The following is a 142,295-nucleotide window of genomic DNA, read 5'->3' as shown; positions in this document are numbered from 1 at the left end:
TAAATTCCCAAGTCACTTTTTCCTAAGACGAAAAGAGCCTTTTCTAAGACAGTCTACATTGTCTCTTGAGGACAAAATTGAACAGTAACTGTCTTGGACTCCCTCAATTTTTCTTCTTTTATTGTGAAATATAGTACAGACTCTGAAAAATGCATAAAGTGCATATGATAGCTTAATGAGTAATTAAAAGTGAACCCTGGCAACTCCCACCCCAGTCAGGAAACAGAGTGTGATGGTTGGTGAAAGAGGCAAGACACAGAAAATACATCCGGTGTGATTCCATTCACATGAAGTTAGAAAACTGACAAACTCGGTGTTTGGGCAAAGTAACCAAACGGTTTGCTCACTCCCACACTGTAGAGACCTGGCAAGCCTTCTTCCTCTTTCACCTCCCTGAGCACGGAATCCATTAAGGACCAAGGGGCACAGAGATACTGCATGTTACAACTGGAAGCCATCTCCTGTGACTTCCATTCACTCATTCATTCATTCATTCCTTTTTTTTTTTTAAGATTTTATTTATTTATTTGACAGAGAGAGAGACGGCCAGCGAGAGAGGGAACACAAGCAGGGGGAGTGGGAGAGGAAGAAGCAGGCTCTTAGCGGAGGAACCTGATGTGGGGCTCGATCCCATAACGCCGGGATCACGCCCTGAGCCGAAGGCAGATGCTTAACAACTGCGCCACCCAGGCGCCCCTCATTCATTCATTCCTTACATGCTCCGGGGTCTTACTACATAGGGGTCTCTGGGCTGAATAGGGGGGTGTATAGCATAGAGGTATCTTGTACAAATACCCAAGGGATCAAGAAAAGCTGGAATGAGCTGAGTCTGAAATGGGGGGAAGCAATAAGGGTCTTAGAAGTGCCTGGCTGTCAGCCAGGGCATACCCTTGTGCTGCCCTGAAAAAGAGCCAGCTGGAGCAGGACCCGTCATGAGGGAGGGACCAGGAGAAACTACCTTGGCCTCAGAAAGAATGAGTAGGCCACTGCAGATGACCGCAACCAAGCCTTCACGCCAAACTGTTTTCAAAGGTCAAGTAGGTGGCGGTTTTTGCACCAATGGATGAATGCCAAAGGGGTCAGAAATTAGGCTCCAGAATGTCAGAGAAGAAGGATCCAATGCCCTTGTTCTGTGAATGAAGAGAATGAGGTGCAGAGTAAAGACACTTTTCCACACGTCATCCAGACAGCTTGAGGGGAACCAGGACTAAAATCCAGGTTTCTGCCTCCCTGACCAGTTTTCTTCAGCCCAGATGAGAGCAGCAGTATTTTTCAGGACGAATTTTTAGAATCATGGGTTTTCATGGTCATGAAATCATGAAGAAGAGAACATAAGAGCTGGAAAAGTGGGTCCAAACTAAGCTGGTCATCAAATCACCTGAGGAACTTATTTTTAAAAATGCAGATTCTGGGGACGCCTGGGTGGCTCAGTTGGTTAAGCGTCTGCCTTCAGCTCAGGTCATGATCCCAGGACTGTAGGATCAAGTCCCGCATCGGGGTCCTTGCTCAGCGGGGAGCCTGCTTCTCCCTCTGCCTGCAGCTCCCCCTGCTTGTGCTCTCTCTCTTTCTGACAAATAAACAAATAAAATCTTAAAAACAAACAAACAAACAGATTCTGGGACCCCAGTCCCCAGAGATTGGGATTTAGTAAGACTGGAATTTAGGAAGACCTTGGCCATCTGTATGTTTTTGTTTTGTTTTTTCTTTTTCTTTTTTAAAGATTTTATTTATTTATTTGACAGAGATAGAGACAGCCAGCGAGAGAGGAAACACAAGCAGGGGGAGTGGGAGAGGAAGAAGCAGGCTCATAGCGGAGGAGCCTGATGTGGGGCTCCATCCCATAATGCCAGGATCACGCCCTGAGCCGAAGGCAGACGCTTAACGACTGTGCCACCCAGGCACCCCCAACTGTATGTTTTTAAAGCCCTCTGTCAATTCTGATGAGGAGCAGGTGGGACGTTCACAAGCCTAGAGAACTCTCTCCAGATGACAGAGGAAGGAACCGAGGCCCAGATTAGGGAAGGCAGAGTACCTGTGCTAGGTGACACCGCGTTTCATTATACACCCTTCAATCACCCAGGAGAGAACGGAGTCACACTGCATATCTAGGAGCCTTGATATATTAATAATGTTTCCCCCCAATATTGTTTTTGTGGTTAACACATTGTATTTTTTGAAGCAGCTTAAGAGATTCCTCGCCACGCGGCAAGGCACTCGGCTTTGTGCAATGTTTACAATGACTTTGTTGTTCATTAAACAAATTTACCCAGACTAACCCAACATGAAAAAAATCATCTTGTTTACAGTGAGATCCTGACAAAAATACGTGTAGCAAAGACAGACAAACACACATAAACCTGGATTGCCGAGTGGGACACGATTTGCTGCCGCATCCAATTTTTCTCATTAGAACTTGTTTTATTTGAACATGACTCAGTACCCCGTGTAAATGCAAGGCTGTTAATCTTATTACTATATGGAAAACAAATTAATTAGTATGCATGCTATTGGAGATGAGTTGTAAGGTCGGTGTTGGAAAGATTAGGAAAATACACTCATTACTCCAAATGATATCTGATATACACGTCTGACTTCCACTTCAAGATCGGTTCCATTATATGGGCAACAAATATAGCTAATAAAAATCAAGCTTTTGTGCTCAGCATCTAAATGTTGGGGTTGGTCAGAACATGCATATTGGCCTTCTTTGTTTAAAAACAAAGGTCAGTGTGATGAATGACTGCCTGTCGCTCTCCTCCTGCCCAGACTCACCTGCAGCACGCATGCACCGTCTCATGTCCTAGCTCCCGCTCCAAACCAAACGTGGCTAAGTGACATTCTCTTTCCTCTACATGGCCACCACACTGCAGACACTCCTCCCTGAGCACTTTCTCCCTTTCCGCAGTGATCATAATGAGCACACCTAGTTTTCCCAGGGGACTATGCCCCTTGAGGGAGGAGACTCTATTTCAATGGGAGATTCAAATGCATCTTGATCAGAATACCATTCTGGGGGGGGGGGATACAAAGAATGAGGAAGCTCTTTATGTCCCAATGGGGAACAATCACCCAGATATATTAAGTGTGCACAAATGGAATATATATGTGGAAGTATGCTGGCAACACTGATTACCAGATTACCAGAGAGGGAACCCCGGGTAGTTGAGGGACAGAGGTAGGAAGAGACTTCCTCAGATTCCTTTTGTACCTTTTGAATTTGAGCCATGTGTACATATCACTGACTTAAATAAATAAATAAAGCTAATACTAATTTAAAAATAAAATCTAGTGAAAAGGAAATATTTGCTCAAAAGAAACCCCCAAAACACCAGAACAAATAAATAAGAACAAATATCATTCGGGGTATTAAAGGCTTCGGGAAGTTCTTTAATAAATAGCCCCCGTTTAGGGGTGCCTGGGTGGCTCAGGGGGTTGAGCGTCCGACTCTTGATTTCGGCTCAGATCACGATCTCAGGGTCGTGGAATCAAAGCCTGCATCGGGCTCCATGCTCAGTACAGAGTCTGCTTGTCCCTCTCCCTCTTCTCTTCCTCTCCCCCGCCACCTGCTCTCTCTCTCCAATAAATGAATAAAATCTCAAAAAAAAAAAGACTTTAATTTTAACTCTGTGTTACCAAACTTGTATCACCAGAGAGCTCAAAAAGAAACATAAGGTATCCAGCGTTTCCCAAATGATTTTGACCTTGAAATCCTTTTTAACATATTCACTTTTTAATATCTCACAAAACACAAGTGACCCACCTGTGCTCTAGGCAACATTTTATTTTTATTTTTTAGGATTTTATTTGCAACTATTTTCTACACCCAGCTTGAGGCTCAAACGCAAAACCCTGAGATCAAGAGTCACATGCTGGGGGCGCCTGGGTAGCACAGCGGTTAAGCGTCTACCTTCGGCTCAGAGCGTGATCCCGGCGTTCTGGGATCGAGCCCCACATCAGGCTCCTCCGCTATGAGCCTGCTTCTTCCTCTCCCACTCCCCCTGCTTGTGTTCCCTCTCTCACTGGCTGTCTCTATCTCTGTCGAATAAATAAATAAAATCTTTAAAAAAAAAAAAAAAAGAGTCACATGCTGTACCGACCAGCCAGTCTGGCGCCCTCCTAGGCAACATTTTAAATTATAGGGATTAAAGAGAGTGGATACTGCCTCCGCTGTCAACTCCGTGAATTCACCTGGACAAGTCCATTCTCTTCTCTGGGCCTCAGTTTCCCCACTCTAAAATGAATTAGCTGTATGAGATCATTCCTAACATTCCTTCTATCTCGCAAGTTCAAAGATTTCCTGGCAACAATACAGCAAAGATCTCCTCCAAAGCAAGCCCACGCTTTGAGTAGCAATTAGAGGCAAGGAGCTTTATGAAGCCAAAAGAACTTACAAATGCACCTGATATGAATGTATTTTCCCAGCTTCTCCCAAAACCATGGGGATAACAAAAGCAAAAACAAATGAAACAAAACAAAACAAAAAGACCCTCCCCTCGAGAATATTCCAGGAGGTTATAAGAAGCCAATGCAATCATCTTTGGTTCATCACGGCTACCGATACTGCCAAAGACTCAGCACTTCATCTCCTTGGGCAAAACCGTGAGTCAAGACTCTGTTTCCTCAGCTACAAAGTGGGTATAATCATGCTGCTTTCCTCAAATTTTTGGTAAAGACATTTAATTTATGACACCAACAAAGCTAAGAGAATACAGAGCCAATGGCAGGTTTGTCAAACCATTTATTTGATGAGTAAGAATGTTGCTAAATCAAGTTATCTTTCATTTTTCAGAAGATTTCCCTTGGTTGGGGCAAGACTGTGGTATGAAAGTATCACAGTCACCCAGTACTGGAGGCAAAATAAATTAATGAAAGGCTTTCGCAAAGTGATTTGTCCATATACATCAAGAACTGGGCAAGTTCTTGAACCAAGAAATCTAGATCTTGGGATTTTAGGAAATAATTTTTTTTTAAAAAAGGAGATAATGAGAGGTATGAAAATGTGAACTTTGAGATTATCTGTGACAGTGAAAAATTGAGTCTTTCTAAATATATAATACTAGGGAATGATATACCTACCGAGAAGGGTATTAAGCAGCCATTAAAATAATTATTAAAACATTTCTTTTAAATAATTATGAAGACCATGTGGCATTATAATCATAAACTGTTAAGTGAGAAATGTGTGAATACAAGCTGTAATTGCACTAACCAATTACCTATGTAAATTTTTCCAGCATGTAAATAAGAGCAGAAAAGGAATGCTGAACAGTTCATTTGTTAGGATGGTAGGATTACAGATCATTTTCTCCCCTTTTTAATTTCCTTTATTGTTATAACAGCGTAAACTGAAAAAAAAATCTGGAAAAAAATACAATGAAAGCAACAGATAGGTACATTTGTCATATCCTTTGTAAATCCTTTCATTGAAGAAAGGGATTAAATGTGGTTTACCATAGAAAATGATAAAAAAAAAAAAAAAGAACCACATATTGCATTTCTTCTAGACCCTTCTACCCTTCTGAGAATAAATTAAAATTTAAACACCAGAGTTGATTTTTTAAAATCCGGGATTATCTCATCATTCTATTTAAAACATATAAAGAAGGAAAATGCACTCTTTTTTCTTTTGGATGAAAAATTTCCTTAGCCAAGTTCCATATGTCTGTTCTTCTCTGCCGGTGGAGCTTGGTTCCTTACTCCTACATTATGCATTTCCCAACCTGTAGGACGTCCATTCGGATGTGTAGACACTGATGGAGAGCGTCCAGTCGCATTGAAGGAACCCCAACTGCTCCTGCTTTGAGAAATGAGCATGCTCATGTCTGCCCAGGCAGCAACCTGGGTCCCTTCTCAGGACCCCCTGAGATAGTGCGCGTAGAGCGCTGCAGAATTGCTTCGTGAACCCTCCAGAACTGCGTGTAGTTGGATCTTTTTTCTTTGGGAGTCAGTGCAGCATAAAGGGAGACACACAGGGGTAGAGTCTGTGTGGGGGTGAGGGTAGGGGCTGGAGGAAGAGCAGGTTTTAGGGAAGTGGTATAATGTTAACAGTTAAGAAATTTGACCGTAAAGTCAGAACGGGCTTTCCAATTCCAGCTCGGCCTTCTCCTAACTGGCTGATCCTGGGCAAGTTTCTGTGGCTTGACTCATGGTGATAATGTTGTAAATGGTGATGCAGAGTAAGTAGTGAGCACTCAAGAAATGTCCAGTACTCTCATCAATACTGCCCTTCCCAGTAACTCCCTGTGGCGCCTTTGGCAAGCCTATTTCCTTCTCTGGGCCTTAGTGTCTCCATCTGTCAAATGGGGCAAGGGGTTGGATTCAATGGCTTCTCAGGGCTGTCTTAGCATAGCCAGGCCAAGTCTGTGGTTTCACAGTGGTGTTTGTACCAATGTCCTTTTAAAGATAAATATACATGGGCACCTGGGTGGCTTAGTCGGTTAAGCGGCCCACTCTTGATTTCGGCTCAGGTCATGATTTCAGGGTGGTGAGAGTGAGCCTCCGAGCCCCTGTGCTTGTTGTGGAGCCTGCTTAAGATTCTCTCCCTCCCTCCACACCTCCCTCCCTCTCTCTTAAAAAAAAAGAAAAAAGATAAATTTACATAGGAATCTGTACCTGGTAGGGATGCAGCCATGGGAGTGGGTTTTCAGAAATTTTCTGCAGCCTGGGCTCTGAGTCGCATAATCCTGCTTCTGCTTTACTCCTTTTTTAAAAAAAATTTAAAAAATGTTTTAAAAGTCCTCTCTGGATTCAACATGGGGCTTGAACTCACAACCCCAGGATTAAGGTTTGCATGCTCCACCGACTGAGCCAACCAGACACCCTCTGCTTTACTCCTGAATGTGCTTCCCTCAGCTGGCATTACAAAACCACTCTTTTTGGCTGGGATTATTCCTACAATGACACACAGGGGATGTTGAAACTCCCCACCCACCGTTTGAGCAGATAGTTTCACAGGAATCTTCACTGTGTTACTTTGTTCTTTCATGAAGGCGATGACCCCCAGAGGGCAGAACTAGGACCAATGGACAAAAGTTGCCTGAAAGCTGATGTGTGCTCAATGAGGGAAAGGAATTCCTGGCAGCCATTCCACAATGAAAAGAGCTAGTGAGCTCACTGTCCCTGGATGTATTCAATCTCAGGCCGAGTGTTTACTGGGATGTTGTAGAGAGACCAGCCTAAATACGGTTCATACAATTTAATGAGGTCCTCTACCCCAAGTGCCCATGCTGTTAATGAACTATTTACAGATTTAACTAGCAATACATTAATTGATAAACTACTGGTTGTACCATCTTAGAGATTTGGCCTATTCTAGTTTCTCTCTGAAGAGAATGTCCACTGGAAGACTCCTGGGATTAGGGGTTTGTGGAGAATCTGACAGAACCCATAACTTATGACTCATCTTTCTGTGCCCTCTTTCCCACAGAGTGAAATTCTTTCTATAATGTACAGGTGGTGTGTGTGTGTGTGTGTGTGTGTGTGTACAGCAGAGTTCACCTCATTAATGCACTATTGACTGCAATTATGTCTTTTCTTTTTCCCTCTAGGATCTGAGGCTTTCTTCCCCGTTCAGCTCTGCCCAGCTGCGTGTTTCCCCAGCAATTCTAGATCCGACATTGTCTTTTCAGAAATTTAGCAGCAATATCATGACAGCTGTTAACCTATGGCTCTCGGATGTGCTTGAGTTGAATTTTGTTGTTCTTTGCTTTCTCTCTTGCAGTGCTGGCAAAGGATACTTTGAAAAGACCCATACAATTTTGTAACGTGAGTTCTGTCGGCCTCCTCCTATATAAACCTTCACTCACAGCTCCTGTCAAATGCTGGGCCATCAGCTCCTCTACCGAAGGAGAAATAAATTTAGTCAACCAAACAAGATTTTTTTTTTCTTCTCTCTTTCTTTCGCTTGTCCTTCCTTCCTTCCTTCCTTCCTTCCTTCCTTCCTTCCATCCTTCCTTCCTACCTTCCTTCCTTCCCCTCTCTTTTTTTTTTTTTTTTGAGAGAGAGAGAGAAAGGGGAGTGGGCAGAGGGAGAAGGGGAGAGAGAATCCCAAGAGGACTCCCTGCTGAGTGCCAAGCCAGATGCGAAGCTTGATCTCAGGACCCTGAGATCATGACCTGAGCTGAAATCAAGAGTCGGTCACTTAACCAGCTGAGCCACCCAGGTGACCCAAACAAAATTTTCTTTAAACAAGATTGGGGGATGTAAGCCCATCCTAACAGTACTTCATGAGGGAAGAGCCTAGCTGTTCTATCATTTGATCCTCACAACAGCCCAGAGACGTAGGCTGAGTGGATGCCGATTAGTCTCTCCAACGTACCGGTTAGCAAACTAAGAGGCGGAGAGGTGACGTCATACTGCTAGGATGTGGTAAAGTGGGAGTTAGAGTTGTGGACTGCAGAGGCCCAGTTGCAGAGAGGATTTCCCCTTTACCACATTTATTCATTCATCAGACTCTCGAATGAGCATCTTTTATGCACAAGTCCTGTGTTGTTCTGGGTTTTAGAGACAAATGAGATACTGTCCCTGCTCTCATGAGAGAAAGGCAAGAGGACGAATTGCTATGATAGTGTGACAAAGGCCATCGCAGAGGTGTTGGACCTAGAGGGACTCCAATAAGGTCACTCACAGAGTGACTCTAGGCATAACACAGACACAAAACCTCACAAAAGCAGGCAATAGTGATGTCTGCTCAGCTAGAGAGACTCAGAAAGAAAGCAGGTCTTGCAAATTTCAGAGGGAAGTTGATAATGTTCCCTTGGTACCCACCTGGGAGTGGTGAGCGGGTGGGCCAAAGCTTAAGGTTGCTCTAATGCAGGGGAGTCTGGGTGGCTCAGTTGGTTAAACATCCGACTCTGATCTCAGCTCAGGTCTTGATCCCCGGGTTGAGTCCAAGTCCTGTGTTGGGCTCTGTGCCAGTCATGGAGTCTACAAAAAAAAGTTGCTCTAATGCAGGTTTTACTGTATTTCCTCGGGGACTCCATTTTCTCAGATGGGTTCTTTTTGTTGAATGGAACTGAATGAAAAATGAGAAGAGGAAACAGTTCTTTCGTTCTTTTTTGGACACACTGGGGATTGTTTGCAAATAGAGTTGCTGATACTTTGGGAATCTGGGTACTGGGGATCCTGACAAGCTCCAGATTCTCAATGTCCGGATAGCTGGAGACCTGGTGAAGGAGGCAGAGCTTCAGTCCCTGCCCTAGAAGAGCTTTTAGGCTGGTGCTTCCCAATGGATGGTCCAGGCACCTCCTGCACCTGACTTCCCCAAGGAAGTTATTAAACATTTGGGTTCCACGCTCTGTCCCATACCATTAAATCAAGCTCTCCAGAGTTGGGGCCCAGGGATCTGCACCCAATTCTCACACTGAAGTTAGAAGTTAATGTTATTAACAGAGCCCTGCCCATGGGAGCTCATAGCCTGGGAGGAGTGGTGAGAACTGGACACAGATGCTCTACTGCCAATGCACAGGGAAAACAGGAAAGGGAGAACTCAGGGGAGGGTGTCCCACAGCTCGAGGACTTACTAAGATGCCTGGGGAACATTCCAGGCTGAAATTTCTTTGTTGTTTTTTTTTTCCCCAAGCTGGAGTTTTTGTTTTTTAATGAACTTTGCAAATTTCTTAGGTCAAAGTGGATACAAATTAAGCTTTCTTGTGTATCTTTCCTATGGCCTTATGGCCTTTCTCTTACCTCTTCCTTTGACCCTTGGGGTCCACTCATTCCTCTAGTAAGGGGAGAATATCTGCAGCATAAGGGAGGCGTGGCAGAGGCTTGCCCATCTTATCCATCCCCCTTACTTTGCCCCACTCCCCAAACCACTCCAAACTCCTTCCCTCAGAAGCTTTTGCCGTGTCCTCCCCCCCCCCAGCCCTTAGTCAGCTCTTTTTGTAGCTTCTTACTGATAGGCTGGCATCCAGTAGCCTCATCTGCACAATGGGAATGGTGCTCTTCACATCCTTATTATGTAGTGAAGTCCTACTCATCCGTCAACACTCATCTAGGTCCCTTCCCCAGAGAGGTCTCCTCTGACCTCCTCCCCTCCACCATTCCAGAGTTACCCTGCTCAGTTCTCGCACAGCTCCCTCTGCTTACACCCATCCTCACACTCCTATGGTCCAAGTAGAGATCTACCAGTCCCTTCTGGACAGGGTCCAGGGCTCAAGCAGCACAATGCCCTGGCTCCTGACACAGGGCTGAGGGCTCCTTCCCAGGGTGGCTGTGAGGGTCCAATGAGTGAGTGCACTCACTGAGGGCTTCCCCGAAAATGTTCTTGCCCTCTTCCCTGACACCCGTGACAGCAGAGGGCATTGGGCTGGCCCATTAGGCCGAGGGTACAGGCACCCCTGCCCCAGTACCTCAGGCATCAGATGGCCCCACTGGGTCTGGAGAAAGAGCGGAAGGCAAGGTACTTGGAGCGTGTGCCCCTCGGGCCTGGGGGGAAGCACGCGGCTCCCCCTCCCCCAGGCCAGCTGGGCGACGGCTTTCGCCTGGGTGGTCAGAAGGGCTTTAGTGGCAGAGCTTTTCTCAGTGTTCCCTTAGCTGCCCTGCTGGCACGACCCGGGCATTTGGCCTGCACTGTGGGCCTCAGATGAAATGGAGGAACCAAGTGCTCGCTAAACGGGGGGCAGGCTTTGGTGAAAGGAACGCGGACAAAACCCAGCGCTGAGCTTAATTAAAAAGAGTGTTTAATCCCTCCCCCAACAAACGCAGATCTCCCACAAAGGAGAACAGGGATGCCAGTGGCCAGGAAGACCCACGGCCTTATAAACAAGTGCTTCGGGCTGTGCAGGGCAGCTCCGCTATGATCTGATACAATGACTATTGTCAAGGAGGGCTGTTTTTCCATGTTTTTGTATCCTTTTCTTTGCATCTTCTTTTGCTACCTAATTTCATGCATCAGAGGTCAAAAGACAAAAGGTCAGTCCTGGTGTAGAGGCAGCAAACTCCCCACCACCAGGAACGTGTGTCCAAAGGAGTGCTTTGAGGCACCGCCTGCGGACACCGGCAGGTTTTCATCCCTGCCTAATTCTCTTGGGTCACTTCCCAGGGTACACGAGTCTACGTGCAAATTGCATGAGAAATGAGAGACGAACTACTGTACCACACTAGAAAAGAAATCGCCCCCCTTTCAATTTACCAAACTATTTCCGTCTCATACCTTGTTTGTAAGAATTTGTGCCTCACGAGAAGCCCATCTGGAGCTCTTAGCCTGCCTATCCACAGAAACTTAAGTATACGTGTCAACTTATACTGTAAATAAAGAATCTGAATACATATTCCCTAATTGTTTCTCTAGAATTTATAAAGCTCTCTCAGGAAAATTACTCATGCTTGTCCTAAAAATTGCTTTCATTGAAATCTGAGCAGCATTTTTAGTATGAATAATTTGGTATGATTTAGTATGAATTTAGTATGGATATTTTGTTCTAGACCTCCAATTTTTTCAGTGCCCCATTTTTGATTCTTAAGTAGTAGTGTGCTGCTAGTTTCCTTGTGTCATAGGTAGACAGGTGATTATACGGAAAATAGAGCATCATGGTTTCCCATTAGAAATATTTTCATGATTTAGGGGGAAAACGACTTTCCTGTTCTATGTTCTTAACCGCCTCATACCATCTTGGTATGCTAAATGGCTTTCATTTGATTCAAAATAAATTCAGGGGACAGCTTTAATGCTTCCTTCTGTAGACAATTTTTTAGTCAGTTGGCATTCAATGTCTGAAGGTCTGGCCCCCACATCCAGGACAAAGTAAAGGAGAAGCTAAACATTTTGGGAAGTGTCTCTGGTCACTAGACACTAGGGCTGGCTGCAGGGCTCACCTCAAAGGCCCTCTGGACTCAAGCCTAGCCAGTTTCTCTTTTGCATCGCACACTGAGCTGGCTCCTGGAGGAAGTTACCAGCAAATAGCTGGTCAAGTTGCTAAAAATAGGTAATCAGCAACAAATGTGGAAGATTTTTAGAGCCCGGTTTTATATCGGGCTTGTTCTCAAATCCTGTAGTTTCCCCTCCTCCCCCATACCTTCCCCTCGAAAGAAAAAAAAATAAAAAGCCGTCCACAACCTTCCAGGAGACTGAGGTATTCACTTGGCGATTTGCAAGGTCACACTACAGGCTCCAGGGAAAGCGCTCCAACCCTGCTGTGATCCTCAGCCCTAGCTCTGAAGTTATTAACAGAAAAACGGGGAATGAAGTAAGTGAGAACATTGAAGGGCCTAGTTACGGGCGCGCCTCATTTCCGTTTAACACTCTGTTCTACGCCCCAAAACTAAAAGAATCGTTTAACCTGTGCACGCACTCAAAATCGCTTGTGAAGTAGGCTCTTTTATGTTCCAATAGTTTATGGAATCAAATTATATCACATTAAAATGTTATTAGTTTAAAACATATTAAAGGGGATGTAAGTCTGGGCCGGCGCATGAATATTTAAAGGTCACATTACACGGAGAAGAAGGGGTGGGAGAGCTAACAGTTCATCGTTTAAATATTGATGGAAATAAAACGTCCTACGTATTAACTTTCTTGAGCAAATTAGGATTTTACTATTTACAAATTATGGTATTGTTAAATTTAAAAGTAACTATAGGAAGAAATAAACTGATTTACACTCGTTCTCAACGTTAACCATTCGGTGCCAGTAAATCTTTTCAATGCCCCGTTTTGAATGCTTAGGTCATAGTGGATTGCTGGGAAGTGTAGGCAAATTTTAAATACAACTGACTGCCTGTTTTCCATAGTCACATATTGCAAATGTAACTCCAAGAGAATAAATTTTATCTCAAAATTCTCCAAGAATTGCCTTCAAACCTTGTCTCTGTGCGTATGTATACGGCATACACTTGACGTCTGCCATGTGTACCTGTGCACTGGAAACCAACAGTGGAACTGAATTTAATTACTGGATTGAGTTGAAATGAACCCATGCAAACGACCCAGGTCTGCCCTCTTTGAGGCTTCTCTCTATAACGCTTTTAATTAAAGCAAGAAAAGCAGTAAAGTAAGACAACAATAGCGATAACCCACCATGAGCACCAGGTTCCCCGAACACAGCCCCACCGTGTTTTCCAGCGCTACCCGACTATTTCTGGGTGGCGAGCCGCTAACACATGGTGCTACCAGCAGCCAGACCTCGAAGCACTTTATACGCAGAGGACCCCACTGGCAGCAGAAATGGGCGTTTTACCCAAACCAGTCCTCAGCCCCTTTCTGCCGCCGGCGCCGCTAGAAAACTTGCGGTGGCGACTGGCCTGCGTTACGCGCTTTTTGCGCTCTGCGCCCCGGGAGTTGCCAGTGGAGAGGCGCCTCCATCCACCCGAGCGCCGCCCCTAGGCAAGCCCCAAGCTTATACCGCGAGGGACCTACTCGCCGCGCCTCCGCGTCCACCCTCAATCCTGACACCATCCAGGCCCGGCAAACGAAGCAGGGCGGGGCTGGGCATTAGGGGCGCCGCCTGCGGAAGGTGCGGTGCCACGTGCGCGCTGCAAGGACCCCGAATCCTGCAAGTCCAGCTGCGCGGGCTCAGCTGCTCCCAGAACTAGGCCCCCAGCTTTAGGGCGGGGCCTCCTCCTCGCCTCCAGCCTGGACGTCGGCTCCCACCCACCCCCAGCGCAGGCCCCAGCCCAGAGCCCCAGGGTCAGTGTCGTTCCCCGCGGCTTCTTCCAGGGCTCGCGCGGAGCGAGGCCCAGCGGCGGACCCCGCTGGTCCAACCTTTGCTGGATTCCGGGCTGGGGATCTGGGGGGGTGGGGGTAGGAACCGAGCCCCAGTCCCGGCTCCACACGCCCTGCAGTCCTCGGGCGTTTCCTGGTCGAGTGGAAGAGCCCGAGCCAGGCTCCTCTCCTCCCGATGTCGGCCTCCCCCTCCCTAGACTGCGGCGTCTTAGCTGGAGGGAAGCTCACAGCGTGCCTAGGCCAACCCCTTCTGCGACTCTTTTCTTTTCCTGTCACTCTCTGTTCTCGGTTTCTGCTTTCTCCCTCTTACAGAATACCAGAGCGCGCGGGACCCGGAGAAGCCGCCACACCAGCCCCTTTCCTGGGCCTCCAATCAGCCCTTCCCCAGTCTTGTCTCTCCCTCGACATATTTCTGTCTCCATAGATTCTCCCCGCAGTTCCCTGCCGGTTTAACCAGCATGTCTCTCTGTCTCTCTAAATCTGCCTCTCCCTTTCTCCCTGGTGTAGCATTAAACAAATCCAGGTGTATCGAGATTGGAGAAATTCAGACAACGTGGACAGAAAGAATGCCTTATTCGGTCCTTGCAACATTTCCGGCCACTACAGTTTGGCTTCCCCTTGAGGTGGTGCCAGCGCCGGTACCGCCATGCAGGCCGCAGATACCGAGGAGCCGGCTCGCTATCTCTCGCTCTCTAGCTGTGTATGCGTACGTTCGAGTGTGGATTTATGTGTCTGTGGTTGCAAACCAGGACAGGCTCTCCAAACCGAAAGCTGAGCGGAGTTGGGTTTCTAGGATTCTAGAGCTGCGGGCAAGTGAGGTGGGGGACTTTTCGGGGGTCCCGACGCAGATCTGCGCCTAGACTCCACGCGTCCCTAGCCCTCTGCCAATTATCTCTAGGGCCGAAGCATCAATTCCGTGTGGTCCGAAGAGGTTCTCCACCTGTTCCGCGGCGGGGATCAGCCCCTCGGTCCAACACTGCTGGAGTCGGGGAGGTCCGAAGCAAGCTGGCCAGGCGCAAGGGGAAACCGACCCACAGCGGACAGAGTGCGCGAGGGAACGGCGGCTGGGTCTGGGTACCCCGCGGGGGGGGGGGTGTCTCTCTGAATTCTGAGCCTGGCACTGGCTCCGCGCGACCCGCAGGGTTATGAGTAGGGGCGGGCGCCCCCTCGGGAACGCACATTGGTTTCGCGTTGGTCTGGAGCGCGCAGAGTACGATGCGGCGGCGCTGGGGTCAGGTATTTCGGAGCACCGTGAACCCATCTTTTCTGATGCTTGGCCTAATCCTCTGTGCACTTCCTGGGTGCAGACAGGAACGGAGTAGTGGCCGGTGTCTCCTCCCTAATCCCAAAGCCCCACAAATCCAAAACACACATGCAAAACTCACCAAAGCATCTCATAAACACAAAAACTAAAGCCAACACAAGAAAACATAAACCAAAACCCGCATCCAAACCCTCGGCTCGTAAAAACAAAATAAAAATCGAAGAAAACAAAACACAAACACAAAATTCACCTAACACAAAACACACAGACGACACCCACTAATACAAAATCAAAACACATCAAAGCACCGCGCAGAAGCAACAGCCTTCCAAACGACACACAAAAAGACAACCTCCAAGGACAAAGTACAAAACACATAAAAATTGAAACCCACAAGACAGAAAACAAAAGCCACCAAAAGACCAAGACTCATAGAGCCAAACCCTCTAAAATGAAATCCACGAAAAAACTACACGCAAAACACCCGAAACAAAAGACTCTTTCATAGATAATGAAAAGAAAATTCACGGGAAACAAACAAAAACAAAACAAACCCTCTAAATAGAAAACAACCCCAACTACTCCCGCCCCCAGCCTGGGGTGAAATGTCAATTCCGGGAGGGCTTTTGATCTCTAGGCGCGGACAGGCCGTTCCTCCTCGGCTCTGCCACCCCGCGCGGGCTAAGCAAGAGGGCGGGAAGCAGGGGCTGGGGCTGGATAGCGGAAGCAAGAGTCCAGCGCTCGGAGAGGGCCAAAACTCAAATCGCCGGGGCAGGGACCCGGACTCCAAGGCTGCAAGAAAGAGGCGGCGCAGGGGGACTGCGCAGATTACTTGGTGGGGGTGGGGGCCGCCGGGGAATCCACAGCCATGTTTCCGATTGTGGCGAAATCGGCTCAGTGGATAAGAGATGTCCGGTTCCCGCCAGCCTCCCCCCACCCCCTTTTCTCGAGCTCTGGGCTCTTCCCCCTAGGTTGCGGCCCAGCCTCGTGACCACCCCCTCCAAAAAACAAACAACACTCTCGCTGAGGACGATTCACTTTCCGAAACTGCCATTGTCCCGAGCGCCAAGAGTCCTCCTGCAGAGCGCTCCCCCCGCCCTGGAGAACCTTGCCCCTGCGACCACCCCACAGCGGGGCCCCACAGACACCCAGCGGCCAAGACTTGCAGCTGGACTCGGGACTGGGGAGGGGGGTAAGGGAGTGAAGTTTTAAGCCTGAGCCGAAGAGAGCAGGCTGGACATGCCACACCACTGCCCGTTCTCTCTCAGGCTGATTTCCCCTCTGGAATCAAGTCCTGGGGCTCGGACACGCAGCAACGCCTCCGGGCTTGAGGGAAAAGGGATTCCATTTATGGGCCGGGGTAAGGTGTCCAGGACTCCCGCCAATCTCCAGGACCTCCTGAGATGGTTCTGCTCAGCCCGAGCGTCCAAAGCAGAGGCTCGGATTTTATCTCCAGCATTTCACATATGCTCCGGGCCAGAAACGGACATGATGTGGAAGGAAGCTCTGGGACCAGGAGGCTGAGTGGGGGACCTGGGCACTTTAGGGTTCTGGCCCTACCCTGAAGTGAGGGACCCGGCAATGGTATTAGAGCTGCAAATTTGGGTGGGGGTGGGTGGCTGAGAACTCTGGGGGCGGGCGCCGCCCTAGGGGTGAACCTGAGGAAGCTGGAACGCCCGCCTCTATGCCTGGCGACACTACTTGCCTTTGCATCCCCTTCAAAAACACCTGCTTGGCAGGGTGGTTAATTTTTTAAAAAACAAAAACCCGGCCTGCACCCGCCTACGCGGCGGGGCTTACACCTAGCCCGGTCACCCGCCTCGCGCACCCCGCACGGGGCCGCGACACCGAGACGCAGGGATTTGTAGAACGTGCGGCCACGAGGCCAGGGCTTCCCGGCTTGCCTTCGGTCCGCACCTTCCCGTGGGCGCGCGGGCTAGCGCCCGGCTCCGTTTAAAGCCTTCCTTCCCTCCCCCCAACCCCCTATAAAAGTCCAGGGCGGCGCGGCAGCGGCACTGCTGCTTTCCCGGCCTCCTGCACTGCTCGGCCCGGCCCGGCCCGGCCCGCCCCGTCTGGCCAGCTGAGCAGGCCCGGCCGCACAGCGCGGACACCCTTTCCCTGCTCCGGCCGGCAGTGCGGGGCGGCACGCTGGGGGCGCGGCGTGTCTGGGGACATCTTGTGATGTTGGCGAGAACAGGACATGATCTCACATGGCGAGAAGCTCTTTAGTTCCTTAATCATTTCACGGTGCCTTCGGACGCTTTTTTTCCACCTAAAACGTTTAGTTTCAGCTCAGTGATCAGCTACCCCAGCTCGGCGGGGGAGCGGAAGGCTTGAATTATTCCGACCTGTGAGCGGCCCCTGGCACCAAAAAAAAAAAAAAAAAAAAAGGGGGGGGGGGAGAGAGAGAGAGAGAGAAGAAAGAAAGAAAAGAAAAAGAAAAGGAAAAAACACGAGAAAAAAGAAAAAGAAAGAAAGAGAAGCACAAAAAAAGTGGAAACTTTTTCTCCCCTGTCCACTTCAAGTTCTGAAAAATCAAAATGGATTTAGAGAAAAATTACCCGACTCCTCGGACCGGCAGGACAGGTAGGACCGCGATTCGGGCTCCAGGCGTGCTAATTTCAGGACCCGGGCAGCTCTGGTCCTCAACGCACGTCGGCCCTGGGGGAGGGAGGGAGCCGCATTTTCTCAGGGATTGACTGCGTGTCTGTCTGCGGCGCGTTTGTATGTCTTTTCACCGATTTGTTCACACACTTCTGTATCAGCCCAAGTGTCTGTGAGTTTGTGTTTTCCTCTGTTTCTGAATCTTTATGTGGGTGACTATCTGGGGGTCTGAAAGTTCGTTTGGGTCTGTGTGTTTACATAGGGGCTCAGAGTGTGCATGAGTGACACTGAGTTTGTACGTCCCTGTGTATGTATTTTCAAAATGCGTGTGTCCAAGAATTGATGTGCCCGTGTGTATGCGTATCCTTATACTCATCAGTGTGTTAGTGCGTGTTTATGAGTTGGTGTTTCTGGGTACTGTACTCTGCGTATCCAAAATGTGTGTCTGTCAGTGGAGTATATGTACTTCGGGTAAGTGTCTGAGTGTACATCTACTCTTTTAAGGACCTGTGTTCCCCTGTCATATCCCAAGTGCTTTTGGAAGTGAGAATGAGGTGGTTACACTGTCCTCTCCATTTCTGGATGTCAACAGCTGTTCACTGTGTCCATGCCAACATACAAAAGTGCCTGTCTCTAGGCACAGGGATGGGTCTAGGGCCGTGGGGGTCTGTTGTGCTAAGCCTGTGACTAGTCAGGCTCAGGTCACATTCTGTCGGGAGAACCAGGAGCGGAGGTGTGATTTCAGGGTGTGCAGCCCCTCGGTGTGTGGTGTGCACTGCTTCACTCTGTGGACACTGCGGGGTCTACCATTTGTATAAAATCGTCTACTGTGGCAGGCACAACCTCGGCAGGGGAGGGCAGGAAACCCATAGGCTAGTTGTGACATTTCTAGGGACCTCCAACCTGCCTTCACTTTCACCTAGATGAGCCTCTGACAACGGTGTGTGTGTACTGTGCGCTCAGGTTTTACCTTGTGGGTGCTGCTCCAGTGGAGGAGAGCACAAGTGGGTGCACATGTGTGCCTAGCCTGGGCATCCAACGCTGGTGCCTGTGTGCACACGGCCTTCCTGGCACAGGGACCTGCGTGCCACCCACAGGCCCAGGCAGTGGGTAGCAGAGTGTGTTTCTAGCAAAGAGGAGGTGGCAGGCAGCAGGAGGCCTCAGTTTGTCCTGAGATTAAAGCTGGGTGTAGGAGACTCTTTTACTGATTAGACCAAGTGTACTAACCCCACCCAAACACACTTCTGGCCCTGCTGACAAGAATTATTCCATTTCCCTTATCCCTGTGGATCTTTGAGGCCTTACCTCCACCCGAGCCCTAAATACAGGTCAAAAAGCAGAGAGGGGGGGTGGATTTATACTCCAAACCCAGGACAACTCTCTGGGCATAGATAGATTTCCAGAAGTGTAACAAGTGAGTAGAGAAATCTAAGAGGTGGGGAATTAAAGAGGATTCCCCAGGGTGAGGTGTAAGAAAGGGAATCTGGAAACTCCCTCTGCTCCATCCCCACTCCCCTCCCCCCTCAGGTCCCTTGGGAGGTGGGACTCCCAGAGTAGCCCTAGGTGTTCTGTGTATGTTGGGAATGGGTCAGAGGCACGTGAGTGTCTGGGGAGTGTCTTCGTGGCTGGCGCGAGTGCCTCGCCCTTCCAGAGCTGTCTACCAAGAATGTAATTCAGGGCGGTCGATGGGCTCTTTGATTAGTTCAATCGCCTGAATAATCGTTTAATCAATAAAGCATTTCATTCCTCAGTAAGGCGGACCTGGGTGGGGCTGGGGGTCCTAGTCTGGCCCCAGTTTAAAAATCTGGAGAGCCACGCCCCCTCTTCTCCTTTGGACTGGGGTAAGGGCTGCCTGCCCTGGAAAGGGCGGAGCTCCCTTCCAGGTGACACTGCACTTCCCCCTGTCTGCACCTGCCTGGGCTCCAGTGGGGGAGGGAGGGGGGAGAGCTGAGAAACTGGCCAGGAAGGGGGGGAGGGGGCAACCATGTCCTCTTTTAGGGGTTTTGTGTGGGCTTCTCCATCTCTCCCAACTTGGAGGCCTTTTTTGGGCCACTTGACCTCCTTTTCCTTCCTTCAGAACTGTTTTCCATTCCCTCTCTTGACCTTAGTTTCCCCATCTGTACAATGGGGAAGGAGTATATATACCTTTTTAGCTCTAAGCCCAAGATCAAGTAAGGTGAGCCTTAAGCACAGAGTCACTTAAGGATCCTCCTGTCTAACCTCTTCATTGTGGTACCAAAAAGGAAAAACTGATGTCCAGAGAGGGGCAGGGATTTGTCTGATACCATACAGCAAGGTGTATGGAGGGAGTAGGACCAAAAGGTGACTTCTTTGCCCTTAGACCCCTCATTCTTCCTGGGAGAGGAGGTAAAGCCCCATCTCCCAAGACCCCCTTTGGAGAAAAAGGACTATTGGCCAAGCTGGCTTAAGGAGTCCCAGGCCAGGAAGGCCAGGAGAGGTTGAACACTGTCTGGGCATTGGCATCCAGCTCCCCAGCTCTGGAATGAGCGTGTTGGAAGAACAATCCTTCCTAACCATGGATCTTCATCTTTCAGCACCTTGGGAAAGTTCTTCCCATTAGACATATAGGGAAGCTGAGCCCTAGGAGAAGGGGCCCGTAGCCGGAAGTCTTTGGGAGAAAGAAAGATAGTGCCAGAGCCCCTGGCCTGCAGGTGCACTGCTAGCGATAACAAACTCTGACAAAGGCAGTTGACATGGTTCTTGAAAAATTTGGTTAAATTCTCCTATTTTTCCACCTACTTCAACGATGCCTACAGAAAGATCCTGATCCAGGTGCAGGAATCCCACAAGAATCCACTCCGCCCAGCTATCTGTGTAACCTGGGTCAGTTGCTCTCTTTCTCTTTGATACTTTAAAAATAAGGGTCAGAGAGGGGGCACCTGGCTGGCTGAATTGGAAGAGCATGGGACTCTTGTGAGCTGGAGACCCATGTTGGGTGTAGAGATTACAAAACAAAACCAAACCTTTAAAAAAAATGTATATATATATATATATAATGAGGGTAATGAAGAGAGGACCTACCAAGTTAGGACTGTGATGGGAGCAGCATCTCTGACTCTCCCAAATTGAGCAGCTAATCTGAGCCTTGTAGGCCTTGCTTTGCCTGAAGCAAGAGCAGGAATATAGGCTGGAGGAGTCGATTTCAGGCCCCTAGAGCCCTATAGCCTCCCCAACTTCCAGAAGCCTGCTGGAGGGGCCGGCGGACTTCAGGGAGAGAAAGGGGAGGCAGGGAGGGAGTATGTTCTGAGCGAGGGCCGGTTGCTGACTGAAGATCAAGGTGGACATTCCTCTGGAGGTATTTTGGCTTCTCAATTAATTCTTAATGGGCTTTCTTTCAACAGAAAAGCTTTCAAAGGCAATTCAACTTCTATAAATTGAGTTTCTCCCGGATGGTTTCCTTTCCCAGTATCTGCCTCCAGCGCTTAGCACAAGGCCCTACCCAAAGTTGTGCGTTCGGGGGAAGGTAACCCCGTGACGGTTGCACGCAGCGAGTCCGGACCGGATTCAGCGATAGGGCGTTGAGACCATCTCCCTACTAGTCTAGTATATCTCTCATTGCTTGTCTCCCTGCTAGTTTCACTCGGGCTCGTGGGCTCGTGAGCCCTCGGAGGCAGGACTGTGGCGCGGAAGCCCGGCTTCGTCATGAAATCGTTGTGTAATCTCGCGCTCGTCGCGTTACTTCTCGGCACCGCCGTTTGGTGGCCTGTAAGGCTGGGCTAGGTGGCCAAGATGACAGGTCTGGTGGTGCCTCTTGGCGTTAGAAGTTCCCGGAAGACAGCCGGCTTGAAGGCTGGAGGCGGTGAAGAACCCCTACCCAGAGGGAAATTCCCTCTGTCCTGGGCACCTGTCGCCTCATAAATTAGGCAGCTCAACACCGTCCTGAAGCCCGCACACTCTCTGTGTGAAATGGGAATCCATGCTATTTCTGCTCGGTTAATATCTAGGGTTCCATCCCACTCCTGCAGTTCTCTGAGGACTCTGCCCAAGCCGCACAGGTATCGGAAGGAAAACTGGTTTGTGCCGGCATATCATACCTAACTGGAACCTTTTACTTTGGCAGCAGACACCCCCTCACTCCACCCCCAAACTCCCTGCCTCCCAAGAGGGGCTCTGTAGAGGCACTTTTGAGAAAGAGGTTCCCAGCCCACACAGCCTTTCCTCTACCTTGGTCTTTCTATGTGACCTTGGACAAGGCACTCCTCGGCCTCAGGTTAGGCGTCTGTAAAATGGGGAAAGCATTGCCTCAGGGCCCCTTTAGCTCTAAGACTTTAGAATTTGGGTTTCTAGGCCTGAAGTCAAGGAGTGGGGCTGGAGGTGGAGGTGTCACTGGCTGCGTCCCTCAGGGAGTCCCCACATTCCCTCCTCTCCAGGAACGCTGAGCCTCCACATCCAATTCTCGTCACTTTTTATCTACCGTGCGCCATGGGGTGGAGAGAACCTGGGAACCCTAACTCATCCGGGTTCCTCTCCGCTTTTACGTTCTTCCTGCTCCGAGGCGGAGGTGCAGTTGAGGGGTTGGGGGAGGGACGATGGGGAGGGGGCCGAGGATCCGGACCTTCGGGGTTCCAGACAAAGGAGAGAGAACGCAGCCACTCCACCCCAGTGCACACTACAGCCTTCTGGGCCCCGAGAGGCCCGCCTGGGGCCGTTTAACGCAGCTGTGCCCTGGAGGGGGTGGGGACGGTGTCAGCACCGGAAACTTATCTACCGGTCAGGGGCAGCTGGGTTTGGGACAGTAACAGAAGATGAGACCGAGGTCTGACCCCAATGCAGGGGTGTGAGAAATGGGGCAGAGGTAGAGAGAAGGGAGACTGAGGCAGGGAATGAATAAGGAGCCCTCTCAGAGTCAACCTGTGCTCTGTCTTCATTATAAGCTCAGGTCTGGAGCAACCATCTCAGTCCCTCCCCCCTTTTTTGTGGACTTAAGTTTAATACTAGGGGATCATTACTTGTGAATTAGAAATGGTGGGTCTTGGGACCACTCCCATGAGCCCCTGGGGCAGTAGTCCTCAGTGTCTTTGCCAGTGCCTCATGGGTGTAGAATGGCTGTCACAGCTTCCTTTTCAAAGTCCATTCCTTTGATCGTGGTCCCAGGGCCCCATACCCCCGAGAAACAGACTCTCTGGTCAAAACTCTGCCCTTCTGGACCAGGAGAGTCTGCTAGAAATCTACCCATTTTGTCTTAAAAGCAACCAGAAATTCCCCGGAAGAGGGAAGATGGGGTTTTCTCTACAGCAGCCTGGTAGCATGCCTGGCTTGGTGCAGCCCTTGCAGATAGAACTCGCCTGCCTACCTGCCGGCTTCAGGGACCCTCATTAGCACTGGACTAACATGACTGCCTTCATTTAGTTCCCAAGAAGCCTTGCGCCAGATGCAGAATTACCCCTGAAAACAGAAGCCTTCAGTTGCGCATCACTAGCCCCCAAAGCATCTGGCAGCTCCTGGTCTGAGGCTGGAAAGAGAGACTGGGGGCTCAGTGCTTGGACAACCTGGTCCAAAGCCTCAATTAGTTTCCTTCCCTAGGAGCACCAACTTTAAAGGAGTGTGAGATTTCTTTCCCCTCAAAGTCTCTGCCTTTCTGTTAGCTCAGAATTGGGGTTTCCTGGGGTTAAAATTGGGGGAGGGTGTGGACGAGAAGGGGACAGCAACGGCTGAGTAGGCGCTTGATAAAATTATGAAATATTTCCTCTGGAAGGAGCCTCCATTAAAGACTAGGTAAGCCAACTCTATCCATTTTACATATGAGGAAACTGAGCTCAGAACGGGGTAAATGTGCACACACTGCGAGTCTATCCCGAATCTGGTGGTGCTTAGGTTGAAAACCGGATCTCTACTGCGCTCGTATTATTCCTCCAACATCCGTGTGCATGTTTTCAGGAGACTATTCCTCCCCCCTCACCCTTCCCCTCCCCATCCCCACTTTGGCTGCTCCCAGTCCCTCAGGGTGCCCCAGGGTCCCAACGCTGCGGCAGGGAGGTCAGGCTCCCGCGGGATCTGCGGCGGGACTCTCCAGGCCCTGTGTGGATCCCCTTACCCCTCCCCCCACCCGCGCTCCACTAGGCCTTCGCCCCGCGCGTTTGTCAATGAACGTGGCGCCGCGGCCTGGGCCCCGCCCCCCATTCTCTCCTATTGCCCAGGTATCCGCTAATCAGGCGGAGCCCGCCGGTTGCTCAACCAATGGGGCGGTGTCTCGGGCCAGGGCCGGCTGCCACAGCTCTGATTGGTTCGATAAAGCGTGATTGGCAGGTTAGCTCCCGCCCCGCCCCCGCCCGGAGGGAGGCTGAGCCCCGGGCGGCGCTGTCCACACGCAGCGGGTCCTGAAAGCGGCTCCGGGGCGGCGCGGTGGCGCACTGTGCGCGCCGAGCAGGCGGAGGGCTAGCGCCGGCGGCGGCGGCTGCAGCGCTGGCAGTCAAAGCCGACAGCGGCTCCATCTGAGCACCGGCAGTCCCAGCGGCATTGGTGGAGGGGACCTTTCACTATCTCCGTCCCTCGCTACACCCCGGGGGCAGGCGCGGCGGCCGTCCCGGAAGAGGCAACTGAAAAACAGTGGAACCAGACCCCTGAGAGAGGACAGGGGGGCTCGAAGAGTTGGTGGGCGTGAGGCAGATACTCAGGCGCGGAGGAGACTGTCGCTGTTGTCCCCATTTCTGGTGCCGGCGATGGGGGGGCATCGGGGGCCGGGGGAACTTTGAAGGCAGAGGGTCCGGGGGTGTGAGAGCTGCAAGCTCCTGGGGACTCTGGAGTCACGGCCCCAACGTCAGTGACGGAAGCGTCTCCGAACCCGCCGGGGCCTCAGCGCCGCCAGAGAGGAAGTTCTTTGCAACTTCGTCCGAGACGTCGGAGAGCCGAGTGGAGAGAGGCTGGGGCTGCAACTCCAAGCCCCAGAGACTCAGAGAAGCAGAGAAAGGATCCGGTGGAGACCGAGGGGTCGAGGAGAGACTCCAGAGGCAGCGAGGCCGCGGAACCAGCCTGGCAGCCCGCGGGCCTCGCTGCCCCTGAGTGAAGCCAAGGGCCGTGTGTCCCGCAGGCCTCCTCAAAGCTGCTCCTACCCGAGTCCGGGGGCTCCTTGCCGTCCCGGAGACGGGCCCGTACGCTATGCCCCCAAAGCTGCGGGTTCCTTGCCCGCAACTACTCCGGCCCGGGTCCGCAGCCGCTGCCTGAGACAGCCCAGGAGGGAAGCCACCAGGAGTTCGGCGCCCCACTCCCAGCCAGGCTGTACTAGCGCCGTTTCCCGCCTCTAAGCGCAGCTCTCGGCGATCTCCAGCGGAGCAGCTCTGAGAAAGGCCCCGAAGCTCCAGCAGCGTTTTCTGAGCCCAGATCGCACCGTACCCTGCCTGGTGGCGCGGCTCCCTAGCCGCGCTGGGCAGCCCCTTGGCGCCGGGAGGCGGCGGCGTGGGCCGGCCTGCAGTCTGGAGCGCCCCGATGGAAATACACTGTAAGCACGACCCGTTTGCATCCATGCATAGTAAGTAGGCGGCAAGCTCGCTTCTCTCACTCTCCCGCTGGGACGGGGTTGGGTGTGCCGGAGCGCGAGGCAGCTACCAGGGCCGGGAGGACTCAGGGCTTCAGTAGCAGCGCAGTCAAGTTGGCAAAGTGCAGTGCTCCCAGGTAGGGCATGTGGAAGGACGCGCCTGGTTCCTCCGGCCAGAGGACCTGGCACCGGGAATCCCGCCTCCAGCAACGGGTAGTATAGCCTTCGAGCTGCAGCCTCTGCGGGTGTTCCCGCAGCAACATCTCAACATGTTGGAAGCATCCTGGCTCGGACCTGAAGAGGGCTCCAGGACTAGCTAGTTGGAGGGCAGGAAGTTGTAGGGAGAGGTCAGTCTTAAGTCTAAGACAGTGTCCCACACCCCATCCCCGGTGGCGCCTTTTTCAGCTGTGGGGCTGATGAGGATTGATGCTTGGAGGGAAATTGGGGCCCCAACCAGTGCCTGTGTGCATATATGTGTGGAGGAAGAGGCTGAGAGGTAAGCAAGGACACCAAGTTCAGGGCTCTAAAGGCGTCCTGGAGTTGAGTAGTGGGATTTGAAAAATCAACGAAGTGGCAGTCGGTCAGCTGAGCTTAGAAGCTGCCAGTTCATATGGAGAGACCGTTAAAGACACTATCAAGTCCTTCTCTTCAGGACACTTGCCACATGATGTCTTCTCCCCTTTAAAAAAAATCAAGAAGTCAGTCAGTCATAACAGGCGTCCCCCTCCCTTTCTGAAAGCCGTGGCGTGTGTAGGAGACGGGAAGGGTCATTCTGGGCACCAGCGAGGCGGACCGGGCTCCCTGTCCCTCAGGGATCTGCCAGTTCACCCTTTAGCACAGCCTCCTGTGAGATGAGCGCTCCTCTCACGGTGAGTTAATGCCGGATTAGATTTGGAGATTTCAAGGAAATTCCAAGTGGAACGAATCGTGTTTCCCTTCTGCACGCTGCAGAGCTGGGCCGGAGCAAGGCGCCAGGCTTTGGCGGCATCCAGCGGGGTGTCCAGCTCGAGTCCCCACGGGCGGTAGGTCAGGGAGTTGCTTCCAGACTGGGAGCTTACCCCAAGCCAGGTTCCCCTCAGACAGCCCAGGATCCTGCTTACCCAGCCGTGAGTCCCCTATTTAACAAAGGCAGCATAGACCCGGCTGGAGAGAAGGGAAGCTTCCCAGGCGAATATGTCAGTTTCTGCCCCGGAGGGCCGAGTGGCCTGATAAGCAGGAAAATGCTGATCTAAGCCGCTGGGGCTGGTTGCGGGCAGGTCAGTTTCTCTTTGTGTCAATTTTCTGAATGCAAGGTAATCCACCGAAGCAGTGGGGAGATTTGCGCAGAGAAGCCGCTTGCACCGGTCCTACTCCAAACGATTCCTCGCCATTTGGGGCCTGTGCCAAAACGGTTTCCAGTCCGTGGTGACCCCAGCGCCCCCGGCAGCCGTCTCCTGTGCAGACTTGAGCCATGCTCAGGGAGGATCTGTTCTCGCAGAGTGATCAAGAAAACAAACGAGTTGGGGTCAATACTCTGAGAGGTGGGCAAGCCTTTAGCTCAGCCAAGGAGCAAGGAGCGAATGGGGGACAAAATGGGGAGGGCTGACCCCTACACGTCTCTCCTCGCCAGCCAGAATCCACAGACCCTCACTGTCTCCTGCGCAGAGCCAGGAACCCTAGGGGTCGCCGGACCCTTGGGGAGATAGCATCAGAACCAGTGGTCTCCGGGCAGTGCATAAGGGTGGAGAAGGTGGTTCCTTCCAGGTACGGTTAGAAAACCGAAAAATGCCTGTGTCTCTCTCTCTCCTTGTCCCGGCCTTCATCTGCCCCCTCTTCGAGAAGTGCTCCCTCCTCCTGTTTTCAGTCTTCCTGGCAGCATGGTGGGGGCTGGGCCCCAGCTAGCCTAGCTTTCAGAGCTGGCTTCTCTGGAAGCGCCCTTAGTTCTGACGCCTAAAGCTATTTGCTTGTACAATGTAGGCCCACCCTGGGCCCCAATTTGTTGGTGATTGAGGGGGGTGCACAAGTAGATCCTGAGAGGTTGCTGGTGTAGTAAGGGCTCAGACCAAGTCCCACTTCCTCATCTTCCTGCCTGGCCCTGGTCAGTTTCTTCCCTCTACTTCCCGGGGCCCCCACCCCCTTTGGAGCAGGACAGCTTCTGTGGGGAGGTGATATTGGGGGAGGGGAAGGCACTGCTGGGAAATTGGCTTCTGTGTTTTCCTGCCCTTACTCCTTAGTCTAGATTCATCATTTTCATCAGCACAATGGCCTCCCACCACCCCCGCCTAGATGTTTCCTTTCCTCAGATATGGTTTCCAGTTATAAAGGACTTTTATGGCCAGCCTCCTACCTGAGGGTCATCTAAACCCTCAGCTAAACCCATTGTACAGAGTATGATATTGAAGTCAGAGAGACAAAAAGACTGACAGGAAGTTCACATGGGCAAAGCTGGAGCTGTTCTTAGGTCTTCCAGGATTCACAGAAGGGAAGAGGGCGGGACTCAAGATTCCAGAGAGAGGGCAGTGGACTGTTTGAGTGAGTACACACATGTGCAAGGTGTTTTCTCTGGCTTAACTATATCTGTCTCCATGACCCGACTGTCCATCTGTGTCAGCGCCTGTCTGCTGGTTTGAGCCCATTAAGGAAATTTCATCCCTGCTCTTTCCCTGTGTGTGCCTTCATTTATCCTCTCCGGTGCCACTAGGAGGAATTTCAATAACCCTGTGGGGTTTTGGAGGTGGGTCGTACCGCTGAGTCAGCAGAGACTCTCTTCCTACAACCCTTTGGGGTTTGGATAGGGCTCCTTGTGAGTAGTATGTACTTATCGGGGCCTAAGGAGCTTCTGTACAGGCCAGCCCTCAGAGACCGGAACCACAAATCTTCAACCCTTTTCCCCCAACCCTCCTCCAAACCCTGCTTGCCCTGCCCTGTGGGGGCGGGCCTGTGTTTCCCCTTGTATCTGTGTGTCTGTTTCCTGGTCTGTGCCTTGATATGTTTGTATCTGTCTCTGTGTCAGGCCCTCTGAATATTCTACTTGGTCCTGGGAAGTGTGGCTGAGAACACGGACCCCTCAGGGGATGAACCCTCATCCAGCTGGAGTCCATAGGAAGTAGAGGCTGGGACTTGGGTTCTCTGACGAGATGCAGGGCTGGAGCTGGGGTCCCGGAAAGCAAAGTTTCCTCTCCACAGAAGTCCTCTGTCTTCCAGATGCCCCTTTACTGGGCTTCCTCCATTTTCTCTTTTGGTCTTCTTGCCTCCCACCGTACACCACACTCACCTTTCTTTTCTTTGCCTGTATTAGCCAATCCATTCCTTTCTCTCCTCCTCTGCCTTTCTAACCTGAGGCTTCCCTTCCACGCTCTCTGTCCTTGCTGTCTGTTTCATTTAGTTTCCATGCTTCGCATCCTTCCCCTCGCTTTTCCTCTTTCCCCATCCTGCCTCCCTCTCTCAGGCTTCAGGTTTTACTTCTTTCCAATCTCAGGTTAAGAGGGAGACATTGCCTTCTCAGACCAGGTAAATTACCTCCCTACCAGTCTTGAAATGCTCTATTGGATAGGACTGTGACTGAGGCAGAGAAGGCCCAGCCAAGTGAGTTTGGGAGCCTTTCCAGGAAGTTGAGGGAGATAGGGGGTCCCAGGTCATCCTGAGTCTGGTGTCAGCTGTGGTTATATGGATCAGACTCAAGAAGAACATAGGTAGCCTTGTCTTTGTGGTCAAAAGTAGAGGGTTTGGGGGCTGTCACCTAGAGTGTCCAACCCTTGGGGTTTTTCCATGATGCAAACGGTCCCAAAAGCTCACAAATGTCCTGCAGGACTGGTGTTGAAATTTAAGTCCTTTGAAGGTTGCCTCTGCATTTTGGGCAGAAAGTTTAAATTGCCAGGGGTATAGGGAACAAGCAATTGGAAATGGGTCACAAGGCCTGGACTAATAGGTTATCTCAAAACTGTGCTGGATGCTTTTAGCTTCCTTTTTGTCCTCTTAGACGAGCTCGTACCAATTTTGAATTTACTTTCTTCAGTTCAGCCTATTCTTTAACGATCTGTACACCCCTTTTTTTTATCAGGTGCTCCCAACCCCAGAACAAAGCCTTTCTAAGGCCCTTGACCAGGGGTGGCTGTCATCTTTCTGTTTTAGGTGAACTATGCAGTTTTGTTTCTAACTGCGAAATCCTGTTTGGGATGGTTTTCCTTTTTCTTATGTCTGGGGTGTTTTAGAACAATCAAAACCAATTAAAGCTCATTTTGAAAATCAGAGAGAAATTCAGCTAAGAATTAGAATTAAGTACTGTCATTAGCTATTAAATTGTGTTTTTCCTTGAAATCAACCTCAGAAATTTTGGGAAATATTCAATTAGGACCTTCATGGAAAACTTTGGTGAATTGCTTTGGCAGTTTTAAGGAAATAGATTATGTTATGGGTGTTTTCCCCCTTTTATTTCGGATGTTGTTTATGAACATAGATAATAATTAAGTGCTGGGGGGTTACTGGAGATGAGGTGGCTATTTTATGTTTTAGAATTGGAGTGTGTGTGTGTGTGTGTGAGAGAGAGAGAGAGAGAGAAAGAGAGATGTCTGAGATGCCCTAGCTTCCCTGGTACAGTCTAATCCCAGGCAAGTCCTATTTTGGATGGAGATTTCCCCATCGTTGGCCTCTGAGCGGCCAGTAGCATTGGTAAATAAATACTTGGACTTGGGTTTTGGCTTTTGACCGTCCTCAGCGGTGTCAGTTAGTGGCTGATTTACAGCTGCAAGGTCAATGCTGCTGCTGCACTGGATCACTGTGTTTACGGTCTGGCTCTTCATTTACTTAGATCCCTGTTTCCCTCCAGATGGACTTTGATGTAAGAGAAGGGAGCTTATTGGGTGGAGAAGATACTTTCCCAGACTACTTTTTCTTAAAATCCACCTCAGAGCACTTGTAAAACCTGAGACTCGGAAGCCTTCTCCAGCTTCTTTATTTTCCCCTGAAACCAACTTAAAGCTGCTTGTCAATTGCAAAAACACTCCAGAAATTCCAGGGAAACTCCTGTATAACAAATCCTGATGTGGTAGAGTGGAATGTGATCCTCTGACCCATTTCTTTTGTGTGCTCCGAGAGGGTACAGTGGTCAAGTCTGCATGTCAGCCTCACCTTTTTTGTTTATTTTTCCCCTTTATTGAGGGATGAGCCCCATCTTTTTAAAGAAAGAGTTGTTTTTTTTAATCAAGGCAGCAGTTGGATTTTGTTTCAGTACTCTGCAGACACTATTTAAACAATTTTTTTAAGTCCTCAGCCCCTGAATCAGATTGCTGATTTAAAAAAAAACAAACAAAACCCCATTTTTTTTTCCCCTTGAGATCTAGGTTTATTGGAGTAGTCGTTTTCACTTTTACAGATATTTGTTAAAAGGAAAAGAGTTTTGTTTTTAAAAACCTCTTTACATTTGATGTATTTTAAAACATATTTTCTCCTGAGGATCTTCCTTAGACCTCAGCATCATGCAGGTAGTAAGTTAGGTCTCTCGTGTAGATTGGGGTCTATTACACATTCCATTGTTAACAAAAAATTACAAGGCAGATGCTAGAAACTAAAGGAAACATAGCATGGGGATGCTTGTTATCAATAGCCCGATTGACTGGCTGAAGATGGACAAAGGCAAAGGTTAATTTTAAAAAGCAATCTGAGTTGCTTGTGAAGCCTACACGGTCAGACCCCGGGCTCAAGATATCCAGCCTGCGGCCATTTCTGATCAGAGGGCCTCTGGGTGCTTATAACAGCGGTTCTGGTACTGTGTGACTGGTTCTAACCACCCTTTCCCTCCCCTTTTGTTTCTGATCTGTTTCAGGACATGGAGGAGTGAATCAGCTTGGGGGGGTTTTTGTGAATGGACGGCCACTCCCGGATGTAGTCCGCCAAAGGATAGTGGAACTTGCCCACCAAGGTGTCAGGCCCTGCGACATCTCAAGGCAGCTTCGAGTCAGCCATGGTTGTGTCAGCAAAATTCTTGGCAGGTAAAGGCAGGAGCTGCAGGCTTCCCTTGATTTTTCAAATAACGACCTAAAACATGACCCAGCAGCTGTCCAATGTGCCTGCGTCATATTGAAAATCACGGTAGCACTTCGCTAACATGCATAGTACTTTAGAGTTTGCAAAGCCCTTTCAAGGCCATTCAATTCAAAGTAGCCCTGGGAAACCCCTGTTTCGAGTGACATGTGGAATGGGGTGACTCAATCAGGAGGAATGACATGTTTTCTGAAAGCCTGGTGAATTATTCCAGAGGACCCACGAATAAGAGGTTCTTGGGAATTTCCCTTACACATCTTGGGTGAGTCTGGGGCCTGAGCAGGGCTGGGTGGAAAATCCACAAGTTATAAAATCACATAATCAAGTTCAATGTTTTATTTGAATGTAAAGCACGTTCCATTTTTAAAAGCTGTCATTTTCAGTTTTGGGGTACCATCAACCTTCTTATGTTGGGTTGTAGTATTTTCCTCCTTATATGTTTTGTTTTCTTCATAGTGACAGGCATCCTAACCGTATATTAGAGAGGGAAAAAAAAAAACCAAACACACACTAACTCTCAAATCTGACATTTGAAAGTTGCCACTTGACCCGTCAATTTACTCCCAGCAAAATATTAACGATGCCAGTTCTCCCAGAGGGAGAAATAGCCCAGCCTTTGAGCACTCCTGCTTATTTTCTCCGGAGAGCCTCAGTATGATCCAGCAACGCATGTTTTAAGAGGAGGAAACAAATCTACAGAGGCCAAGTGACTGACCCAGGTCCGTCCAGCCAGTCAGTCCTCTCGGACTGGGAGGAGGCCTCAAGGACTCTTAGACCATCGGCATCCCATCATACCCCAAAGCCAAAGCCACAGGTTTTTTTCTGGGCATGTGAAGCCTTGGAAGCTGGAGTATTCTCAGGTCTAGCTGTTCAGTGCTCTCTCAGGATTTTTCTCCCCGGGTCAGAAAACAACCTTGGTCCTGTAGCTTGCATTATGATTTGAGAACAGTTGCCTGAATAGAAAATACATATTTTAAAGCATGTCAGTGATATATTGTGATTTTCTGTGTGCTCTCTCCCTCTCATCTGCTGGAATTTAAGAACTTCTCTTAGATGGAGGGAAAAGCATTTTCTAATCTTGGGGAGCCTTGCTGGAGGCCAAGGGAAGAAGTTTCGAAGGCAGGGGTCTGGCATCCCCCTTGGGGACCTTGATCCTTGTCTTTATTCCTTATCCCCTGCCCACCCAGCTCACCTTGCAGCCAGGGAGGCTCTGGGCTCCACTCCTGTTTAGCACTCAGCGGCAAATGGGCCCCAGCCAGAGTTCAAGGAGGAAGGCTGGACATCAGCATGGTGTTCTCGTTAGACGGTGGTTTTCGGCAGGAGGATGAGAGTGAGAAAAAAGAAGAAAAATAGAAGAAAGGGAAATGAAGAGAAAAGAGAATGATTGATTTTAAAACAGAGATTAGAATAGAATAGAGCAATGAAGATAAGACAGAAGGAGAGGGAGTGAGGAAAGAAATATTTTAGACTCTCTCAGTGTCAGACTTTGATCGCCAAGTGGATCTTAGCTATCTTCTTGGGAAGCCTCTTCATTGCACTGAGGGCGAGAGAGAGAAAGAAGGCCCTTCCTTTGTTTTTGCTGAGACATCGTTGCTGAGCCGACATCTTGCTTTGCTATTTGAAATCTTCTCAGGGCAAGACGCCGAGCCCTTCTCAGAGGGGACGTCCAGATGCCTGGTCCTCATGTTCTGGTGCCCGGGAGCCGTCCAGATCTCCCCTGGAGACTGAAGGGAACAAGGACCCTCCCAGGCCCAGCCGGCAGCCTCCCGAGGCCCAGAATAGATTTGTCACTAGGTAGAGTGGCACTCGGAAGTTACGCGCCGCTCCGGTGCCTGGCCGTTTAAGTTGTCAACAATAAATTGGAATTTCATAGCTCATTATTTTCATAACTAAGAACCACAGTGGACAAAATGTCACTCTAATTAGAACTGCCTTTTAAGAAACAAGTTCAGCCCTAAAACAGTGTGACTGGGAATTTCTGAACTGGGGCTGTTCCATCCACTGACTTTTTTTTTTTCGGTCATCGAAGAATTTGATGGGCGCACTCGGAGTGACAGATTATAGAGAGTGTGTTGTGTGTGGTGGCCGTGGTTTTCAGAGGCTGCATGACAAGGCAGGCAGAGTCCCTGGGGCAGGCAGAGACCTCTGTCATCTTGGGAAGGTGGCGGTTTGCCAGGAGTGTGGGCATTCAGTCCACAGAGCTCGAAGCTGAGGAGGGGCTCGAGAGGCACAGCCTGGTGGCATGTGAGGCCCATTTAAATCCACCCAGAAAGCCTGGCTCTTGTCTTCTTTCACTGGAGCCCGGCTGGGAGGTTCAGACCATTTGGAACTGGGTGGTATGTTACACAGTAATAAACACTCAGAGGATTTTAATCCGAAACACGTGCTCTTTATGTTTTGCAAAGCTTTTTCTTACCCATTCTGCATTTCTGCCTGCGTCCTGTGAGGCAAGCTGGGCAGACATCCTCCCCTTATTATACAAATGGGGTAACAGAGGCCCAGAGAGGCTAAGTGATTTGGCCAAGGTCACACAGCTTGTTAGTGTCAGAGGCATGGACTACCATGTCCACCTCTCTGCTCCCAACCTAGTGTGCCACGTGTTGGCGGCCGCCGTCTGTCTGTTGTGTGTAAGCCCAGAGGCTGCGCGGCTCTTTCGCTGCAATGAAAGCAGTTCTTCAGTCCGATTCCTCACTTTACGTAGTTGCCAATTGGGGTTTTGTCTGGGGTGTCAGGGTTGCCTTCTAAGGGCCTGGCTGATGGGTCAGGCAAAAGGCAGACAGAGAGGTCGCGTGTCAATACCGAGGCCTGCTGTGGTTGGCGCTGCTCAGGTGAGATGGGTGGAGAGCCCTGGGTGCTGCCACCCCCGGCCAGACCAGCGGGACAGGTGCTGGGGGAGGGGCAGCTCCCTCCTGCTGCTCTCTCCGCTGCTGCGGAACGTCGCAGTCTCATTCCACTAGAAGGTTTTGAGCGCTCAGCCCAGGGCTGTGTGTGTGTCTGTAACCTCTGCCTGTAACAGGCACTCCTTGACTAGTGAGAACTGCCTGGTAAACAGGAAAGCTTTCTACAGTTGCAAGGGATCATCACCATCATTATTGTTTTCATTTTCACAGTCAAAGCAGAAGTTCGCTCTAGTGGGAAGAAGACTGGGTTCAGAGTCAGATCTGAGAGCTGGGACTGCCTCTAACTTCCAGAAGCAAGTTGGGCAAATCACTTATTCTTCTAATCATCAGTTTGCCCTTCCGTAAAACCCCGCTGGCCTCTTAGGACTGATATGAGGATCCGGATAATTTGAGGAAGAGCTCTGTAAACTTTAGAGCACTGTGCCTAAATAGGGAGTTACTCTGTGGACAGTAAGAAATGACTTTGTACCGTAAAATCGGAAGAGCTGCAGAGATTGCCGTGTGCCTTGATTGGGGTGCCTTTCTAAACTTCTGGCAAAATAGCATCTTGGATAGCTCTTAAAGCCTGTTTGTGACTAATTACAATTTTTTGGTAATTTCATAAGAGGGAGGATAGGTTGAGTTTTGCCTTACAGTCCATGTTTGTACATGAGTCACTCTTCTCAATGAAACACAGAACTTCCATTTCTGCATCACTGTTCCCAAATTATTTCATCTGTTTCTAGAGTATCCACTAACTTGGCCCTAACTAGATTTACCCAGGCTGAGAATTTGAGCATCTCTTTAAACGTAACTAGTCATTGTTCTTGGGTAACATTTTTCATCCATCCCACAGGAGAATCACCTCTTTCCCTTACCTGTTATAAACTCTTGGTAGGTTGAGAAATTACCAGTCATGGGGGCACCTGACTGGCTCAGTTGGTGGAGTGTGTGACTCTTGATCTCGGGGTCGTGAGTCCTGGCCCCATGTGGGGTGCAGAGTTTACTTAAAAAAAAAAAAAATTACCAGTCATTTCTAAAATGTCTTCTTGGCTAAACAAATTCTCGACTGCCAGATAATCTCCTAACAAGAGAAGTCAAGAACCCCTCTGTAAATGTGTAGAGACGTCCAGTAGAGGCTCAGATTCAGAAAAGGAATCAAGTAATTTCTTTCCCCTGAAATGATCTTTCACGGCACTCTTCTCCCTGGTCTCGGTTTTACTGTAAAACCCTGACATCCTATTTGTGTTATAACGAGGAAGAGCTGATAGCATGGAAATGTCCTTAGAGACAGCGATTTACCTCAGGGGAGGTCCCTGGAAGAGCTGCAGTGACTTGTGGTTGGTTTTTGTTGATTGCTTGGGTTTTGACTTATACATAACACGTATTTCCAGTTAATTCTGGAATCCAAGACTTCTTTTAATTTTACACCAGGGTTATCATTTTCGTCTTATGGCAAAAAAAAAATTGCATTTTAGGGGACAGTTTCGCAGAATGCAGATGGAATCTGCTAGAGGATGTGAGTGCTGGTAAATTAAAGACACAAGCCAACTTTCTGGGGAGATTTTAGCTCAGGAGGGCGGGCCTCCGTCCTGGTTTGGCCAGTGGGTCTTGCGTGATCCTGGACAAGGCGTTTAATCTCTATGGACCTCTGTTTTATACCGACCAATGGGGACCTATTCATTTCCCCCCCCATTCATTCGTTCAAAATATTTATGTGCTTTAGAACTGTTGTGGAGATCAAATGGGAAAGCTGACTTGAAAGTTTTCTGTGAACTGTAAAATGGTAGATAAATGTGATAGAGTTAATTAATTAATACATAGCATCCGGACCAGCAATGTCCAACAGAAATAGAACGTGAGCGACGTTTGAAATTTAAAATTTTCTGGTAGCATATTAAAAAAGGGCAAAATAAACAGGTACAACTAATTTTATATATTTTATTTAGCCCAGTATATGAAAAATGTGATCACGTCAGCATATAACTAATATAAAAATTATTAATGAGATATTTTATGTTCTTTTTCTTCTACTAAGTTTTGATAATCTGGTGTGTATTTTATGCTTATAACACACCTCAATTCAAATGAGCCATATTTCAGATGTTCAAAAGCCCCATATGGCTAGTGGTGGTGAATTGGACGGCATGGATCTAGAGGGTTTCTGGACAGAGTAGCTATTTTATTGCAGATATCCATTTTGCTGGTTCCTCATGGCTAAGCTGCTTTCTCCTTGGGTCCTAGGTATTATGAGACGGGGAGCATCAAGCCTGGGGTAATTGGAGGATCCAAACCAAAGGTCGCCACGCCCAAAGTGGTGGAAAAAATTGCTGAGTATAAACGCCAAAATCCCACCATGTTTGCCTGGGAGATCAGGGACCGGCTGCTGGCGGAACGGGTGTGTGACAATGACACAGTGCCCAGCGTCAGTTCCATCAACAGGTGAGGGGCTGGTGTGTGTGTGGGGCTAGGGATCTGGGTGGAGTGGGCCATCCTGGAGGCTCTGTGAGTGCCTTTCCTAAGGATCTCATCTTTCCATTCATCAAAGTCCCTTAGGGTTATTGGACAGGAGGGGGACTAATGGGGCTCGATAGATCTCTCTATTGCCTTTCTCGTCTTTCCAAAGTGGGCAGGAGTTCTTGGCCCAGGGAGGGAAGACATGTCAGCACCCAGGCTGCTTGAGATACTTCTGAGCCCAGAGTGATTTTTATCGCTCCCTTTCCCACCCGCCTCTGTTGTGGAGCACTTAGCAGTGAATTGTCCTGATCGGGGCCTACAAATGTCACTTCCATGTAAGCCTGTGCTCAAAGTCTTAGCACTGGCCTCTATCAGAGCTTCCCAGGAGGAAAATCCCAGCCTTCGGTTTGGGCAGAAGTTGAGTCACTGAATGTGGAAAACAGAGCCTGGACTTGAAGTTGGAAGATTTAGCTCCTTGTCCCAGCTCTGCCACTACCTCCAAGAGTGACCCTGACAAAGCTCTTCCTGTCTCTGAGAGCCCCAAACTTGGAGGTTCTGATGTGGGTCTGTGATCTCCAAGAGTGACATCCAGGACACTAAGATGCTGTGCTGTTAGGGGGCTGCCCTCTACCCAGTTGCCCTCAATCTCGCCCATGGAGAGAAAGAACCAGAGAAATACCATGAGTACCAGGCATGGGATCTTCCTGGGAGCCGCACGGGCACCTTCTTGTCTGCAGTCTGATCCAGGATATCTCTAAGGGAGCTCTCGGGGCTTTAAAAATTCCTGAAAGAAAGTTTTCTATTGTAGATGGTACAGTCTCAACTGCCTCTAAACCCACAGAGGTCAAGGATGAAGTTGTGAGATAAGCCGAAATGATTGTTGTCTTAAACTCCACAAAGAAAAGAGAAGCCAGCAGACCGAAAGCTTGACCGGTTCCCATTTCTCCAAGGTCACAGGCGACCCTTGTCAGTGTAGAGCCTATGTGGGTGCAGGAGACCCCTCACCCCCGGCAGAAAGAGGCGGTGAGATGAGAATGTCTCAGAGATCCCTTCTGGGCCTGTTGGCTGTCCCTCTGTCGTGACTCAAATGCACAAAATCACCGTGTGAGGTCTGCATGGATGTTTCGAATGTGCTATTACATTACCATTAGCCTGTTTTTTCTTTTTTCTTTTTTAAGATTATTTATTTGACAGAGAGAGAGAGAGCGAGCGAGAGAGGGAACACAAGCAGGGGGAGTGGGAGAGGGGGAAGCAGGCTTCCCGCTGAGCAGGGAGCCCAGGACCCTGGGATCATGACCTGAGCCGGAGGCAGACGCTTAACGACTGAGCCACGCAGACGCCCAGCCTGTTTTCTTTCTCTCAACAAATCTTTACCTTGGCCCTGACATCATGCGAGGTGCCGAGAAGAGAGAGGGGAAATGGGCACATGGTCTCTTAGTCTGTGTCCTGGAGGGCCTCCTTGCCTACGGTGGGATTCTGCTGCGTGTTAGAAGTCTGCTCAGCCAGCATTAGCTGAGGAGGAAGCAACTGTTGTGGTGGGTTTGGAGGGGGGTACTCCTGTTCTTTTTCTGGATTATGGGGGACTCCAGTGTGCTTTGTGAGTCCCCTGCTTCCGGCTCATCGCAGGATTTCCATCACGCAAAGCAATGTGATTTTTTCCTGAGGTCTCGGAAAGCCCGAACGTGAAGTGAGGCCTGTAGCAATGAAGCCGCAGACCCCTGCTCTGCGGAGGAACATCTGCCAAACCCACGGGCAGGCTCTGGGGGCCCACGGAGCTCCCAGTGTAGGGTGTACATGTAATTGGTTTGAAAGATAACTTTAGGTTGCCCGTGGGGGTCCCAAACTCTGATGCCTCTTGTGTCCAGGCAGTAACAGGTGAAGCACGCTGGGTGTGAGGTGATAGGGAAAGGTGGGGTCTGTGGCAAACAGCGCCGCAGTATTGAAGGGGCAGGTGCTTCTCGGCGCCAGCTGAATGCTGCCAGGAATGCCGGCCCAGGGTCTGTCAGAATCTTTCCACTCTTAAAGGGAATCTGGAAACTAGGATTTGTGTGTGCATGTATGTATGCATGTTTGTGTATATAAAATTTCCGTATTTTTAAATGGTGGCAACTAATTTCAGTGGAAAAAAAATGCCTTACAGGACAAGCATAACTCATTTGCAGGGCTCCAGCCCTTCTGTAATACAAGGATGGGAATTATTTTACAACGAGTTTATTTTAATGGATTTTAGAAAAATCTAACTAGAACACCAAGCCAGTCAGTGTGAACTTTATGGACTATCCCTCCCTTTCGTAGTAAAGAACTAGTATTGCCTCATGAAAGAAGTCCATTTAAGTCAAAAAGTAAGTTACCTGAAAGGAACATACGAAATAAATAGAGCACATAGCTTGGCGGAGGGGGTGGAGGCTGTAAGGGGCGCTCCGATGAGTGTCTAGGGAAACCGTGGGCCAGCTGATGTTTTGTGCTTGGAGCTGCTCTGTGCAGCTCTGCCTGCTGGTTGCCCGGGGCTGGGGCCTTGGCTGGCCTCGGGGCCTCCTGGGTGTCCACAGTGGTGGCTGCGCCTCTGAGGTGTTTTCGCACCTGTGGTCTCCCGCAGCCCTCGAGGCTTAACGCTGTTCTGTGGCAGGTAAAGGAACTGAGGCCCAGAAAGGGAGTGCAGAGGAGTGATGATTTTGAGGTAGAGCTGGGAGTCGAACCCAGGTCCCCCGATGGTAAGAGGAGGGCCTCTTTGCCCTGCCCTGTGGGACTCTGCCAGTGCCAGGACTGAGGATCTGAAAGAAGAGAGGCCAGGCGGGGTAAAACAGTCAGTCCTGCTCCGTGTCTGTGTACTTCGCGGCCTGTGCGCTTTGCTGCCTGTCTGCAGCTCCCTCTGTGACCCGAAGCCCTCTCCTGCGCACCCCTCTGGGGGCTCTTCTCTGGGAGCACACTCTGGCTCCTTGCCCCATTCTTCACCCGGAGCTCTTGTGGTCTCTAGCCAACCAGCCCAGCAATGAAGATCGACGAGGTGCGAGGTGCGGGACACTGTTGCTGCCTGCCCGCCCCCCACCGCCCAAGAAAGCCCGAGCCATCCCAGCATGCAGTTTTATTTTCCATATGAAGGCAAAGCTGCAGTGTGTTCAAATGGATGCAGTTTCAAAAGAACCGTCTTGCCAATGTCCACAGGTTCCTCAACCAGCCCTGCCTCCCTTGGGGGCACCTTCTCATGATTCCCCTATTTCAAACAGCTAAAGAGGGAGTGGTGGCTGGATTGGTAGCTGTCTCCACTGTCCACTCCCACCAAGGTATGCCTTCCTGCTGTCTTCTGGGAGACCAGCCCGGGAACCCATGACTGACACGGAGTTAAGTGCTGAGCGTGTGGGAGATTTCCTGGGACACAAGTCATCACGTTTCTGTGGCTTCTAAAGGACAAGTAAGCACTGGGTTGCTGCCCAAGCTGCACCAAGGATTTCTAGAATCCAGCCTGAGTGTCCATGGGAGGTGACTGTCTGAGAGCTGACAGAGACAGGCGGAATGGAGCTTGGCTTCTGTTCAAGGCCCTTGGCTCTAAATCAGGGGCCAAGTAGTGGGCACTGTGGGTGGCATTCCCAGTTAGAAGAACAGTTTTCTTTAGCACCGATCGGTTGTTGTCACGTGAGAACGTGGGGTCAGCATTGCTAGGTGTTTGGATTTTTCAAGGGAAGCTACAAATCCATGTATTTATGTAAAAGCTTCCGCCTTGCAAATACTGGCAACTAATTCAAATAAAAACAAATAACCATGCAAGCCGAGCAAAGCTTGTTCAGGGATGGACGTGGCCTGGGGAAGGATAGTTTATAAACTCTACTCTTCGTCTGAACTTGGGCAGCAAGACTTCTGAGATTGTTTACCCATTCCCTCTTTCTTCTCCACGTCAGTTGCTGGCCTGGGTGTCCCCTGTGGGCCCTCTCCCAGCATGGCCCAGTTGGACCCTTGGTCGTGGATTCTTAGCACAGCTGATGGCCCGAGATTCTTACTGCTCTGTGGCAGGTCCATCAGTGCCGTGGACGTGGGAAGGTCTTCAGCCCTGTCTTCCTAATTTCCTTTTTAAATGTGCCATGATTTTCTCTTTCAGTGTAATTGTGTATGGGGCGGATGGGGCGATGTGTCTGAGAAGACCTAGCCTTTCAAAGAAGTGAGGGTGATGTTGAAATCGGGTCCTTACAAATGCCTCTAATACCTGAAGTCCCTGGGATGCTAGTCCTTCAGCTTCTAAATGGATTTGGAATGCAAATAGGCTTCACGTCTCCTATAGGAAATATTTAGCAGAGGGACCGCTTCCTTGGAATGTGGTCCAAAGAAAAGTGCTCAGGCATGGGACCTGGAAGTCTGGGTTGACCTGCGGTGTGACCCCGAGCAAGTCACTCAAGCACTCTGGGCTTTGGTTTTCCCTCCTTTGGAGGAACTGGTTGATTGCTGAACTCTCTTCCCTGTCGGACCATCTAGGATGTTCACATGGCTAGACCTTTTAGTGTTAAGTGCCAGTTAGCCAGACTGTCTCTGGTTTAGAAAGTTCCGGAGTGTGACTCTTATTGTGACAAGGCTTGAGGATTGCTTGTTAATTTTAAATTTTTAAAGAATTGGTCTGATTCAGTTAGCCTTGTTCTTCCCACTACCTTTTCTGCTCAGTGGAAGATAATGCTCTTTGTTCTTTTTTTTGGCAACCGCTGCAAGCAGATGGGCACAATCTCTACCCCGGGGACAACTTTGGAGGGCTCCCTAACTCTGGTCTCGCCTATAAACGACAACCCCACTACAGCCTTAAAATAAGGCGTGGGGATGGCTGCTTTCCCCTCCCCAACTCCTAGGGGGGAGCCCATGTGTTTTTAAGGCATTTGTGGAAAATATGAACTTTTAAGGTTGAAGCTGGTCTTTAATCGTTATGAAGATACTACTGAAAATAATAGCTAACATTTATAGACAATTTATTATGCAGGAGCTACTATTCTAGATAATTAGTTTAATTCTCATAATAACCCTATGAGGTAGGAATGACTCTTAGTCCCACTTTGCAGGTGAAGAAACTGAGGCAGAGAGGTTAAGTAATTTACTCAAGGCCATGCAGCTGGCAAGTTGGAAAACTGGGGTTCAAACTCTAGTAGTGTGATTCTGGAGCCTGTCTATGTATGTATGTGTGTATATAATTTTTTAAAAAAGATTTTATTTATCCATTTGACAGAGAGAGAAAGAGAGAGTGCACGAGTGGTGGGGAGGGGCAGAGGCACAGGGAGAAGCAGACTCCTTGCTGAGCAGAGCTGATCATGACCTGAGCCGAAGGCAGCCACTTGACCCCCGCCCCGGGCGCCCCTTGAAGCCTGTGTGTTTAATCAATATGCTGCAGCTGCCTCTCGATGATTTACGATGATTGATAATGTCTTAGCAAACGATTTAGAAATATTTTAAAAGAAAATAAGGAAAATAGAATTTTCTTTGTTTGCTTTAATTTAATGGCCAGGCAATACTTTGAAAAGTTAGGACTTTATGCTGGAAGGAACGGGAAATAGTTTTGATGTATTTTACCATGTTTTTGTGTATATTAAACCATAACATAGATAAACTATATTTACATCTGGGGTATCCATATATTCACACTGAGCTATGTCTCTGTAGACACACATGTGTCCACAGAGAAGGTGACTTACAGAAAAATCAGATCAGATTCTAGCTTAATTCCAGGTGGTCCAAAAGTCTCCTTCACTCTCGGGTCCTTGTAAATACGCTCCACGTTTGCGAAGTTAAAGTAAGCGGTTCGAATGTTGGAGAAACACACACACACCGAATGCATTTGATGAAACACTTACACTGACCCGCAGGAAAGGGCAAAGGACCCTGGAGGTTCAGGGGCCTGGACTCCAGAGGACCCGCGCTTGGGCTGTGATGTGAAGGGAAGTGTCCGTTCCAGGCCCTCAGCCGAGCATGCTGAGCAGCCTGGGTGCCCACCACTGAGCTGTGAGATCGCGGAGGGCAGAGGCCGTAACCCAGTGAGGGTTTCCTCACTGCTCCCCATTTGTACAAGCTGGAGACCCAGTGCAGCTTGAAACTTGACTTCCAGAAATAATGGTCCGGAATGTGAAAAAGCCTCTCCTGTGGCATTGAGTGAAGAGAGCAGGATACAAACTGTGTACATGGTTTATTCTTGATTTTGCTAACAGAAAATGGATATTTCCTGATATGCATAGCAATTTAGCATAAAGGAGATACACTGAAATGTGATTTTATTTATTCATTTATTTTAAAGATCTTATTTATTTCTTTGACAGAGAGGGAGAGAGGGAACACAAGCAGGGGGAGCGGGAGAGGGAGAAGCTGGCTCCCTGCTGAGCAGGAAGCCCGATGCGGGGCTCGATCCCAGGACCCTCAGGTCATAACCTGAACCAAAGGCAGACGCTTAACAACTGAGCCACCCAGGCATCCCTGAAATGTGATTTTAGATGTCTTCTTTATATTTATTGTCTAATAGTCTGCAATGAGCACAAAGTGCTTTTATAATTAAGAAAAACTCTAGCTGTTCTTTTAAAAGGTAATAGTTGGAGGCTGGAGTAGAACTTTTCCAAAGAAGCTGAACATTGTCTTACCGCCCACCCTTCTCCCAAATGGCAGGGAAGGAACTTTCGTGTAGACTTCACAGGGTCTTCTGGCCTGGCCCCGGTTGGTTACTCTGTGACACACAGGGCTTGGGGTCTCAAGGAGGAGACCCATATAAGTGTGTTGTTCCAGAAAAAAATTTACAGACCAAACTTCCCAGAGCCCAGCGTTCTGCAGAGGCACATCAGAGCCAGCAGGTCCAAGGGGAAGGCAGTACCGCTATTACCCCTTTTATACAGTGGGCTTTTCTGGAAGATCCCCCCCCCAAAAGGATTTAATTACTTAAAGTAAGTAGAGTGGTCTGTTCCAACTCCCTCAGTGTATTGAGGCCCATAACGGAATGGACTTGCCCAGGGTCACTATCAACTTCATCATATTAGAACTAGAGCAAGGTCTCTGGAAAGACAGCCCAGGACACCCCTGGCTCCTGGCCCTGTTGGAGCCTATCCATGAGATTTTGTATAAGGCAGCTTTGGAGGGTTCCTCGAAGCAAAGCCACGCCAGCACTTTAACCCTTTTTAGGTTGAGAGCAATGCACATCCACTTCCTTGAGAATTTTTAACAGGTGGAGATGCGACCCCTCCTGTGGCTCTCTGAGGCAGAGAAACCGAGAGCACGTGGGCCCCCAGCGAACAGAGAGGTCACCTGGTTCAGTCCCGTCATTCCACCGAGGAGGGGCAGAGGTCCAGGGAAGGGAAGAAACTCCCGAACGTCACTCAGGGAGTTCTTTATGGAGCTGCAGCTGCTCCAGAGGAAAAGATGGCCATTCGTAACATGAACAGATCATCCTTTTTCTACAGAAGAGGCCCTTGAATCCCAGACAGGGGTGCGAGTTATCCAAAGACACCCGGGGAGGTAGGGGCTGAGTTGGGACTAGTCCGTAGCTCTTCTAACCCCCTAATTCCCCCTCTGGGGTCATAACCTCCCTCCTCCTCTGCCCCAGCTTGATGGGCTTTTCTGGTTGTCTGTGCATAGCTGGTTGAGGCAGCTTCTCCATAGTGGTAAATAGCCGTTTATTTTCTTCCCAACTGTCCACAGGATCATCAGGACGAAAGTACAGCAACCGCCCAACCAGCCGGTCCCGGCTTCCAGTCACAGCATAGGTAAGAAGAACTTTTAAAAAAAATTTAAAAATCTAATGGGCTCCAAATATTCTAAAGAACTTTTAATCATTCTTATGGACAGATAATTCTGCATAAAACACTTCGGCACACGTACTAATGCGCCTTCTTTGTCATTCTCCAAGGGCTGAACCTGGTAAATGAATTTTATAAATACTGCTAAAAGGTTTTGAATTTTACTGATTATTATGATAAATAGCTTTCACCATGAGACAGAAAATTGAAATCTAAGCCAAAAAAAAAAAAATCCACTAATGGGGGTCTATAGAATGTCAGATAATTAAAGTAATAAATCAAGAAAGGGATACTTATTCATAACATTTTCTGCATCATTAGTCAGTAAGTAGTTTTGAATGTGTTTTTTTCTTCTATCAACCAGCCCTTCCACAATTCTTTGTGCACTTGCAGTCTTGAGTGAAGATGCGGCAAAACTTCCCAAACTTTCTCTTTCTCTCTCTCTCCCCCCTCTCGCTTCGCTCTCATGTACTCCGTGAGCTGTTGAGGGCTGCGGTGGGGTTTTTGACACTCACACGGGAGAGTCTGAGTGAGCGTGACTTGTAAGCGTGGGGGTCCTATTTCCTACTATTGAGGCGTTCAGAAGTTTCTCGTGCCTTTCCCTTCCATGCATAGACTGTGAGATGACAGTGACATGTGTCTATTTAAGGCACATTATTTCTCCACTTGGGATAAGGAAACACCTCTGGGGGGAAGGTTATTCTCCTATAAGAAAGTGGTGACCATTCAGTAAGCCTCTGACAGTCCCTGTCACTGTCACTTAATAATGCCCGAGACTGTGTAATGTTTCCACATCTTTGTCACTCCCTCTTTACCTGCAAACTTGAACTGGTTTGGTGGTGATGGGGGGATGGGCAGAGGTCAGGCTTATACTTCAGCTCTGCATTAACTCATCCAGTGAACTGTGTAAGTCCCTTTACTTCTCTGGGCCTCAGTTTCCCCATTTGTGGACCGAGGTGCACAAACTAGGTGCTCCCTGAGGTTTCCGATCCTCCATGGTTGCCTCTTTGGATAAAGGTAAAAGAGAGATTTATTTAATTAAGAGAGAGAGAGAGAAAGAGAGAGCATGAGCAGGGAGCCTGATGTGGGGCTCGATCCCAGGACCCTGGGATCATGACCTGAGCCAAAGGCAGACGCTTAACCGACTGAGCCACCCAGGCACCCCTAAAATAATTATATAAGACCGATGAATCACAGACCTGTACCCCTGAAACAAATAATACATTATATGTTAGTTAATTGAATTTAAATCAAAAAAATTTTTAAAAATTAAAAATTCTTTATTTAGTAGTCCATTCAAAAAGTGTTTGCCAAGCTCCTGCTTTGCCGGAGACTAGTGTTTTCAAGGAGGCAGGACCTAATCCCCATCTCAAGGGCTTCTCAGTCTAATGGGGGAATGTAACTAAGAGAAGTTTGCAAAACACCGAGAAGTTTGCAAAACACCGAGATAAGGCTCGAGAAGAAAGAACAGGGCTCTATGTGAGCCAAAGGAAGGGAACTACCAGCTCTGTTGAGCTGGGGTGAAGAGGATTGAGGAAGGTTCCTGGGAAATGTTTGGTGCTGAGATTTCACTTGTAGCTTTAACTATGTCAGATCACGGAGCAATGAATACCAGACTAAGAGTAACTGATAATATTCGTTCAGTCTGGTTAGAGGAACAATTCTACTTGTAGGTCAGCAGAACGCTTTGCTTTGTCTCAGAAATTTTTATAAAAAAAAACCTATCTTATATGTGTGCAGCCCTTTATAGTTGACAAATTTATGGAGGCCAGAGGAAACGGAAGTTGAGAGGTTAAATAACTAGCCCAAGGACACACTGCTCATAAGTGGTGGAGCCCAGAATTGGAACCTGGGTCTTTTGAGTCTAGTGCAATCACAAAATATCATTGGCTCTGTCAGCAACATGGCGACCTTGGTTATATGTGGTTGTTTTTTAAAGTACCAAATGCCTTGTGATCTTCTTTCTTCCTCTGTTCTTTGCACCTTAATACAGAAAAGGTTGTGAGATTTGCATAAATCTATTTTGAGGAGCTTCTTCTGGTGAAGGAAAAGAGAAGTTAACGATTTCTACTTCTGTGCCTCCTAAGGAAGATCTAAAAATCTAACTCAGATATGAGAAGAAAGGCACTGTTCCCTCTAGGGCTGTAGGAGCAAGAGCTGGATATGCTCCAAGGAAAGCTAGAACCAGCTTCTCATGCGATCACCACCATTTCTTGTAATTTCCTACACTTGAGCGTCAAAGGCAGCTCCACCTGCCTCCAGCTAGTTACAGCCCAAGGAAATGTGTCTGAGATTGGTGTGTAGGTTTTAATGAACCAAGAAAGAATTCCCACAGCCCAGAAATGGAAATTCAGCTGGATAGCTTGTGAGGACCCTGATGACTGACTGGTCTTTCCCTTGGACTCTGGGGTTAGGAGTTAATGTGAAACTTGCACAAAACCTCCCCTCGCCGTGCTTATCCTTAGGAATGTAAAGACCTGGCCTCAGTCACAGGAAGTCACTAACCTCGGCCCACATTTCCGGACAGGGGAAATCTAGACTTGAAGTCAGTAGACCCGAGGCTAAGTCCCAGTGCGACTGCTCACCGGGTGGAGGACGTTGAGCAAATCCCCTCACCTTGTGGAACCTCATTTATCAAACGAGGAAAATAATAGCACTTTAGATTGTTGCAAGCACCACATGAAAAGCCGTGAACTAATGGGAAGTATAGTATTGTTTGTCATGATTCCTTAACAAGGAACAGGTTACTCTAGGGGTTCAGACTTCAGCTTCTGCGTTCTGTGGCTTTGGGCAAGTCACTTACCTTTCTCTGAGCCTGGGTTCCCTTTCCTTTCCAATGAGATAATAACATTGCTTCCCTTATAAGACTGTTCTTAGAATTAAATAAAGCAATGCCTCAGTAATGCCTGGCACGGAGAAAGTTCTCAGAAAACATTGGTTATCATTATGTATATCAATATATATGATGTGTGCACAATATATATTCAATATATAGTATATCATTATTACGTAATTAATATTACATATTAAAATCTGGGTTAACTGGAGGAGAAACGACAGTGAGGAACTATAAAAAGAAGGAACGGTTTGCCATTTGGAGTTTTGTTGGCTGAGTGTATGAGGGTGCAGGTATTTATGTCTGCACGGATGGGTGGGTATGTAGCAGGGAATGAACCTGCTTAATGAGGAGTCTAGGTCCTTTTTTTAGCACTGGCTGGTGGTGGGCCCCCGCTCCCCCCCCTCTCTCTTCTCCATTCCCCTGCTTCCTGCCTCCTTGGACAGGCTGGGATTTGAGCTAGTGCCCTTCTGACACTGTCCCGTGCTCCCTTCTGCACCGCCAGTCCTCCTAGCTGCCCATCTTCTCTCTCACTCTGGCCCCCGGGGAAGCAGAAAACCTGAGCAAAGGGCCCCGAGGGCTGCTCGCATCGCCCAGGTGGAGCGGCGGCCTCAGGGAGAGCGCCCGCAGCGCACACTCGCCCCGTCCCGCACTCCCGCGGCTCCGCGGCCGCATCAGCCCAGGGTAGGGCGAGTGCCTTTGTTCGGGGGGCGGCCCGCAGCGCCCGCCCCCACGGCCGTCCCGCCGGGCCCTGACCGCCCCTCTCCCTCTGCGCAGTGTCCACGGGCTCCGTGACGCAGGTGTCGTCGGTGAGCACGGACTCGGCTGGCTCCTCGTACTCCATCAGCGGCATCCTGGGCATCACGTCCCCCAGCGCCGACACCAACAAGCGCAAGAGAGATGAAGGTAAGAGATGTCCAGGCATCTGTCCGGGATGGACGCGACCGGATCTGTTGTGGGGCGCTCAGTCCGGGGCGGAAGCCAAGATGCCCCCTGAGCGCCTGTTTGTCCGCGAGCACCTGAGTCCCCAGGCGGGGTGGACACGGGAAGGGGCCGAGTGCCCGGGGAGAGGCAGGCAGGGTGCTAGCTGCGACTGGGCGTTTCTCACTGGCCCGCCCTCCTCTTCACCCCTTGGGTGCAGGAAAGTGGGCCTGGCAGAACCCTTGTGGGCTGAGCTTTGTGGTGTGTAAGAAGACCCGTGTGCAAATCCGATGCCTGAAGGCAGGGTGTGCAGGGTGTGAGCATACTGTTGTCCCCTCTGCGGGGGGAGCCTGGGAGCAGAGGGGGTGCAGGGCACCCTGCAGTGAGAGGTCAGCGGGTGGGTTCTTGAAGGGCTCTGCACACTCTCCCAGAAGGCCTCCAGCAGTGGGGATGGTGGGGGGTTAGGAAGTGAATCATCTCATCTTAGCCCTTGGGCCCGGAAGGAAGGAGCACTGTGGCCTCCCGGGGATTACAAAGATGACAATCTTCCCAGTTGGATTTCCTCAGCCCCTGAGCACGCCTGCTGCCTGGGTCTCTGGAGCGGGCGTCTCCGTCCCGGACACGGGCCCACCTTCACCTGGCTCTCCTGGACGGGCTGCCAGTGCGGCTGACGTTAATGGGTTTGAGAGGAGAAACGAACCCTTGGGAATCTGTAAGACCTTCGTCAGGAAAGGAAAAAAAAAGCCGCCTGTGGTCTAGGGCCTGAGAGCCGCGTGACAGAAATCTTGATTCAATTATTCTGTTCTCAGCACAATTCCCTTTCTCGGCTCCCTGTAAGGGATGGATGTTCTCGTGAGCACATGCCTAAGTACTTAAGATCTGTAACTAGAAAATTGAGTCGGCCCAGCGGTGGGCTGGCCTGTGGTCTGCGTGTTCCGGGCAGAGCAGAAGCTGGGCCTGGGGCCTCCGCTTGGAGCTGAGGGGGCGCGTGGGGATGGTTCACGGCTTCGGAACCTGCCTCACCTCTTTCCCCTGTTCTTGACACTCGGAGCAGACGTCAGAAGTCTTTAACTCAGCGGGTGCTGTGCTGTGTTGCTGCAGGAGGCAGTGGGCCTACCATCTTTGTTGGTTTATGGGGTTGATGCTGTCATCTTTTCTCCCATTGTCACCTGGACTCGCAGCAGATGCGCCCAAGCTGGGGCCCAGCTGTGTTTGATCACGGTGGAGGCGTGGGTTGCGTGACGCTCCCTCACAGGCTGAGGGATCCCGGCAGAGATTTTCGGAGAAATTAAAAAAAAAAATCTGGTTTGACGTTTACCACCAGACAGGTCCTGATTTTGCGGGGGGGTTGCTTACTGTGTTTGTGGAGCACTGTACTGGCGTTCAGTCTCTGATCAGCGGCCACTGTTTAGCTTCTCAGGCTGCTTTACAAGCTCTCGAGGGGCGCCTGGGTGGCTCAGTCGGTAGAGCCTGCAACTCTTGATCTTATGGTTGTGAGTTCAAGCCCCACGTTGGATGTGGAGCCTACTTAAAATAGATAAATTTTAAAAAATCAGTAAAATGTATTGAGTGGTCAGCATGCAGGTGTGTTGTTGGTCTAGACTGCTCTGTGCCATCAGATCATTCCTTGAGGTTGGTGGCCCATTTGGGGTGTTGACCTTTAAGAAGGACAGCGACAGATGGAGATGTGTCCCCGGGGGTGTAACCTGGATGGACAGGGATCTGGATATCATTGCACCTGGAGAACATCTTGAGGCTCTAGGGTTGTTTTGATACAATGAAGAGAAGAATGAGCAGGACTGGATTATTGCCTTCAAATATTTGGGGGGCTGGCATGGAAGGCGAGAGGAATGGGACTTTGCTGCATGGCCTTCAAGGCCGGCGTGCAGCAGATGCCCAAGAGATTTCAGCTCAGTGTAAGAATGAACATGTAAATGTGAGAGTGGTCTGTCGCAAACGGGGACTACCTTGAAAGGTAGTGAGTACCCCGTCACTAGAGGCATGGAAGTGGAGCTTAGGTGACAATGTGCTGGGGCTGCTGCACAAGAGAATCGAGGATTAGATGCAGGATTGAATAATCTTTGAGATCAAGTCCTGATCCTCAGAAAGACCTGGGAAGTGATCTAGTCTGTGGTCTGGGGGCTCAGGGAAATGATTTGATGATGGTCCTGGAAGCTGACAGGACTAGGCAGAGCGGGAGGCACAGTTGGCAACCAGAGCCTCCCCTTCTCCCCCGCCTTGCATCACCAGGAGTGTATTGAGTGGAGAGGTGGGCAGAAGCGCCCTTGCTCCCACCAGCACACCGCCTGGGAGGAGTACTCCCGGGTGCTCCCTGCTGCCCTTTCCTGACCTCCCTCTGTATCTCCCTGGATCCTTGCATTGGCTTCAGGGGGAGTTAAAGAGGCAGAAATTGCCACCGCCATCTTAGAGGGGGAGGAAACCACGGTCCCAAAGAGTTCTGTGACATTGGCAAAGCCACACAGCCGGTGTGGCCTGGGGAGTCGGGAAGAGCTGGAGAGCCCCTGAAGGCCTCAGCTCCTGGTGTTTTCCCACTATCTGCTACCCGCCGGCCCCTCCAGAGAGATGCTTTGGAGGCAGAGCGGCCTGCGGCTGGGCAGAGCCTGGGAACAGCGTGAGGAAGAGTTTCAGGCAGAAGGGCCTAGATGCAGGTTGGGTGCCCCTTGCCGCAGACCATGCCACTGCTTTCCTCAGAAGCCCTTGGCAGCCTGAGGGAAGGGTCATGAGGGAGAGAGGCAGAGAGGGCCATGGGGAAGAGGCCAAGAGGAATCCTCACTCCCATTTCTCAGATGAGGTGACTGAGGCTCTGTAAGGTGGAGTCACTTGCTCCATTCCACTTTGCAGTCATCTCTGGCTAGGACTTGGGCATTTCCTGGTGCCACTCTTCTGCCCAGGCTGCAGGGCAGGGGGTGGCGGTACTAGACTCTAGTCACAAAGGGCCTGACCTGTAGAGCGCATGGGCAGGCCGGCAAAACCAGCAAGCCCAGAGGCCCTCCAAAGGGCAGCGTGTAAGGTGGTGCTGTGATGGGCAGTGGTTCCAGAGGGGGAGAGCCAGGCAGGGAGGGGCTGATGTTGACCAGAGGGATCCAGAAAGGCTCCCCCTAGGAAGTGGCCCTTTATCAAGGGAAGAATATTTTACATTGCTTCTGTCTTTAAATATAAAATAATTAAAATCACATAGAATTTACAGTGAGTCCCCCAGTTGCCCTAGCCACACTTCAGTGTTCAGTTGCCTCCTGATGTGCCTGGTGGCTACTGTACTGGGTCATGTGGCTTTGGCACATAATAGGTGCTCAGTAAGTGCTCCTTGGTGGAATGGGTCCGTCACATGCCTGTGGAGGGTTCGTAATTAGTAAGCAGGGGGAGTGGGTAATCTCCTCAACCAGAGGGTTTCTGTTTGGTATTTTGGGCTTCCACAGAAAGCTCTATTTGAATAAAGAGCTCTGTAGCAAAAACAAACAAGTTAGAACAACTGTTGGACTAGTGGGTTGTCAAGGGCCCTTTCAGTCTAGAAATTCGAGGACTTTCCCCAGAACGTTTGCCTCCAAGATTGGCTTTGGGGATATGGCCACTGTGTCCAAACCTCAGATGAGCTGCGTGTGGCTCAGGTGGCCGAGAAGGCCCTGGGGCCTCTGAGAGCAGAGCTGGGGCTGGCTGAAGGAAGCCACGGGGAGACAGAGTACAGCTCAGTGCGAGGAACAGCTTCCAAACAACAGCCAGGCTGGGCCAAGCATGGGAGCATAGGCTGGTAAGGTAATGAGCATCCTGTCATCAGATGTTGAGCAGGGGCTAGACAAAGGAGAGGCAGGAGAGCCAAAGAAGGCATTCTCATTGGACTCCATGACTTTCGAGGCCGATTCCCATCCGGGTAGCACGTGCTTCTCTGACTGTCTGTCTGAAAGCGGTTCTACTACTTGTTTTCCTGTCCTGCCACCCGACTTAGAGGCGGCCGTCCCCACGGACTTGACTGGGCAGAGGCCGCTCCACACGTGTGTCTCTCCCTGGCCTGTTCCCTGGCACAGGCACAGCGCCCAGAGACGCTCAGGAGGCTTGCGGATGGTCCTGAGGGTCAGGCTGCCCAGACGTGGGACGCAGCCTCTTCTCTACTTGGGCCAGCCCGAGAGTTCTCACGGAGAAGTCTCTGGCATAGGCCTCGGGAATCCCACTGGGCTAGGGGGACAGAGCCCGAAGCGGGCCTTCCCTCCCCAGAAGGCCCGGAGGAGGTAGTGGCAGGGCCAGACTCGGTGGAGCAGCCGGAGCTGTGAATAGCGGCCATGGGTGAAAGGGCAGCCCCAGGCCCTCTGTTTCTTCCTGGGCCTTTGATCTCTGGTGGGGCCTGTCCACCACCTCTGGGGCCCCCATTCCAGTCCCCTTGACTTCCCCTCCTCTCATCGCCCCAGAGTTTGAAAGGCCCCGAACACACCAAGCTCAGCCGAGTGAGAAGCCCTTTCACTAGCTCAGAAGCTGCCCAGTCGAGCACCAGGGTGGACTGGGGGAGCCTGAGCTGCTTTTGGGGCAGTAGAGGCTGCATCGCAGGTGGACTTCCTGGCCTCTGGACCCTGGACTGCTCTCTGCCTGAAGAGGGCACAGGAAAGGCGTCTAAAACCCCCAGGTGGCCTGTCCTTTCTAGGAGATGGCAAGTCCAGCAAGACCCTCAAGGAGAGGTTTGGGGGCATTTAGCAGGGGCTCCTGAAATGACTGGACCTACCCCTCTTTCTGGAGGTGCCTGTCTCTTCTCTGTCTTTGTGTCCCTCCCCGTGTCTTTCATTTGGGGGTGCATCTGCCTCTGTTTATGTTGATAGACTTTTTCTGGGTCTGCTTCTGTCTCCTGGTCTAGTGCGCACTCTCTCTCTCTTTCTCCCCCCTCCGCACACACTCTCTGTCACACACTGTCTCTCTCTCACACATACACACACGCACGTCCTCTCTCTCACACATGTACTCTCACAACACTCGCTTTGTCACACAATCTCACACACATATACTGTCTCACACAAACCCTCTCTCTCTCTCACATACACACACACACACACATACACTTTCTCTTTGTCTTACACTCTCATCTCATATACACTCCCCCACACCACACACATTCTCTTTCACAACACTCTCATACACTCTCACACACATACACGTAACCTTTTACACACACACACACACACACACACACACACCGCTCTCTGTCTCTCATTCCTCTCTCTTTCTCTCATCCATACTCATTCATTTTCTCTCTTATATTTGCTCTTGGTCTCCCTCTTACCAGCTCTCTGCTCCTCTCTCGCCCAGGTTGGAAGCCCCAGCCCAGCCCTGCTCTGCAGACCTCCATGGGGACCACTGCAGGGAGGGAAGGCCTTTCAGAAGCTCCCAGACCACACAAGGCCCAGGGCCCCCCTGAACGTGGGCAGACCCTGATCTTCTATTAGGACCCTTTTCCTTGCCGGACACTCGGACCCTGTCTACTGCTCCAGGGCTTGGGATGGAAGCTTGGACCAGAAGGTGCAGACTCTCAGACTTCCTAGAAGGGAATGGGATGTGTGGAAAGGTCAGGATTCCCGAGTTATAGGCAGCCCTTGATTCCACAGATCTCCGATCTCTGGAGAGCCCCAAATAAGATGGTGAGGCATTGAGGCAAGGACACAGGCTCACAGGCCAGGGACAGACTGATCTGAGGACTTCCTGTGCTGATATCTTTGGCAAGTTACTTAATCTCTCTGACCCTCTACTCTGTCATCTGGAAGATATAGGTAGCACAAGCCTGGTGGGTTATTGTGAGGATAAAATGAAATCATACCCTTAAAGGGTTTAGCCCCAGGGCCTGGTCATAGAAAAAGCTTAATCAGTGGCCACTGAGGGAGACTGGGGCTGGAGGGTGTGAGGCCAGCCCCACACGGAAGGCAAACAGGCTCCAGCCACAGCTCTCTTTGGCGGCTGAACCCAGTGGATCTGCCCACCGCCGACTTCCTGTTTGTGAGACTACTGTTGTGCCATCAAGACTGAACAACAGTGCCCCCACGTGTCAGCAGCAAAACGAAGGGCCACTTGCTTTCCTTCGCTTCCTTTCCTCAGGACCTTGGTCTTCCAACCCTTGATGGAAGAATAGAAGGATCAAATCTCAGTTTTCCACAAAAAGAGGCCCTAGGTACACAAGAGAGGTTCCAAGATAGAGGGCAGAAGGCAGAGCACCTGGGCCTGGGAGGGCTGGGGGTGGGGTCACCAGCTTGGACCTCAAGCCTCCCCTGTTGGAGTAAAGGGCCTTGGAGAACATCTAGGACAAATCATTCCAGTCATTATTCAGCTGGGAAAACAGGCTTGGAGAACAGAAGGGGTCTGACTGGGTCACAGAGTAAAAATCTGGAAAACCCAGAGGGAGAGAATGGACTCCTCAGAATCTCCTTGGTATCCCGCTGCTATTCGATGTGACAGCTCTGTTTCTTCTTTCCCATCTCTCCCATTCCCCTGGGTCTGGCTACGGCCGCCACTGTGGAAAGCCATCAGCAACCCCATCAGCCTGTGCTAGGAGGCTGGGGGAGATTGGGGAGAGGGGGGCTGACCCCTAGTGATCTCCCAGGGATGACCTCAGCTCTTGACAATGAGCCCTGACCTTCCTGCCTTGCCTCCCATTCCTCGTCTTCATCCCTTCTGTGCTCCCACTCCCTGTGCTTTTCTCTGAGCCTTCCCGTGTCTGGGCCATTATCCACGCAGGGCCCTCCAACAGGAATGCCGTCCTTGAGGCTGGTCTGTTGACCTGGCCTGGTTCCCAGAGCCAGCCCATTCCATGAGGGGATTTTCAGTGTTGGACCAGTAGTCCCTCACAGCTGGCTGAGGCCCTCAGGTTCATCAGGCCCAGGACAGAGCAGTGGAGGCCAGACAGGCTCTGCAGAGAGGGAAACAAGTGACTGCCATTTTGGCTCGATCTTTCTGGGGGCTTCATGAGAGCAGTCCCCATTCCCTAGCCCTCCCCTGGAGATCTCCTCAGGCTGGCCATGCAGGGGGCCCTTCTCTGAGGTCTTTTGTCCGTCTGTCTGTGCAGGGCCCTCAGGACCAAGGTTCTTATGGGAGGGGGATCCCTTAGAACCCAGGTGGCAATGGCCAGCCGGGCAGTCATGCTTTCCTTGTCTTGCCTTGCATTTAAAATAATTTTGAATTAGTTACTGACATTTAAAAATCGGGAGATTTCATATATGGATGTTTGGCTTTTCTTGGGAAAAAACCCCCAAAACCCCAATCTGGCAACACTGGGCGGACTTTCCCCCGTAGCGCCAGTCGTCTGCGGCTGTTGAGTCTGCGGTCTTCAGACTGCTCCCTACTCAACCTGCTGTCAGTTATTCATGTTCCATTTTTCTTCCCCCGAAGGCTTTTGAGTTTCTGGAGTCCTAGGATGGACTCTGAAGAACAAGTATGAATCCAGTCTGGGGCAACGGAAGCCTGTGGAAGGCAGTGCCCTGGCCTGGCCCAATGTTGCTGTGTGTGTGTGTGGGGGGGTGGTCAGGAAAGTGGGCAGTCAGGTGGGTGGGGTAGGGAAGGCAGAAGGGCAGGGTCAAGGAGCCACACCCCTCGTAGCCCAGAACAGTGAAATTGAGGTCATTGAGTTCACACCCACCAATTGGGGTAGTCCAGGCTCGGAGGGCACAGGCTTGGCCTCAGGGCATTCAGGGGGTGCTTAGTGGCAGTGATGATAAGGACCCGGGTTTCCATCTCCCAGCCTGGCTGGCCACTCTCCCCTGTGCTTCTGGCCTTGCAGACATTGGCACTCTGACAAGTGTCAGGCTTCCTTGGTAAAGCAGGGGGCCTGAAGCCAGGTGGCCAATTGGAGGGGCTTCTTGGGCCTTTCCCTAGTGTCTAGGGCCTGTCCCTTGGGTGTAGGGGGGTCAGGTTTCAGTTCCTCCTGGCCCCCAAGACCCTGAGTTTCACTTTGATTCAGTAAGTGAGAGCCTGTGTGAGAGCGGACACCATTGAATACCCCCTCCACCCCTCCCTACCCGTGTTTGCACATTTGCTTTGCCTGGGCCCTCCCCTCCCAACCCCCAGCTGCTTTTCCCATGGGCTGTGTGCTGGTGTTCCAGAGAACCCTGGGAAATGTAAAGGGCGGGATGGCAGAGTGTGAGGACCTCCATTCAGGGAGTTGGTTCTGAGGTCACTGGAACAAGAGTTGTGGGGTCAGCTGAGGGGACAGCTTAAGGTATATAGAGCCTCAGCCACTGGGGGCAGGCTCCCTGCTGGGAACTCAGGGTGGAATGCACTTGGCTTTCTTCCGTACTCTGTATGTCTGGAGCCCTGTGGGGCAGAGAGTCCCATAGGCCCTTCTCTCTGGCTTTGGAATGCGGTTGAATCCTTGGCCGCAGTCTGCGGTCCGGGTGCTTCACAGGGCTCCAGACTACTAGAGGCTTATGAGACAGGGGTGGGAGCCCGGAAGGAGGGGGAGTAGGACCTCTGGGTTCTTGTCCTGATTCTGTGGCTAACTTACTGGTGACCTTGGAACCCCTTCTTCTCACTGGGCCTTAGTTTCCTCATCTCTAATATGGGATCAAGGAATTCCTAAGGTTTTTTGTGGCACCAAGATTCTGACCCCCTAATCCCATCTCAAGTTCTGTTGCAGTATTTTAGAGCGGTGGTTCTCAAACTTTTCGTCTTGGGACCCCTTTAAACTCTTAAAAATTATCAAGGACCCCCAAAGAGTTTTTTAGTTTGTGTGGGTTAATTCAAACATAAAAGTTAAAATATTTACTTACTAGTTCATTAAAAATGACAGTAATAAACAAGTAACATAAGTCACGCTTGAAATAAGGAAGAATCATATTTTCCAAACCAAACAATTTAGAGTGGCGTTGCTTTACAATTTTGCAAATCTCTTTAGTATCTCGCTTAATAGAAGACAGCTCGATTCTCGTACCTGTTTCTGTATCCGATCTGCCGTGATATCACACATCCTAGCGCCTTTGAAAAACTCCACGGAATGCTTATGAGAGAGTGAGAGTGAATAAGGCCAATAAAACCTTGGTTTTACTGTGAAAATAGTTTTGGCTTCACAGGACCCCCTGAAGAGGTCTTGGGGGACCCCTTAAAGGGGTCCCTGGCCTAGACTTTGAGAATCTCTGCTTTAGGCTACTGCGAGCCCTGAGCTTGCTTACTTATCACTCCTACAGAGCGGGTGAGCAGCTGAATGGTTTTAGTTAAAAGGAATGGTACCGTCAGTTTCCCCTCTACTTAGATCCTGAAGGCAGTGGGAGCCATGGCAGGTCTTTGAGCTGCGGAGGCGGTAACGAGACATGCCGGGCTTTGGAAATCCTTCTCTAGCACATTGGGGTATGTAGTGCTTGCTCCTCTTCTAAGCCTGAGCTCCCCTAGAAAGGCACAGCTACTAAGGTTTCCCTGATTTCCAGCAGAGTATCTGTAGGGTCGGAGGTCTGATCTCCCTCCAGCAGGCTTCCTTCAGGGTAAAAAGCAGCCACCTCGTGCTCCTTAAGAGCCTGGGGAGTGGGCATTTTGGGACCCAACTACATCTCCCCATCCCAGCTCGGCTCTGTGCTGGCTGGCAGATCCCTGAGACCTCACCCTGGGCACAGTTTTGGTGGGGAGAAAACCCCAGAAAATATTGTTGAATAGGAATGAAAACCAATAAAATGAAATAAAGTAGTAGGTTTGGTATTTATCTTGACTCCTGCTGTTTGAGGAAAAGCAGGTCTGAAAGGCAATTGAGACAGAGGAGATTTCTGTTCTGATTCCATACGGGCTTCTGGGTGTTTCTGGAATGCCAGTAGTTAGTCACTGGTGTGTGCGTGTGTGTGTGTGTGTGTGTGTGTGTGTGTGTGATTTCACTTTGGAATGTCCAGTTTTCGTGTTCAATGGTACAAGTTTATCACTTGTCCTGACTAGGGCTTTCCTTGGACTAATGGACTCACATGGAGGAGAGGGAGAAAAAGAGAATGTCCTAAGGTCATGTGAGAAGAATTGAGAGACGGAAGATTAAAGGTGTCAGAGAAGATGTGTATGAGGAGGAGCTTGCTGGCAGCGAAATGAACTGCGCTGTGTGTGAGAGGAACAGAAAAGCCGGCGGAGGAGAGACTAGGGGGGAAGATGAAAAGCCACAAGGGGGTCAAACACTTCCCAGAACTAGCCACCAGGTGGCACCATTGACCCAAGACAGCTTAGTTGCTGTTCAGGGTTGGGTACGAGAGGGGTAACAGGGCAGTGCGGACTGGCCATGGGTGAGCTTGGTGTGCTTGTAACTCAGTGGGGGCTGGCAGTGGCCAGGGAAGCTGACCATTTCCCTGAGTCTCACAGCATTTAGTTAGGGCTGGGGGGGGGGCTGGACTATCCTTGTTGGGGATCAGTCTGGTCCTTCCTCACCTCCATGGTGCAAATGTCTTGATACAAAGCTTCCTGGGAATTAGGTCCTTGGTTCTCTTCTAAGCCTTTACTTGTGTGATCTTGGCCAAGTCACTTCTTTCTGAGTCTTGTCAAATGTGGAGATTTGAACAAGGGGTTTAGGGATCTTTTGGGCTCTGACATTCTGTGGTGTGCCTGAGGAAACAGGAGAGCTGGAGTTAGATTCAGGATCATTCCCTGTCAGCTGTGTGACCTTGGGCAGGTCACTTCCCATCGGTGGGGGTCATAGTAACCTCTCCCTCGGACTTTTATATAAAATAGCTGGGTGGAAAAGGCTTTGCAATCTTTTTTGGTCCTGTAGGACGGGGAGGAATTTTCCCTGGAATTTAAGTTGGCCGGAGGCAAACATTTCACAGCTTAGAAAGTTTGTGCCTCTGCCTGTGGCCACAAATAAAGGCCTTATGGCAGGTGTTTGCTCGAGGTCACTGCTTCTTTTCAATCTGCTCATTTCTGTCTGTCCCCACTGCTACTGCCTTTGTCTAAGTACTCTCTCCTCTCATTTGGACTGTTGCTGTAGCTTCCTCATGCGTCCCCACCTCCAGTGTCCCTGACTTCTTCAAAGAGTCCACTTTCCACAGAGCAGCCCCAGATGTGCTTCTGAAATACAGTTCTTTTTTTTTTTTTTTCAAGATTTTATTTATTTATTTGACAGAGAGACAGCCAGCGAGAGAGGGAACACAAGCAGGGGGAGTGGGAGAGGAAGAAGCAGGCTCCCAGCGGAGGAGCCTGATGCGGGGCTCGATCCCAGAACGCCGGGATCACGACCTGAGTTGAAGGCAGACGCTTAACGACTGAGCCACCCAGGCGCCCCCTGAAATACAGTTCTGATCAGTGACTCTCCTGAAGATCTGCCTGTTCTTGGAAGCCCCAAACCTCTTAACGAGGTTGCAACGCCTTCCTTCTGTGGTTGGGGCTCCTGCCCATCTTGTGAGTCTCATCCATCTCCACCCTCCTTTTTTCATGCTTATTCCAGTCACACCAAACTTCTTTCCATGCCTTGTTCTTTCCTGCTTGCAGCTGAAGAGCTCTGTGCATGGGTTGCAGAGTCAGGCAACGGGGGCTCTGGTGCTGACTCCAGCCATGCCTGCTCATGTGACTTTGGGCTAGTTATCTGATCGCTCTGAGCCTCAGTTTCCCCATATGTAAAATGAGGGCACCGATTGTGCCTGTGGTTGGGCTGTTCTATAGATTGTATGAGGTAATGCATGTAAAGTGCCCAGGATGACCCGTGTGCAGGACACATGTTCAATAAAGGGTGTGTTTTACTGTGACTGCCTGGAAAACTGCCCCCTCTCGCCCACTATTTACGCAGGCGACATTCTAAATCTTCAGGCTCCAGAGTGAATAACACTTCTTCAAGGACAGCTTCCGTGGTGCTCACTCCTGTGAGCTCCCCTGGCCCCACCTGCAGCACTTGGAACCTGCCTATGGATAAAAAGCACATCTGTCAGTTGTCTTCCCCATGAGGCTGTGTCTGCAGTGGTCACCATTGCTGCCCTCGTACCCAGCACGGGGACTGGTTCATGGTAGCAAATATGTACTGAATCGGGGAGGGAGGACTCTGGATATCATAGAAGCCTGGAGCCCATCTGGTCAGTGGGCGCTGGCTGCTGTGTAGAACCCAGAACCCCGTACATCAAACATCCATCCACTCCTGCGCGACCCCAAAGCCTCTGTCCTCCAGCCTCTGCTGCCTGGTCCCTGAGAAAGGATCTCATGGCAACCATTCTGGATGGGCAGGGAGCTCTCTCATGGTCTAAATACACAGATACACGTATGTGCACGCACACGTGCATACACACACGCACACGCATGCACAGATATGCATGCTCGTGACTTCCGCCCTCGTTCTGCTCGCCTTCCCTGAGCACGTGTTCCAGTGAGGCTAGCTCCTAGCCCCAGATCACACCTGCAGTACGGCACCACTGTAACGGCTGGTACTTACTGTTTACCGTATATATTTGAAATTATTAATGCATTTAATCCTCACCACCACGGTACCAGGTAGGTACGCTTATCATCCCTGTTCTATAGACTCAGAGAGATCCAGGAAGTTGCCCAAGGCCGCACAGCTCCAACACTCCAGAGTGGCAGTGTTGGGACTGGCACCTGCGTGGGTGGTTGGCTCCAGAGGAGGCTTACCTGCCATCCTGATCTTCCCCCCACACAGTGTCACAACAGCATGGCATCAGTGGGAATTCCGCTAGCTCTCAAGTCCACCTTTCCCCCTCCCCCATTTCTGCCATCCCTCTCGTCCTGCCAGACTCAGCCAAGGGGGGCCTTGGCTCAGAACCTGCTTCATTACGCAGGTGCCCCATGTCTGAGTTTCCCCACAACACGTTTGCCATGCACGCTTTGCTGTCACACCTTCACGTCGGTCAGTTTCAAGTGCAATAACTGGCTGGTCACATGTGGGCTTTAAACCTCGGCAGGGTAGTGCAGTGGGTGGGCTGGTGTCTGGACCCGGCCCTTCCATTTGCTAGCTGTGTGGGCTCTGACAAGGGCCTGCTTTGAGTTTCAGTTTCCTCACCTGTCCAAAGGGGATAATAATTCCTGCTTTTCCTGGCAATTAAAAAATGTTACTTGTGATATTTTGATAGGCACTGACACATGGCAAGCTTAAAAAATAGCTATTATTATTTCTGTCATCAAAGAGTTTTTACACTGAATTCAGATTCCTTGGTGACTTTGTTGGTCACTTTCTGGAGTCCCAGCTCTTTTGTTTTCTCCTTTCTTTTATTTTTATTTTTTTAAGAAAAGATTTTATTTGAGAAAGAGAGCGAGTGAGGGGGGGAGGAGCAGAGAGAGAGGGATAAGCAGACTGTGCTGAGCGTGGAGCCTGACACGGGGCTCGATTTCATGACCCCGAGATCAAGACCTGAACTGAAACCTGGAATCAGATGCTTAACCGTCTGAGCCACCAGGAGCCCTCTTTCTTTCTTTTTTCCTCTCTTCCTTTCTTTCTTTCTTTCTTTCTTTCTTTCTTTCTTTCTTTCTTTCTTTCTTTCTTTCTTTCTTTCTTTTTAAATGATTTTATTTATATTGCCAGGACTAATGATAGGATTGTTCAGGCAAGAGGTCAGAAGAAAAAGAAAGACATACCCACCAGAATTTATACTGGCAGAACTTTCGCTCTGTATTTCAAGAAGCTAATAATCCAAATGGTGGATGAGGACAGCTTGCAGAGGCGGGATGAGCCTGACATGGGGTGGAGAGGCCTGGGTTCCTGACCCCAGTTCAGCCACTATCTTGTTGTGTGACCTCGGTCAGGTCCCTCCCCTCTGGGTCCTCAGTTTGGATGTGGTGAGCCCAGACAACCCTTCCAGCTCCTGATCCTTCCTTTTCCCTCCTCCCTCCTCCCTGCCGCCCCCTCCCTCCTCCTCCATCTTCTCTCTCTTGGTTTCCTTTCTGTCTGAGACACAAACGCCATCCAGCACTCTTGAATGGGTCTTTTGTTCTGCTAACATCTCTTTTCTGAAAAGGACCTTCGGTCAGGTTTGTATCTTTTAAATGCTGGCACATTTTATCAGTTAAGAACCTGCATATCTCTCTCCCAAGTCGTAGCCTTAAGGAGCAGACAAGCTGCAAAGGGGAGGCTTGTGGGAGACAACTGAGGAAAAATAAATAACAAAATCTCTTCGGGGGCCTAATATATGGTCCCTGCAGAAAATGCCTTCTTTCCCAGGAGCCCCCTTTCCTGCTCTTGCCATGACCTTAAGCATTTTCCAGCTCCACTCCAGTTATGACTTGTATCCCCCTCTTAGCTCCCCACAGAATGGAGAGGGAGGGGGCAGAAGCGGAGCTGTGCTTGAGTGGTCCTGTCTCAAGGCCTGCTTGAGGTAGGCTTTGGAGCACTGGGCTTGGAGTGACAGGGCCCTAGGTGTGAGTGCTACTGATCTGGGGCAAGCCATTCTGGGCCTCAGTCTTCTTCTCGGCCAAAGAGAACAGATTGCCTTCCTCGGAGTCTTGTGCAGACTCCGTGAGAAGCAATGGGTGGGAAAGTGCTTTGTAAACGTAGAGCTCCATGTAGGTGTGAGAGGGTTCTTAGAGTTCATGTCATGAGCCTGTTCTGTGACCTTGAACAATTCCTTTAACTTCTCCAAAGGTCAGCTTTGCCATCAGTGAAACGGGAGCTACCTAGGTCATGCAGTTACTGGGAGGATTCCATAATGGGTATAAAGCACCTGGCCCAGTTCTTGGTGGGGGCAGGCGCCCAGGTCAAGGTCAGCGCCCAGTCCCTTTCCCTTTCTCATTTCTTCACAGCCCTACCCCTGTGAGCCCAGGGCACAGTCATTAAGCGACAGGCTTCTGAAATCTGGCTGCCCAGGCTGAAGGCCAGCTGGCCGCTCCTTGGCTGGGAGATCTCTGGCAACTTCCCTAACTTGGGTCTCCATTCTCTTGCCTGAAAAAGAAGGGTAATAGTAATATTTGCTTTAGACGTTTGTTGAGATTAGACTCTGCTCATAACCCCTCCGCGGGAGTCGGCGCCTGGTGAATCTTAGCGATTTCGCCAGACCTTGCTCCCTCCGCACGGCCAACCCGGCCCCAGGCTGGGCTGCTCTCCTTGCAGCCCCCAGGCCGGTGGTGGAGAGCCAGGCCTGAGCGGAGCGGGAAGGGGTTTCCTCAAGATCGCACCAGGATTCAGATGCCAGGATCTTTGAGGAATTTCCAGGGATGCCGCCGTGCCGCCCGGCGACCAGAGACCAGAGCCCCCTCCTCGCCCGGTCCCCCTCGGCCCGACCGGAGCGCAAACCCCTTCCAGGACGGCGTCGGCATTTTCCGCCGCGACGTGGAAGGAGAAATAAATTCAAACGCGAATTCAGACCGCGGCGCAAAAAGAAGGGAGCGCGCGGCGCCTTCGGGAAGGAGGCGGCCCGCCCCCCGGCTCCGCCAAGCATTTGCAATTTAATTGACATTTGGCGGCAGGAAGCCAATCAGTATAAGTCAATTGACGTTCGGCGATAAAACTACCCGGCGGCCGGGCGCTCCCCCCGCCGGCGGCCTCGGCTGGGCCGCGGGGCACAGCGTGGCGGCCCCGGCAGGTAACGGCGCTGGCGCGTGTCTCGGCCCGCGAGGGGGCGGCGAGCGGCCCGCTGATTGCCGCGCGGCCCACGGCGGCCGGGAGAGGCCCCTAATGAATGACTTTATTTGCCGGGGCCCTGCTGAGAACAATTGAGTTTGTTATGGTAACAACGGATGCCAGCTTTCTGGGCCCCGGGGAGCGCGGGCGCGGCGGCAGCCGGGAGCTGGGCAGCGGAGCAGATGATGCGCGCCGGCGGCGGGGACCGGCCCAGCGCCTGTCAGGAATCGGGGGATGCTGGGCACCCCCCCCCCCCAAGCCTGCGGAGGAGAGGCCAGGCTGCCGGGCCGCCTGGGACCGAGGTGGATGACGCACACCGCTCTCCCCTTGCACCATGGTGCAGAATTGGGATGGCAAGATGCTTCTTCCATGTTGTACTGGCCGGTCCTTCTGCTGTCCCTGTGGTCTCTTCTACCCTGGGCCCCTGGGGCCTAGGGGGCTCTGGTCTGGCCGGGTGATGCTTTGACATCCATTTTTTGTCTCTTGCACGAGTGGAAAAGTAGATAAAGGCGGAAAGGCGTCCCTGCTTCGAGTGCCATGGCTTGACAAATTCAGGGCTGGATTTCAGCCCACCGTATGTACCCGCATTGTCTCTATACCCTCTGCCCTGGAAAGGAGGCCTTCCCTGCATCTCTATCCCCAGTCTGGCATCCCCATGCTTTGTGGCAGGGCACTTCCCACAGGAAGCCCTCCTTGCTCCCACAGAGAAGGCTGTCAGCTGCATGGCTGCCTCTGAGCCTCTGCAGCCTTCTGTTGCCTCTCCCATCAGACCACGAATTCCAAGGACAGGGGCCACCGTCCATTCAGCCTCAGCGCCCAGTTTGGAGCCTGCCACGAAGGACAGATGTGAACGGAGTAGATAAGAGACAGGACTTCTTTCTTCCTTGCAATCTTTCTTTTCCTCTGGTTAGAGACATCAGAGTGCCTTCGCTTTTTCTTCTTTTCCAGTTCTGTTTTCAGTCTTGCTATCATTCATTCACTCAACAAATAGTCACTGAGAGCCAGCCGTGTGGTAGGTACTCTGGTACGAACGGGCCATTGCCCTCGGGCAGCTTACTGGTCAGTGAGAGGGGATAATGCACTGCCGAGGATAAATGGCAGGCACCTACCATGTGCTGCTTAATGGCCCAAATTCCGAGGTGACAAAAGCTTAATAAAGGCTTGCGGCGGGCTTTTCCCTCCGTCATTGCATTCAGTGATCCCTAGTGCCACCCTGTGACAATCACCCTCATTCACGGACGGACCCACTGGTGCTTAGAGTGTGTAAGAAGCAGCGTGCTGCTGTGGAAGGAGTCTAGCTTGGGAATCTAACACTAGTTTGCCGTGTGAGCTCTATTTTCTTCCCCTCTGTGCCCCAGTGTTCCCAGCTGTCAAATGGGGGAGCTGCAACTGAGGATCTCTGAGGATCGGTTGAGGATGAGTGGTCTACAGGGCAGATGGAGCCAGGACACAGGTCTCTGTTCCCAGCCCATCGACCCCTGGTCTGGCCGCGTGACCAGTGGAAGAGAGAATACCCTTTTTTTCTCAGCCTTATGAGGCTGGCCGTGAGACAGAGGCACTCACAATGTGGCGGGCACTGTGCTCGCAGCAGCCGTAAGAAGTGCAGGTGTTGGGGCGCCTGGCTGGCTCAGTCAGTGGAGCGTGCCACTCTTGATCTTGGGGTTGTGAGGTCAAAACCCACGCTGGGTGTAGAGATTGCTTAAAAATAAAATCTTTTAAAAAAGGAAGTGCAGGTGCTATTCTGTTTCCTTTTTGCAGATGGAAAAGATGAGAGATTAAATCACCAGTCCAGGGTCACACAGCTAGTACGTTGCAGGGCTGGGATTCAGACCCACACGGTCTTGTTTAGAGCCTGTGCACTTAGCGGCTCTACTTGTGGCAGAAGTAGCACCTCCTCCCACCCCTCCCCTACTCTTACACCTCGCTGCAGGCTTTGTCCCACCTCTCCAGCTCTCTGAACTCCAAGCCCATTCCGCAAGTTCGCAGGTTCGCAGGATAGCAGGAGCACTGATTTCTCAAGGTGTCTTTCCTTCCCCTGGCCTTTTGCTCTTTTCCTTGTTACAGACCCCGACAGGAAGGAGAGGCTGCTGCAGAACCTGAGTCCCTTCCTGGCTCTGTCCTAGCTGGATTGTTGTATTTGGGAAATGGATTTCTAGAAAGGATAGGGGGAATCCAGGTGTTGTGTTTTAGGAACAACCTCTCACTGTTCATGTCGAGGAACTACATTTATTTTATTTTGTTATCATTTTTTAGAAGATTTTATTTATTTATTTGAGAGAGAGAGAGAGAGAGAAAACGAGTGGGGGGAGGGACTAAGGAGATGGAGAAGCAGACTCCCTGCCGAGCAGGGAGCCCAATGCAGGGCTCCATCCCAGGACCCTGAGATCATGACCTGAGCGGAAGGCAGACGCTTACCCGACTGACCCACCCAGGCACTCTGGAAGTACGTTTATGTTAGAGTTAATTTGGGCACCTGTCTTCCTGTCTCTCAAAAGGGGTCTGGAGAACTCTTTTTCTCTCTGGATATATCCCTTTTTCAGGAAGACAGATTAGGGAAGAAGAGTCCCTAACATGGGACAGTCCTAACAGGTAGAACCAGAGGGGCCTCCGAAAGCATATATAGTGATTACCTGTCAACTCAGCATCCCCTCTTTATTTATTTATTTATTTATTTTTTTAAGATTTTATTTATTTATGTGACAGAGAGACAGCCAGCGAGAAAGGGAACACAGCAGGGGAGTGGGAGAGGAAGAAGCAGGCTCCCAGCGGAGGAGCCCGATGTGGGACTCGATCCCGAAATGTCGGGATCACGCCCTGAGCCGAAGGCAGATGCTTAAGAGACTGCGCTACCCAGGCGCCCCAGCATCCCCTCTTTAAAACAGATATTTTTTGCAGTACTTCCTTTGCTGTCTAAAAATGAAATTTAGGAACAATATAACCTACCCAACACATATAATTTAAAAAATCAATGCCCCAACTGTGACAAAAGAGGGAAAGGACAATAAAATCATAACAAAATGATGTATTTCATCATGGAAACGCTCAGGCACGACTACCCAGGAAGACGTAATAAAGGAGTCGGTCGCTCGCACTTGTGCACGGCACCAGCGTCCATGCAGCAGCTACAAACGCGGAGAGCTGTGCTTTTTGGCGATACCAATTCTTCTGGTGGTGTTGCCATCAGTAAACTGATTTTCTGAAATTGTGAACATGTCTTGATAAAATTCCAACCAAAACAAAGCATAATCTTTCCTCCATTCATGTGATGGTTGCATTCCTGGAGAAGTCCGTGTAAATTAAAACGCCAAATGTGTGTCTGTAAGTAAACCAGTTAGGTTCACGGCTCTGATATTTATAAAGAGAGTTTTCACCAACCTGAATATATGATGGGTCATTCCAAAGACATGTGGGCACCGGGCAGCTCTTCACTGTGCTGGACTGGGCTGAGTGCCGCCCCCCCCCCCCCCCGCCGGCTCTGCCCATGAAATGCCATCATTTCTCCCCAGTAACAGAAACTCACAGATTCCCCACATTTCCTCTGATCCGATCATCTTTGTTGAAATCCACTGAAACAAGCAGTTTCTCTCTGGGGTCCCTTCCCTTGGGAAGTTCTGTGACTCTGTTAAAAGGCAAAATCTGCATATGTTGTGCACCTACTGTGTCCAAGACCTGGCACCAGGGAGATAGAAACATGACTTGCTTCCTGTCTGGGCTGGGCTCTACTCCATGGATGCCAAGCTCCCAGGAGGCCTCACTCCTCAGGCTCAGCCCCCTACCTCTGATTTCTGTTTGGGATACCCTCTGTCTCCTTCCTCATTACCTCCAAGCCCAAATCCTGGCTCAAATGGCACCTCCGCCCTCCAGGAGGCCTTCCCTGACTGCCCCCATCAATACCCAATGAGTTCTCTCTATCTCTGGGCCCCCATTGCCTGCTGTGTGGGGTCCTCTATGGTCCTTGCTCGTGCTTGAATCAGCGCTCCATCTCCAGGCTTTGTCTCCCTGCCGGAGGATGGGTTCCCTTGAGAGCTAAGACTGGGGTCCCTTACGGGGCTATGCTTGCTGTCGGAGCACTGGCAAGAGATGGTTGAATGCTTGAACCAAGAGATGCAGCTTAGCCAGGTACCCCTCTCCATGTACGTCTTGTCCTTTTAATTAAGCAAATGGCTTCTCTTCTCTCCTCACTCCCTGTCCTCATCGGCTGCCGTGAGATGCGTGCTGTGCAGACAGTCCTATCTCATTTGGGGTCTAACAGCCTGCTTGCTGTGACCCAGTGCTTAGACTCGGCATAGTTTATTTATTTATAACAATTTTATTTATTTATTTGAGAGAGAGAGATCGCACACAAGGAGGGGAGGGCAGAGGGAGAGGGAGAAGCAGGCTCCCCACTGAGCAGGGAGAAAAGAGGGGCTTTGTCCCAAGACCCTGAGATCATGACCTGAGCCGAAAGCAGACGCTTAACAACTGAGCCGCCCAGGCGCCCTGACACGGCACAGTTAATGGAGCCCATTGCACAGATGAGATGAGCTGTGTAAGGTCACACAGCTGGCAAGTGGCGGAGCCCGAGCCGGTGACTGAGGCAGTACTCTCCATGTCATCTAAACACTTCCACAGCTGGGCCTCCCTCCTAGGAAGTCGTTCATTTAGTGGCTCCTGACTCAGTGTTGGGCACTGTGGCCTCCATGGTGGACAAGGCCTGGCGGCCCCCTTTGATTCCCCTTAGGGGGCTCTGTCTCCCAAGCAGGCCAGGAATGGAAGGGAGCGACGGATGCCCTCAGGGAGGGAGCTCCAGCCTTTACCAGCAGGCCGTCCAGGAGTGGCCATCTCCTCTGTACTTGTTCAGTTTTTCACTTTCAGTGAAATGTCCACTTTTATCCATTCATTCTGCAAGTATTTATTTTGTGCCTGTTATGTGCTCTGGGTCCTGGAGACATAGCAGTGAGCAAGATAGACAAAACCCTCTGCCCTCACGAGCGACATTCTAATAAGGGAAGAGAGAATAAGTAAATAAGGAAAATAAACAGAATGTTGCTAAGGGCGCTGGAGGCCCACGAAGCTGGGGAAGGGGACAGAGTGTGAAGCTGGGGAGAGGGGAGGGTACAGGCTGGTGTGTGGATGGTGCTCATAATGATGAGATGACATTTGAGGAGAGACTCTAAGGGAGGGAGGAGGGCGCCAAACAGATATCTGGGGAGGAGCGTTCGACAGAGAGGGAACAGCATATGCAGAGGCCTGAGGCAGGGGTGTGCTTGGCAGAATTGAGGGACAGCAAGAAGGCCCACGTGGCTAGAGCAGAGTAAGTAGAGGACAGTGGGAGGAGGCGAGGCCAGGAAGGCCTGGTTGCAGGGCGGGGGACCCAGATTCATCCATTCAGTGGCTCCTGACTCAGCGTTAGGCACTGTGGCCTCCGAGGCGGACAAGGCCTGGTGGCCTGATTTGGTTGCTGCAGGGCCTTGTAAGCTATGATCCACTGTGGATTTTGCTCAGCGGGAGATGGGGCATCAGTGGGTGGCAGCCTAGACTTTCTAATGGGGAACTTCAGAGGCGTGTTTTGCCCCCTGCCAATAGTGAGTCACTAACTCCAGCAGATTTTCCCTCTTGATCGTCTCCTGAACCTGGCTCTGAACCCATCATCAGCTCTCTCCTGGGCAGGAACCTTCATCTGCCCCCTGGGGCCTCTGTCACATCTCCCACTGATGGGGTCTCTACACTGTGGCCAGATCAGACCACATGAGCCCCTCCACTCCACAACCCTTCTGTGTCTGGCATGAATTGTAAGTGTATGAAAATGATCAGACAAGGGCCCGACTATTTGGGAACCAGACTGGGGAATCTGGGGGGGTGGAGATTGGGGTTACAGGAAGGTGGACTGCCATTTTGTGGGTGAGGGAGGCGGCGTGCTGCAGGAGGGAGGCCCAGAAGCCCTTTCCCCACCTTCAGCAAGCCCTCATCCCAGCCCTCTCTCTGGCCTCAGCAATGGCTCCCCCCAGAGGCGCCTACTTTATTTATTGCGTCTCCCCTGCTCCCCGTGGACAGAGGAAAAGTCCATTAGTGTGTTTGCAGACTCTGCCAGGTCTGAGCAGATGCAGGGCTGATTTGCAAACTGTCATTGCCCTGGCCTCCTCCAGAGACTCGCATGCTGGGCTCAGCCTTGTGGCTTCAAGAACCACCTCCCCCAGGCAGACAGCCGGGCAGAGCCCCTGCGCCCTGATTTCCCAAAGCGCGGTCTCGTGGCTTGAAGTTGGGAAATTTAAATTAAATGCCACGAAGGAACCATAACAGCACATTGGGCCATGTTGACAGTGGAGAATGAAGTTCCCTTGCTTGATAAGAGGTCGTTGGCTTGGCACAAATTAGAGAGGTCTCGAGACAAAGTGCAAAGAGTCCTGAGCTGGGCATCTGGGATCCAGGTTTGAGTTCTGGTTGGGCTGCCGAGTGTCTTGGTGACTTTGGACAACTGTTTGCTGCCCTCTGGGCCTCAATTTCTAAGCTGTGCATGAAGCTGCAGACAATCTTAGAATCCCCCCGAAGCTCTGAAATTCTCTGATTTGAAATGTTTCCTTCATTCAAGAAGCCAAGGACAGTGGTGTGCCCGGCATGGCTTGGCAATTCTGGAATTGCCCGGAGGTTGGCAGAGGCACTCGGGAGCTGAGACCCTAGGGCTCTTAGTCTCACCTGGCCTGATAACTCTGCTGGGTGACTTAGGCAAACCACCTTCCCCTCTCTGAGCCCATTTTCCCGTCTCTAAAATGGGGATGATAATCTCTTGCCCTACCCCTCAGGTCATTGTGAGAGTCAGACAAACTGATGAATGCGGAAGGTCGGCGTGAAGATATGCTTGAGTGGCGGCGGTTGTTACCGTTTTTGGCTGCGCCTTACCCTGTGTGGGCACACGCATTAGCCAGTATGATGTAAGAAGATGCCCCTGCTGTGTACAGAGTCCAACCAGGTCGATTTAGCTGTGTCACGGGAGTGCCTGACGCTGCTTCCACGCAGACTGCAGACCCCTCTGAAGGGTTGTGCTTGCTCAGTTCCATGCCGTCCTGAGTCCACCATCGATGTGTGTGTGTTTGGGGGAGAAACACACCATAGACACAAAAGCCTCTCGAGTTCTTTTCAGCTGAGACAGGAGATGACACACATTGGCGGACAGAGGCTGATCTCTGTGTATCCAAGAGGAGTCGAGCCAGTCCGAGTATATCTAACAGGTCAAGCTCTGAAATGAAGAAGCAATAAGCCAGTGAAATGGTACTATCACCGAAACATGATTGATCAATTGAATTCTATCAGAGACAGTGGACAGTGAGATTAACTCAGGCCTGATAGGTTCAATGAGTTAAAGCATGATGTTCATTTCAGCTTCATTTCACCAGTCTTTGCTTGTGAAATTGGTCAATCAATAGAGGTTGAAGATCATATATATATATATATATCGGGGACCATCTTATGGGGAATATAATCTCAGTAGTTGGCTCCTGGCTGGGGCTGCCTGCCTCGGGTAATGGAGACAGAACAGGGACTCCATCAGCCCCATCGAAATGGCCTGATATCTTCTCCAAATGAAAAGTATTTTTGGATCTCTGATGATTTATCTTTTTTTCCTCCCTCTCACTTTTATCTATGACAAAACCCATACCCATCTGGGAGAAATATAGTGATTTCTCCTGAAAACATTTGTGCAATGGTCAGATAGATACACTTCAAAATATGAACCTTCTTTTTAGTTATATCGTCCTTGGAAAAAAATAAAGACAGTAATTCAAAAAACCCAAATGGGGGTAATGCAAAGATATCAGTGTAAATATGATTTTTAAACCCTTTTATTTATTTGTTTCTGTGCAGTGGAGGATGGGGGACAGACTGCTGTGTGTGGAAGCCAAAAAAGGGGGGTGCATGCACGAGGAGTCCTTCCAGGTATAATTAAAATGAAGCCTTTAGCATTCTTTGATCTCATTTAAAAGCACAACTCATAGAAACAAATCACCCTTTTGCTCCCAGTAATATTTCATTTGCTTTGGAATATTTTCACTATGGTGGTTAATTTAACATCCCTCCTAATTAGTGTGCATATCTCTCTGTAAGGTGGAGTAATTAGGTACTACTGTACAAGGTAATGGACTTGGACAGTGTGGATTAGAGAGAACAGACTTGTCCCATGGCAATGCACAAGGTATTCCTTCCTGCCTCTTCTTTGAGGTCATCTGGATTCAGTTAAGCACAAAGAAATCCCATCTCTTCATGCCAATGCCATGAGAGCTTCAGTTCTGTATTGACACTATGTGTACCTCGGAGTATACAATAGGCTCTGGATAACGGAGAGCAGCGCGGCACAGCTAGACCGAGAGGAAAGAGCGTTTTGTACTTTGCTCTCTTCCCCCTCCCCCCAATTCTTGAATTATAGCCATTCCCCAAGCACCACATTTTCACGTGCCTCTGGGCCTTTGCGTATGCTGTTCCTTCAGTCGGAATGCACTTCCTCTCCTTGCCCCTTGCTTTGGCTAACTTCTTCCTACTCATTCTTAAGTCTCGGGCTTCACTTTTTCCAGGTGGCTTTTTTGGATCACCCCCGCCCCCAGCCTGGATTAAGTGGAGCGATTTAGCATAGGGTTAGGAGCAGACTCTGGGGTCAGACGGTTTGGATCCCAGCTCTTCAGTCTCTTCGCTGTGTGACCATGGGCAAATTACTGAAGCTCCCTGTGCCTCAGTTTCCTCATCTGTAAAATGGGAGGGGCAATAACAGACCTGACATTATGGGATTGTTATGAGGATTAAGCAGATATGGCGCCTAGAATAGTGCCTGGCACAGAGTAAGTTCTGTATAAGGGTCAGCTACCATCATTTGGCTCCCGGGGTGCCTCCACTTCTCAGGTTCCTTGCACTTATCTTGCCGCGTTGGAATCGTTCACTTCTCTACGTCCTCCACTCAAGGGCAGGGACTAGAACTTAAACCCCTCTCTGGTTCAGATGCCACTCACAGGGCCAGCCAGCCAGCAGGAGTTTGGTGCACGTTGCTCAGGAATGAATGAATCCATGAGGCTTGGAGTGGGCATCGGGGCCTCGTGTGTTCCCAGGTTCAGCTCACTTTGGATGTGCCCTGTGGCCCTGGACAAATCCCTCTGCTGTCCCAGAGTGTGGAATCGTCGGCCCCTTGGGGCCTTTTCCCTCACTGACAGCCTATGACTCATGGATAACACGCGGCACAATCTGATTCACTCTGGTCGAACCTGAACGTATTTGGCAATCCTACAATTTTGCGTTTTCCTTCTCAGAGAAGAAAGATTGAGTGAGACTAATGGCTGAATAACGGTAGTTCCAATGGAATTTCCTGCACGCTACTTTGATTTTTCTCAGCCCAGTTTAAGCTGGGATTTATACAGTCACCCAGAACATCGATTTTGGTTCTGGGCTGACACGCGACATTTCCAGCCCTGCCGCCCTGGTGCCCAGCACACGGCCTGGCTCACAGTACGTGCTCTAGAAATGCTGCTGGCTGCGTCTTGTCTGCATCCGGAATCCTATCCCCTTCATCTCCACGCCTTGTCTCCTCTGCGAATCTGGGGTCTGGCTTGGATGGCCCCTCCTGCAGGGCCCCTTTCCTGGTGTTAGTCATCTCTAGGTCACCTGAGCATCCGAACACCCCCAGGCAGAGTAGGAGACTGAATGGCATTTTGTCGCTGTTGTTGGGCTCTGAGCAGTTGAACAACTTACTGTGTCTTCCTTTCCGTGTATGTGTCGCCGGGAAGCTTAGAGCTCAGCTGAGTTCTGGTAGTTTATTGTGCGCTCATTTAAAATGTTATGAACTGCCTCAAAGCTTTCCTAGAAGTAGGTAGAACATATGGCCTTAGTCATTTCACTCTTGCCTCCTCCGGGATCACTGGTGTCCTGGAGGTCACTCCTGAAGTTTTCTCCTGAGTTCTCTGATGATGCCAGAGACTCTCCTGTTGCCGGGTTCCCCCGAGCCACTCAGGCCTGCAAACCCTCAAGCCTTCCTAGGTCATGCATTCAGTCAACAAACACCGACTAGCATCTTCTGTGCTTGAGGTGAGTCAGACGTGCTCTCTGCCCTCAGACAGCTCGTACTGTTCGCAGGGAAGGAAAGAAAGAACAGTCCTAGAAATGGTGCGTGTTTTTCGAGCACGTGCTTTATGGCCGGCACTATGCCAAACGTTTTATGGGTATTCTCCTTGCATTCTTTCATCAACCCCAGGTCTCGTGATTGTCCTGTTTTATAGATGACAAAACCGAGGATTCAGGAGGTTAAAGAACTTTCTCAAATATCATAGACTCGTAAGAGACAGAGTGGGGGATTTGACCCTGGGCCTGCCAGGGTCAGGGTGCCCAGGCTTCCCTGGCATGTGGCCCCGTCCACCACAGGGCCTAGCTTTACTCTAAGACATGGTAAGAGGCATGCAGATATTTGCTGTGGCCTCAAACACATTACTTCTTACCTTTGCCGGGTCCCTCAGCTGGAAAATGGGAGCTGACCTGACAGGATGGGTTGTGAGGAGTAAAATCCAGGCCAGAGTGGTGGCCGGTGCAGCTTGCTGAGGAGACCCAGAAGAAAGGGCTCTTCGTTCAGCCTTTGGACTTAGAGGCGGGCTTCAGAGAGGAGGTGGTTTCTAGGCTGAGCCTTGATGGGCGGGGGTGAAGGCGAGCCGGCAGAGGGATGAGGAATGAGGAGAAAGTAGCCTGCGGGGATGGCGTTGTGGGGTGACCGGGGGGTGACTCTGACTGCAGGGGCGGATCATGGAGGCCCAGAAGCCTGGGGCTTCGTCTTGAGGAAGCCTTGGAAGGGTTTCCGTGGTGAAAGTGATGGTGACAGGAACTAACGTGGGTTGGACACTAACTTTGTGCCAGGCACCGTGCTAAGCACGTTACGGGGATGATCTCCTTAATCCTGACAAAAGCCCCAGGGATTGTCTGGCAGACCATCGTCCCAGTTTATAGATGAGGAAATGGAGGGCATTAGTTTTAGTGGCTGATCCGAAGGGAGAAGGGGAGTGGAGAGAACACTGCAGGTACGAGGCCTAGGCACACATCCCAGCTGAGCGACCTCACTTACTCCACCTCTAGGAGTCTGACATGCCAAGACCCGGCTGGGCCTCATCTTCACTGGGGGAGGCAGGCCTGGGAGCATGGTGGTGTCAGAGAGCCGGGCAGCAGACTGGCTGGCTATCACTACCGTGGAGCCCTGCAGGCCAGATCAGGAGCAGACCTCGGACCTGGGGTAAGGGTGGGGGGCACTGTGGTGCCTGCGTAAAGCAGTAATGGGATCTGGGACTTCTCACAAATTCAAAAAGGTTAAGGGTAAACGTATCCTAGTGAAGAAGAACGAGATTTCTTCCTCTCTGACTTCCTCCCAGAAGACCCCGGCAATGCCCCCACTACCCACCTGTCTGTTCCTAAACCAAGTATTGGCAAAGAGAATGGTATCCCCTGGGTAGGTTTGGGCAATTGTTTAGGATGGGATGGATATTGCAAGGGGGGGTGTGTGCCCTACAAAGACTGTACAGAACAACCAAAATGGGAAAATAAGTTAATGCTCAGGTAATACTATTTAATAGACAAAATCTAGGTGGGTTTTGGAGGAGAAAATGGTTAGAAATGACTGACTCAGCCTCCATGGTGGGTGATAGGGCCCCTGAGGCCCAGAGAAGGCTCACACAGCAAGGAAGGGCAGTGCTGGAGTTAGAGCCCAGGTCTGCTGGCTCTCAACCCTTTCCCACGGGGCCCTCCCACTGCCCTGCCATGCAGGGGAGCACCTGGGAGGACGGAAGAGGTTATCTAAGGGCTGTCTCTGGCTTTGGCTGGGTTCTGTAGAGAAAGGGGACCGGAGAAAGGCTGAAGTCTGACCCAGTGGCTCCAGGCTCCCTTCCTGGGACTCCAGGGCAGGCCTTTGGCTAGGGTTGCGTCCCAAAGGCCATGATACCAGAAGGGATTATGGAGATTCCTGTTTGTTTTTATTTTTTTCCCTCCCAGTGAGCATCTGCAGGCATAAAGTACATGATGATTTTTAAAGAAACAAACCAGAACCCTTCAAGAAAAATGCAAAACCCCTGAATCTGCTGTGCTCTGAAGAAAACGCAATGGGTTTATGATCTTTTAAGACACACAAGAGACAGCTTTCTCTTGACAGATGGGAATCGGAGGCTATTTTGCTTCCTCCCCCTTTGCGTGACCAGACCCGATTGTGTAAAGCTTTTAGCTTCAAAGCCGGGTTGTGAATAACATTGGTTTAACCTGAAATTTAAAGCCAGCATTTCTTTGCTCCCCGAGATGGGGCTTCCTGCCCCTTGCTCCCCTGAAGCTAGCTTCCAGAATGTTAATTCTACGAGCCATGGTTGACTAAGCCCAGCACTGGGTCTATTACATATTATTTGATTTGGAGTAGAAAAAAAGATTTAAAGATACCATGCCCCCTGTATACCTTTGTACTTTTGCCCATGTCTGTCCATATATTTAAGCATACCATTCACATTGCAAGTTCAGATTTTTCTCCCTGGAATAAAATGGGTCTGAGCATTTCTGTAGCTTGTCTCCAAGACCATATTCCCCAAAGAAGTCAGACGGCATCTTTGCAACACAGATGAGAAATGCTACGGAAACGTCCGTGGGAGACTTGGAGGGTCAGACCTGCCCTTGTGCCAGGGACGGTTTTCAGATATTATTTTTGTAGCTGTCTCCGAGCATATGATTGGTTTGTTTGGCTCACAGTTGCTGTGCTGCCACTATGAGCAGTACCGAGAGGCAGGTCATCTGTGTCCCTGGCCCAAGAATTAGGCCTCTTTTTGTCAGAGGGTTTATCCTGGTTGACACGTGTGCCTTTTCTGGTGTGATTATTTTTAAATTAACATTTGCCTCCTCCACTGAACAGAAGTCCATGAGGGCAGGGCTGGGCCAGCTCTTACCCATCGCTGACGCCAGCATTAGCATGGCACCTGCTCACTGAGGTTGAGAGAAGAACTAATGGGGGCGTCTGGGTGGCTCAGTTGGTTAAGCATCTGCCTTCGGCTCAGGTCATGATCCCGGGGTCCTGGGATCGAGCCCGGCATCGGGCTCCTTGCACAGCGGGGAGCCTGCTTCTCTCTCTCCTCTCCACTTGTGCTCTCTCCCTATCTCTCTCTCTCTCAAATAAATAAACAAAATCTTTTTTAAAAAAGAGAGAGAGAGAAGAATGAATGATTGAATGAATGAGGTTAGTTGGAGGGATGCTGGCATTTGCAGACCAGCCTGTGGAACGAAGGTGGTCATCACAGATATTACTGACTTGATCATTTATTCCACAAATACTCCCTGTGAAGGAGGCAGAGATGAATGAACTGTGGCTTCCCCCTGAGGTAGCTAATAGTGCAGTGTCAGAGCAAAGGGCCCAGTGGCCTTGACTCCTAAGAAAAGGGAGAGAGTGGTCAGAGCCCAAGGAGTAGATGAAGCAGCTGGTGCAGAAAGGGAGGCATCCTGGAGGAGGAGGCACGCATGCTCACAGGCTGCGTCTGTCCTGCAACAGTGCGCATGTCCGCGGGGAATGGCTTACCTTCCACAGCGGCGCGGTGGATGACCTGTGGGTGACAGCCTGACTCCATGCATCACATTTAGAAGCCCCCAAGTGCAAATTTCACCTTGCCAGCCCTGAGTCTTGCCTAAGGATGAGGCTTGGGAGCAGGGCTTCAAAAGCACAGCCAGTCTAAAGGAACGGGCAGTTCAGGTCCGGGACTGAGACATGTGCAGGGTGAGTGTTCCCCAGGCCCTCCCGTGGCACTGCACTGCTCCCGCAACAGGACTCAGATCCTCCCTGTCGCTTTCTGCAGGCTCGGGGCTGCCTGGCCATCCCCCGCCTGCCTCTCTACAGTCCCCTGGGGTCTCTGCCCGTCACCGTCCCGTGCCTTTCATCTCCTTCTCATGTCTAAGCCTTTGTAGGTGGCCTCCTCTGCCCGGCATGCCCTCTCCACCCCCACCCTCTTCGCCCTGCTGACCCCTTGCCCGCTACTCTCAGTTCAAGCATGATTTTCCTGTGGAAGACTTCCCTGACTCCTCCCGGTGCGGTCGCAGCTCTTCCTCATTCTCTATAGTCCTGTGCATATGTTTCTAGACACCTTTTCTACTTGGCAGTAATTACAGTTTGTAGCCATATGTCTGTGTGAGTGTCGACTAAAGGGAGCTGCCCTTTCTAGTTTGGAAAGAGGGTCGTGTCTTAGTCATCACTGTATCCTCTGTGTTTACTTTCTAAACATCGCCTGGACTGAGTAAACACTTTATCCATATTTGTTCAACGAGTGATTATATGGGTAGAAGTGTCCCAGCCTCCTCAGGAAATGACCGACGTCAGGCATCTGTGCAAAGTGACAAGGTAGACCTACCTCACCTTCCTTCCTGACAGAGAAAGTGAGTGGGGGTGCTGGAGGGGCAGGGACAGCGGGAGGGATCATAGGTCACGGCCCATGCCTGGAGAGGTGGCTCTTTCCAGCTGGCTGCCCTCTGCTAGGAGTGTCTGGGTCACCAAGACAGCCTGGACCCTTTCCCGGACTTGGCCCATGGGTGCTGTGGTTGACTTTCAGAAAGCCAGAGCAGGATGCGGCAAGTCTTCTTCCTAGAAGATGGCTCAGGTCCCCGCAGGGCTGCCTGTGCCTGGAGTACGTGAACCCGTCCCCAGGGAGCCAGGCTTCCAAGGACCCCCGGGGTTACACTTGAAGTTGGCCGTGTGCCTTTACTCTGTGAGCAGATAGTGACCTTGCCCACAGGAGCCCTCAGCGGAGCCACCCCCCACTTCCTCAGTGTAGGTGAAGCTCTGCCCTTCCAGAACTTTGAGCTGTGCAAAGAGCCCAGCCTGTGAATCCCATGGGGGAGGGATGGAGCCTGAGGACATCTGTGGGAGGACGGCCTTTCCAGCGTCTGATGGAGCAGCCTGAGCGGGAGGAAAGAGGTGGGCCCTGCCCAGCTGGGGGCAGAATGAGACCTTAGTGGGAGTCAGTCCCAGACGACTGGCTGGCAGGAGGGAGCCTGCAGCAGGAGTTTGGGGCCTGGCTGGCGGGGTGGGGCTGGGGAGTATAACTGAAGGGTGGAAGAGTGGATGTGGTCTCTCTGACAGGGAGAAATTTGATGGGAGCGCTGGGGACCGAGAGCAAGGTCATACTTCAGCAGGGGTGACTGGGGCAGAGCAATAGCCGAGGAGGAGCGAGATGAGTGTCCTCGTGTGTGTGTGTGTGTGTGTGTGCACCTTTGATAGTGGGTTCGTTTGGCAGATGCCAACTAATGAGAGAGCACGGACAGGGCTGTGAGCTCCCACATTCTGCTAGTCTCAATGCCCTTGTAGGAATGGTCCCCGTGGGGATAGGCCATGATGGAGAAAGGGACTCTGAGGATGATGTCCCATGGGCAGGAACAGGGACCAGTCTCGTGGAAGATTCGTGTCACAGGTAGCCAGAGGAGGGGCCCAAAGTCTGGGCTGGGGGACATCAGCCAGAGAGAGCGGCTTCCATTGTGGCCCGCATGTTGGGGTATCTGGTCATTCAGACTGTAGCCTAGCCTATGGTATCCTCTTGGGTCAAAGTGGAGGTGCGATCTGTTTTCTCAGGGGGCTTTATGAGCTGCCTCTGAAGGCCCTTCCTATAGAAATCCTGGGGTGCTCTGAGCTGTCAGCCTCTGTGGAGGACTCTGGAAGGCCAGTATTCATGGAAACGCCCACAGCTGGTGTCTCTGCCCAACAGTCAGACCCTGCATTGCATCTGCCTCCAGATAGGACAGTTGGGGACATACCCACTTTTGGTAGCATCTCAGTGACACAGCACCCCACTGCTTCAGGCTCTTTGGTTTGGCCTCTTCCTCACACGACATGATGGATGAGGTCTAGGGCAGCATGTGCTGGCAGGGTGGGACATGGGGGAGAATCGGGCAAGGCCTGTGTGAGGGCACCTGCCGTCGAGAGGTCTGATGTGTGCTGATCTCCCCTGAGGCTCCCCAATGGCGAAGGCAGAGGCCTGGGTTCCAGAAATGTCTGTGGTCAGCCCTGCATGAGCAGCTGGGTCTCAGAGGGCCCCGGGAGATGAAGGCCCTTGAGGCCATTTCCTTGCTGGAAACTTTTGTCCTCCTTGCTGTCCTTCATTTTGAACGGTTTGAGTTCAAGGCTCACCAAAAATATTTCATCCCATTTTTTTAAAAGATATTATTTATTTATTTGAGGGGGGGAGAGAGAGAGCGAGCACATAGGAGCAGGGGGAGGGAGAAGCAGACTCCCCACTGAGCAAGGAACCCGACGCAGGGCTCAATCCCGGTACCTGGGATCATGACCTGAGCCAAAGGCAGACGCTTAACTGACTGAGCCACCCAGGCACCCCCCCCCATTTTCTTTTTTATTGGTAACTCATAATATTTTCTTTGAAACGTAAGCGTCATCCCCAGAGCCTGTTACAGCGTGAAGAGCTAACAATACAAAACACATAGAGAATTTCATGTGTACTTTGTTGGTCATTCATGTTTTTGAGGAGGCAGTAGTACATGGAAAGTTCTGCATCAAGACAAAACACAACAAAAAGCATGCTGTGAGGAGTGTCCCTCCCTTCACCTCTACCCACTCAGTTCCGGCCTCCGGGAAAGGAAGGATGAGCGCTCTCAATGTCTCTCGTGGTGCCTTCCAGAGCTCCTTTGGCGATATATACACAAAATGCACATGAAGTCCTATTTTCTTCCTTTTCCTTACACAGAAGGTTATACGTTATCCATGCTGTGCCGTACCTGGTTTATTTTTCATATGACAGTGTACCCCGAAGATCTTTCCATATCGGCGCACAGCGGCAGTCCTCGCTCCTTCGCGCAGCCGCCCGGTGCTCCACCGTGCGAGCACACCATCACTTATTAAGCCAGCCCCCCCAAATAAATTCTTGCGTTGTTTCCAGTCTTTTGCTACTAGAACCTTGTACCTAGAGCACATCCCGTATGTGTGAGGCCAGTGGTAAAGCACATAGTTTTAGAGGGGCAGCTGCTCTATTTATCAAAGGGGATGTGCGTTTGTGATTTGGATAGATTTTGTCAAATTGTCTGTCATGGCTGTGTGACTTGTGGGCTCCCACCAGGATTGTGTGCAGGCTGTTTTCCTACAGCTGTCCTGCCACAGCGCTTTACTGACTGGTCATGTGGTGTGGGGGCAAATGTCCTGGGTGAGGGCATCAGCTCTGGGACGAAACCGTACCTGCAAGGGCTGGGGACCTTCAGTGCAGAAGAGGCAGTGGCCCCTGGTGATTGAGACTCCCGCTCAAGGGGCGCCGGGGCGGCTCAGTCGGTTAAGCGTCCAGCTCTTGATTTCGGCTCAGGTCATGATCTCAGGGTTGTGGGATTGGGCGGTGAGTAGGGTTCCACACTGAGCAGGAGGTCTGCTGCTCCTTCTTCCTTTGCTGCCCCCCCCCCCCATGAGCCCTCTTGCTCTCTCTCTCTCTCAAATAAATAAAAAAATCTTTAAAAAAAGACTCCCAGTCAACCTGAGCTCCAATCCTCAGGCAAATTACCTGATCTCTCAGGCCTCAATTTTCTCATCTGCAAAATGGGGGAAACATTATCAACCTCGGGGTCATTGTGAGTTTCAGAAGAGATGATGCCTGTAAAAAGGGTTTGGCCATGGTGCCTGGCAAGTGGCTCTGGGAGGCTGGCTGCGCTGAGTGGCTGAGGAGCCCCTTGTCTGAGTCCCCTTGTGCTTCCTCTCCGTCAGGGGAGGAGCTGGGCTTGGGCGTTTCTCAGGCCCTCTTCTCAATCTCACTGTCTGATCTGCCTTCCTTCAGCAACTCGTGTAACCTGCACCCCCCTTCGTCTCTCCTGCTCATCACAGGTATTCAGGATTCTCCAGTGCCCAACGGTCACTCACTGCCGGGCAGAGATTTCCTCCGGAAGCAGATGCGGGGAGACCTGTTCACGCAGCAGCAGCTGGAGGTGCTGGACCGCGTGTTTGAGAGGCAGCACTACTCGGACATCTTCACCACCACCGAGCCCATCAAGCCCGAGCAGGTACGACGCCCCACTCACTGTCTGCCAGCCCCCTAGCTGGACGCAGGCTTGGCTTGCCCCCCACAAGGCATTTGGCGGGGTGTGGGCGAGGATGCCAGGTTCTATCCCGAGGCCGGCTTCTCGTTGTTCTCGGCCAAACCTGGGTAGTTGCAGCCTCCCACAGGGTCAGGAGGACTTGTCTGGGGTTCTAGCAGCTTCTTGCCTTGGTGCCTTTGTCTCCCGGGCCAGCCTGGTGGGGTGGGGGCGGGGGCGGTGGCATGACTGGTTGGGCTGCTCTGCCATTGCTGCATGGTGTCCTTTCCTCAGGCTCTTTGCACGGGGAGGGGTGGTGTCATGATTTCAGGGCCACTCGAGTTGGTCTTGGGTCATTAGCCTGTCAGTCAGGGTGAAGATGGAAATACGGCCATACGCCACGTTATGATGGTGCTAGTGTGTGCCCCACTGTCAGCCCACCTGTCAGGTCCCCCTGGCATGCTTTTAGAGTCTGGAAATGAAGAAGGGTGTCACTGGACAAACTCCCAGCTGGGTCATTTGCAAGAAGGGAGGGAAGTAGGAGGATGACCCCTGCTAACCCTGCACAGAGATGCAGTCACTGCCTTGGCTACGGGGCCAGAAAGGCTCTGCCCCGTGAGAGGCTTCTGGGGCCCGGATAAGGTCCCTCAAGTACCAGATCCAGCTCAGGACGCTATTTCCTGATGCCCAGTCTGGGCTGGTTACCTGGCAGGCACAGACAGCTCAGATACGGTTCCTGCCTGCAGAGAGCACCCAGCTGTGGGCACGTCCGAGAAACCTGGCTAGCTGCTACGGGCGGGGGAGACTGGCCCCGCCGAGCTTCCTCTACATGCTCATTAGATGGCACTTGTGAAGTTTTCCCACAGAACCATTCCAAACCATGTAGGCTGCCTGCATGAGCTCCCGTGGTGAGGAAAGATGCCAGACGGGATGTTGAGTAGTGAGGAGGGAGCAAAGCCTCAAGGGCCACCATCCTATGACAGTCTGGCTCTCTGAACAGCTCCCGTGAGGGCTTTCACAGACCATCTAGCCACTTTGTTTTCAGATGGGGAAACTGAGGCCCAGAGAAGCAGAGAGACTTGCCTGACACCACACAGCCAGTCATGTATTCACTGAACAAACATTGAGGAGTGTCACCTATGTGCAAAGCATGGAGCCAGGCACTAGGTACTTTAGTGAACAAGACAGGCTTGCATCTGTCCTCAGGGAGCCTGCAGGTGTGTGGAAGAACCACCGTCAGTAAGAATAACCCAAAGCGTCACAGATTACAGATGTCTTGGGTGCTGAGGTGGGGACGTCTGAGGTTCTCTGAAAGAATAAAGCAGAGGCTGAGCCAGCCTGGAGGCCACAATGGCCCCCTGGGGGAAATGTGTTCGTGCTGAGCCCCAAGGTGTAGGGCAGAGCCAGGAGAAGGGACATCGGGAAGGGGTGTGCCTAACAGAAGGAATAGCAGATGTGTGGCCTGGAGGTAAGAGGGGGCATAGCAGGAGTGAGGAATGGAAGAGAGCCAAGAGAGCCAGTGTGGCTGTGCTTCAGGGCACAAGGGTGTGGGGAGAAGTGACGCTGGGGAGATGGGCCAGGTCTTGTAGACCATGGTTAAGACTTTGGTCTCTCTCCTACAAGTGAAGTGTCCTCTGGGAACGAGGGGGTCCTACGTGTTGGACAGAGCTGGTCGCACCGGCTCTGGATCTTGAACTTTCAGGAGAACAGTCTGTTTGCATCACAGCCTCTCCCACTGCTCAGAGCCCTTCTGAGAGATGGCCAGAGTCACATTCCATCTGACGCAGCAGGAGAAAGAAAAGGAGACTTCTTGGATGAGGCCTACCTTTCCCTCCAGAGCCGGGAGAACATTTATTTTCTAACCATTGACAAGGTCACGTGATTTTAGAGCTAGCAGAGATTGCAGAGACAAGCTTTCAGCCCCCTCATCTTTTAGAGGCCCCGAGAGGGGACAGGGTGTGTCCAAGGTCACACAGTGAGTGAATGGTGAAGAGTGAGGTTCAGGCCTCTACACTCAGCCTGGCCTCTACTGCATGAAGCCTCGGGTGCCTGTATGAAGCTCCTGTACATTTAATGTAGACATTCAGTGTAAGAGACTGGGTTTCCCTGTGTTGCACGTGATTCTCATGGAAGCTCAGGTCTGCGTCATATTTCACTTAACTTAGAATGCCCGGGAAATCTGGGCAGAGACTGTAGGGCTTCATAATTGGGAGTCCAGAAGCCATCCATGTATTTACTCACTTGCTCAGACATTTATATGCTCATTTATCCAACATATTTCTTGCATGCTGGCTATGAGGCTGGCACAGTGCCAGGCACCCAGGGGGTGCAGGGATGAGTCAGGCATCAGCTCTGTCTGCCCACAGTCTCCCAGGGGCAATATGACATGGGTTCAGAACCTGCAAGGCGAGGGAGAAGGTTCTGTGGGCCCTGATGAGTGAGGAGGTTGCCTCAGTTGGGAGCAGAGGAGCGAGATGTTACAGAGGAGGCAATGTTGGGGGACAGGTCTGATAGGCTCATGTAGAGATGGGGCCCAGCAGGGAGGAGCCCTGCATTACACACCCCGCCAGGGCCCTGTTCCTAGCAGTCTGGCTGTGCAGTGTCCTTCAGAACGGCGCGGACACGACCGCGGGCCTGTGTCTGTGTGGGCTCCAAGGCGGGGCGTGCAGGCGAACGTGTGGCGGGGTAATGACTGACTCAGAGCTTTCTGGTTAATCTGCTTCACCTCCCCGTAATGTGCCGTAATGAGGAGAGATGGAAGGTGAGGCCGCGGGGCTGCCAGGCACACACACAGGCACTGGACTATGAATGACATACCCTCGCTCCCGGTTCCCAGTCACTGGACAAATGACAGCCAAAGCAAGGGGCCACAGCCCAGGAAGGGGTGCGTGTCAAGGGTACGAGCTCCTTGAGCCCCCTCATGCCCACTCTCTGCCTGGCCTTGTGAGCCCCAGTGCAGCATGGCCTGGTGGTGGCACCCAGAAGGGGGCCTGGATCTCTGGCAGCCAAGGGGCACATCTCCGCTCTATGTGAGCAGATCCGGGTCTCCACGGTCTAGTGGCCTTGGTGGGGTCCTGCTGTTGGTTTCACTGAGCAGCCTGTGGAGAAGGAAGAACTTTTCCTGGCCTTGGGGTTGAGGGAGTTTGACTTGAGTCCACCCGAGTCCCGGCTCTGCCCTGTCGGGCGGGATGCTTTTTCTCTGGACCTCAGTTTCCATACCTGTGGCAGCAGCACCTGTGAATTTGCACACCAACAGCTGCACAACTGTGGTCTTCCTCACTCACGCATGCGTGGTATGGTTTGCAAGGGACTTTTATGTCCATTCTCTCCTCCTTCGGCTCTCGATTTAAGTGCCCACTAAACAGTGTGGGTAAGATTATTGGGCTCCGTTTTACAGATTGGTACATTTTCCCCCCCAGATTGTTTACCCCACGTTCAGCCTGGGGAGTTTCCAGGACTTGTGGAGGCCGCAGAGCTGGGATTTGATTTCGGGGTCTTCTGTCCTCATCTTGTGCTGAATGGTTGCATGGGCCTCCTTGTCCCCGAAAGATTCTAGGAGCGTTTTCTAACTGGCTGGTTCTCAGAACTGGCCTTTTGCGGCCAGAGTCTGTCTGTTATTCCAGAATCCTCAGAGTTTCGCCATGGGCTTGGGTGGTCCAATCCCCCTGAATTACCCAGCGCACCCACTTGTGGGAAGAACATTCGTCTTTGAGGCCAGCTGGGCGTCCTGCCAGTCACGCCCACCCCCACCTTGACGCTCCTCCCACCAAGATCGGCCCTGGTGGGTAGGCCAGGCTTCTGGCTTTTGTGTGGAAACTTAGTAAACCCTGGGCCCTGGGTGTCATGCATTCCCACTTCTGGAGCAATGAAACGCTTCCTTTTCAAAGCGGTTATTGAGAAAGCAGTTCTGTTTTCCCTACATGTGGAGGGAGTAAACATCACCCGGAAGGAGAGCAGGAAACAAAAAGAAAAGAAAAGAAAAAAAGCTGGTGGCGTGCATGTTCGTTTCAGTGAAACTGGCGGTGACGCTGTGGCCGTGGGAGCCGCTCCGTCCTCCGGCCTCGGCAGGAAGGCTGAGGCGAGCACAGCCTGCTGTATTTACTCTCGGCAGACTATTAACCAACACCAGGCTATTAATCTGGCTTTTGAGCCTTCACTAAAGCCCATAAAAGCTCACAGTTGTCAAATGGAGTTCATTTTAATTTCCTTTCAATCACAGTAAATTATTCAGGTGATAAATCAGCTGGAGCAGCCTCCTGGCTGTAATAGAAACCCTAATTCCTGGCTAATTATCCAGCCCATTGCTGCCAACAGATCAATACGGGCGCAAAATGGAACCAGCCCAGGGCCCTCCCTCCCATCGGGCCAGAGACAGAAAGACAGCTGGGGAAGGGGACGTGCTGCTGACCTCCCGGGAAGTTCAAAGGTCATGGGGGGTTAAACCGGGAGAAGGCTTGTCCCTTGTCTAAAGGAGAAAGCCACCAGAAATGCCTCCTGCTTGCTTGTGCTGCTGTGCCCTCCGCATGGTGGGACTTCTCCAGGCTGGTGGGCCTGGGCCGGGCACGGCCTCTTCCTGTGCGTGTCCTACTCCTGGAAAGGGGTTTGTGTTTTTGAGCGTCATTGAGCTTGGTCAACGGGGATGGTCTGCAGTCCTACCTGAGTCAGAAACAGGGCTGGGATGGTGGGGAGAAAGATGAGGTGCAGGGCATGTTGCTGGCTTCAGGGAGCTCACGTTCCTCTGTAGTGAGTCCGGGCCCACCAGAAGGAGGTGGGAGTGAGGAGACAAGTATGCTGGGCTGAGGAAGGGGGAAGGCTTCCTGGAGGAGGTGCCGTTCGTGCTGTATCTTGAAGGATGGGCAGAATCCAGATCTGTGGAGATGGTGGAGCTGGCTGGAGGGGGCATTCTAGGGGAGGAACTGTGTGGGCAAAGGTATGGCAGGGGACTGTGAGCCGATCTGGGCGGTTGGGATGTACGAGGAATGAAAGGCAGTCAGGGATAATGGGGCTGGAGAAGTAGGAGGTGAGCCAGACCCCAGAGGAATGTGGAGGTGAGGAAGTCTGGCTTTGCTTTTGGGGGTAGTGTATCCCGAAGAGCCCTGCGTCTGTGGCCTGGACCACTGTGCTCACCTGGAAGCTACCGTCACGGGGCCTCCTGCCTTTTGCCCTGCCCATGTTGCTCCTGTTAGATTTCTCTTCTGGAAGCCCATCCTCACTTAGGAGCCCCTCATGGTTTCTCGCACTGGAGACCCCAGCCCCAGCCCTTCATTCCCATCATGACCCTTCACCACCACCCCACGTCCCTCTGCTGGCCCCCAGGATGCTCTGGCTGTGGCCAGGCCTGACCTCTCACTGCCCCTTGTGGGCTGGGCTCCTCCTCCGTGTGAGGGGGCCGCGGACCGCGGGCTGGTGTGTGTGTGCACGCGCGTGTGTGTGCCTGAGCGCGTGAATAGCGGGGATGGCCGCGAGCACGCAGGGCGGCAGGTACTGCAATTACTATGACTTTCTTAATGTTGTTCTCACTCCAAGGGCCTGCTCACCGTTTCCCTTTGGTCTGTTTCTAAATCTCCCCTGGCCAGGCCACCAGGAGTCCTGCTGGCCCTGGGAGGCCTTCAGTGACCCACTTCAGTCCGCGTGGACTTGCTTCGTGTGTAAGTTCGTGAAAGCATCAGGTTCTGATCATTACCGTAGTGATTGCTGCAGCGACGGTGTATTCATCGTTCCCCCCGTGCTGGCTCTGTTCCGAGAGCACCTTCCTTGCCCCATCTCATTACAAAGTCAGAGCGGCGCTACTTCCCCGTTGTGCAGGTGGGATGGCTGAGGCTTAGGGAGGTTAGCGGTGGATCGGCCAAGATTGCAAGCCAGATCCCTGGCTCCAGGGTCCGAGCTGCCAGCCACCAGGGCTGTCCCAGGTGCAGCCCAGCCTGGCTGCCCACTGATTCGTACAGGTGACCAGTTTCCTGGGAACACACCTGGGGGTTCAGTGTACTCATCCTGGGGGGCAAGCACGAGTTAGAAAGCAGTGGGGCTGCCACAGAACCCAGTGTGGCTTTTGGAAGGAGGAGCAGAAGTCTGAGGGCGGTGACTCTACTGTTCCAGTGTTCTAGACCTGCTTCTGCTCGGCTCTCCCCGGTCCTCCCCTCCCAAGGCTGTGCTCAGGGCCAGCTCCTCCTTTGCAGATGAAGTAGAGAGTGTTTAGAAGAGACCCTTGGAAATTCTTTCCCAGGAGAGGGATGACTGGAGAAGTTAGGGCTATTTGGTCGAAGAAGGGAAGACTTGGGGATGTGAGCAGGGAAGGAGGTAGGCTAAGAGAACTTTCTAATAGCCGAAGCTTTCTAACCAGCGGTGTGGGACTCCTTGTGAAGTAGTGAGCTTCCTGTCACCAGAGGCATGTAAGTAGAATCTATCCTTATTCATATGTGCTGTATTAGAAGTTTAAGAATCCACTGAGGACTTGATTAGCTAAATGTCAAGGCTCTTCCAACCTGAAAGAATAATTCTAAGGGTAAGAAGAGCAAGAGGGCTCTGGTGGGAGGAGGGAAAGGAAGAGGGGAGGCAACAAAAGGAGACCTTTAACGCTGCAGGGTGGAAGGGACACTCAAGGGAAATGCCCCCCAGGGACTTTCACCAGGGCTGGCCAGCCTGGGTCACAGGGGCCGTGGCCCTGAGCACAAGAGGCTGGGGCTGCCACGTCTCGGGAGGCTGGCGATGACCCCAGCTCCCTTCATGCACAGAGCAGGGTGGGGGCTCTTGGTGAAGAAGCCAGGGCCAGAAGTCTGGGTGGTGAGGCCGCTGCCAGCCTCGCTGCCCACGCACGGTCCTGGGCCTCCTCTGCCTCAGGGAAGGAGGGTGAAGAGGAGGATGAAACAGACCCGCGTCCTGCCCACACGTGCCAGAGCTTGCGGGGGGGGCTGGCGCGTGACGTGTAACTTAATAAAGGAATCGCTAATTGAAAACCCCCACAGCCGCTTACGTGGGACTGTCGCTCACCATGGCTCTGGGAAGTAGAGGATGTCTGCAGTCCGATCTTCATGGGGCAGATAAGGAAACCGAGGCAGAGCGAGACTACGTAACGCGTCCTGATGAAGTAACTCAGCCATATTCTCCGCTCCCTGCTGTTTACGGGTGAAGACAGTCGTCTGGAGTCCGTGCCCTTTCCTCTGCATGGCAGACACTTCCTGATTGATTGGGTGGTTTCACTCAGCAGGGTGTTTATTGGGCACCTTCCCTGCGCCAGGGACTGTGCTAAGTGCTGGGACACAGCAGCAACAAGGACAAACGTGCTCCCCAGAATGTACCCTACAGCAAAGGAGACAGATGTGGACAAAATGATTACATCGGTAAAAATAGGGTGTCATTACGAAGCATCACAGAGTGTGATGGGTGCTCGGAAGAGAAAGACCAAAGGGTGAAGAGTGGGACCTCATCTAGATGGGGGGGTCAGGGAATGTCTCTCTGAGGAGGCATCTTTGAGCTCAAGAAGGGGAAGTGTGGTGGGAATAGTGTTCTGTGCAGAGAGAACAGCCTATGCAAAGGCTTGAGGCTGGAAAGAGTGTGGTCCAGTAACCAAAAATGCCCCGTGGGGCTGGTAAGCATGGACGGCAGAAAGTGGCGTGTGGTGCAGGGGTGGGGTGGTGGGCGCCAGATAGGGACTAGGGCCAGGCCTTGAATTTTGTCTTGAGAGCAAGGAGAAGCCTCTGCAAGATTGCAATCCAGAGACTGTCAGGACCCAGTCCAATACAGGTTTGATTATTCTGCGGCAATGGGGAGTCTTGAAGGGTCGGGGGACCTGGAGGCTGTTGCCAAGGTCCAGACCCTGTCGCTGTACCCCTGGAGGTCACTGTATCCCTGGAGACAGTTGTCAGCCCTGTGTGGGGTGGGCCTGCTCTCCCGTCTGGACTCTAGACCAGAAATTGTGGCCTGTGATGCACGGCTTCTCTCCCCTCCTTTCTGCTTCTCTGTGTCCCCCCGCCTACTCTTAAGGCCCCCAGCTCTGCAGCCAGGCCCCCAGGTTACTAGAGTTGAGCTCAGATTTGATTCTGAGCTTTCTGATGGTCCAAAGTGGGAAGCCGTCCGTTGTGAGCTTCTCATCGTCCACCAGGGGGAAAACAGGACAATTCCCCAAAGGAGGCCACGCTTTTTCTGACAGAGTGGAAAGGAAATTGTCACAGGGGTTGCAGTGGGGGGCCCTGTGGAGGCCCTGGGCTCAGTCCTCCGCAACACGTGCAGAAGAGCCACAGCCAGTTTCACAAGGCTCCGTCCTCCGGGGCGGTGTGATGCCCACGTGCTTGGCAGTGCATTTCTGCAGGGGCTCGCCTGCCCTCACCACAGGGCTTGAGAAGGCAGCCTTGCTGATAGCCCAAGTTAAACCGAGAAAAATCGCAGACGGTCTAGGGCAGCATTCCTAGATTTTCCAGTCTGATGCTCGGAAGTTGTGCTACTATCTTGGGGCTTGGTGACTTCCTGCCGCCCACGGGTACCTTAGGGAAAATGCCCTACCAGAGGGTTTGGTTCTATAAGAATGTACCTCAGAGGGACACTTGGATGGCTCAGTTGGTTAAGCGTCTGCCTTCAGCTCAGGTCATGATCCCGGAGTCCTGGGACTGAGTCCCACATCGGGCTCCCAGCTCTGCAAGGAGCTTGCGTCTCCCTCTCCCTCTACTGCTCCCCCTGCTTGTGCTCTCTCGCTCTCTCTGTCAAATAAATAAATAAAATATTAAAAAAAAAAAAAAAAGGAACGTACCTCAACATCAACTCAACTCTTGATGAGGAGGAGAAGTTAGTAGTTTTGCATTTGACTTCTCTGATGGGGGCTTGGTGTGCAGGAACTTAGGGACGTTGAAGGAAGGAAGAGGCATATGTTATAGAGATTAAAGACGCAGACGGCTTACCCGCACAGTTGCAGATGGACGGGATGGAACTGAGAGGGCACGGCTGGGCCTTCTCATGGGAAGCAGGCACTCTCTGACCTAGTTGTACCTGGAAGCCTGATGCCAGAGGAAGACTTTTTTTTTTTTTTAAAGATTTATTATTAGAGAGTGAGAGAGAGCATGAGTGGGAGAGGCAGAGGGAGAAGGAGAGAGAATCTGAAGCGTACTTAGAGCTGAGCGCGGAGCCCGACGTGGGGCTCGATCTCACGACCCTGACTTCACGACCTGAGCCGAAACCTAGAGTCAGAAGCTTAAGCGACTGTGCCATGCAGGCGCCCCCAGAGGAAGACTTCTGACCCTAAGGCGTGGTGGAGGTAACCCGATGAATGTCCTGGGCTTTGACCAGTCTAATGAGTGACTCTTCCCATGGAAGGAGCCATAAGAGTGGAGAGGGTGGTGGCAGCAAGGAGAAGGACAGGAATTCTCTTCCCAGTTCTTCCCAGCATGTGGAGAGGGGGTAGAAACCCCTTCCCGAACACCGAGATGCAAGCAAGATTTAACTTGGTTGTCATCTTGCCTTCGGAATGAGGTAATAGCAAGGACTGTGCTGGAATTCTTGCTCCCTAGATCTCCAGAGGAGTTGGGTGCCTCTAGACCAGCCATATTTCCCTTATCCTTCTGTTGTCATCATCTCAAAGTGACCCAAAGGTGAAACTACAGGGATGCTGGGGCTTCAACCTTTCTGACTTACTCTACTCCTTAGAGTCTTGCCTAGGATGCCCATTTCTTCCTGAACAGCTTTTAAAATATTTTCTGAACAATGGAATTTTCTGAGTGTTCTTTCTCTTCCTGTGAGTCAAGCAGAAGAGTGGCTTCCCAAGAAAAACCATTGTCCCTGTTTTGCAAGATCAAGGAATGTTTGAGGGAACACTGAGCAAGGTTGCCATAGTGTGAAAGCATGGGACGGGCCCCTGGGCTTGCGTGACGCCTCTTGGGCTACTCACTTCTCTCTGGGTCCTGGTTTCTGCACTTGAGGTGGGGGATTAGACTGGGTCATCCTTGAGATCCATTCCAGCTCTAACACTCTGTGTTGAGGAAAAACACACATTGGAAATCCATCTCTTATTTTTCTTTTTTAAAGATTTTATTTATTTATTTGACAGAGATAGAGACAGCCAGTGAGAGAGGGAACACAAGCAGGGGGAGTGGGAGAGGAAGAAGCAGGCTCATAGCGGAGGAGCCTGATGTGGGGCTCGATCCCATAACGTCGGGATCACGCCCTGAGCCGAAGGCAGACGCTTAACCGCTGTGCCACCCAGGCGCCCCACCATCTCTTATTTTTATTTTGACTTGTTTAGTTTTTCTTCTTGTCCGTTCCACTCTTTTAGATGACAAGCAAACTCTGTGTATGTGGAGTTTAAAGATTACAAGCAAATTGTCAAAGAGCTGCCTGCACCTTGCTCGGATGTTCTTTCATTCATGTATTCATTCATTCATCCAGGAAATCTTTACAGATATGCCATGTCAGTGACACTGACCACCTGTGCTGTGCCGGTGGCATAAAGTAACAGCAAGAGATGCAGCAAAGGTACTGTGTGGAAATTGACTTTGGGGTAGAGATATTGCCCCCTACCCAAGGCTAGGCAATATTGGCAATAAAAAAAAAGACAAACAACAGACTATTCCACTCCTAGAGCTTGTTTGTGTTGACAGTGCACTTAAAGTTTGGCTTAAGGAATTTGACTATTTACAAAGCTCTTAAGAAAATCAAACTTTACTGTTTTGTAAATTACAAAAAAAAAAAAAACAAAACCAAAAACCAAAACAAAACCCACATAGATTTCTGGTTCTGATAACAAGGTCTTAGTTATTACAGGCACCCCTTTCTCCTCCAACAATAGAAATACTGGATCAAATATAGCAACAAAATATTTTTGATATATATCAGGTTGAATTAGAGATAGGGAAATCCTTGGGAGCTGGAAATTAGGAAGGAGCTCAGAGCCAGAACTTTAAGTGTGTGAGCAAATGTCGCAGGGGCCCAGGGTACTTACCAGTTCTGGAGATAGTTTCTAGTGAACAGGGGCTGGGAGCGTTGATGCTGGTGCTGAGATCGAAGATATGGCCTTAAACCTGTGTGATGTGGGAGTTGGAACTGAAACTTCTGCAAAAAACTTGAAACCTGGAAGGGTGGCACTTTCCCGTAATGAGCAATAGGCACATTTTGCCTCCAGGCTGACGAAAGCCCTAGAAATTTTGATTCTGCATGGGACTCGGAGCAGAAGTTTCCCATGGGAGATTAAAATCTCAAGCCTATGCCACATACAAGTATGTGGCATATATATAAAGTATCTCACTTTATATTATTCCCAAGAAACTCAAGAAGAGAAATTAATATAAAAACTGGGCTTCTATCAGTGAAATCCTCGAGATGCCTAACAGAAGCGTATGAAAAACCCTCTCCCAGATCCTTCCACAATCTAGTCTGTATAATGTGTCTGCAGAAGAAACAATAACCACTGAAGATGACCTCACAATTTAAAAAGTTGCAAACCACACAAGGAAATGAGGAGGAAATGGAGATGTAACCAGAATTAGTACTGCAAGATCCTAAAATAACAGACAATCTGAAGGAAACTATAAAATGTCTACAGAGACGAAGAAGGGACTGGAAACACTACAAAAGGATAAGACACCATGAAAAAGGAATACTCAGATTAGAAAAAGAACCAAAGACATTTTCTGTAAATAAAAATTTTATTAGTCATCAAAATTTAAACTTGAATTCATGGATTAAATACCAGATAAGACCCAGCTGAGTACAAAATTAGAGATTTGGGGGACAGAGCTGAGGAAAGTGCTGGGAATGCAGTATAGAAGTCTAAGGAGTTGGGAAGTAGGGAAGAGAGGGTTACATGGAACGCCTAGGTGGGGCTCAGTTGGTTAAGCATCTAACTCTTGATTTTGGCTCAGGTCATGATCTCAGGATTGTGAGATCGAGCCCCATATCAGATTCCATGCTGAGTGCAGAGTCTGCTTGAGATTCTCTTTCCCCCTCTCCCTGTGCCCCTCCTCCCCATGCTGTCTCTGTCAAATGAGTAAGTCTTTAAAAAAAAAAAAAAGAAAGAAAGAAAGAGAGGGTAACAGATAAAGCAGAGTTTCATGAGAAGGTCCAACATGTATCTAAGAGTTGCTCTGGAAAAATAAATAGGAAAAAATAGAGGTGAAGCAATATTTGAAGAAATTATGGCCAAAGAGTATATGGAATAGAACTTTCACAAGACATGTGTCAGTAGATTGAAGAAACATACTAAATTCCAAGCAAGTTAAATAAAAATAAACGTACGTCTAGGCAAAGCAGTCGTGAAATTGAAGAACATCAGCGCCAAAGAGAAAGTTATAAAAGCAACCAGAGAGAAAGTATAACTTTCAGATTGACACAACACTTCTTTTTCAGCATCGGTAGGAATCAGAAGATAGAAGATCTGTAAGTGTTAAGAGGTAATAACAGTTGATCTGCATTCAGATAAATGATCATTTAACAGCGAAGGCAAATAGACACTTTCAGACAAATACACGGAAGGTTTACCCCTCACAGACTCTTGCTGAACTGCTGAAGGATGTACTTCAGGAAAAAGGCCGCGAGAGACCTCCAGTTTTAGCTCGCGCATACGAAGAGCGTGGAAGTCGTTACAACAACAGATAAAGCGGAAAACTAAAACTTTTTTAACTTTAAATTTTTTTCCTAATTGTGGTAAAAAACATGTAATGTAGAAATTACCCTCTTAAACATATTGAAGTGTATGTTTCAATAGTGTGAAGCAGATAAAATGGAATCCTAGAACATATTTAATTAAACCCAGAGAAAGAAGAAAAAGGGAAGGGAATGAAACAAAGAACAAGTTCAATGAATAGGAAACAATTACAAACATAGTAAATATTAATCCAGCTAGAACAATGCTTGCTTTATATGTGAATGGTCTAAATATACCCATGAAAAGACAGAGATTGTCAGAGTGGATGGAAAAAACACACAAGACCAAACTATATGTTGCCTACAGGAAGAATATGAAACACAGAAGGAAGGGATGGGATTTAAGGAGCAATGGTAACCAAACACCTCGATAAACAAAGGATAATCTAAATTACTGATGGTAGAAATAATGACTAATTTTGGTGTGTTTAAAAACCAATAGAAAAACGTACAATAATAATATGTAATATTGGGAGTGAGCTGATCCAAATTAAAAACTCTAAGATCCTTGTATTACTCAGGAGGAGGATAGATATATTGATAAGCTTTGGATTTGGTTGTGTCAACGATGGAGATGAGCACATGAAGGTAATCACTACAGTCATGGTAACGGAATGTTTAAGTTCCAAATCAGCTGAGGCAAAAAGAGATACGCAGAATACTCAGTGGATCCAACAGAAGACAGGAGAGAAGAAGAAAGAAGAAAAAAGCATGGTAAATTAAAAATACAAAATTGGTAGATAATAAAAATAAATACAAACATTTGATTAGTCTCAATAAATACAAATAGATTGAATTTGTCAGATAATACAGAAGATATGAGAAATAACCAAAACCCAGAAATATGCTGCTTATAGGAATGAACCTAAAACAAAATAGTACTCAAAGACTGCAAATAAGGAGATAGGAAAACACAGACCAGGCAAATACTAACCAAATCAAACGTGATAGGGCGTTAACACTTTCAGATGAAATGAACTTTCAGGCCCAAAGGATCTGCAGAGACAAAGAGGATCGAGGAGCATCCATAGGAAGATACAGCAATCCTGAAACTATATGTCCTTAGCAAGAGAGTCTCAAAATTTTTAAAGCAAAAAATGTCAAAGAACTGATTTTTAAAAATCCCATAATATATTTTAGGGACTTTAACATACCCCTCTTCCTAATGGATACGTCAAGCTGACGAAAAATTGGTTTGCATATTTATAAGCTCTGTACAACATAATATGTTTGATCAAGTAGACATAGAAAAGGGCAACAATTAACGACTACACGTACTTTTCAAACACATGTGGAAGGAACACTTACAGAGATTGACTTTGTGCTAGTTGTGAAAGCAAATCTCAACAATACCAAGAATTTGCATCATAGACCATGTTTTTTGATCAGAGTGTGCTAACATTGAAAATTAATAGTCCAAACAAATCATAGCCTCCAATCTTCTGTATGTTTGAAAAAAAGAAAATCAACTTTTTAAAAAAAGATTTTATTTATTTATTTGACAGAGAGACATCCAGCGAGAAAGGGAACACAAGCAGGGGGAGCAGGAGAGGAAGAAACAGGCTCCCAGTGGAGGAGCCTGATGCGGGGCTCGATCCCATAACGCCGGGATCACGCCCTGAGCCGAAGGCAGACGCTTAACAACTGAGCCACCCAGGCGCCCCAGAAAATCAACTTTCTAAAAAAAAACTTTCATGGGTCAAAAAAGGAATCTTAACAGAAATGATGAAATATTAGAACTGAACAACCAAAAAAACTCGACCCCCCCCCCAAATAACAATGTTGCATATCAAAACTTGTGCAGTGAAGCTAACGTGGTACTTAGAGGGAAATGCATAGCTTTAAATGCAGTTTGTTTTTAAAAAGATAAAACGAGCTAAGCATTCACGTCAAGCAGTTACAAAAAGAGTAGCAAATTCCAATAAGGCAAAGAAGAGGTAGCACATACGTTTGCGAGAAATTCAAACAGGACAGAATCATACAAAAAGAAACCTGCTGCTCCCCTAATCTGTGTCTCCTTAGAGAGCCGACGTTGACTAATGAAAGAAGAATTTCTAGACATGTATGTTCTAAAAATAGCAGTGGATGACTAGTTACAGTGATAGCAGGGAGTGGACAGGCCTGGGATAGGAAGGAATCTGTGGTTTCATAAATAATAACTCCATAGTTATATGAGTGATATTTCAGAAAATTGAAGTGAGAGGACATGAAGATAAACAGAAGCACCGGTGAGAAAGATCTAGGGGTTTTCGTTGTCTGTGAATTCTGTCATGTGGCTGCCAGCGAAAGCAGAATCCAGACTGCTTTCTTTTGTGTTGGTCAGACCACACCTGTGGTGTAGGACTCCAGGTGGGTGCCTTACCTTGGGAAGGATGGCAACTAATTGGAACATGACCAGAGGGGTGACCGGGTGGGGGAAGGGACTAGACCTAAGATCTAGCATTTATAAAGCCCTTAGTATGTGCCAGGGACTGTGCGGAACTCTGTGTAGCTCCTTACCTACTCTCTCCCTGCTCTACGAAGGAGGTGGTGTACAATTGTTCCCATTTTACAAAGGAGAGAACTGAGAAGAGAGAGGACAACTTGTCCAAAGACCCATCGGTGGAAACATCTGTAGCCAGATCTTAAAGCCAGGCAGTCAGAGTCCGGGGCCTATACCTTAAACCACCACTTAGCTTACCCCCCACATTCACTCTCCCGCATCCCACCCCGAGACCTGTCTGGAGGCACTTGTGGAGGAACTGGAACTGGTTGGCCTGGAGAAGAGAAAACTCAATGGATACACGAGAGTGTAGTCTGATCTCAGAAGGGTTCTTATGGAGGGAGAGCAGATGTATTTGTGGGTCCAGTGGGCAGGCCCAGGACCTAGGTGGAAGTTATGGGCAGCTTTCAAATCAGACAAAGGAAACCTTCCAGACAGAACTGCCCACATGTGGATTGGGCTTTGGGTTCCCTGTTGCTGGGAGTGTCTGGCATGGGCAGTGCGGCCACGTAGGAGGAAGGCTAGGAAAGTTTTCAAGCATTGGATGCGGCTTTGGAAGAGATGACCACTAGGGTCCCTTCCAGCTCTGAGCTTCGGCATTCTATGACCAATGTTGTTGCCTTTCCTCTCGTCCGCTTTGGAGAAGAGATGGGTTTGATGATTCTTTCCTGATAACTTGGCTATGAAACAGAAGGGTGAATTTATTGAAGACCATCACATCATGCAGCTCAGTGTCAGTGCTTTTTAGGGAAATACAGACAATTCTAGGGGTGGAGTAAGGGAATTGGCCACGCTATTATCATTTCGGGCCACCAAGAGGACAGACAACTTTATCCACCTGTTGTAACTGTTCGGCCTTCCTGGCGGGAGTTGGCTCATCAGGATGAGAGTGTGTTCAGAAGGTGCTTAGAGGTTTGAGGTCTGGCAGGTGGACCAGATCTAAAGGACAGGATAACATCCTACCCATGGCCATCCATGGGGCTGAAGCAGGAGAATGGAGGTTAAGATCAATGGAGTCAAAGAGGTGTGCTCAGTGAGCTTGAAAGCAGATGAAGATGTCAGGGGAGGTCCCCAGGAAGGGGGCATCTGTCAGGAGGGAGGTAGGCAGCTCATTAACACTATGGAGGGACTGTCTGGGGCAGATGGTGAGGGGTTCCGAGGAGATGAAGTGGCTGGATGGTGCGGTGGAGCAGTGGCCTGGATGGAATCGGTCTGTCCTACCTCCACCTTGTCCAGAAGGTGGGGGGAGCGGAGCAAGGCATGCTTCCCATTGCAGAGGGCGTCAGGGAGCAACGTGTGGAGGACTGCTCGAGGCGGCACAGTGCTGCGGTGAGGAGCACAGGCTTCCAAACCAGCTCTTTGTGACTTTGCAGCCTGTTACCTGACTTTTGAGCCTCTTGGGAGATCCTGGTAATACGTGATTGCAGGCTTACCTCCAGAGTCTGTGGGACTCTCTCTCCTGGGGTTTGAGTATATGGGGCATCATCACTTCTAGAACAGACATAAACTTTTCTTACTTTGTGTGCAAAGTTATTAATTTACACCAATTTGGCCTTACCACTGCTCTAACCTCAGTTTTCTCATATGTCAAATGGAATAATAACAGTTCTTGTGTCATTTTGGTTGTACAGATGAAATGAAATGGACGTGAAGAGAAGTTAACAAAAGGCCCAGCCCGTAACAGACACTCCATAAACGTTACTTCTATTATTGCTGCTTTTATCATTATCGACAAGGAACATTTGGCACAGCAGAGGTTCGGCAGGGCAGAGACGGGGTTATGACGGCAAGGGGATCGGGGCTGGCTGGGCAGGCGGGAGGTCAAGAGGAGGCAGGGGGGCTTCTGCTCCGGAGAGGCAGAGAAGTCGGACTTGTCAGGTGGGATGGATGGGAGCGGCACCAGAGGTGCCATGTGACCTGCAGTGGCGGGACATTTGCCCTGCTGAGTTGCTGGAAACTTTCTCTTCCCTAGGCTCTGTTTTTACTGTTTGCCTGGCTACAAATTACACCAGCAAATGAGCTCAGGCTTTAAGGGGAAAATCCCATTAAAGTAATCAAAATAACAATTTGTATCACTTTTAGAACTTCTGCCTGAGGAGCTAAGAAATCTTTGTAATAAATTATTAATTCTGGGTTGTATTGTAAGAATTTTCCCCTACAAACAAGCAAATTAATATTTCCCTTTTGGTGCAACAGAGGACAGGAATTCTCCAGTCTCCTAGATCTGTCTTGAAGAGAGAAGGGGGTATTCAAACGCAGACTTTAATGCTTCTGAGCTCGTGAATGTCCCTCCTGGGAGGAAGGGCTGGGACCTCACTCTCAGGGATGCCTGCCGCTCCCCTTCATGCTCAGCCTGTCTGGGAACTCAGGTGGCACCGTGCTGGTCACCTGCATTGGCCACATGGCAAGGTGGTTCAGAGTGAGGTCTCTGGAGTTGGCTTGGTTCTGGAAGCTAGTGCCTGCACGTACAGGCTGTGTGATCTGACTAAGTGGCCCAACCCCACTGAACCTCCGTTTCCCCATCCACGAGAGGAAGATGGAGATGCTAGTGTGCTCTATGTGGAGTTGGGGTGAGGGCAGACGGGGACTCGTGCGTGAGGTCTTGGACAGCTCTTGGCACATGTTATTTACCCTCATTATTTACATCCTCAGAGAGTGCCCGAGGGGTAGAGATGAGGCAGGAGCCTCGCACAGGGCAGTCTGAAGAGCTGCACAGGGAATGGCTGGGGAGGGGTGTGAGTAAGAGGGCGCCAGGTAGACAAGAGGAAGACCGAAAGCTGGGAGACCTGTGCTTGTGTAGTCTGGGGCTGGGGCAGTGGTTTCAGGAGGCTGGCGCATGAGGAGGTGGGCTTGATGACTCTGGAAAGCCTGTTTAAACACACACACACACACACACACACACACACACACACACACAGCAGCGCACACAATACCATATAATGAAATGGAATATCGTATAGCTTATGATGGTATGATACCTGGAGAGTTTACCAGTTAAATACTTTGACTTATTTAATCCTTGTAACAAACCCTTTCTGGTTGCTGTTTATTTTCCTCCTTTAGAAGCTGAGGAAGCTGAGGGCACGATCGTTGATACACAGTGAAGGCTCAAATGCTGACCTGACTTTTGCCCCTGCATGTGGTACGACACATGCGGTAGGCTTGGTGACAGTGTGATTCGTCCCCTCTTTTCAACTTCAGTGCTCGTCACCGTTGGATGCTGGAGTGAGCGTGAGGGTCGGTGGTGGGGCTGATGCGGCTGCATCTGGAGCTGCCAGGAAGAGGGGCACTGCTTCCCTGTGGGATACTCTTCAAGGAATAGGTGTATCCATTTATACAGATTGTTCTCAACAGATCTGGGTGTTAAATTATAACGTGGAATACAACTGGAGAAACCCTTTGCTCTCTGTGCTCTGGGAACAGCGCTGTAGGTTCTCTGGCTACTAACCTAGGCTTCTAATCCTCTCTAGAACGGGTAGGCATTTCCCTCCTGTGTTGGCTCTGGGCTTGGCTCACTCATCACCGAGTCCTTGTGGTTTGGGAGGGTAGGAGCTAGGAAGCAGAAAGTGGGTCATGGGGCTGTCAGATAAGTTGCCTCAAGGGTCTCCTGGGGATGCCTCACAGCTCATCAGTGAATTCCTAGTATCCTCAAACAGACTCGAACCACAAAGGGGCCTGGTGAGCCTGTGACCTGTCGCTAGCACCCAGTCTTCTCTTCCATCACTCGAGAGTCAGAAATCCACACCTATGCTGGGAGGCAAAAGAACTCGGAAATGTTTACACACAGCCTTGAACGACGAACTCTTCATTGCCTTGGAGAAGTTTAGCTACAGGAAAGTCTTAAGGGGGTCCTAAGACTGGCCATGAGATCCCATGCTAGGGCAGATTTGGGGTCCCAATCTCTAGAGGTTTTAACCTGGCAAATGTGGGCCCAGGTTCTGGCTGGTTCTGGAGAAGTTTATTTTCTCAGCTATACAAACTGAGGTCAACTGTTGGATTTCTCCAGATCTTGGACAGGTTCCCAGTAACAGCTACTTGATTTAAAAACCCAAGCTGGCCATCTCTGCACCCAGAGATGCATAGAGGAATGCTCAGAGGGGCGCTGCTTGTCAGCACAGGGGTCCTGAAGCTCGGGGGGGGGGGCGCGGGGAATGGCCGGGGGCCCCTGGGAGCCTTGTGATGGAGCAGCACAGAGTTTCTGGCACTCTTCTGTTACTTTGCTGCTTTTTTGGGATGGTGTGTGTGTTGCATGTGTGTATGGGTGTAGAGAACTCAAAGTTGGATCTTCTCCAGTCCACGGCCATGCTGCTTTATAGTAACAGGGCACTTATGTTGTGCTAAGCGCTGGTATTAACTCATTAACCAGGTGTTAACTCATTTCATCCCTTCTACTGCCCTGTGCGGTGGGGACTTTTACGATCTTAATTTTGCAGATGGGGAAACTGAGCAACAAAATGGCTGAGTAAGTTTCCCAGGGCCATCCCGCTGGTGAGTACTTGTGCCGAGATTTGAGGACAGGCTCCTCTACCTCATTCGAGGAGTGGTCTGCACAATGGGATCAGCTGATGCCATTTGCCAGAAAGAATGGCTGTGCGCCACGTCTTCTAAAATAAAAGTTACTATTTTTAGGGTCTGTTTCCTGTGTTTGAACAAGATTTCTAAATAGCAATCCCTTTTAACAAGTTACTTGATTTGGTTATCTTGGCACAGATTTCATCTCAGAAGGTACGGGAAGCAGCACTGATCAAAGCTAGCTGTCCGGAGGGAGTTTTATTTCCTTTGCTTTTTAATGACAGAGATGGGAGTGTGGCTACACCTGCCCCCAGCGTCTTCTGGGACCTAACCCGTGTCAGTGCTAACTGGAGGAGAACTCGTGGGTCTCCATCATCTAGATATCTGTGTGTTGGAGTGGGTCCAAAGCGATTTCCTAAGGAGACTCCTGTTCCTGCCCCAGGGTCTCTGCTCTGCTCATCTCTGTGTGGCTCCAGCCCCAGGCGTCTGCCCAAGCCCTCAGTTCTCACAAGCAGGTGTCAGGGCCGCTCCCAGTTACCAGCTGGGTCTGTATTTAGCTGTGGGCACAGAGTAGCTTCCTTCCTGCCACTTGTTAGGAATCAAACTGCTTTCCATTGTTATTAGTTTGGCTCAGAGAAGCAATATTTAGGGAGGATTGCTTGGAGAACAAGTAATCCTTGAGTCTTCTGTTTATTAAACTTATTCCCGGATCAAACCATTCAATTGGGTCACTAAACCACACGTGTGGTACCCTTAGAGTTACCTTTGCTGCATCGCATTTTGGGGTGACGCCTGACTCTTCACGAGGGACACCCTAAGAAACAGCCTGCAGCCGTCATCTCAGGGTCTGGAGGGCATTCACAGTTTCTCAGCTCAGTCTTTAGGGAGGGCTCAGGGAGAACCACCGCTTGGTCTGCGAGTCCGTGGAAGAACCTGCGAGCAATGGACGGTTTGTGTGTCATGGGCTCTGTGAGGTATCACAGCAGCTCTCTCCTTTCCAGCTGCCAGCAAGGGTCCAGATGTGGTCCCTCCAATGGCAAGTTCCCAAGCTGCTAGCCTCGATCTTGGCTGAGAGTGTGGGCTCTAGAGCCACGCTGCCCGAGTTCAGTCCCAACTCCATCGTCTACCAACAGTGCAGTTAGTCTTGGGCAGGTTACTTGGCCTTGCTGAGCCCTTGTTTGTTCACCTACAAAATGGGGGTAGTGAGTTCTAACTTTGTAGGATTGTGCGCGGTTTCAGCGAGGGTCCCCGTGCGGGGCGGAGCCTGGTGCCGAGCACGTCCTATGGGTTCGCTGTTGGCGGGTTCCGTGCTCTCCTCTTGCTTCCCTTTCTGCCCTCCTCGCCTCCTTGTATTTTTTGCATCATTGTGAGCTGCCCTATATCTTTTCTGGAAAGTGATGAGCCAGGAAAGAGTGAATGAATAAATAAAGTTAATGTAACAGTTGCTAATAGGAACGGTTGTTTGGGGACTCATTTACTCTTCTCAAAGTCTTTCATGTATCCTTTCTGGTTTCATTATGAAAATTCTCTGGCAGTATTATTTTACCCTGAGTCCTCATACAGAGATCCCTAGGCCTTCTCTTTGGGTATTAAATAGCTCACAAAGAGGTGGCTTTTGTGTGTGTGTGTGAATGTCGAACTAATCCGCAAATCCTCGGTAGTGTCTTCTGTAGAGCTGAAGTAAGCGAGTGACGTCAGCTGTATCTCACCGTGAAGTTCTGGTTTTTATTTTTTATTTTTTTAAAGATTTTATTTATTTATTTGACAGAGATAGAGACAGCCAGCGAGAGAGGGAACACAAGCAGGGGGAGTGGGAGAGGAAGAAGCAGGCTCATAGTGGAGGAGCCTGATGTGGGGCTCGATCCCATAACGCTGGGATCACGCCCTGAGCCGAAGGCAGACGCTTAACCGCTGTGCCACCCAGGCGCCCCGAAGTTCTGGTTTTTAGAAAGGAACGTTGGCGTGGTAAAACTCCAGGCTCATGCTCTGGAGGTCAGGCGTGACCATCTGAAACGAGGGATAGGAAGGGATGGGGAATGGATTGGAACTAGTGCCTGTGGGATGCTAGGAGCCAGCCGGCCAGACACTGGGAAGAGCCTGGGGACCCCGGTTTCCCTCTCTCTGCCAGAGCTTACCCTCGAACTGTACTCAGCTCAAGGCAGCGTCCCTGGGGAGGTGTATCCAGTCATCCTCCAGACAGACCAGAGACCCACAGGGAAGGGGGAAAAGAAGAACGTGAAGCAGTTGAGGTGGGGGATGGTGGGACTGAGATGGAGAATAGACAGGTTTGGCCGAGATGGGGGGGCACCCTGGAGGAGGGGAAGTCTCAGGACAGAACAGGCCCTGGATGGGGGGAACCGAGGGCTGGATGCAGAGGAGGGGGGCTGGGAGAGGCCAGGGTACTTGGAACCGCTGCCTCCCTGAAGTAGAGTTAGCTGTGCTGAAGGGAGCTTTTCACGGCACCCAGGGCTGCTCTGCTCAGGCACTGTGGGAAAGAAGTCAACGTGTCCTACCCCTGGAAGCTTCTCTGCTAAACACTCTCACGCCAGCGTCAGCAGTTGCAGCCGCATGATCTCACTTACAGTTTTATTGTGTGGCCGTGGAAAACTCGCTTCCTCTCTCTGTGCCTCGACTTCTGTGTTGGCAGAAAGGAGAAGTACTAATGACAGCACCTCCCAGATTGAGTTGGAACAGAGCTCAGCACAAAAGGTGGATTGGCAGCTAAGCACAGCATTTGCAGCAAGGAGGGGTGTAAACGTACCAAATGTATCCGCCGTGGAGCTCCCTCTGCACGAGGTGCTGGGACGTTCTCTGATGCCTTTCATATCTGTGACCTTATTTGGTCCCTATTAATACTTCTGGGATGTTAAGGACAGACAGAAGCTCTTACTCCCATTTTGCCAGTGAAGCAATTGAGAGCCAGAGAAACAGAGCCCGTCTCTTTTCTCCTTCCCAACAGCAAGTGTCACTTTTCCTGAGACCCTCACCCTGATTTGGGCCCACGTCCTAGAGCACAGCTTTTGTGCTCACTTGGCCTCAACTTCCTGACAATTGGTGAATGGGGACACCCTAAATCCCTTCCAGCTTAGAGGCTATCTGGAGCCATGGGCCTGATGTAGGAGAGCCTCCAGCCTTCCCCTGAGCTGAGGAGCGGGCCAGGGTTCTAGATACATGGTGGGCACATGAATTCATGTATGCAACTGCCCGCTGCTCAGCGTGATGCCAGAGAGACTTGTGCCGGACAGGCTGGGTGATGCAGAGACCTGCAAGGTACCCCTCAAGACAGATGAGGTCCCCAGGGGCCTGCAGGCACGGCCATGGCCCTCTTGAAGTCCAGGCAGCACATGCTCATGGTCACTTTCCTAACACTGGTTTTTTATTTTAAAAATGTTAATCAATAGTGCATGGCAAATGGTAAAAATTTCAGACAATACCAAATGTAGACAGTAAAAAATAAGTCTGCCCCCCACTCCTTTCTTGACGCCACCCAGTTCCCCTCCTGGGAGGCAACTACTATTACCAGTTTCTTCTGTCTTCTTCAGAGATTTACATACAATCCTTGAATGAGGGTAAGGTATATGTATGTATATATGTGTATTACAATATAGATAATTCCTTCCTTTTGAACACAGATGGTAGCATTTTGTATGCACTGTTCCATTTTTGTTCTTTTCCATGAACAAATATTTCTTAGAAATTGTTCCATATCGATAGAGGGCTGCTACGTTCTTTTTAACAGCTACGTAGTATTCCACTGTATGGAATATCACAGTTGGTTTAGCAGGTGGCCTGTGGGTCGCTTTCTATCTTTCTCATTTTCGGAAAAGCCTGCATTGAGCATCCTTATCCACATTTGTTTTCGTACATGTGGGACTATAGCTGCAGGATACGTTCCCAGAAGTGGAAAGGCGGGATCCATCTATAGGCACTATGAATTTTGAAAGATAGAACCCCTGCTCACCAAAGAGTTTCATCGAAACCCTGATGTGACACCTGTTTCCCCCGCCCACCCACGTAGTGTAGTATCAACTTCTTGAATCATTGCTAATCTTATAGATGAAAAAGGATACATTGTGGTTTTAATTTGCTTTTCTCTTATTATGAGTAAGGTCTGGCTTTTTCTTCTTTTACACATACTTTTTATTTTGGAATAATTTTAAATTTAGAAAACTTGTAAAGGTAGTACAGAGGGTTCCCGTACTCTTCTCACCCAATTTCCCCTATCATTAACATCTTCTGTAACCATGGTTCATTTGCCAAAAACGAAGGAACCAACATTGGTACAATACTAATAGCTAAACTCCAGACTTTATTTGGCATTTGAGCAGTTTTCACACTTCGGTGAGCGTAAGGTAGGTGTGTGAGCTGATGGTGGCGTTGTGGGCACCAAAGCCACTCCCCTGCCCAGAGGTTGTGGGTGACTGTGATTTACATTATCCCCGGAACAGCGCAGGCTTCTGGGCTGGAAAGGCAGACTCAGGGGAGAAGTGATTGCTGTTTCTCTAAGTTCCTCTGGGAGAGAAATGGAGTTGTGGTTAAATCACAGTCTCTTTGTGGCTTTCATCAGCATTTCCTAGCTTTTGGTATTCCGGCATAGGAAATAGTACGTGTCAAGGCACAGGTGTATGAAGCTTCATCAGGTTTTTTTAAAGGTTTTATTTATTTTTTTAGAGAGAGAGAGAGAGAACATGAGCAGGAGGAGGGGCAGAGGGAGAAGCAGGCTCCCCACTGAGCAGGGAGCTGGTTGTGGGACTCGATCCCAGGACCCTGGGGATCATGACCTGAGCTGAATGCAGACGCTTAACCGACTGAGCCACCCAGGCACGCCTGAAACTTCATCAGCTTTAAAAATCCCATGACATAAGTAGTACTTCTCTTCTAGCAAATTAATGCATTACGGGTAAGGCTTAAGCTAACAACTCTGATCTCAGTCCCTTCTTTCCCCTCCCAGAGGCCACAGTATGGATGCTTTGGTGTGTATCCTGGAGCACACGAACTTTTCTGGAAAGCCTGAACCCAGGGCTGAGGGTGGCTGGACAACGGGCAGGTGTTGGGAACTCTCCTTCCCCTTCTTTCTCTGTCCATGTTCGTCCCTCCCATGCAGACAGCCCTTTACACTAACCATGAGCTTCACAGCATGACCCCACTTGAGCCTTGTGGCTGCTCCAGGAGGCGGGTGGGGACCATCTTAACCCTGCTCTCCTTGGACAGACTAGAGGAGGCTGAGGCCCAGAGGAGTGGGTAGCTTGTCCCAGATCACACAGCTAGTAAGAGGCCGAGTTGTACTTGGACTCATTTCTGTTGCTTCCTGAAGAATAGCAGTCACACCAAAAACGATGCCATCAAAGTATGATTGCATACTAGTCGCTTTGCGCACACGACCTCATTTCCTCCTCAGAACAGCTCTGTGGGCCAAGTACTGTTCTCAGGCTGGTTCTGCATAGAGGAGGTGGGGTACCTAGGGGTGAGGCAGGCGGTCTGAGATGGCGGAGCTGGGATTCCAAGTCAGCTGTATCTGCCCCCTGAGCCCATAGGCTTCGCCGCTCCGCTTGCCAGCCCCCCATCTATGCCTTTCTCTTCCCACGGCTGCCTCGCGACAGGGTTGAGAGTTTACCGGGCATTTCCACTCCCTCATTCACCAGATCAGTGGTACCAGTGCTTCTGGGCACTTCCAGCCTTAACTCCCTTGGGGCCGGTGCCTCCCTCTGTCTCCCTCTACCCTGGTTTCAGTGCTCGTCTCATCTGCTCACTGCCTGGGCCCAGGTACTCTCTCCTCCTCTCTTTGCACTTCTTTAGGGTCTTTCCCAAGCACCCACAGGGTGCCAGGCGGTGGTGGAGGTGAAGGAGGGCACAGAGCAGACAAAGATCCAAACTGGCTGCCCGCAGGGAGCTTCCGTTCTCCTGGAACAAAGACTGTTTCTGACCTGAGGTCTCTGGGCTCCTCCAGGTCCAAAGGCAGTTCTTCCTGGGCTGGCTTTCTGGGCATCCCGCTCTCTTGCCATTTACTGGGATGGTGGCACGTGCTGGCGTCAGTTCTAGAGTCCCCACGTGTTTCCCCCTCAAGGCCTGCCTGCCTCCTCCCATCGTCCCGGGGATGTCGCTGGGGCTCAGGACAGGTCCCCCGGCTGCTCCTGGGGATCGTGTGCCCGCGTGATTTACCGTGCCTCACAGCGTCTCATGTCTTTAAAATTACAGTGCCCATTTCCTGCTGAAATAATTTCCACAAAGAGTGGCTCCTATTACCGCAAGAGGCGTGCAGACGTCATGATTTATTATTATTTATGGTCCCAAGGCCTTGTTTATGCAAGACGGGTTAGGTGCGTGCGATAGAAATGCCATTATGCAAATGACATTGAATGTCCTTACTGCGCCTAAATAATTTCTGTGTTGGACGATTAAACCTCATCTGTTATTGATATGGGCTGCAGTCGGGCTATTACAGAGTCCCAACAGTACTTACTCCCAGTAATGGGAAAATTGAGAGAGAGACACCAACACAATTGCCTCAAGTGGGCCGTGATGGTCAGGAAGGAGTAGAACATCTCGGAGGCGCGCGCACAGGGAGCCCGCCGACTCCTCCGGATAAATAAGGAAGGCAGCGCCCAGCAATAAATTAAGCCTTGGATTTGAGTGGGTGCCTTGGAGGATTTGCGGCCTTCTAGTTGTGTGATTTAGCTGTTTGATTGAGCCAGGGGATCAGGCAGCCCCACCCCGAGTTCCAGGGTGCCCCTCGCTGAGGGAGCCGCCAGTGTGGAGGGGAGGGCACAGGGGAGGAGGGCGGCCGCCGGTGACACTGGGCACGCAATGCGCCGCGCCAACACGCCACCAGCCGCCTGCCGCCCGGCCCCGCACACGACTGCCTGCCTTCGAGAGCTCCCTCTCGCTCTTGCTCTTTCTTTTTTTTTTGACACAGCTGTGAAGTCCCATTTTGATCAGTGTTGATAGCTTATGAATTCCAAAATTGACAAAATTTACAGAAAAATGAGGATAATCCATCTTCCTTAGCAGCCTGTCAGGAGCTGGCCATACTTCATAATCTCCAATTACAGATGCTATTTTCCGACATTTACATGCAGATATTAGAACCAAATGAAAATGAGAAACAAAGAGAGAATGGAAATGCAGCTATTTATATGTATAAAAGACAAACAGGTAAATTCAAGACATTTAGATTGGATTTGGGGTCCCTTTAGGAGGCTGGAAAGAGACAGCCTGGAGCACGTGGGGTTTCAGAATAAAATGGTAAGACACGTGGCCTCGCCAGGCCTGCCCGCGGTCTGGCGGTTTGGGTTCAAAATGGGTCAACTGTGCTCGAACAGCTGGGGATGCTTGATTTGGGTGGGGGCGCGTAGGGTATCCCTCAGGGTTTTTGGGGGACTCTGGGGACCACCCCTAGCACAGGCTAAGCCATCGAGTCCACACATAGTTCACAAATGAGTAAGTTTAGACCCTTCACCATTTGTTTTAAACAATGGTGTGTGTGTTGCAGTGGGGAGACAGGAAATGCCACTGGAGTCAGCTCTTTCTCCGGCGTAAATTTCAAAAAGTTGGCACATTCTGGTGACCAGGGCATCCACTGGTCCTGAGTAGGAGATGCGTGAAGATAACCACTCTGTCAGAAGGGCTCTGGCCAGGTGCACCGGGAGTTGCACCAATAAACTTTTAAAATGGGATATAAATAATAAAATTAATGGGGAGAGAAGGAGTTCTGATATATGGATCATCCGCTTCCTTCTCGAGGCTAATCTGGCTGAGAGAGGAGGGTCTGGGAGGAGGCTTTGTAATGAAAATGTTCTTCCCATAAAATTGAAGGGAGAACAGCCTTGTTGCCCTCGCAGCTGTATGTGGCACTGGCTTCTGGAAAGCCGGGGATATTAATTAGCACAGCTTTGGATTAAACTCTCCCAACCATGTCGGATGGTACGATTTTTTCCCTTTGTGAGCTTGACACGGGTGGCAAGAAGAAGTCTGCCTGGGTTTTCCCTGCTTCCTATCATGGCTGAAGTTTTCTTTTATTTGGGGATCAGACCTCTTCCTCTCCCAGAAATGAAAATGAGGTATTTCAGGGCTTTCCAGGGCAGTTGGGCAGAGAGAGGCTGTTTTGTTGGAGCAGGTGGAGGAAGTGGAAAATGGTTGGACCGGGAGATGTGGCTTGAAACCTTTTGTTTGTTTGTATGAAGCCCGTTTCTAGCCAGCAGTGTTACATTATTTGAGGTTTGATCTGTGGGAGCGAGGTGAAGGAAATAAAACCAGGAGGCTAAATGTAATGTATATGTGTGTATGAGAGAGAAAAAGGAATTGTTAAAAATCAGACTCAAACCAGGCTCTCAGAAGTGTTTGTTCACACGTCTGGTCTCAGGGCCAAGGGCTTGCTTATTTAAGTAAATTATAGATATTAACACGCATGAAATTATTATTATGCTTTGTTTCCAGGTACAAAGTACGAGATTCATGAAATTAACACGTAACTGCAAAACGTGAACGTATTTTCAATAATTAAAAGCAAAGGCTCTGAAGTCAAGTTAACCCTGATAAAAAGGCAAATAAACAGAAACACTGCTGTCGCTGTGCTAGTTTTTCCCCTGCTATCTCCATTAACTAAATTTGGGCTTACAGCTAAAACCTAAGCCTAGCGTCTGCTTCCTTCCGTTTCTGATGTCTCTAAAAGCCAGAATGTTACCTTCGGTAAGGAACACAGGGCTTGAACCAAGCAGTCCGAGGCCTGATTTTTCCTGAATGGGACTAACAATGTCACATGTTCCTGTTTGTTTCTCACTAATGTTAAGATTAATTGCTCGTTCTGACATCCATCAGAGCGTGGCCGTCCTCTGAGTCCAAGTGGGGAGAAGAGAGAATAAAGTTAATGGCGTCTATGGCCGAACCCATCTAGAAACATGTCCGCAGGAGGTCATTCTTGAGCCAGGCCTTGCAGGGGTGGATAGACAAGGATAGGAAGAGAGAAGGGGAAAGGGCCCTCGGGGAGAGGGAATGGCCCTGTGACAGGTGCAGGGTCGGGAGCAAGTAGGTGTCCGAAGGGGCTGTGAAGCGTGTGGGGCCTCACCTGTTCTGAGAGTTGCCATCTCTCTCCCTGGGCCCCTGCACCTCTGTGTGAGGCACGTGGAATCGTGATGAAGAACACAGGTTAGAGAGAACCGGGTCTGACACCCCCCTCCACAGCTCACCCACCTTCCCTACCCTTGGTTTTCTCATCCGCCCCGGGATGGGGTTGATGATAGTGGCAGAGAGGTGGTGCGTCGCGCTGTGAGATCCTGGACTTGGGGTGGCACTGCTGGGGGGTGATTGGGACACAGTAGTTGGGCTCCTTGTGCCTCACTTTCATCTTCTGCTGGGGGAGGGGGGGACGATAATACCCACGGGGTGGTTGTCAGGATGAAGGAGACGACCGTGTTTTAACGCCTGGAATAGCACCTGGTGTAGTCAGCATCCAGGGAGTTCATGTTATTCTGAGGGTTATTAAAAGCGTGTGAGGGTTTCGGTGAGAGCTGATAGAGGCTTCAGACTTGCAAACCACGGAGTTCTGTTCTTCTCAGCTTTTTTTTTTTTCTTTTTTTCTGGTGCTTCTCTTGCGTGGCTTCTGTTTGGCCCTAGCAAACCTCGGGGACAAGGAGGGCACTCCCTCCCAAAGCTGCGTGTGTGTGCCTTTGCAAAATATCGCTCTTTGGAAGGTTCTGCCTGAGAGGGAGCAGGTGGCGCGAGAGGTGGCCTGCAGCCCGAGGAGCGGGTGTGCGCGTGCACGCATGCGCATCACCGCTCCCCAGCAGCCCGGCGGAGGCGGTGGTGGTGGGCAGGGGCATCCGCCTCCCTGCCCCGACTCTACTGATCTTGCAGTACAGGGGGAAGTCTCCTTTCTTTACCTCCCCGGGATGACCTCTGTCCTCCTTCAGCTGGGCAGTCCATCCGAAAGAAAGTGGGCTATGAGCATCTTGAGGTGGCCCCTTCACGCCCATACCAGCTAATCTAGGATTGGTGGGGGGGGGGGGTTCTCTTTGCACGCCCCTATTCAGGGCCTTTGCTAGCCAATAGGTCTGCATTCCTTCGGGGGTGATGGGCCTCCCTGCCCGGCCCCCTTTCTGGTCCTGTGGCAGGATGGGACAGCTAGGCCCCACCATGGGCCACCTAGGAGAAGCCCATAGTGTTTGGCTGCCTAGAGATGGGGCTTTGTTTGGGGGACTCTCTCTCCTCTTCTTCATGTCAGGATCTGGAGGCGCTCATCACACAGACAGGCAGAACCTGAGCAGGCTCTGGGGCTCCCAGGACAGGGTGTCCTCTTCCTCCACCACCACACACACTGTACCGTCTTACCACTTCGGAGGCCTTGACCCCTGGGTCCCAGCTCTCACCCTCCAGGAGTGGAGCTTAGGGCTCCAAGCCTTGTCATTTCCTTTCTTGCATTTGGGAAGACAAGAGCCAGAATGCTGTGAGCCCAGGGCCTTTTCTTCCCCTCTTCTAGCAGAACTCTGAAGGTTCAGGGTGAGCCCTGGATTCCTTTGCCCCTTCTCTCCCTCCCTTGCTCAGTTTCACTCAGGATAGGTCCTGCCCATGCCAACTGGTAAGATCCAGCTTCAGACCAGGCAGGGACGCTGCCTGTAGGTGTCTCCCCATCTCAGAAGGGGAGCAGACACGGTCCTAAATTACTAGAGTGAAGTAGCATGGAACAGACGTCCTAAAGGAAGTGCAGGGAAAGTGCCGTGGGGATTCAGAGAAGGAAATGATCTGTTTCAACCACAGACTGAGGAAAAGCATCAGGAGCAGATGCCATTTGATCTGGACCATAGAGGACAGGATTTTGACTGCGGTGGGGATAGGAAGACAGCATGAGCAAAGGTACTGACGTGGGCTTTCAGGGATTAGTGTGTGTGGTGTGGCTGGAGTAGAGGACGATGTTTTTGGAAGTAGGGTACATTGGAGTGGAAGCTGGAGAAGTAGGTTGGAATTTGAATTAGGGCCTGTAGGGTTCAGGTCAACAGTACCTGGAGGCAACAGGAAGCCTGGGAGAGTTTTTAAGCACCACGGTAGGGGTGGGAGAAATTGAACATTTAAACAAAATCATATACGTAATCACTTTGCATTGCTAATGAACTTGTGGTGAGCTCCGTGTTGATTGAGAACAGCATGAGTCAGCCAGACAATGAGGTCACAAGAAAAGCAGAGGTGAGCTTCTTATGCCCCCGTCAGAGAAAACATGTCCAGAACGAGGAGTGGAGGACATGGGGGCCCTGCATTAGGTCCAGAGCGAACAGCCTTGCCACCTGTGGCCTGAGGACATTTGTTGGAACTGGGGCCACCGAGGGCACACACAAGACCAATGTAGGGAGGCCTGCGAGGACAGATTTAGCACTTCATAGCCGAGCTCAGTGGCCAGGCAGTGGTTGCCTCAGAAAGTAGTGAGTTCTCCATCACTGGTGGGGTTCAAACCTCAGATAAAAGATCAGCCTTCATCATAACTCCTGAGCTCCTTTGGGCTCTGAGATTTGGGGCTCACTAAAATTCTTTAAGTGATCAGGGGGGAAAGAGGGAGCCTCCTGGTTAGTCCTTGCTGGAAGTTTCTCTTGGACAGAAACTACAATATCTAATTTCAGTCACCTCCCCGGGGCTTCCCCTGCTATTCCACACCTGGGAGTGTGTCTGGGGCAGGCTGCAACAGAATAGGGGGTAATGAGTGAGTTAAACTTTGTAAACCTCTTGATTTGATTCCACTGCAACTGATTGTGGCCCAAGCATGGGCACAGATCTGGAGACCCAGATGAATAGAGAGCATGTCTCATCCATGCCTCTAGTACTTTCTGATAAATAAAAGCACCCTGATCTCACTTACCCTCTCAGTGACCCTGGGCAGCACCTCTGGTGCTGTTGCCAGAGTCAGGTCATGGTACCTGTCCCAATTCATTTGGTTCCACGGGCATTTATGTCACATCTGTTCCGAGCTGGGCACTGGGCCAGGAGCTGCTGTCACAAAGACGAGGGAGACACAGCTCCATCCTCATGAAGTTCACACTCCAGTGGGGGGATGAGGACACTAAACAATTAGATGATGCAAAGTGGTAAGTGTAGTGGTGGAGGTATGACTACTTAGATGTTCTAGGAACACAGAAGAGGGGAAATCTGGGAAGGCTTCCTGGAAGGAGAAGGTCATTCAGAATCCTTGGCAGTTCTTTGCCAGTCAATACTAACAGTACCACTGTAGATTAGGGAGTACTTTTGCAAGCATCATTTACAGCAAACTTTTATTTATTTTTTTTAAAGAGAGAGCACACATGCAAGCGGGGAGGGGAGGGGCAGAGGGAGAGGGAGAGAGAGAATCCCAAGCAGGCTCCATGCCCAGCTTGGAGCCAACGCGGGCTTCAGTCCCACAACCCTGAGATCATGACCAGAGCCAAAATCAAGAGTTAGTCAAGAGTCAGATGTTTAATCAACTGAAACACCAGGCACCCCCAGCAACCATTTTAAAATTTTATTTATCTTTAAAGATTTATTTATTTATTTGATAGATAGAGAGTGTGTGTGGAAGCAGGAGGAGGGGCAGAGGGAAAGGGAGACAAACAGACTCTCTGCTGAGCACAGAACCCCACACAGGGCTCGATCCCAGGACCGTGAGACCATGACCTGAGCAGAAATCAAGAGCCAGATGCCTAACCTACTGAGCCACCCAGGTGTCTCAACAAACATTTTTAAAGTTTGATTCGTCTTTATTAGGTTTATTGGGGATGGGATGCTAAAACCTCCTTTTTAAATTAAACTTTGGGCTTGAGATCATTGGTTCACATGTAGTTGTAAAAAATAATACAAAAGGATTCTCTCTACCCTTTTCCAGTTTCTCCCAGTGACGATATGCTGCAAAGCTGCAGTACTATATCACGTTGGGGGATTGGCGTTGGCGGACTTGACACCCAGAACAGTTTCCTCACCACAGGATCTGTCCTGTTACCCTCTGCAGCGTTGGCCAGTGTTTACACGTCTGGCCCTGAGGGCCCAAAATATGAGAATAAAAAGGACTGCCCTCTAGGACTTGACATATATCAAGGGTCATATATCCCCATGTTACACATGAGAGAAGCAGCCGAGAATGTGAGGCGCCTGGCCTGGTTCCACACGGCATGACCTTGGCCTGTCAGATTCGAACCCCGTCTTTCTGGCCTCGGGGCTGGTAGGCTTCCTTAGCCACACTCCTCCCCTGATGGTGGCCAGGCGTCTGGATTCAGGGGCCTGGGTAGAAGGGGCAACGCCTTCACTAACCCACAGAGTGTGGCCTAAGCCTGACCTCACCACATCAGCGAGAAACCCAGTGAGGACCACACCTGTGCAGAGCAGAGCCCCCCAGGGGAGGCCTCACAGCCAAAGGGGCCCTGACGGTTCTGGTCCACCTCCCTCATTTGACAGGTAGGGTCACTGAGGCCTGAGGGGTGGGGCCTGCCCCAGGTTGAATGGGAGTCCACGGCAGTGTCAGGTCTCCAGGCTCCCTGCCAATTGATTTGATCCACTGTAATCAGGACAGAACTATTCCTTTCTTTTCTTTTCTTTTTTTTTTTTTTAAGATTTTATTTGTTTGTTTGTTTTTCGGGGGGAGGGTTAGAGGGAGAGGGTGAGAGAGAATGTTAGGCAGGCTCCACACCCAATACAGAGCCCGATGCAGGGCTCAGTCTTACAACCCTGAGATCATGACCGGAGCTGAAATCAAGAGTTGGACACTTAACCGACTGAGCCACCCAGGTGCCCCTAAAGATTTTATTTTTAAGTAATCTCTACACCCAACACGGGACTCGAACCCACAACCTGGAGGTCAAGATTTGCATACTCCATCGACTGAGCCAGCCAGGTGCCCCGCGACAGAACTGGTCTTGAACGTATGCTCTGCAGGTACAGTTTTCGTGTACCCAGGTTTAGAAAGTGTGGAACTTTTGTCCTCTTTGCTCGCAGCTTCGGGGCTCTCTCCCTAGCTGGAGGAGTAGAGTTCGGCCTGGGGCCAGGGCACTTTACTGAGGAGGATGTCCCACCGGAAGTGTGTAAGCTTCCCCTCCAGGCTGGTAGTGAAGTCTTCGAAAATCCTAACTCGGCTTCTGGGGTAATGGGCCAGGACTGAGCTTGGAGCTGGCACACCGGGGCTCCCCTCTCTGAGCCCCATCTTTCCAAGGACTTTGCCAACTGGACAGGGCTGGGCAGATGGGAGGCTTTATGCTTCTTGTGTTTGGAACCTTGGCGTCCGTGAAGATGGAGAGATAACAGACTTCAAGACAGCAGATTCCTGGCTGGCCTCTTCCTCTGGGGTGCTCTCATTATTCCGCAGGTGTTTTTCTGAACAGTTAACGGGTGCAGCAAGTGGGATCGTGACTCAATATGTGCTCTTTGGGATTTTTGACTTTAATCATGGAGGATTTCAAAAGTAGACAAAATAGTCTAGTTAACCTGTAAGCATCCCGCCCCTAGATTCAACGATTCTTGACGCACGGCTCGTCCTGTTTCATAGATACCCCTACTGTCCTCACACTCTGCTTTATTTTTCAACAGCTTAATTGAATTTTAATTTTTATATCCTAAAATTCACTCATTTGAGGTATACAGGTCAGTGATTTTTAGTACTTTATGGAGCTGTGCCACCAACACCAACAGCCCAGTTTTAGAACAGTTCCTTCCCTCCAAGAAGGTCCCTCATGTGCATTTAGAGTTAAAGCCAGTTCCCCCTCCAGCTCCAGCCACCCCTGCTCTGATTTCTGTGTGATAAATTTGCCAGTTCTGGACACTCCACCCATATCTGGCATCTTTCTTTTTTCTTTTCTTTTCTTTTCTTTTCTTTTCTTTTCTTTTCTTTTTTTTTAAGATTTTAAAAATTTATTCATTTGAGAGAAAGAGAGAGAGAACATGAGCAGGAGGGAGGGTCAGAGGGAGAGGGAGAAGAAGGCTCCCTGCTGAGCATAGAGCCCGATGTGGGGCTCGATCCCAGGACCCCGGGATCATGACCTGAGCTGAAGGCAGATGCTTGACCGACTGAGCCACCCAGGCGCCCCATACCTGGCATCTTTGACTTAGTGTGCTTTTAGGCTCACCTGTATCGCAGCACGCATTGGTGCTTTGTTCCTTTCTCCTGTAGAGTAGTATCCCGTGGCATAGATAGACCACAGTCTGTTAACGGCAGCCAACTTCGTTAACTTTGTTTTGAAGCAGACTCCGGACATCGTATCACTTAATCTGTGAATGTTTTAGAATGACTCTTCAAGAGATGAGACCCTAACAAGCATAATCGTGATACCGTTATCACACCTAAAAAGTTAGCCAATCGATAAGGTCCTCAAATATCTCAAATATACAATCTGTTTTTGCATTTATGATAGTTTCGTAATATGTCATAATATTTTTTTTTACAGTTGTATTTTATACAGTCTATTTATGGGAGTCAGGGTCCACATTGCGACTGACTGATGCGTCTCAGGTCTCCTCTAACCTATAGGATCTGCTCCATCTCTCTTTTCTTGCCTTGGAGCTCGTCTGTTGAAGAGGAAATCCCTCCTTTGTCATGTGGCTGGTTAGGTGAAGAGCCATCCGCGGAGGCAGGGAACTTGGAGATCACACGCAAGTCCTCAGACAGCTGGGGAAGCAGAGGCCAGGGAAGGGAGACAGCTGCCCTCAGGCCCCGGCTCCACCCCAGCTGCCCAAGGCATCCAGACCCCTCTGCCTCCTCAGGCTCAGTCATCAGGCCAGCCCCGGGACACGGCTCCCTGTCTCCGGCTCGCGTCCTCCGCTGGGTAGGTGTGTCGGTGGGCAGGTGCCTGGTCCCTCAGGATGGGAGTGGTTGGCCTGGCGCTGGCCCAGCTCCCAAGGGCCACCTGAGGCTGGGCAGTGAGCCTGGAGGAGCTCAGCAGGTGACAGGGAAGCCTCTTGGGCAGAGGTGGCCATCCGAGGTAGCCAGCCCTGCAGCCTCATCCCCACGCCCCGCCCTTCTTCGTGCTGCCCTCCTTCTCACGTGTCTGTGTTTCTTTTCTCCTCCATGCTATGGCAGTGGTGCCCCGTGCTGATGAGACAATACTTGGTGCAGCCCCAGGCAGTCCTTTTCCAGGTAATTTCCTAGGGACCCAAATGATGCCCAGTACCCACTTTCCCGGGGCACGTGCCTCCTGGAGTCCCTTCTAGGATTCCTTACCCCTTGTGTTGCTTAGCTTCCAAAGTGCCACCCCTGTCCTTATCCTTCAGATCCTCACACACCCTGGCAGGCAGGCAGCAAGGAGTTTTACTTAAATCTCATTTTATTCATGAGGAAAATGAGGCTCCAAGAGCTGGCCTGGCTTCCCTGATGTCACACAGAAGAGAGAGAGAGGCAGAGTTGGGGTGAGAATCCTGTGTTATCGCTCCTGGTTCACTGTTCTTTCTACCACAGGGTCAAAGGTTATACATGAGACAGATAAAAATTAGCCACGTAAGTCCATTCCCCTCCCTGTACCTCAGTTTTTCCACGTCGGGGACGAGGACCTTGAGTGTCTGTCTAGCTCAGACATTGGAGAGTTCAGGACTTTCCATCACCTGGAGCATGGTATCTCTGAGGAGGGTGTGCATACCTGCCAGTCTTGACCTTGAGGCCTTACAGGAATCTGTGGCAGTAGGCAGAGTTTTATCCCCGTTGGTTGCCCTGGAGTGGACAGTCTGTGAACTGCTGTCCTCAGTTCATTTCTCTTTCTGGGTCATGGTCAAGGATGGCACCAGGGGGCCCTGATGGGAAGGGAGCAGAAGCCCCAGATGACATCCTAAGACAGAACCCCAAGAGCTCAGAGGAGTCAGAGGTTCAGAACACAGCTATTGCCTGTGACTGTCAGTGGCGGGGGGGGGGGAGGCCGTGTTCCCCAGCGTGTGGGTGTGCCGACACACTTACGCACGTGTGACCACCCGTGTTCCTTCAGTTCAGCCCTTGGCCCCCAAAATAACTGTGAGAAGTGGAAGTACATTGTCGCGGTTACCAGAGACGTAATTATGCCTTCTCTCTTCTCTTTCTCTCTCCTGACCTCCTTCCCATCTTTCTTTTTCTGTCTTTCTTTCTACCTCGTCCAGTCTCCACTTTCACAAAGGATCTGAGGTGCCTTGCAAAATAAACAATTACACGTATCTAAGTTAGTAAGTTAAGGCTGAAAAAAGTTCAGAAATGATGTGGTGAAAGAGGGAAGGTCCTAACGCCAGGTGCCCGCAATGCTGTGGTTGTGGTGGTTAAACACCGAATCTGACTCAGCTTCTTGCAGCCAAAGCCAAAAGGGGCAAACCGTGGTTTCCAGTGTTCCTCTTGCTCAACCACAGGCAGGTTAACTACTCATCAGGAGAAAAAAGCATCAGGGGTGCTGAACTGCAGGAGGGAATGACAAGGACTTTGACTATTCTAATGGGCAGTGTCTTCAGAGGTTAAAAAAAAAGAAGTTCTTAGTATGGCTCTTTTATTTCCTCTAACAAATGTTGAATGCCTGAGATTTTCTCACTTCCCCAGAGGCTTTAACTCATGGTGGCAAAGGACGTTGTTTTCTGGTCACCTGACTTGACGAGGGGCGAGGCGGGAGGGGGGCAGGGGAAAGTTAGTGTATCACTTGGGGTTCTTGTTCAAACACGTCTCAGTTAATTTTTGAGTGTTGCGGCTAATGCCATGTTACTGGGCTATATATTCATTCATTCACCAAGCACTTTGGGGGCTCTAGGGATGTTCCCTGTTCCGTGCTCTCAAGGCAACCTAGAGGGTGATAGACAAATGGCCATTAAACACGGTAGAAGTATGGTAATGGAGGTCTGTGGAAGTAGGCAAGCATAGACGAAGAGTCGTGATTTCTTTGTAGAAGTGGAGGACCTGAGAATGGCTTCACCAAGGAGGTGACATTGGAGCTGGGTCTTATGGACAGTGTAGGAGTTCTCTGTGACTGAGTGAGACGAGTCCTCCAGGCCAAGGTAGGACTGCCAGGAGTGGCTGAGGAGAAGCTGCCAGAGCAAGATTGCCCAGGAGATTGGAGAGAATCATCGGCAGCTCCACGGGACAGGCAGCGACGAGAACTTAGGGAATAATTACATCCCAAAACTAAATGATAGCATCCCCTGGCTCATGCAGGAGCAGACTAACAGCTTGGGCCAAGCCCTGCCGGTTGGTGGTGGTAGTGGGAGGTAAGGTAGCCAAGGGCAGCTGAGGGCCAGTTTCCGAGTCCCCTGTCCCCAGGGCCCCCACTCTTTAGGAAAGTTCACTCTACCTTCTGGCAGCCAGTGGTGGTTGGGAGACTGGATTTTTGGACCTCCTACCACATGTGTAACACAAGTTAAAGATTTTTATCTTGGAAAGGTGGTCCAAACCTAACTGTCAAAGTGACTGGACAGACTTTGACAATGAATTGATTGACTAACACCAAATCAAATAGCTAAAAGACTCTTCCAACTGGACATCAAAGAAATTAAGAGGCAGAATGTCCCCATTGGCCACCCTCTTGCAATTTTCTTAAACCCAGGTTGATTCTGCTTTCTTGGGAGAGATAAAGGCTTCCCCTTGCAGACCCAGCTGCCCAGCCTGGAGTCTAGGAAGGGGGCAGGTCTGGGGATGCTGACTTTTGTTTGAGATTGCTGCCTGGCCCGCCAAAGGGTCACTCTTTCATGTGTTCGTCCATGTGTTCCCTGTGCACGCCCTTCACAGTTGAATCCCGTCTCGACTACCTTTCCGTCTTTGCCCCTTCCACTTTCACTTCCTCCAACAAGTGGCATGTGCCGTTTCCAGATCACTTCTGTCCTCTTACCTCTGTGCCATCCTGCAGCACTTATCAGCCTTGGGGGTTGAGGATCGCTCAGATCCAGGTTTAATACTGCCTGCCCAAGAACCCTGTCCTGACCACTTCCCACTCCACGGTCAATGAATGGTTCTGCTCTCCTGCTCCTCTTGGATAAAGCTTCTGGGCCACATGTCTTTTCCCTCGGGGTTTATGGATGAAGGTCAGAGAGCATGTCTGGTCTTCACATGCCATCTTGTGCACAAGAAAGGCTCAATAAACACTGAACATTCATTATGCTCAGGCCTCCACAAGGGCACTCGGTAACACAGAGTGGAGGGAGCCCTATTCTCTACCCCAGAGTCCCACGAACTCCAGAAGACACCATCTTGGAAGAAACCCTTACAGAATTGTTTTGACCTCCTTTTTCTTGCTCATGGCAATGCACCAAAGGAGCTGTTCTAGTGAGCTTCACTTCCGAGTTCCTTTTTTTAGCAAATTAGGAGGCTAATGCCATGACCAGGTCCCATTCTGTGGGGGATGAAGTCTAGACAGTGACCTTTTCCCAACAGCTCCTTGCTACATGGAATAAAAACTTTGCTGGTCCTGACCTGAAGCAAGAAAGATATTCTCGTCTCCACCTAGTATACCTGTATCCACTTACATGTGAAACAAAGGTTTACAAAACAGGACTATTCTTGCTGTGTGTGAGAACCTTGGATATTTTCTGTTCCAATCTATTCTAATTTCATTTTTTATTTAATTTCATTTTTAAAAATATTGGCACTAGCAAATTGATTTCGCATTTCTGTTTACAGTCAGGACTCACAGTATGAAAATCATTAGAATAATTATCAAGACTTTGGAGTTAGATGGATCCAGGTTGGAATCCTGGCTGTGGCACCTAGAAGCTGTGTGACTTTAGGCAAGCTGCTTCCCTTCTATCATACGTTCATCGTCTGTAAAATGGGGATAACATTGAACCTGTTTCATGGAGTTACTGTGAGGATTAAATGGAACATTCAGGTAAAGCTCCTGACTCAGAGCAAGGGATCAATAAATGTGAGCTTTTGACATGGGTGTGAAGATTGTGGTTCTCATTGCCCTGGCATGATCACTTGGTGGGGCCGGCAGAGCAAAGTCGGGTCTCCTGCCTCCTAAGGAATGGTAGCCAGGAAGGACTTCCTGGAGGAGGAGGCATTGGATCAGGGTGGCAGGATGACTGGGACCCACTCCTGTCCTCACAGTGACCAAGAACCCCGTGTGAGCATCCAAGGACCACTTGTTTCCTTCTGAAGGGCAGGCTTGTTCCCAAGGATTGTTTGGCTGGACCCAGAGCCGACCACGTTAGACGCCTTTGCCTTTCCCATTTAGGTCTCCAATCCACCTGGAATTGATTTTTGTGTCTGGTGTAAAGTAAAGATCCAATTTCTTTTTTCCCCCTTGTTTCTGAATGGATAACTGGTTACCCCCGCACTGTTGATTAGAGTCCATCCTTCCCCGCTGATTTGTACATCCCCTCTCTCATATATCAACGTTCCATATATGCACAGATGTTTCTGGACTCGCTTCTGTTTCATTCATCTATTTATCTGTCCCTGTGCCAATCGCACACTGTCTAATTACTACAGCTTTACAGTGATTCCTGATGTCGGGGAGGCGTGTCCCTATCTTGTCCTTCTCCCTTAGAAGCCTGTGCTCGTCTCTGCATGTTTCAGAATCAGCCTCTGCTGGAGATGATTGAGAGCCCCAGGAGCTCTGGACAAAGCTGTCCTCAGTGAGGCTCGTGGCAGGGCGCCTGGGCCTGCAGTACCTCGCGGACTCACGGCTGCCAAGTTCGAGCTGCCCAAGAATTCTTTCTCAGTCATATGCCAAGAGAAGCACCAGGAATGTGCCTGAGTCTGACTCCTGTCCGCCTGCCACTGGCCCAGGGGCTCCCCTAGTTACGTGCCCTGTGGCTCAGTCCTCAGCATCCTACCCAAGGTGCCCTGAGCCTCCTTTCAGAAGACTGCTCGGTTCCCTGTCCCTCTCTGCCCAGAACATAGGCCTGGACAGACAGGGATGTGCCCTCCATTGGCAATGCCCGGGTCCTGGAGGGAACTGCTCATGCCAGAATTTGGCATGCACACCCAAAGTCTTTGGCTTAGGTGTTTGCAAATATATTTTTTAAAGATTTTATTTATTTGATAGAGAGAGACAGCCAGTGAGAGAGGGAACACAAGCACGGAGAGTGGGAGAGGAAGAGGCGGGCTCCCAGTGGAGGAGCCCAATGTGGGGCTCGATCCCAGAACACCAGGATCACGCCCTGAGCCAAAGGCAGATGCTTAATGACTGCGCTACCCAGGCGTCCCGCAAATATTTTCTTTACCTGAAAATCGGCCGGGGGTTGGGTGGAAGGAAAAGACCTGGCATTCATGCTTCTCATTTCATCTGTCCTTGAATGTGAAGACCCAGGTTGGTGTTTTCTGGAGACCACTCTGACAGTGGCTCGGATGCCAAGGAAATGACTTGTCACAAGCTTTGATTCCATGAAATGGCTTAAAGAAAGGAGCACGACCGTGGGCCAGGTGCCCAGCGTTGGCGTGGACATGCTCAGTCCGAGGTGTGCGCCTGCAGTTCTCAGCTGACAGTTGCTTACACACTGCCGGGACTCAAAAACCCTCGCCCAACTGTGGTTCGTTTGGTTATACTGTATTGGATTTTGAGTGAGAGTTTTTGGGGGACTACTCCCTACACTGGGATTCTGCCCTGTTGGCCGTGGACAAAGCCCTCTTCGCCTTGAGCCTCAGTTTACTCATCTGTGAATTGAGAGTCTGGCACGATGACGTCTCGGACTCCTCTTCACCTTATTTCTGTGATTCTGCATCTGTGGTTTAAGAGCATTGAAATCGGACACTTTTCTCTCCATCCTCTTGGCAACAAGCCTCTTATTTCTGTCTTGCCTTTGGTTCCTGATCTCTCCCTCCGTGCATGGAAGAGGCCGTCTGTGGCCACCGGGGCTGGGCGGATGGAACCCGCGGGCCACAGGAAGCTGGGGCGGGATTCTTACGCAGCTGCGCCAAGTCCTGCCCACCTCCTCACCCGGCAAGAACGGCCCAGTTTGGATACTGGTCTTGTTCTATTGAGCCGAACCTGCCTTCTCAACACCGGGGGCGGGGTGGTTTGTAAGCCCCCTGTGGGCCCTGGCGCTGGCATGGACTAGCCCAGCAAGGTGGCTGAACCCCAGAATGTGGTGCTGGCGTTTGGCTGGGATGCTTCGGAGTCTTGATACTGAGCTGTCTCTGTTTTGTCTCCTCTTTCAGACCACTGAGTATTCAGCGATGGCCTCGCTGGCTGGAGGGCTAGATGACATGAAGGCCAACCTGACCAGTCCCACCCCCGCCGACATCGGGAGCAGCGTGCCCGGACCGCAGTCCTACCCCATTGTGACAGGTGAGGGTACCTAGAGTGGAGGAGAGAGAGAGAAAGAGAGAGAGAGAGAGAAAGAGACTGAGATTGCCTGCGTAGTGGGACGGGTGGCTTGGTGCTTTTGGACTCAATGGGCCATTTTTTGTTTTAATAAGGTTATGAGGTCCTGGAATTGGGCAGGCAGGAGACTACTGGGGCGGGGGACTATGGTTGTGATGAGACATAGCTCTCTATTGCTCTGCTAAAGCCAGAGGAGAGCAAATGCCAAATGGACTGTGGGCTGGGTCAGATGGCGGGGAGGCCCATGACAGAGGGGCCTCGGTGACTACAGGATCTCCTGTGGGTAGGCCCTGGTGTTCAGTCCCTCTCATGAAGGGCAGCCCTGGCTGGTGAGACTTGAGAAACAGCAGACTTCTGGCAAACTGTCATTGGCATTTCAGATTTCCAGGCAGAGGCTGAGTCAAGAAAGGCAAGAGGTTTAGGCTGGAAGGTGCTTGGTGGATACAAAGTAGTTGCCTTTCTGGAAGGCCCAGCGCCAGCCTCTTTAGCTATCAGCATAAAGAGTTTGGACCCTGGAGTCACACTGCTGGATTTGAACTTGCCATTGACTGGCTCTGTAATCTTGGGTAAATTATATAAGAATTCTGGGCTGTGTTTTAAAAAAAAATCCCCAAAATGGAAATAGTGTTAGCACCTGACCCATAGTGTTGCGAGGATTAATACATATAATACAGATGTGTTATACGTTCATTAGTGCATATAAGGTGCTTAGACTCTTGCTTAGTACAGAGCAAGCACCCAGTCCATGTTGCTGTCATTATTCCTCCCAGAGCCTTCTCGTGGTGGCCGGGCACCATTGCTGGGCTTGGTGCCGCAGACGGGGCTGGACTAGAAGGGCTGGGTTAGGCAGATACCTCTTCCTGCTCCGGCAGCAGTGGGATAATATGGGAGGACAGACTCTGGAAGTTTGTCCAAGCTGGCAGGCAGGAAGCAGTCTCAGATACCAGACAGACAAGTAGTGGGAGGCTTGGGGGTGACGCTTGGGCCAGAGCCTACGGGTCCAGCCGAGGGTAGCAGGATGTCCCTGTAGGCTGATAGGCAGGACAGGGTAAGAAGTAACAGAGACAGGGGTTCTTAGAAGTACAGGTGGACTATGGTTGTGTCAGGAAGGCTGGGAACTGGGCTTGGGTTAGAACTTTGGGGGAGGAGGCTGAATGTCACATAGGCTCCAAGACAGTGAGAACCCAGCTCTGAGACCTGTGCTGATAGATTGGCCCTGGGGGTCATGGGGTTAGACAGAAGCAGTGGAGGCCCTGTTTGTAAATCCTGACAAGAGCCTGGAGGCAGCTGAGGCCGTGCAGGTGGGGAGGTGTCAGCATTGGGGCAGGAATGGAGGCTGCGGAGTCCCAGTTAGAGCGAGGCTTTACTGACAGCACAGATATCCCACGAAGTCGTCTCCCTCAGCAGGCCGCCGTTGGCCCAGACAGGTCTGGGCATGGATTGGGTTTTCAGGTAAACCTTTGACCAAAGACTTGTTTGTACTCCAGAGTGAAGTCAGAATTATGCTTTATTTTTATTTTTATTTTTTAATTTTGGAGATAATTCTAGTCTCTGACCCATTATTACTCTTTGTGTTGTTTTTAACTTTCATCTTCCCTAAAAACACATTAAATTACATGCTGTAGAATGTTAAAAGCACTCAGGTAGTGGATGGTTACCTTGGAAGAAATATTTTCTGCCTTGTTCTGGGAAAAATAGAGAAAATGGGCTCTTTTGCATGCCCTTCCACAGAGGTGTGTTTTCCTGGGTGTTCACTGCTGAAGGGGTATTTCTGTGGAGGACCACGTAGGACTATGAGAGCAAGATATGAGGTGGCACATGAGAGCTGACGGGAAAAATCAGCATTACATTACATGAAGAACTCTTACTATATCTAGGACCACTTTGTGATCATGTGCAATTCTGAGCTATTTCACTTTATTACAAAATTTTTAAATTCAGGGACACCTGGGTGGCTCGGTCAGTGGAGCATCTGAGTCTTGGTTTCAGCTCAGGTCATGATCTCGGGGTCGTGAGATCGAGCCCCAAGCTAGGCTCCATGCTTAGCAGGGAGTCTGCTGGAGATTCTCTCTCCTCTTCCCTCTGCAACCCCCCCGCCCCGGCCCCTGCTCTCACGCACTCTCTGTCTAAAAATAAATAAATAAATCTTGTTTAAAAAAATTCAACCTATTCTTTAAAAGTTCACCCATGTCTTGATTTTGCATAACCATATGCTCGATTTTGAACTATAGAAGTATTCTAATTATAAATACAATCATTAGCTTTCTTGTGAGTAAACAAACAATAGCTAGCTGGGAAAATAATGAAGAAAAGAGGGGCGCCTAGGTGGCTCAGTCGTTAAGCGTCTGCCTTCAGCTCAGGGCGTGATCCCAGCGTTCTGGGATCAAGCCCCACATCAGGCTCCTCCGCTGGGAGCCTGCTTCTTCCTTCCCACTCCCCCTGCTTGTGTTCCCTCTTTCGCTGGCTGTCTCTCTCTCTGTCAAATAAATAAATAAAATCTTTAAAAAAAATAATGAAGAAAAGAGTCCTTTAACAATAGCACCAAAAAAACCCCCAAATGCTGAGAAATAAACCTCACTTGAAACTCCACTAAGGACATAAAAGAATAAATGGAGAGATATAAGTTGTTCTTGAACAGGAAAACTCAGTATCATAAAGATGTCAGTCTCCCCTAAGTAATCTACTCATTCAAAGCAATCCATATCAAACTAGCAGCAGAGTTGTTTTGGTTTTTTATCTTTTTTTTTGGAATGTCAAAATGATATGAAATACTGGAAGAATAAGCACTCAAGGATAGCTAAAAAATTCTGAAATAGAGAAATGAGCAAGTTGTAGCTTATTTAAAAATATTAAGATAAAACAGCAGCAATTAAAACTATTTTTTGTGGGGTTCTTTTACAGTTTGTTTGTTTATTTATTTATTTATTTATTTATTTATTTATTTAAGTAATCTCTATACCCAATGTGGGGCTCAAACTCACAACCCAGAGATCAAGAGTCATTCGCTCTCCAGACTGAGCCAGCCAGGCGTCCCTAAAACTATTTGTAACTGAAACTAAAGTAAACAGACAAATATAACAACAGAGAGAGTCCTTGAATGGATCCAAATATATGTGGGTATTTATAAACGTAGTATTTCAAATCGGTAAAGATAGAGCATTCTGTTAATGGTTTGGGACAACTGGGCTTGTTGGATACATACCTCACTCTTTATGTCAAAATAAATTCCAGGTTGATCTAAACTGCCAGTGTGAAAAACAAAACCAATAATAAACTAAAAAAAAATGAGGGATACTTTTTATAATCTTAGAGTGGGGAAGGCCTTTTAAAATCTGTTCCAAATATAACAGACAAAGAAAAAATTATATAAATGACAGTTAAAAATGTAAGTCTTTTGTCTGTATGTAAAAACATCCAAAAGACAAATAATAAAACTTGGGTGGGGGGGAATACAAAACATAGATGACAAAAATCTAATTTCCTTAATATATAAAGAGCTTTAAAAAACGAATAACGAAAAATCAGTAGGAAAAACAGGTCAAGAATACGGGAGGTGATTCATTGGAAAAAATGCAGATGTCCAACAGCATATGGAAGATACGCACCTGACTCATGATTTTAAAACTGCAGATTAAAACAATCATGAGACACTTTGAAAAACCAATGAGCATATCAAAGATTGAAATGTTTCGTGAGAGCTAGTGTTGGAGAAGGTATGAGAAACAACTATTTTCATACACTGTTACAAATCAGTATAACCTGTTTTGGAAGGAAATTTGGCAATATCTATGAAAAATTTAAATGCACACACCCACCCTCTAACTCAGAACTTTCATATGCAGATCACAGATAGCACCAAAAAAACCCCAATTCACGTAGATGCACAGCGATACCTATATCTGTATAATAATCATAGAATTATTTATAACGGCAAATAAATGGAAACAATGCAGTGTCTGTCGATAGGAGCTGGGTGGTCATAGCACAAAATACTATGGAACTGATTAAACCAATTAAAAAGAATTAAGTAGAGCTGTCTGTGCCGAAATGAATAAATGTCCAAGATATATGTTTAAGTAAATAAACAATTTGTAAAATACTGTGTGAAGTATGATCCCATTGGTGTGAAAAAAATATAGAGGACATACACACAGAGGCACGGGCCCACACAGGCAGGTAGGAGCCCTGTATAATGAGGATTCTGTGGAAGATTCCACAGTCCTTCCCCTGTTTTATGGGGCATTGTGATGTTGGGGTTCTCTGACCGGTCCCAGCCAGCATCCCCTTGAGATAGCAAATATTAACAATGCCCCTTTACTCTCCTGAAGTTAAGTTCATAAAAACTGTCTTCCCATCTGATTTCAAATAAAATCAAAATAATGTCTTAATTATGAGATATAGGAAGAATAAAAGTGAAGTGGTTTATAATTAAATACTATGTACTTTGGGGGTGCCTGGGTGGCCCAGTCGGTTAAGTATCTGTGTTCAACTCAGGTCATGATCCCAGGGTCCTGGGATTGAGCCCCCCCCCACCCCCGGGGTGGGCTCCCTACTCAGCAGGGAGTCTGCTTCTCCCTCTCCCTGTTCCCTGGCTGGGGCTCTCTCTCTCTCTCACTCTCTCTATCTCAAATAAATAAAATCTTTAAAAAAAATACTATGTACTTTGATAAGTAAATACTCTGCCTGATTAAACTGCAAGACATAATGAAGTAGTTGGGGGCCTGCCCCGTGCACAGAATCAGTGTGAATGCCACAGCCCTGAACAGGCTAGGGACTCGTACTTCTTCACACCGTGAGCGCGATTTTATGAATAGGTGAGGAACTGCTGGCAAAGTTCCAAGTAAAATAAGGTACGAGCTTTGCTCGGTTTACACAGCCGTTGCATTCCTAGAAAATTCAGTGTATATTAAGACCATGGAAATTGCAAGTTCACATTTATATGTAAATGAAGTTCAGTGTTAGATTCAAATAATTATAAACAGATTTTTCACCTGTCCTATTGGACAGGACATGACAGTCGTACAAGATGAAAGGAAACTTCACGGTGGGGACTCTTCCACCACAAGGCAGTGATGCCTCTCCATCTTCGAAAAGCCCCCACAAATTTTCCAAACACCCTCTAGGGGGCAGTTGCTGACCCCGCTGAGAAGTATTAGAACACCTTGAAGGAGTGCCCCCAAGAGCTGTTAGGATGGGCCTCCGTGTGACCACGGGGCAGTGATTGAATTCCACTTGTGTTCGTGGATGTGTCGACACAGTTCTGAACTCTTCGGGGAGACCTTGAGCCTTCCAGGCCTCACGCCTTACCTTCTCTGCTCCCCACAGAGCCCAGAGCAGTGTTGGTGCTCAGCTGGACCGTGAGCCAGCCCAGGGCTCTAGCTGGAATCCAGGGGAGGGGTCGATGGGGGGAGGTGGGGGAGGTGGCCTCCATCCTGCTCCATCTCGGCCCTAACATTCCGTGCTGTGCAGGGAAGATCTCATTAGAGAATGAGTCAATTTCTCTCCATCGTTTATATGCCACATTAAATATTAAGTTAAATGCCTGCTCTACCAGCCAGGGCCGCGGTTTGGAAACTGCTCACCATTTGCAAACCAGTGACATGGCCAGCTCATTTCTGCATCATCAGCAGTTTGGGACCGTCCTGATTGGGACTAATTATCTGCAGGTGTGTTCTTGGGCCACAGGCCTGCTGATGGGGCAGCCACTGTGCCTACCTGCCAGGGAGGACAGCGGGTGGGATGCCAGGCTCCCTGCTTCTGCTCACCTCCCTACTAGTGAAGGACCCAGCAGTCTTGCCCTCAGCGGTGCCCACCTGACCTTTGCCTGGAAGAACAAAGGAACAAGGGCAGCCTGTGTCCTTGACGGCCTTCTTCCCCTGAGGACCATCTTTTTGCATCAGCAGTTAGAATGGAGGGAGGAGACTGTGGGAGGCTTCTTCTCCTCAAATAAGTTTGGTGTGGTGGAGGCCCCTAGGGTATGAGGCTCCCCCTGGGCCCTATGCCCTCTAAGCAAAAAAAGACTACTAGTGGGCTGCAGATGAGCCCCCACAAAGACAGACAGAATGATGCCCAGTCCCTGAGACCACCAGCTCTGATTTGCTGTACCCCTGGGTTCAATGTTTGGAGCCTCAATACCCCAGACTTGGCAGCCCAAGAAAGTCCACCCTCCTCTGCCTTTTTCATCTGAGCAAAGCTGAAGACTAGAGGAAAGAGCACTAGATTGGGAGTCAGAGGAATGTGCCTAAGCCTGGACTTTCCCACTTAATTGTCCTATCCTTCAGCAAATAGATTGTCCTCTGAGCCTCAGTTTTCCTGTCTATGAAATGGGGATGGCCATTCCTGCCCTGCATGTGTCCTTTGGCTGTTGCAAAGATATAATGAGACAGCGGGGGGAGACAGTTTGAGGGCCTCCACAGGGACATCTGAGGGTGTGTGGGTAGTTGAGGGAGAAGGTAATCTGGAGGGTCCAGGAGCCAGTGTTGGCACTTCCCAGCCTCCCTCAGGACAAACATCCCAACCACAGATGGGCAGGGTGGGAGGGTCATGCAGTCCAACTGCTCACCTGACAGCTGGGGAGACCCAGGTCTAGAGAGGGGAGGTGACCTGTTCAAGGTCACATCCAGTGAGTTAGAGCTGGAACTAGGGCTCGCTCAGAGCCCTGACCTTTGTGGCCTACTGCCGTTATGTGGTGGGATAGACGAAAGAAAGAAAGAGAGAAAGAGAGAAAGAGAGAAAGAGAGAAAGAAAGAGAGAAAGAAAGAGAGAAAGAAAGAAAGAAAGAAAGAAAGAAAGAAAGAAAGAAAGAAAGAAAGAAATAAAGAGAATTCCCAGTTTAAATTTCCAGAGGGCATTTCTTCTAGCATGTAATTGAGAATGTCAGCAGGAATGCCAGACTGCTTAGCTTGAAGCCCAGTGTCACCATATTCTAGCTGGCTGACCTTGGGCAGGTTACTAACGTCCATGCCCAAGTTCCCATCTATAAAGCGAAGCCCAGACAGACCTCGCTCATAGGCTTCCTGTGAGGATAACATGCGTGGTCCACACAGAGTCTCAGCCCAGTGCTTGGCACGTGTGAACACTCAACAGATGGTAGTGATTAGCGTGTTTCTGGGCTCTTGTACCAAAAAGTCCGGCCAGGGCCAAGCCACTCTGAATGGCCGGCCGTTTGTTCTTCTTTCCGTGGGGAGCACTTCCTCGGATCTGTTTGTTATGGGCCTTTGAGGCTCAATCAGACCCAACGAAATACCTCAGAGTGAAATCATAATGAACAGCAAAGACTAAAATATGAGAAATTCCTTATGTATCCAGGCTTCCAAAGATGCCTCAAAAAATATAATTAAAGCTACAATACAGCATCATATCTTATAACCAAGGGCTCAGCGATGGAGCCTTCCTAGGAATCCCATGGACGAGGCTGGGGTGTCAAAGTTGTGCGCGCTGGAAAAGACCATTGCGTGAGTACTGTTTACTGGACTCTCGCTGTGTGTCCAGCTGGGAGGACGGTGGTGGTCCTGGTGGCCAGTCCCTGCCCTCACCGGGCTTACCTGCTGGGAAGAGCCAGACAATTCACAGCAAACAGAGAAAAAGAAATGCGCAACTTAATTTCATCATGGCTCGTGTTCTGAAGAAACCAGCTGGTTGAAGAGCGATGGGGGGTGGGGGGGACGACAAAGCAGAGCCTCCTAAAAGGATGGATGGCATTTGATCTGAGATCCCAGTGATGAGAAGCTTTGGGAATATTTTGGGGAAAGGTATTTCTGACAAGATCCAGCCTCTGTAGACGCCTTTTAACTGTAAAATGAATGAGTGAGCGAGATGTGGAAAGGGTGGGACTGTTTCTTAGTTCTCTCTCTGCTGCTAGTGGGGCCCAGCCCATAATCAGGCTTTGGGGGCCCTTAAAATCAGTGGAAATTAACTTTAGAGGTTGGGCGGCCCCTCTCTTCACCCACCTGAAGATTTTTCTATATCAGGGCTTGGTTACCTCTGGTGATGGGGATTTCACCACCTCAAAGGCGAAGAATCTTCAGGCAGTACTTACCTGAAGCTGTTCTCCACTGAACTGATTTCCTTTCCCACTAGCAACCCCGACCTAAAGTGCCTGCAAAGTCCAGATAGGCATCCACGCTATGAACTCATAGACCCAGCCACAGCCTAACACCTCCCTTGGCTGGCATTCTGTGTACCCACAGTGCAACCCAAAGGTTGTTTGGTCTGCGTAGTGTCTTTTTAAACTTAAAAAAAAAAAAGAAAGAAAGAAAGCTTAGACTCACATTTTCAAGATCGGAGAAGAACAACCCAAATGTCCATCAGTAGGGAACTGTTGAAGTCAGGAGCAGCTTATCCATCCAACGTACCGTTGTGCAGCTGCAGGAAAGAATGAGGACGCTCTCTATGTCCTGGTAGGAAAGGATCTTCGAGATACATTATTCATGAAAAAAGCAAGACTAGTGTGTACAGAATGCTACCTTTTGTGTAAAGAACAGAAGGACAATGGGAATGCATATATGTATTTGTGCACACATGCATAAAGAAACCCTAGAAGGATACTCGGGAACTTAATAACCATGTTTAGGCAGAAGCCGTGAACTGGGTATGGGAAGAGGACTTTTTATTGAATACCATTTACATGTTTAATTTTTCAAACGTTGTCAATATGTGACTATCAGAAAGTTAAATTTAAAAGTGCCTTAAAGTCAGGAGATTTAGCATAAAGATTAAAACGTCTCACTTGTCTTGGAAAATTGAAAAACGTGTTCACTTTGTGTCCACATTGCCACGCAGCCACAATAAGTAGAGCTGAGAAGTGGTGGCCCCTCTTGGGGGGAGGGCAGCGCTCTCCCATTTGCCCGGGACTCCTGGGCAGCTCAGTAATTAATCAGGCCGGCTGCCCCTGTGGGCTTATGAGCTCTTGACTTTGCTCCAGCCCCTATCCTTTCTCGTCTCCTCTTGCTCCTACTGTCAAGCCAGGAAGAGCTGACCACAGGCTGGCCAATTGGCCTTGCCTGCGTCCGACTCCAGGCCTTTGCTCAGGCCGTTCTGCCTGCCTTTCCCCATATGTCAGCTCAGCATGTAAGCCATCCTGTGGGAAAGGCCTGGGGTGCTGAGTGTAAAGTTCTCGAGAACGTGCAACAACACAGCATTTCATCCTAGCGCAGTGATGTCACACTCTCTCCAAACGAGGTGTTGTGCCTCAGGGGACCACAACCCAGAGAGAAAACTCAGCGTGTGAGATTGGAACTTTTCCCAGAGATACAAGGCTATTTGCATTCCAGAAAGATTCAAGGTGAATCCGATTGGGGTTTAAAGTATTTGGTTTGGGATTGTTAAATAGACTTACAGTAATAGATTCCACAGAAACCTGGAATTTTGGAATCTTAGTGTTTGGAAGGATATTCAGGGGTTCAAAGAAGCTGAAGGTCTGATCACTTGGAAGCCAAAATAAAATTTAAGTATCTCCATAATTAAAATGCACATCAAAGGAAAATATGATTTGCGTTCAGGTTAGCCCAGTGTTCCTAAGAACTATTTGTTGAATAAATGAATTAATATTTGTAGAAAGTGCAGTGTCAATTAAAAAAAATAATTTCAGCAGAAAGTACTGTAGTTGTTTCTGACCTTGTATTTCGTGGGATAAAAATAAACAAAGCTGGATGGCCGTCCTGGTAATGCACTCATAGATTTTTACACTTGCGAGCAGCTTGGAAGCCGACCTTTCCAAATAGCCTTCGAGCAGGTCTCTGGGCCTCCAGCTTCCCAGCCCACCCTGCTGTGATCCATCTTCCTAAAATAGCGATTTCATTAGCTTGTTCTCCTGGTCAGAGATCACCACTGCCTTGCCATTTTCTGGAGGAGAAAACATACCAAACTGTAGTGCCTGGCAATTTGCGGAGGACTGCCATTCATTATCCAATCGCTCGCTCGCTCACTCACTCATCTCTTCATCAAAACCCAGCATCTCCTTCCTGTCAGGATCCTAGAGGTTTGCATGCCCCCAACATGCTCATAGTCTGATGGGGGAGGCAAGCATGCAAAAAAAAAAAACAAAACAAAGCAAACAAGAAAAAGAGAGATAGCCTGGGAGAAGCCATGGTATGTGAGGGCACCGAGGAGGGAATGGTGGCTTCTCTTTGACTGTGGGCTTTGGGGCACATTTTATGGAGGAGGCCATGGCTAGGCTGTTCTGGAAGAGCCTGACTCTCCAAGCTTCTCTTCTGAAGCTTGGTTTGTTTTCTTGCAATCCCTCTTTCATAATTCCTTTTTTAAAAAAAAGATGTCTTTATTTATCTGAGAGAGAGCGAGTGTGCACATGAACAGGGGGAGGGGCGGTGGGAGAGGGAGAGAGAGAATCCCAAGCAGACTCTGTTTTGAGCACAGAGACTGATGAAGGGCTGATCTAATGACCCAGAGATCATGACCTGAGCCAAAACCAAGAGTCAGATGCTCAACCGACTGAGCCACCCAGGTGCCCCTCATAATTCCTTTTTAATCACAACATAATATACATCCATGGTACAATAAAGCCAAGGAGCGTGTAAGTGCGAATAGCTGTGTGTGACCATATCCCCTCACCCCATCCCTAACTTATTCTGCTGGTACCATCAGAGTTGATGGGTTGGTCTATGTTCTTCCAGAAGCTCTTCTTTGCATATATATCAGATTATATACATATGGTTTATTTCCTTCAAATGAGTTTTAACTTCTCAAACTGTTGTTCAATTTTTTGAAAAATTTATTTCATGTCAGTAAGGACAGAACTTCCATCCTCTCTAATGTTCTGGATGAATCATCATGAACTTTTCTCAAGCACTATAGGCTAGAGAGTCCGTATTTTCAGGGCTAAAGGGTGAATCCCTCTCAGTATTTGATACTGGGGCTGCAGACGGAGAAGGACAGGGTCCAGGAAGGAGGGCAGGCAGGGTACCTTGTCCCCCAGCGCTGGTGGCTTAAGACAGCTGACTTGGGGCCCTGCTGCTGCCTCCCCTGTGCTCAGGGCTGTGGGGAGAGAGGCGTGGTTGCTAGGAGCACATCAGGGAAAGCCACAGGGGGGCAAGCTTTAGTTGAGTACAGAGAAGAACTTTCTAACAGTTTGAGCTCTGAAACTGAAATAGGCTGCCTCAGGAGGTAATAACAATGATAGTGAATGTTTATTGAGCATTTGTTATGTGCTTTGCTTCATTTCATCCCTTATTCTGTGAAACATAGGTACTATTTTTGTCCCAGCTCACAGTTAAAGAAACAGCTTCCGTTCACACACCAGTAAGTAACAGAGCTGGTTTTTCTCCTAACTTCTGTACTGTATGGTTTCTGTTGGTAGTAAGCTCCACGTCATCAGAAGTATCCAAGCAGAGCTCTCTCACGTTCACCCGCAGCACAGTTACACTAGCAGCCCCTGGGGTCTGTAGGAGCTGCTCAAACTGCACCATCTGTCATACAGACTCTGGAGCCAGACTGCCTGTCTTTAGGTCCCAGCTCTGCCACTTGTGAATTGGTGACCTCAGTTGCTCAGTTGTTTGTGTGTGAGTGTGTGTGCCTCAGTTTCCTCATCTATAAAATGGGAATAGAAACTTATTATATGATAAAATGAGTTGATTTTTTCAAAAATACAAAAAACACTGCTTGGAACACCAGAAGTGCTACGTAAGTGTTGATTTAAGACTTTTTATTAAAAATAAAATAAAATAAAATTTTGGAACTCAGGAAAGCAGCCTGAGCCAGAGAGCCTCAGGGTCCTCCACCGCAAGAGGGTGGTGAAGAAGCTTACTCGGGGTGGGATCTGTCCAGCCTTGAGCAGGCCGCATGGCTCCCTCTTCTGGATGTTCCACTGGCCTCCTGAATTCGTTTTAGCTGCCGCTGTAACAAATTACCAGAAGCTTCGGGGCTTAAAATGACACATATTTATTATCTCCCGTTCTGGGGGGCAGAAGTCCTAAAATCAAGGAACTGTGTTTCCACTTCTGGAGGCTCTAGGGGGGAATCCTTTTATTTGCTTTTCCCAGCTTTTTCTAGAGGTTGCCTGCATTCCTTGGCTCATGACCCCTTACCCCATCTTCAAAACCAGCAAGGTAGCATCTTTTTCTGCCCTTTGTTTTCTGCTCCTGTTGCCACATTTTCTGTGACTCTGACCTTGCTACCTCCCACTATAGAGACCTTGGTGATTATGTTGGGCCCACCTGGATAACCCAGGGTCACCCCCGCATCTCAAATTCTTGATCTAATCACATCTGCAAAGTTCCTTTTGCTTTGTAAGGTAACATATTCACAGGTTCTGGAGATGAGGATATAAGCATCTTTGGAGGGGTCAGGATACTGTCCGCCATACCTCTCCAGTGCTCAAAGAAAAGTGCTCCCCAGTGCTCAATGGAAAAGCTCTTTGAGGACTCCACGTGCTCTCACAACTGTCCTGACTCACCATCTGGGAGGGAATCAGGCCCCTCCTTAGCTCTGTGTCTGCCTGACCTGTCCCCACCACGTCTGCAAGCGCTGCTGGTCCTCACTCGGTCTGCTCATCGGCCCCACTGTAGTGACAGTAGGGTCAAGAGACTGGACTTTTGGTGCTGGATGGGCCCTTAGGGGTCATCTAATGCAACACCCTCAGTGAGCAGATGGGAACCCTGAGGACTGAGAACTCAGGGTCTCCAAAAGGAAGACAGCTCTGGAATCCACATCCCTTGACTCCTATTCTAGTGTTCCTCCCTCCATGCCAGACTTATCCTTCATCCTTCCAGAACGGGACTATTTCCCTTTCCCGTCCTTGTTTCTCAGCCTGACTGGTCACTGCCATCTGTCTACCTCATCTGTGAAGCTGTCCAATGGAAGCCTTTATCCAGGCCTGTTTGTTTTTTCTTCACCACCGTCCAGCTCAGCCATGCCTGGCGTGACTCCAAGCCTTTTGCTTCTGCTGGTTGCTCTGCTCAGAATGCTTGTCATTTGCCCGGGGTGGCGGTAGTCTGCCATGAAAGAAAGAGCGCTGCGCTGACTGGAATCAGGATCACAGACCTTCATCAGCTCTGCCATACTCCTTGCTGGCTTTGGGGACACCCTTCACCTGCCCATGCCTCAGTTTTCACATCTGCTAACGGGAATTACAATCTGGGCTCATCCCTTTGTACGGGACTGTGGTGAAGTGCACATGAGCTATAAGCCGTAAGCCGTGCCCTTTCTTGTGACTTCATGGAGCCCGTGCCACTGTGACCGTGCCAAGTGCTCTGGTCCTGTCTCTCAGCAAGAGGGAAGAGGTGAGCCGATGGAGGGCTTTGCCTGTAAAAGGTTTTCGTGACAGCTGCTGAGGAACTGAGGAGCCAGCAGGCTTGCCAGCAGTCTCTGCCCATATGCCTTCAGGGCTTGTGTCCGGGAGGCAGGCCCCAGATGCCACTTCCTCCAGGAAGTCCTCCTACTTACTCCACAGTCAGAGCGTTGTCCCCCTCAGCTTGCCCCTGGGGATCAACCCACCTGTTATTCTATTGTGTCTTGATTTATAATTCTTTGTGACCAGCCTGACTTTCTCCTTAGATTGTGAGGTTCTGAAAGATATCTGCCTTCCCCACAACAGCCTAGCATGGAACTTGAATATAGTAGGTACTCAGGAAGTGTTTGACGAATGGATGGAGGAACAAACGAGCTGTCCACTGTGATTGGCTGTTACTAAGTGCCCCAAACCCCACCCTCCTAGGTATATTACCAAGATTATCAGCCTCGTATGTTATGATTCACACATTCATATCACTTTGATGAGCATAAGGCACATTTGACTGCAGGTATTATCACAATTATTATTTCTTTCCAAATGCATTAACTTCTGCTGGCCCGCCACCTTTTCCCCCCCCAGTGTTCACAGTCCAGAGAAAGCCTCTCCAATTTATCTCAATTAGCTCCTATTTTCATACACTGAGAGGCTGTAGAACTTCTTCTCCCACCTTAGATCTTCTATAAATGTTTGGTAAGGCTGGTTTCAGCATGGATCCTTACGGGCACCTGTCCTCTGTCCGACTTGCCTGTCTAGAGACGTGTTTACCTTTCCAGACCCACTGCTTCCTTTTGTACTCTGTTAACCCAGGTCTGGGAAGGGGTCACATGCTCACCTCCAGAGTGGGGTGGTCACATAGTCTATCTGGAGTCGGCTCTAGGGTGGGGGCAAGGTAAGGGCCTTCTCCCCAAAGCTCATTTCAATCCCGAACAGAGCCACTAGCAGGAGTGATCATACTTGCGTCCCACTCACTAAGCATCAGGAGTCATTCTAAGCACTTTATGTTAACTTGTCTAGTCTGCCTAACTACCCTATGAGAGAATTAGTCTTATTATCCCCATTTAACTGATGCAAAAACTGAGGCACAGAGGAGCACAGAAATTTGCTTAAGGTCACACTGCAGCTACATGGTGGAGCCCGGTTTCGAGTGCAAGTAGTCACATTCCAGTAGCCACACACTGACCACTGTGCCACACTGCTTCTCTCCAACCTGGTGTCAGCGGCCAGCAGGAGATCTGACCAGAGGAGCTCGGAGTCAGGCAGAGCCTCATGTGGAGAAGACACCACAGACAGCATTGATGGGTGGCCTCGTGTGGGGGTTGTGGCTGATGTGGCTCTTTCCCAGCGGGCCTGGCAGGAGTATAGTATCTTTTATAACCAGTAGTGTCAGTCTGGGTAGTTGCTCAAAAAGTATTGCCCAGAAGAAGACCATAGCTGGCACAGGTAGCCATCTGTGCCAAAAAGGGCATAGATTAAAACACACACACACACACACACACACACACACACACACACACACACCTGTGGTTTTTATTATCTTTAAATCTCTTTTGTACTAATGAAGCTGAGGGAGTAAAAGACTCCCATAGAACGCAGCCTGGAGCCACGGAGCCCAGGGTATGGCTCCCCGGCCCCCTTTGGTCCCGCAGCCCATTTCAGCTGGCTCCTACCCCAGGCTCACCGAGCCTGGCTGTGCTGGTCTGGGCTGCCTGGAGACCGCGCAGCAGCTGCCCGGCTTCTCTGTGGGCTGAGCGCTCCTCTAGCAGGGACTGGCCCAGCCCTTGGCACCCCCCGGAGGAATCCCTTCTTTGACCTTTGTAATTATTCCTGTTCAATCTTCCTTCATGTTTTTTTCCTCCCCCCACCCCCCCTTTCCGAGGTGCTCGACTCCTGCACTCTCTCCAGTGTATTAAGGATGTGAGTGAAATTGATGACTGGGATGTCTCAGGTCTTTATGATGATGAATGACTTTCACTGCCAAAGCTTTTATTGTCTGTGATTTGGGAAGAAGGGGGAACTGATATATCAAGGCTGCCTGTCACACCATTTAATACAGTTATAAATCCTGACGTCACTAACTGGTGGTCAGGAGCTGGAGAATTCCACCGGCCGCCGCTTTGCCGAGAGCCTTTATGGATTTTTCCCCTCGCCTTTCTTGGCTTGACCGTCACAATTGTGTTTTGGGGGGGGGGATGGGAACGGCTGGATGATGACTTTAAATATCCCAGGGGCAACCTGGGTCAGCGTGGAAAGTGGGAGTCCTCCCCACCCTAAAGAAAGGAGGAGATGCCAGGCCTTTGGTTCTAAGGTGAGCAAGGAAATTGTTCGGTGAAGCCAAATTCTAAAAGTACACGAACACCTTCCTGTATTACCGTAGAGGGTGAGATGCCCTTACTGATTGATTTCACATCTGTTATTCCTCAGATCTTACTTCCATCCTTGGGAGGGCGGCAGTGAGAGGCTTGATCCCCCTGTTATAGAAGAAGAAACTGAGGCCCAGTAAAGCGAAGTGACTTGGCCAAGGTTATGCCCCATTAGACAAATTCAGAGGGCAGCTCTCTGGGTGAAGCCAACAGAACATCACCATTAGGAACTTCGAGCACAGCGTCAGACGCGCTGGGTTCCAACCCAAGACTCCCCCCTGTCTAGCTACCAATCTTGGGAGGGCCCCTCAATTCTCTGACCCTCAGTTTCCTCCCCTGGAAATGGGAATAGCACTTTCCTCATAGGGTTGTTGTGAGACTGACATGAAATGCTGTGTGTAAGATTCTTATGAGGTTTCTACCCCGTCAGAAGTGCTCAGGAAGGGTTAGAGGTGGAACTGCGATGAGAGAAGGATGTGGTAGGTGTCATAGGAGCAAGAGGAGGGCCACTAGGCCTTCCTGAGGTTGTACGGGGAGGTGGCCAAGGAAGGCTTCCTGTAGGAGGTGAAACGTGAGCTGATTGGAATGAGTAGGAATTAGCCAGGCTGCAAGGACAGGAAGGAAAGCATTTGAGGCAGAGGGAACATGATCGACGCAGAAACCACATAGGAATTGCAAGCAGCTCTAGGAGCAGGGAGACCCCTGCCGGACCTGGGGGAGGGCTCAGATCAGGGAGGCTTCCATGACCTGAGATCATAACCTCCGGATGTCAGATGTCAGGGAGCCTTGAAGGGCTTTCAGGAGGGAGTAGCATCTTCAAAGAAATCTCTCTGGGGTCTTGACAGAGGGAGGACATAATGAGGACAAGACTCAGCAAGAAAGCCCAACCCCTTGAAGGTGGTCGTAAATGTCCAGGGGAGAAAGGATGAGGACCTGGACCCAGGCGGTGGCGATGAGGATGGAGAAAACAGTTTGAGGGGTAGAATGGGCAATGGTGAAATGTTGGGGACAGGTGAGTACAGGAAGGAGTGTGGTTCCCCTGGTTGGAGTTGGAGGGCCTGGGTGGATAAGGGAGCCGCCAGCTGAGACAGACAACCGGAAGAGGAGCTGGTTGGATACTCCAGCTTTGCGGCATCCCGGGGACACCCAGATGGGAAGCGCCAGCGGGCAGCGGGGGAGGGGACAGGGCCGGGGACGAGGCCTTGGGAGTCCTGCACCTGGAGGAGATGAGTCACCCAGCGACGATGGGTAGGGATGAGCAGAGATCTAGGAAGAGGCTCTGGGGAAACACCGATGACTGGAGAGACGGAGCCACGGAAGAAGCCCGGGACGAGGTGAAATACGAAGGACAAAGCAGGCCACCATTGCCTTCCACCTTGGAGGCTGTAGCAGTCACAGCTCTTACTGGAGGCCGACAGAATTTTCTCCGGCTGCTTAAGCAGAAAGGGGATTTTCCAAAGGATATAAGGACACTCAGGTGGCTTGGAGGCTTCACGGCCAGGAGCCTACACCTCAGGACTGCTCCTGTGGAGATGCCACACCGTGGCCTGTGGACACGGAGCGCTCGGCTTACACTGCTGTCGCTGGACACTGGATGTCACCACGAGACCCTGTGCCTCGGCAGGTGCACTGCATGGGCGCCCGCTTCCTCGTGTCACTAGCTTCTGGATGAACAACTCACACCACGGGTCTACTTGGTAGAGCCAGTAAGGTGCCTGTGCCCTGGCTGCAAGGGAGGCTGGGAGATCAGGCTTCCGCCTTAAGGAGACTAAACTCTTAAGGGAGAAAATTCCCCAATGAGAGGTGTTCAGTGGTATCACGTCGCCAAAAACGTTTGAAGAATTAAAGAGCGAGCAGAGATCCAAGATAACAAGAGCTGAAAAGCATCCCTTGTCGGTAGCAGTTAGGAGGGCCTTGTTCTTTGAATCATGTATCGACTGCAGTCAGCCCCTTCCCATAGGATTTGAGGTATCATTAAGTTCAAACCCAAGGACATCTGCAGATAGGCCAGAAACCACTGAAAGTAGGGGGAAATGAGGGGCGCCTGGGTGGCACAGCGGTTAAGCGGCTGCCTTCAGCTCAGGGCGTGATCCTGGCGTTATGGGATCGAGCCCCACATCAGGCTCTTCCGCTATGAGCCTGCTTCTTCCTCCCTCACTCCCCCTGCTTGTGTTCCCTCTCTCGCTGGCTGTCTCTATCTCTGTCAAATAAATAAATAAAATCTTGAAAGTAGGGGGAAATGATTGTACCGGATGCCAGGAGAGCCCCGGTGGGGAGAGGTAGCTGGGCCTGGAGGCTGTAGGGTTGGGCTGTTTTTTCTGGATTTGAGTGACCTTTGGCAGTGGCTGGCCTGGGAAGCAGGAGTAGGGAAAGGGGAGAAGTAAGGGCTCCAAGGCTCAGCTCTGACCCAAGGGGTGGCTGGGAGACATTTCCCTTTGCTAGACCTTGGGGAGCTTCCGAGTTTTGAGTTTTGGCGGCTGGCTTGTCTTCAGCGGGGAGGATCAGAAGTATCACCTGTCAGGCTTGAAGAGAAAGCTTCCTGCTCTGAAGAAACAGGGCACAAAAGTCCCTAGCACCTGACAGGCTGGGCCCGGAAGAGTGGCTTGGAAAATGTTTTCCGAACCAACGAATGAATGAATGAACCAGGAAGCATCTGTTTGGCCTCAGCTCTATGCTGAGCTTTGTGCCAGCACCGTGGGGAGCCGTGAACAGGACCCGGTCCCTGCCCGGGAAGGGCTTGGTCCAGTGTCCACGTGGAGCCAGCCACCACGGGCAGTCTGATGAACGCCGTGATGGGGAGCTGGGCGCGGCGGCTCCGAGAGCACTAAGGAGGGAGTGTGTAACTTCAGGTGGGCAGGGCAAGGTGGGCATCTGGGAAGCTTGTCTACAGGACGTGACATTGGTGGAGGTTGCTGGTGCTTCCAGGGTAGGCCAGGAACGTTTGCTCAGGCATGGAGGGAAGATGGGGAAAGAGCAGGCTGTTTAGGGCTGGAGTGGGGGTGGGGGCTGGAGGCTGCACTACTCCGGTAGGAATGGAGGGTAGCAAGGGGTTTGGACTTGATCCAGAGGCGGTGGGGAGCCATTAAGGGTGGGAGCAGAGGGTCTGGTACATTGGAGGAGGAGGCTGGGGCCAGGCAGGGAGACAGTGGTGGGGTGGGCAGGGGGGGGTAGTCTGAACTAAGGCCGGAGTTGGCTGTGGATGCAGAGAGGCTGCGACTTGGTCCTTCTGGGGGTGTTGGTGGGAGAAGCTGGGCCTGTGGGTGCTGTGGGTGCCAGGGTGTCCAGGCTGGGCCTTCTCGCCCAGGGCCACTCGGAGCCTGCTGGGTGCCCTCATTATGCCGCTCACGGGCGGCGAGAGACGAGAGCAGCAATCGAGACGCCGGCTGCCTCCTGCTGGTGTGCGGAGCGCCGGGCAAACCACATGAGATCCCATCTCGCGCATAATGTGCATCCGAGGACAAAATTAGATTGAGAAGTAAATGGAGCCGAAAATTTCCAAAGCATTTCCCGTCAAGAAGCTGTTTGATTGCGTGTTTTAA

The 142,295-nt window shown here is 50.2% G+C and overlaps 1 protein-coding gene across 1 annotated transcript; it reads left to right on the top strand.

Moving 5' to 3' along the window:
* The first annotated feature begins 30,581 nt into the window (after positions 1-30,581).
* Positions 30,582-123,316, top strand: PAX5 (paired box 5). Its single transcript, XM_057313532.1, has 8 exons — positions 30,582-30,639; positions 30,824-30,989; positions 36,165-36,362; positions 44,016-44,080; positions 47,727-47,855; positions 81,161-81,336; positions 122,985-123,114; positions 123,246-123,316. Exons 1-8 carry the CDS (start codon positions 30,582-30,584, stop codon positions 123,314-123,316), a joined length of 993 nt encoding a protein of 330 aa, XP_057169515.1.
* The last annotated feature ends 18,979 nt before the right edge of the window (positions 123,317-142,295 follow it).

This window comes from Ursus arctos, unplaced genomic scaffold, assembly GCF_023065955.2.
Source record: "Ursus arctos isolate Adak ecotype North America unplaced genomic scaffold, UrsArc2.0 scaffold_18, whole genome shotgun sequence".
Lineage (NCBI taxonomy): Eukaryota > Metazoa > Chordata > Mammalia > Carnivora > Ursidae > Ursus > Ursus arctos.
The sequence above is the reverse complement of the archived record's forward strand: the minus strand, read 5'-3'. Positions and strand labels throughout refer to the sequence as shown.

Coding starts and splice junctions, on each gene's coding strand:
- PAX5 (XM_057313532.1), top strand. CDS start 30,582: ATGGGGATGCTTGTTATCAATAGCCCGATTGACTGGCTGAAGATGGAC. Junction 36,363..44,015: donor AGCGTCAGTTCCATCAACAG/GTGAGGGGCTGG, acceptor AACTGTCCACAG/GATCATCAGGACGAAAGTAC. Junction 81,337..122,984: donor AGCCCATCAAGCCCGAGCAG/GTACGACGCCCC, acceptor CTCCTCTTTCAG/ACCACTGAGTATTCAGCGAT.